The 115,044-nt window shown below is 41.4% G+C and overlaps 1 protein-coding gene across 1 annotated transcript; it reads right to left on the bottom strand.

Moving 5' to 3' along the window:
- Nucleotides 1–20,889: 20,889 nt before the first annotated feature.
- Nucleotides 20,890–99,939, bottom strand: ints7 (integrator complex subunit 7). Its single transcript, XM_072265174.1, has 20 exons — nucleotides 99,806–99,939; nucleotides 86,845–86,974; nucleotides 86,598–86,744; nucleotides 85,149–85,286; nucleotides 84,821–84,867; nucleotides 80,193–80,392; nucleotides 79,331–79,453; nucleotides 74,720–74,837; nucleotides 66,349–66,480; nucleotides 62,668–62,765; nucleotides 56,943–57,182; nucleotides 55,684–55,821; nucleotides 52,873–53,079; nucleotides 47,311–47,505; nucleotides 45,426–45,529; nucleotides 44,458–44,526; nucleotides 28,233–28,365; nucleotides 22,962–23,060; nucleotides 22,206–22,391; nucleotides 20,890–21,758 (listed from the first exon to the last, which is right to left on the bottom strand). The coding sequence occupies exons 1-20, from the start codon at nucleotides 99,897–99,899 to the stop codon at nucleotides 21,471–21,473; spliced, it is 2,886 nt and encodes a 961-aa protein (XP_072121275.1). The 5' UTR covers nucleotides 99,900–99,939; the 3' UTR covers nucleotides 20,890–21,470.
- Between the last annotated feature and the right edge of the window lie 15,105 nt (nucleotides 99,940–115,044).

The raw sequence follows: 115,044 nt of genomic DNA, 5'->3' as shown, positions 1-115,044 counted from the left end.
CCTTCAGGGATCTTTTGAACTTGTTTATCTTGCCATCCATGGTGTCTATCATACCCTTATTGAACTGCAGTTCATCTTCCACCTCTTTTGCCACACACTCCCGCCCCCCACCACCCCACCAACTTGCTACCCTCTGCCAAAATGCAACACCTTGCATTTGTTAGGATTAGTGAATATTTGTCAGGATTAGTGAATTCACCAGTGAGATAAGACCTTGATGTTTGTAAGAACAGTGTAAGAAACATATATGCTAGAATATGCCAATGTTACAACAGTGGATGTGCTGGAACTTTTGAAAAACAAAGATTGATAATCCCTGGGACTGGACAGGATATGCCCAAATTACCATGGGAAGAGATTACTGCACTTTTGGCCACAATCATTATGTCCTCTCTGGCAACAGAAGTTGTTCAGAGAGGTAAATGTTATTTCTTTGTTCAAGAAAGGGAGTAGTGATAATCTTGATAACTATAGACCAGTGACTCTTACATCAGTGGTGGGTAAATTATTGGAGAAGATTCTTTAGAGACAGGATTTACAAGCATTTGGAGAAACATAGTTTGTTTAGAGGTAGTCAGCATGGCTTTGTGAGGGGTAGTCATACCTCATGAGCCTGATTAAATACTTTGAGGATGTGACAAATCACAGTCATGAAGGTAGACCCATGAGGTGTGCTGTATATAGATTTTTTTGATTGGCATTTGATAAGGTTCTCCATGATGGGCTCATTCAGATAGTCAGGAGGCATAGGATCCAGGGAAACTCGGCTGTTTGTATTCAGAACTGGCTTGCCCATAGAAGGCAGATTGTAGATCAAAGGAAGGTTGTAGATGGAGCTTTTACTACCTGGAAATCAGTGGCTAGTGGTGTTCAGCAGGGATCTGTTCTGTGAACCCTGCTCTTTGTAATTTTTATAAAACACTTGGATGAGGAAGCATGGAATAGTAAGTTTGCAGATGACACAGAGGCTGATTGTAGTTCAACCCAGAAAAATGAGAAGTGATACAATTTAGAAGGTTGAATTTGAAGGCAGAATAATTAGCAGTGTGGAGGAATAAAGGGATATTGGGGTTTGTGTCCATAGATCCCTCAAAGTTGCAACACAAGTTGTTACAGTGGTTGAGAAGGTGTATAGTTTATTAGTCAGGGGACTGAGCTCAAGAGCTGTGAGATAACATCTCACCTGTAAAACTCAGGAAAACACTTGAAATATTGTGTTCACTTCTGGTTGCCTCCATCTATAGGAAGAATGTGGAAGATTTGGAGCGTGCAAAGATTTACTAAGGTGCTGCCTGGATTGGAGAGTATGTCTTATAAGAGAAGGTCGAGTGAGCTAGGGCTTTTCACTTTGGAGTGAAGGGGATAAGAGGTAGCTTCATAGAGGTGTACAAGAAGATAAGAAGCACAGAGCAGCTAGCCAGCACTCTTCTCTGCTCCCACCCCCCAGGGCACAAGAGGGCATGATTTTAAGATGACTGGAGGAAAGCATGGGGGGGGGGGGGGGCCGTTGCCAGAGGTAGGTTTATAGTGGTGGATTCATTTAAGACTCTTAAGATATTCAAATAGTTTAAAGGAAATTGGACAATGGATGCATTAGCTCTATCTTGGAGAAAGTTAAAAATCTCAGCTCAACAATGTGGACCAAAGGGCCTGTGCTGTACTCTTCTATGTTCTATGTACTAGGATGCTTCTGAACAAATTGTGGTGAATCTCTGTGAATAAACTTGTAAGAAAATGGTTCTTTTGATTTTCCTGGATGCTAATTCTCAAGTTTCTTTCTTCTTTGAAAAGCATTAGAAGAATAAATATTCAATTTGTGCAATTGTTTTGATTTGAGATTAAATGGCTGTTCAAGACTGTGCATTTATGCAACCTCCATTTCGTACATCCTTCAAGCAGTTCAGACAGCATGTAAAATGTGATGGTTCCAATTCAGGTCAGCAAGAAGACTGGAAAATATTAAATCAAATAAATATATAGAAGCTCTTCCAATTTGATAGCAAAAATACATTTGATTAAAGTATTATTAAATCTGGAAATGACTACCATTAGTGAGTTACTTTTATTTCAATTTAATCTAACCCTCATTCATTTTGATATTTCCAGAGCATCTGCTATAATAGATCATAACCCCCCAGGATACACACCCCACAATTTTGGCACTATCAACTTTCAGAAATTTCAGTACCTCAGCTTTTCCTGGTTTCATAAAAGTTGTTCTTAACAACCACCTATACAGAAGTAGTTTTTAATACTTCATAATTTAATAAAGAAATACAGTTGTGGTTTTTGAAATGCTGTGTTGGTTAAAAGCAGCCTGGTCTGCAAAATAGAAATGCAACTAAACCATTGTAGCAAGAAGAATATAATGAAGGAATTTGTAACATTTGGATTGTTTTTTTCATGGAACAGACTTTTGCTTGTATGTCACATTTAAATCAGGCAAAACCAATGATATGAAACGTACTCTTCATTAGATGTGTACACAAACACAAGGCAGCTTCCCTTTAGAAAATTATCCATATACTTTTGGGGTTTAATGTTGAAGCTCAATCGGATTTCAAAACACTATGGAATCCTCAATGCATATAAAACCATGAGACATTTTGTTGATAAAGAAAATCATCACCTTCAGATTTAATTATTCACTCATCCAGTTGAAAGGATGGTTATTTCAACATCAACTGAAATTATTGTTGCTGCTTAACAATTTGACTTTTTTCTTCTCTTTCTCCCCCTCCCCCACCCACACACAACTATTAACTTGGATCTCATGTTCTTTTATGGCTCTTTCAGTTGTTTCAGTATTTGATTTCTTAATCTGACTCAAATGCAATAATAATAAATGAATACCTGCTGTAGGCTTTCCTCCAATAATTTACCCAGTAAATTAATTCTGTAATAAGGGCCTACGCCTATTACATTAGGACAAGTATATTGCAATGACATTAAACTTTAATTTGGGCTCATATTGCCATACAGGTATTTCTAAACTTGTGTACAGATTAAACTAGTATTTCTGCCAGTTTTGAGATGACAAAGTGTAGCAAATTTTATGTAGGTTGTTTCCATTCAGTCTTTATAATTGAAAACATTTGTGGGAAATGCAGTACACGGAGGAAGCAGGAACTTGAAGGAGTATGGAAGCAGTTGGGTATGTAGTTTAGCCACTGAATAAAATCCTGTTATTCCTGAGCAATACAGGGAAGCTTAGGCTTAAAACTGAGAACTGGAGAACACTTTGCTAGTTTGTTTTTAATGATTCTTGGAAGCAGCAAATTTAATATTTCTGCTATTGTAGTACTTTAGTGTCTAAACTACTAGAAATGCCAACAAGGCATCTGTTGACAATATTTGTAGATCTGAAAATTCAGCTAACTTTTCTACTAAGATTCAGCAATTTAAAGCTATTGATGTACATCTGACTGATTTTTTTTCAATACAATAACTTCAGGCATGACTGCAGTTTTTTTTTTTTAGATTTTAAAAATGTTTGTCGGAGCAGTGCAGCCAGGATACTCAAGGACATGACCCACCCAGCTAACACATTTTCTGTCCCTCTTCCCTTCGAGAGAAGGCTCAGGAGCTTGAAGACTCGTACGGCCAGATTTAGGAACAGCTTCTTTCCAACTGTGATAAGACTGCTGAATGGATCCTGACCCGGATCTGGGCTGTACCCTCCAAATATACGGACCTGCCTCTCGGTTTTTTTTTTTGCATTACCTTACTTTCCATTTTCTATTTTCTAATTATGATTTATAATTTAAATTTTTAATATTTACAATCGATATTTACTCCAGGGAGCAGGAAGCGCAGAATCAAATATCGCTGTGATGATTGTACGTTCTAGTATCAATTGTTTGGCGACAAAGTATAAAGTATGTTTTGTTTAACTTTGTGTATTTTCTGAAGCAAATTGTGAAGAAGCAGTATTTAGCATGCCCACATTTGCTGTAGTGTGTTAGTAAGGAAACTGACTTAACAAGGTGATTCAGTGTCCCATTTTAAAGTGTAAACATTACATGTACCTAATTCTTTTCCCCTCAAGTATTCTCAAATAACACTTTAACAAAGTGACCAAATAACAAATATCCTTTTTAAGGATTGAGACAGACATGCCCTGTTAAGTATAACCACACTCATTCAAGGTTTGAACCTTGTGCTATAATTTAAGGTAGTGGCTAAGGCATTTAAGAGAAGCAGAAGTTGTTGAGGATGAAAATTTAATAAGCATTGGACAACTGCAGAAATTAATAAATCTATTTTGAGCAAGAGGAAAGTAATAAAACACTTTGAACCTATATGTCATGGAAGGAGCTTGCATATTTATTAATGTTAATGTATTACAGCACAGAACATTCTATCATGGAATCCACACTATTTCCCAGCAGATTAATTCCATTTCTTTTTATTATTGTAGTGTTACTACAACCTCTGTGTGCCCACTCCCCAACTTCCCCTTGTGTTTTTTTTTTGCCACTTCATTACTTTAGTGGATAATTTATACCAGCCATTTAATCCTGTGGCATGTGATTGGGATGTGGGAGAACTGACCAGAAGCAGCAGTGGTTACAGAGAACATGCAAACTTATCACCTGATGTTGGGATCACTGAAATGTAGAAACTTTTAAATGTGGCAGTACAGTGGTAGAGAAGCAATCTCACAGCTCAAGGAACTTGGACTCAATCCTGAACTTGAATGCTGTTTGTGTAGTTTGCACAGCATGGGTTTCTGTTGGCTTTCACATTTCCCATCTCATTCCAACTATTTGGTTGGTAGGCCCCGTGACATTGCCTTTGCAGATGATTGAGAGAACTTAGAGGGATGTTATTAACTGGCATATGGGGGTAGAATAGGTTACAGGAGTAATTGATGGGATCAATGGGAATATTCAGCTGGGAATGGCATAATGAATCATTGGGGGGGGGTAAATGAAGAGTTTGTGAACATGTTTGGTGTAGGGAGGGGAAGGGAACAATGCCAATTTCATTTCAGTAAAGTTCTATAGAGAAATGTAGATCAAGAAAATCATTTCATCAATTTCTGAAAGTTGTAAACAAACAGTGAATCTATTTAAGAGCTGATTTTATTTTTTTAAAAAACTGTCTACTGAGGTGAAGCATGCAAACATAACAGCAATCTTACTGCAGAGTGCAAGTTCCAAACTGCACTGGCAGCTGCAGAATTCAGCAACATTAAGCATTAAGTTAATCTGTAATTGATGTCTTGAGTACTTTAACAGCAGAAATAAAAAATGTCCTTAGCTAAAGTGTTCCATTATCTTTATAGCTTTGTCTAAACTACAAAAAGCTGAAGTAATTTTCCAGAATTGGCAATAAACTAAATGTTTTTAACTAGATGTCACAGGATAGTAAATATTTAAAAATTACTAGTCTGGCAGAAATTTGAAGGTAAAATTTTTCAAATTTGGCCTGAAACAATGATTAGATATTCTTTTCCCAAATCTGGTTTTTATGATAGCTTTCCACTCCAATGCAATTGAGTTAGGTCTGGCAGAGCACACTTGGATATCCATGAGACACTGCAGATCTTTAGTAGAAGCACATTCTGTGACATTGTTTTTCACTTTCAAGCCAGGGCGTCTACTCTGCTTCGCTGGAGTGAAGAAGGGCAAGCCAGGAGCAGCAGAAGGCATTACTTAAAGTTGAGGTGTCAGTCTAGTGAAACTGCACGATGGGACTATTTGTGTGCTGTTTTAGTTCTTCAGCAATACAACAGACAAAACTAACCAGTGGATAAAATCTACATTCTGTATTCCTAACATATTTAGTCCTAAATGTGGTGGCCAATTTACAAAAAATTTTTTTTAAAGTAAAGGAAGTGAGAGAAGGGGTTGGTGTTTTCACAAGTAACAGGGTGGGAAGAGGTATAGTCTTCTGCTGAGGAAACACTGCGTTGGGGGGGGGGGGGCAGCACAGGCTCCAACACCTCATTCCTGGGCAGCTGTAAACAGGCAACTCCGCAACTTGAGGCTGAGGCCGTCTCCTCACTACAACTAAAGCCACACAGTTCTCCCTCTGTCAGCCAGTGAATCAGACTTGCAGTATTACACATTAACAATGCCCACCAGGGTTTTGCAATCACAAAGGTGACTAAGATGATTGCTCGTTATTGAGATTGCTCATTATCTTTGTGCACTGCCTCTGCCACCTCTGACACAGGCAGTAGCATGAGTTGCACCAAGTCCAGTTCCTTGAGTTTCTGTCACTGAGCAACTCAAAATGGGGGTAGACATTGCAGTACTTTAAGTTCCTAATGTCCAACAGGGCCCTGAGATCATAAAAAAATGCATTTTAAAAAGACAAACAATTTTGATTGGTCCTGTAGAAGCCTCTGTGACTAGGCACAATGCCACCTTGCAAAACAATGACAAGGCCAGACGTGCCAGGGTTTTGTAGCTCCATACCATTCAGCACAGCTTCTACTGCCCTAAACTTTCATTCCCTTCACTAAAGTACAACAGCTGTAGTATATGCCATCTACACAATGCAATGCAATTGCTCCTCCAACACCAAACCAGTCACCTCTACCACAAAGGTAGCAAGTGCATGGAACACAATCATTTACAGATCCCCCTCCAAGTCACACAATTGCGTGACTTGGAAACACATTCTCAGTCTTTCATTGTAAGGTCAAAGACCTAGAACACTCTAACCACTGCAGCGGTGAATGTTCTCCCAATCTGATGTTGGGTAATGGAGGTGAATCACCATCTACTTGATAAAGGCAATAAACGCCTACCTTGATAGCAAAGCCCAGAATCTGAAAATGAATTAAGTTTGTTTTTAAAGGTTCATTGCCGATTTAGCTTGCTGCCAGATTGAAGAACCTGGCAAACTGGTTTGATAAACTTTGATTCTATTCCATTAAAATGTATATGGTAGAAGAATAAGGGATTTTTGACAAAAACAAACCTGCAAGAGGGTGGAGCACTGAGGTGGAGGAAGATGGCAAATGGGTGTGTAATAAAATTAGGAGTAATTTTTGGAGTGTTGGCACGTGGCCAAGTGGTTAAGGTGTTGGTCTAGTGATCTGAAGGTCGCTAGTTTGAGCCTCAGCTGAGGCAGCGTGTTGTGTCCTTGAGCAGGGCACTTAACCACACATTGCTCTGCGATGACACTGGTGCCAAGCTGTATGGGCCCTAGTGCCCTTCCCTTGGACAACATCGGTGTCGTGGAGAGGGGAGACTTGCAGCATAGGCAACTGCCGGTCTTCCAAACAACCTTGTCCAGGCCTGCGCCCTGGAAACCTTCCAAGCTGCAAATCCATGGTTGTATGAGACTAATGGATGCCTACACAATTTTTGGAGAAAATGAGCCCAGAGGAAATCTGGGAAAGTCTTCAAATGATTGTGAATAAAAGTTAATTGAAATTTAAGAAATATAGATACCTCTTTCATTATATATTTCAAGGGCTAAGGTGTATAAATGGGTGGAGGTACAGTTTACTTGCAATTTACAGCAGAGTGATAGGGCTTTGACTCAATGGGCTTAGGCAGTAATGGGATGAGGCAAGGTAGGTTTACTGGTGTTATTTGCGGAAAGGAGTAAGTATGTGTGTGAGGCCAGATTTCTGTGCTCGGTGTCAGATGTGGGAGGTCCTGGAGTCTCCCAGCCTCCTGGACGGCCATATCTGTACCAGGTGTGTCGACCTTCAGCTCCTAAGGGTCTGAGTTAGGGAACTGGAGATGCAGCTCGATGATCTTTGCCTGGTCAGGCAGAGCGAAGAGGTGATAGAAAGGAGTTATAGGCAGGTGGTCACACCGGGGCCATGGGAGACAAACAAGTGGATCACAGTCAGGAGGGGGGAAGGGGAAGAGTCTGGTACCAGAGAGTACCCCTGTGGCTGTACCCCTTAACAATAAGTACTCCTGTTTGAGTACTGTTGTGGGGGGGGAGACAGCCTACCTGGGGGAAGCAACAGTGGCCGTGCCTCTGGCACAGAGTCTGGCCCTATGGCTCTGAAGGGTAGGGAAAGGAAGAGGAAGACAGGAGTGATAGGGTACTCTATAGTTAGCGGTCAGACAGGCGATTCTGTGGACGCAGGAAGGAAACTCGGATGGTAGTTTGCCTCCCAGGTACCAGGGTCCAGGATGCTTCAGATCGCGTCCAAGGTATCCTGCAGTGGGAGGGAGAACAGCCAGAGGTCGTGGTACATATTGGAACCAATGACATAGGTAGGAAACGGGAAGAGTTATTTGAGGAGGAGTCGCTACAGGAGTTTCCAATAGGTAATAAGGAGACCCTGTTATGACTAGAACAATTAAGAATGGAGAGACTTAAGTTCAAGGCTGCAGAGGCAGAGAAACAGAGGGAGTTTGAGAGGGAGATGCGGCGTCAAGAGGGTCAAGTGTTAGGCCGTGGTGGCGAGAGGGATGTATCAATTAATGTCAGTCAGGAAATTAAGTTAGTACCTCCGTTTGCTGAAGAAGATATTGATAGGTACTTCCGACATTCTGAGAAAGTGGCTCAGAACAGGAATTGGCCGAGGGAGGACCGGGCAGTATTGCTGCAAAGTGTGTTAAAAGGGAAGGTGCAGCAAGCATATGCTGCCTTATCTGTGACTGAGTCGACTAAATATGATACTGTGAGGGAGGCTGTGCTTAAGGTCTATGAAATGGTGCCAGAAGCGTACCAACAGAAGTTTCAGGGTTTGAGGGAGTCTGGGAACCAGACATATATAGAGTTTGCCTGTGAAAAGGAGAGGTACTTTGGTGGTGTGCCTGGAAAGAGGTAGACAAGGACTACCACAAAGTGAGACAGCTGATGTTGATTGAGGAATTTAAAGAGTGTGTCCCTAGTGAGATACGGGCATACGTAGAAGAGAAAGAGGTTGAGACTCTTTCCGCAGCCGCTAGGTTAGCAGATAAGTTTGCCCTGACTCACAAGATTAAGTTTTTCCCGAGTAAGGGTTATCAGAAGAGTTACCGGGATAATCCTCTGAGTAAAACAGAAAACAAGGCAGGGGCTGGTGACAGAGGTAAAGAGGAGGGGAAACCGACCAAAAATAAGTTTCCCAGTTTTACCTGTTACTACTGCAGAAAGCCTGGCCATGTGGCATCTAACTGTCTTATTCGGAAGAAAGAAGGAGAAGGGGAAACCCCCGACGCGTGTGTGCCGGCGGCTGAGACCACACGAAGGAAGGTGGGGTCTGGCCAAGTTCAGGAAGGGATTGAGTGGTTTATTATCAAGGGTTTTGTGTCTGTGAAGGAGGGGTCACCCCTAGTTCCAGTGAGAATCTGGTGTGATACTGGAGCTTTTCAGTCACTGATATTAAGTGATGTCTTAGAATTTGGTGACGACACAAAAATGGAGCAAGTGAATATTCTGGAAGGTATTGGCAAGGGAACAGAGGTCGTGCCTTTGCACTAAATAATTTTGAAATGTGTCTTAGTGTCTGGACCAGCTGAGTTAAGGATATGACCTAAATTACCGATAGCTAACATGAACATCTTGTTGGGAAATGACCTGGCAGGAAAAGATGTATACCCAAGGTTACATCTAACGAGCCGGCCTGCTGTTGGTGAGACCAGCGCAGACAGTGAACTTTATCCCGCATGCGCGGTCACAAGAAGTATGACAAGGAAGGCTGCAGAAGTGAAGCGATCTGGACGGGAAGGGTCAGGTGCCCATGATAGCAAAGACAGGGGTTCGGATCCTACTGACTTATCTGAAACTTTTCTGCCGTCTGTGTTTGACCTGGACCCAGGTAGTGAGGCGGATAAGAGGGGTTTGTCATTGTCCAGGTGGAAGCTTGTGGAAGAGCAGAATAGGGATCCTGAGGTTGCAGTTTTAAAAGAGACAGCTCTTTCTGAGGATGAAATTCAGAGGGAGTCAATGGGTTACTATCTGAAGGACGGGGTATTAATGAGAAAGTGGAGGCCACCAACAGTACCTGCCAATGAGGATTGGGCCGTGGTGCACCAGGTGGTGGTTTTAAAGATGGCTCGTACAATGCCTTTAGGGGGACATCTTGGTGTTGGAAAGATAGGGCACAAGATTATGAAAGAATTTCATTGGCCAGGTATAAGAAAGGATGTGGCGGATTTTTGTAAAACTTGTCACACATGTCAAATGGTAGGGAAACTGAATCAGACTATCCCAAAAGCGCCACTTCACCCCATACCAGTTTTTTGTGAACCTTTCTCCAGGGTCATTGTGGATTGTGTTGGCCCACTGCCAAAGACTGCAGGTGGCCAACAATACTTGTTAACCCAAACAACAGGAATTCTGCAGATCCTGGAAATTCAAGCAACACACATCAAAGTTGCTGGTGAACACAGCAGGCCAGGCAGCATCTCTAGGAAGAGGTGCAGTCAACGTTTCAGGCCGAGACCCTTCGTCAGGACTAACTGAAGGAAGAGTGAGTAAGGGATTTGAAAGTTGGAGGGGGAGGGGGAGATCCAAAATGATAGGAGAAGACAGGAGGGGGAGGGATGGAGCCAAGAGCTGGACAGGTGATTGGCAAAAGGGGATACGAGAGGATCATGGGACAGGAGGTCTGGGAAGAAAGACAAGGGGGGGGGGGGGACCCAGAGGCTGGGCAAGAGGTATATTCAGAGGGACAGAGGGAGAAAAAGGAGAGTGAGAGAAAGAATGTGTGCATAAAAATAAGTAACAGATGGGGTACGAGGGGGAGGTGGGGCCTAGCGGAAGTTAGAGAAGTCGATGTTCATGCCATCAGGTTGGAGGCTACCCAGATGGAATATAAGGTGTTGTTCCTCCAACCTGAGTGTGGCTTCATCTTTACAGTAGAGGAGGCCGTGGATAGACATGTCAGAATGGGATGTGGAATTAAAATGTGTGGCCACTGGGAGATCCTGCTTTCTCTGGCGGACAGAGCGTAGATGTTTAGCAAAGCGGTCTCCCAGTCTGCGTCGGGTCTCGCCAATATATAATAGGCCACATCGGGAGCACCGGACGCAGTATATCACCCCCGTCGACTCACAGGTGAAGTGTTAACCATTATGTGCGCTGCCTCTAGGTTCCCAGAAGCAATACCCCTCAGGAACCTAAAGGCTAAAACAGTGGTGAAGGCACTTATCAAGTTCTTCATGTTAGTGGGTCTCCCCAAGGAGATACAATCGGATCAGGGCAGTAATTTTACATTGGGTGTATTCCAATAGGTAGTTATGGAACTGGGAGCGAAACACATTTTGTCCACGGCATACCATCCCCAATCCCAGGGCGCGATAGAGAGGTTTCACTCTACCCTCAAAACCATGATTAAAACGTTGTTTTGGTATGGAAAACAAAAAACATTGGGATGAGAATATACCTTTACTCCTATTTACAATAAGAGATTCGATCCAGGAATCGTTGGGGTTCAGTCTGTTTGAGCTCGTGTTCAGTCATAGGCCTCAAGGACCTTTGACCTTACTGAGAGAGCAATGGTCTGATAAGGAAGTGCGAATTGGTGTATTGGATTATGTTTTAGAATTTCGAGACCGGCTGAGCAGGGCTTGTGACCTTGTGAAACACAATCTCCAAGACTCCCAGGCTGATATGAAGCACTGGTATGACAGACAGGCGAGGGAGCAATGCTATGAGGTTGGAGATAAAGTCTTGGTTTTGTTTCCCTTGGAGACTAACCCTCTCCAGGCTCAATTTAGTGGACTTTACAAAATAATGAGGAAAATTGATGAGCTGAACTATGTTATCAGGACACCTGGTAGAAGGAAGACTACTCAATTAGTGCATGTGAACTTAATCAAACCTTATTTTGATTCTGAATCTGTATCAGTTGGGGTCACGACCAAACAAGACCCAGCTGCAAAGACTAGCCCAGAGATAACGGGGGAGTGTAATGAGCAGTGTCTGGTTTCAGCTCGACTCAAGAATGCTAGTGTTTTGGAGAACATAGACAGTAAAATTAACCACCTGGAACTGAAACAACAACAACAGATAAAGGAGCTAATTGGCAAACATTCCGATCTATTCCCAGATACACTGAGGCAGTGTAGTATAGCTACCCAAGATGTCATTGTGGGGCAGGCTGATCCAGTGAAACAGCACCCCTACAGAATGAAGTTAGAACATAGTAAAGTAGTAGAACAGGAAATCGAATATATGTTGGCCAGTGGTATTATCAGGCCATCCACCTCTGCGTGGGCTTTCCCGTGCGTGGTAGTTCCCAAGCCCGATGGTACAATGAGATTTTGCACAGATTATAGAAAGGTCAATGCAATAACTAAAACAGATGCTTACCCTATTCCCAGAATAGATGACTGCATCGATAGGGTGGGAAAGCCTAAGTGCCAAACAAAAATTGACCTGCTAAGAGGGTACTGGTGCGTTCCTTGAACCGATAGGACTCGAGAGATATCGGTATTCGTCACCCCCTCGGGGTTGTACGAGTATAATGTGATGCCTTTTGGGATGAAGAATGCCCCTGGGACATTCCAACGTATGATAAACTCTGCGATTCAAGGCTTGAAGAATACTGAGGCATACATTGACGGTTTAGTAGTATGGAATGACACGTGGACGGAACACATTGTAACAGTAGAGAAATTATTTGATCGGCTCTCTAAAGCTAATCTGACAGTGAACCTTGCCAAGAGTGAGTTTGGTCACGCCAGGGTCACATATCTTGGTTACGTAGTGGGCCAGGGTCAACTGGCTCCTGTGAAAGGGAAAGTTCAGGCTATCGCTGATGTCCCCATTCCAACAGGTAAGAGAGCATTGAGAAAGTTTTTAGGTATGGTGGGGTATTAACAAAAATTTTGCAAGAACTTTGCGGATATTGCCCTTCCACTGACAAGACTCTTGAGAAAGTGAACGATTTGTGTGGGATGAGCATTGCCAAGAGGCGTTCGAACAGTTAAAGGTGTTCTGTGTCACCATCCAGTACTAAAGGCACCGGACTTCACTAAGCCGTTCTCCCTAGCGACGGATGCTAGCGATGAAGCTGCAGGGGCAGTGCTATTGCAAAGAGGAGTTGATGGTATTGAACATCCGATGGCCTACTTTTCCAAAAAGTTTAATGTGCACCAGAAAAATTACTCGACAATAGAAAAGGAATTGCTATTCTTCATTTTTGCATTACAACATTTCGAGGTTTACGTTAGTCCCGCACAAAAGCCATTAGTGGTGTACACTGACCACAACCCTTTGGTGTTTTTAAATAAGATTAAAGATTGAAATCGGCGTTTATTAAACTGGAGCCTGTGTTTACAGCAGTTTGATATCGAGATAAGACACTTAAGAGGCACGGACAATGTCATTGTGGCTTGCCTATCCCACTGTAAAATGCTGACGAACTGTGTAAATGCTTAATGTACACTCTGTGAAGTAGAATGTAGCGCTTCTTGCATAGAAACTGTGTGAGAAAAATTTTGCTCAAAGATCAAAATTTTCCCCAAAGGGGGAAGGTGTCACGCAAGTGAGAAACTGCTAGAAAGTTCAGCAGTCTAATGAACTGAGACGGCGCGAGCTGACACATGAGCTGGGAAATCACCATGGTAACAGCTCAGAGCGGTTGAGCTAACGGACACTGGAATTTTGGAGGGATTATAAAAAGTTGAGCCTTCGGTCTGATGGCAGAGGAGACGCAACACGAGAGAACTGCGGAAGCTACCCTAGAAACCACTGGTGGAGTTTAGGACCACTGCGAGGGTGGAGGCGATGGACCAACTAATTTCAACCTGTGATTACCAGTGCGGGTAAGAGCTTGCCTGTGGGGGTCTGTTGTTGGTGAACTCGTGTCGTGGGTTAGTAGACCGTTCCCTACAAGGGGCTCTGTCCATCTGTGTCTGTGTGGGGGTCACACGAAGTGACTCTGAAGACTTCGGAAGCAAGAACAACTAAAGTTGCCAACATGAACATCAACTCAATTAACTCCCTCTCTCACCATCAATTCAACTTGATGCAACACAAAGTGAACTGAACTGCTTAAACTTACCTAACACTGTAAGACTGATATCTACCTCCTGGACTATTATTTTTTGTATCCACACACGCATTTACGTATATATATATATATATATAATAGTTTATAACCTGTATCGTACTATCCAGTTTAATGATATTAATTTGTAGTAGTAATAAATATAGTCTCAATTTTAGTAAACCAGACTCCAGGTGTGTTCCATTTCTGCTGGTCCTTTTCAACCCGTCACGGGGTTCGTGACAAATTTGCGAGAGGGTGGATAGGTAGGTGATAGAGAAGGGACACGCTCAGACTGAAGGTTTGAGATGCATCTATTTTAACGCAAGGAGTATTGTAAACAAAGCCGATGAGCTTAGAGCATGGATCAGTACTTGAAGATATGATGTAGTGGCCATTACAGAGACTTGGATGGCTCAGGGACAGGAATGGGTACTTCAAGTGCTGGGTTTTAGATCCTTCAGAAAGGACAGGGAGGGAGGCAAAAGAGGTTGGGGCGTGGCACTGTTGATCAGAGATAGTGTCATGGCTGCAGAGAAGGTGGATGTCATGGAGGAATTGTCTACGGAGTCTCTGTGGGTGGAGGTTAGGAACAGCAAGGGGTCAATAACTTTACTGGGTGTTTTTTATAGAACACCCAATAGTAACAAGGATATCGAGGAGCAGATAGGGAAACAGATCCTGGAAAGGTGTAATAATAACGGGGTCATCGAGGTGGGAGATTTTAATTTCCCAAATATTGATTGGCATCTCCCTAGAGCAAGGGGTTTAGATGGGGTGGAGTTTGTTAGGTGTGTTCAGGAAGGTTTCTTGACACAATATGTAGATAAGTCTACAAGAGGAGAGGCTGTACTTGATTTAGTACTGGGAAGTGAACCTGGTCAGGTGTCAGATCTCTCAGCAGGAGAGCATTTTGGAGATGGTGATCATAATTCTATCTCCTTTACAATACCATTGTAGAGAGAGAGAGAGGAACAGACAAGTTAGAAAAGCATTTAGTTGGAGTGAGGGAAATTGAGGCTATCAAGTAGGAAATTAGAAGCTTAAATTGTAAACAGATGTTCTCAGGATAAAGTACAGAAGAAATGTATTTTTGTGGGATATTTGTGTGGAGTTCTGCAAAAGGTACGTTCCAATGAGACAGGGAAGTTATGGTAGGGTACAAGAACCGTGGTGTACAAAGGCTGTGATAAATCTAGTCAAGAAGAAAAGAAAAGCTTACGAAAGGTTCAGAGAGCTAGGTAATGTTAGAGATCTAGAAGATTCTAAGCCTAACAGCAAGGAGCTTAAGAAGGAAATTAGAGCTAGAAGGGGCCATGAGAAGGCCTTGGCGGGCAGGATTAAGGAAAACCCCAAGGCATTCTAGAAGTATGTGAAGAGCAAGAGGATAAGATGTGAAAGAATAGGACCTATTGAGTGTGACAGTGGGAAAGTATGTACAGTGGTATGCAAAAGTTTAGGCACCCTTGGTCAAAATTTCTGTTACTCTGAATAGCTAAGCAAGTAAAAGATGAACTGATTTCCAAAAGGTATAAAGTTAAAGATGACACTTTTTTTATTTCCATCTTTTACGGTTTCAAAATAACAAAAAAAGGAAAAGGGCCTGAAGCAAAAGTTTGGGCACCCTGCATGGCAGTACTTAGTAACACCCCCTTTGGCAAGTATCACAGCTTGTAAATGCTTTTTGTAGCCAGCTAAGAGTCTTTCAATTCTTGTTTGGGGGTTTTCACCCATTCTTCCTTGCAAAAGGCTTCTAGTTCTGTGAGATTCTTGGGCTGTCTTGCATGCACCGCTCTTTTGAGGTCTATCCACAGATTCTCGGTGTTTAGGTCAGGGGACTGACGGCCATAGCAAAACCTTCAGCTTGTTCTTCTTGAGGTAGTCCATTGTGGATTTTGAGTTGTGTTTAAGTTCATTATCCTGTTGTAGAAGCCATCCTCTTTTCATCTTTGGCTTTTTTACAGATGGTGTGATGTTTGCTTCCAGAATTTGTTGGGATTTAATTGAATTCATTCTTCGCTCTATGAGTAAATGTTCCCTGTGCCACTGGCTGCAACACAAGCCCAAAGCATGATCGATCCACCCTCGTGCTTAACAGTTGGAGAGGGGTTCTTTCATGAAATTCTGCATCCTTTTTTCTCCAAACATACCTTTGCTCATTATGGCCGAAAAGTTCTATTCAAAAGGTTCAAAGGAACATCTAAACAAGCCTGATGCATTTTGGAAACAAGTCCTGTGGACTGATGAAGTTAAAGTAGAACTTTCTGGCCACAATGAGCAAAGGTATGTTTGGAGAAAAAAGGGTGCAGAATTTCATGGAAAGAACACCCCTCCATCTGTTAAGCACGGGGGTGGATCGATCATGCTTTGGGCTTGTGTTGCAGCCAGTGGCATGGGGAACATTTCCTGGTAGAGGGAAGAATGAATTCAATTAAATACCAGCAAATTCTGGAAGCAAACATCACACCATCTGTAAACAAGTCGAAGATGAAAAGAGGATGGCTTCTACAACAGGATAATAATCCTAAACACAACTCAAAATCCACCATGGACTACCTCAAGAGGCTCAAGCTGAAGGTTTTGCCATGGCCCTCAATCCCCTGACCGAAACATCAAGAATCTGTGGATAGACCTCAAAAGGGCAGTGCATGCAAGATGGCCCAAGAATCTCACAGAACTAGAAGCCTTTTGCAAGGAAGAATGGGCAAAAATCCCCCCCAAACAAGAATTGAAAGACTCTTAGCTGGCTACAGAAAGCGTTTACAAACTGTGATACTTGCCAAAGGCGGTGTTACTTAGTACAGTACTGCCATGCAGGGTGCCCAAACTTTTGTTTTGGGCCTTTTTCCTTTTTTGTTATTTTGAAACTGTAAAAGATGGAAATTAAAAAGTTTTCTTGCTTAAAATATTAACGAAATGTGTCATCTTTAACTTTATGCTTTTCAGAAATCAGTTCATCTTTTACTTGAGTATTCACAGTAACAGAAATTTTGACCGGGGTGCCCAAACTTTTGCATGCCATTGTATGGAACCAGAGGAAATAGTAGAGGTACTTAATGAATACTTTACTTCAGTATTCATATTGGAAAAGGATCTTGGTGATTGTAGTGATGACTTGCAGCAGACTGAAAAGCTTGAGCATGTAGATATTGAGAAAGAGGATATGCTGGAGCTTTTAGAAAACATCAAGTTGGATAAGTTGCCGAGACCAGATGAGATGTACCCCAGGCTACTGTGGGAGGAAAGGAAGGAGATTCTTGAGCCTCTGGCAATGATCTTTATCAATGGGGACAGGAGAGGTTCCAGAGGATTGGAGGGTTGCGGATGTTGTTCCTTTATTCAAGAAAAGGAGTAGATATAGCCCAGGAAATTATAGACCAGTGAGTCTTGTCTCAATGGTCGGTAAGTTGATGGAGAAAATCCTGAGGCAGGATTTATGAACATTTGGAGGTATAATGTGATTAGGAATAGTCAGCATAGCTTTGTCAAAGGCAGGTCATGCCTTATGAGCCTGATTGAATTTTTTGAGGATATGACTAAACACATTGAAGGAAGAGCAGTAGATGGAGTGTATATGGATTTCAGCAAAGCATTTGATAAGGTACCCCATGCAAGGCTTATCGAGAAAGTAAGGAGGCATGGGGTCCAAGAGGACATTGCTTTCTGGACCCAGAACTGCCTTGCCCACTGAAGGCAAAGAGTGGTTGTAGACAGGTCATATTCTGCATGGAGGTCGGTCACCAGTGGAGTGCCTCGGGGATCTGTTCTGGGACCCCTACTCTTTGTAATTTTTATAAATGTCCTGGATGAGAAAGTGGAGGGATGGGTTAGTAAGTTTGCTGATGACACAAAGGTTGGAGGTGATGTGGATAGTGTGGAGGGCTGTCAGAGGTTTCAGCAGGACTTTGATAGAATGCAAAAATGGGCTGAGAAGTGGCAGATGGAGTTCAACCCAGATAAGTGTGAGGTGGTTCATTTTGGTAGGTCAAATATAATGGCAGAATATAGTATTAATGGTAAGCCTCTTGGCAGTGTGGAGGATCAGAGGGATCTTGGGGTCCAAGTCCATAGGATGCTCAAAGCAGCTACACAGGTTGACTCTGTGGTTAAGAAGGTGTACGGTGTATTGGCCTTCATCAGTCGTGGAATTGAATTTAGGAGCCGAGTGGTAATGTTGCAGCTCTACAAGCCCCTAGTCAGACCCCACTTGGAGTACTGTGCTTGGTTCTGGTCACCTCACTACAGGAAAGATGTGGAAGCCATAGAAAGGGTGAAGAGATTTACAAGGATGTTGCCTGGATTGGGGAGAATGTTGACTGGAAAGAGACACTGGTGGGAAAGACGGCAGAGCAGCAGTGGCTGGAGTTTATGCGAGAAATGAGGAATGTGCAAGACAGGTATATTCCAAAAAAGAAGAAATTTTCGAGTGGAAAAAGGATGCAACCGTGGTTGACAAGAGAAGTCAAAGCCAAAGTTGAAGCTAAGGAGAGGGCATACAAGGAAGCAAAAATTAGTGAGAAGACAGAGGATTGGGAAGTCTTTAAAACCTTACAAAAGGAAACCAAGAAGGTCATTAAGAGAGAAAAGATTAACTATGAAAGGAAACTAGCAAATAATATCAGAGGATACGAAAAGCTTTTTCAAGTATATAAAGAGTAAAAGACAGGTGAGAGTAGATATAGGACCGATAGAAAATGATACTGGAGAAATTGTAATGGAAGATGAGGAGATGGCAGAGGAACTGAACAAGTATTTTGCATCAGTCTTCACTGAGGAAGACAGCAGGATACCGGACACTCAAGGGTGGCAGGGAAGAGAAGTGTGCACAGTCACAATTACGACAGAGGAAGTACTCAGGAAGCTGAATAGGCTAAAGGTCGATAAACCTCCTGGACTAGATGGAATGCACCCTCATGTTCTGAAGGAAGTAGCTGTGGAGGTTGCGGAGGCATTAGCTATGATCTTTCAAAAGTCGATAGATTCTGGCATGGTTCCGGAAGACTGCAAGATTGCAAATGTCACTCTGCTATTTAAGAAGGGGGCAAGGAAGCAAGAAGGAAATTATAGACCTGTTAGCTTGACGTTGGTGGTTGGGAAGTTGTTGGAGTCGATTGTCAAGAATGAGGTTACGGAGCACCTGGAGGCATATGACAAGATAGGCCGAACTCAGCATAGATTCCTTAAAGGAAAATCCTGCCTGACAAACCTATTACAATTTTTTGAGGAAATTACCAGTAGGCTAGACAAGGGAGATGCAGTGGATGTTGTGTATTTGGATTTTCAGAAGGCCTTTGACAAGGTGCCACACATGAGGCTGCTTAACAAGATAAGAGCCCATGGAATTACAGGAAAGTTACATATGTGGATAGAGTGTTGGCTGATTGGCAGGAAACAGAGAGTGGGAATAAAGGGATCCTATTCTGGTTGGCTGCCGGTTACCAGTGGTGTTCCACAGGGATCAGTGTTGGGGCCGCTTCTTTTTACATTGTACATCAACGATTTGGATTATGGAATAGATGGCTTTGTGGCTAAGTTTGCTGATGATACGAAGATAGGTGGAGGGGCTGGTAGTGCTGAGGAAACGGAGAGTCTGCAGAGAGACTTGGATAGATTGGAGAATGGGCAGAGAAGTGGCAAATGAAGTACACTGTTGTAAAGTGTATGGTTACGCACTTTGGCAGAAAAAATAAACTGGCAGACTATTATTTAAATGGGGAAAGAATTCAAAGTTCTGAGATGCAACGGGACTTGGGAGTCCTCGTACAGGATACCCTTAAGGTTAACCTCCAGGTTGAGTCGGTAGTGAAGAAGGCGAATGCAATGTTGGCATTCATTTCTAGAGGAATAGAGTATAGGAGCAGGGATGTGATGTTGAAGCTCTATAAGGCGCTGGTGAGACCTCACTTGGAGTACTGTGGGCAGTTTTGGTCTCCTTAATTAAGAAAGGATGTGCTGACGTTGGAGAGGGTACAGAGAAGATTCACTAGAATGATTTTGGGAATGAGAGGGTTAACATATGAGGAACGTTTGTCTGCTCTTGGACTGTATTCCTTGGAGTTTAGAAGAATGAGGGGAGACTTCATAGAAACATTTTGAATGTTAAAAGGCATGGACAGAGTGGATGTGGCAAAGTTGTTTCCCATGATGGGGGAGTCTAGTACGAGAGGGCATGACTTAAGGATTGAAGGGCACCCTTTCAGAACAGAAATGTGAAAAAATTTTTTAAGTCAGAGGGTGGTGAATCTATGGAATTGTTGCCACGGGCAGCAGTGGAGGCCAAGTCATTGGGTGTATTTAAGGCAGAGATTGATAGGTATCTGAGTAGCCAGGGCATCAAAGGTTATGGTGAGAAGGCAGGGCAGTGGGACTAAATAGGAGAAAATGGACCAGCTCATGATAAAATGGTGGAGCAGACTCGATGGACCGAATGGCCTACTTCTGCTCCTTTGTCTTATGGTCTAATGCCTTATGAGAATAGGTGGAGTGAACTCCACCTTTTCTCTTTGGAGTGACAGAGGATGCGAGGTGACTTGATAGAGGTGTATAAGATGATGAGAGGCATTGATCATGCGGATAGTCAGAGGCTTTTTCCCAGGGCTGAAATGGTTGCCACAAGAGGACACAGGTCTAAGGTGCTGGGGAGTAAGTACAGGGGAGATGTCAGGGGTAAGTTGTTTTTTTTTAAACTCGGAGGGTGGTGAGTGCACGGTATGGGCTGCCGGCAACGGTGGTGGAGGTGGATACGACAGGGTCTTTTAAGATCCTTTTGGATAGGTACATGGAGCTTAGAAAAATAGAGGGCTACAGGTAAGCCGAGAAATTTCTAAGGTAGGGACATGTTCGGCACAACTTTCTGGGCCGAAGGGCCTGTATTGTGCTGTTGGTTTTCTATGTTTTCCTGAACGGTGATGCAGGCTCAACAACAGAATTGCCTCATTCTGGCTGTACTTTATTCCCAGTCTTCAAAAACAATGGTAATGGAAATTTTCATTATCATTTTATTGCATTTAGATATTCTCCTGATAAATCTGAACTTCAGATTTTCTGCCTGTCAAATGTATATCAATCAACAATAGAAACTGATACTGGAACAGGTGTCATTTACTGCTTGTTCCAAGTTCTCCATTCAAAGTTGGAGAAAAGAGTTAACTTGTTAAACAGATTTTAAAAAATGAAATCAATACATGCTTACAAATGCAAGGTTTTAGGAGATTTCACTATCAAGCATACTTTCTAACAAATTTAACTTTAAGCACTTAAATTATCACCTTCATTCTGAGAGGCTGGAGAATGGAATGTACAAATGTTCATAGAATAGCAGTGGCAAGAAAAGTGGAGCAAAAGTTTCAATTTGTATTTGAGAGGATACAAGGTTGGTTTTCTATACACAATCCATCATTTGGGCTACACCAGGAGTTCCCAACCTTTTTTTTATGCCATGGACCCTTACTATTAACCAAAGGGTCCAGGGAGCTCAGGTTGGGGACCCCTGGGCTACAAGCTTCCTGATGAGGCAGCACAGCAGATAACTGCCAGTTCTTTGCTATATTAGGGCTTCATATTAGAACCGACAAAGTGCATTCCTCTGCAGCTGTGACTGCTGTTGTGACTGCTGTTGCTGCTGTTGTAGCCGTAATTGCTGGGAGAATGGATCTTCCATGGACTTGATAGCAATGGTAGTTTTTGGTCCTGTTTTCCAAATGATACCATTTGAGTCAACGACAGAAGCTTCAACAGTAACAATGTGATTCCCAAATGCACCAAAACATAGCAGGAATTGTGTGCTGAAGTAGTCATTATGGGGTTCCACTCGCTGCTCCATTTCATTGGTCGTGTTCTCCAGCAATACCTAGGAAATGGATTTGTGCATACATATTAAAGGCATACCATGGGCAAATATGGATCAATTTAGAATCTACTGCTGTTAAATAGTAGTATTATTCATTCAGTTTTCAGAAGACAATTATCAATTAATGTGAACAGTATATTTTGTAACAACTCTTATCTAAACATTAGGCTATGACCAATAATATGTCAAAGTAGGCTGGGGATCAAAGTATGACCCAACCTACTCATTAGATTAATTATTTAACATATGATGAAAACTGCACTGTTCTACTCTGCCATACAATCTACAAGCACAAATAGTCAGCAATAATCTCAATATCTTTTTAAACAAATAAAAACTTAGCTTAATGCTCTATCTGATTATGAATGAAGTGTAGTTATTTAACAATTGATATCACATTGGACTATTTAGAGTAAATGTACTTTTTGAACCCTATGCAGCAACTACCTTGTAATCTTGCACACTCTTGTTCTGCAGTGAGGAGGAAGCATTCAGACAGACTGCCTGAATCTTCCTGAAGAAGCCGGGTTTTGAGCCATGCTGGATAACACCTTCCACCTTAAGAGCCAGTTGCTGATTATTCTGCACAGTGATTGGTTCTGTTGGAGTGCGAGGTGAAGGTGACAGTGCCAACTGCAAGACAATAGAAAGATATTAATCCAACTGCAGCTATCACTTAGAAAGCCTGAACAAGTTGCTCTTGATGTGGGAAATGTGGCCAATATTACTTTAAGCCATTTGATAAGGTAACTGTTCTTATTTTAAAAAAATAAGTTGATAATGTAGGAAAAACCTGAAGTGGCAAGATTGAGTTAACAAATGATTCCTACAGTGATTATTCTAGCACTCCTTCACTTCATGTACAGCAATGACTTAATTGCAAAGCCAGAAGTAGTGGTGCCTACATTTTCAAAATTACTAAAATAGAAAATGGAGAATAGGTGAAGAAAACCTTTAGCAGTTTTTGTTATTCCAAGGCTGCAATGACAGTTTAGTATCAGCAACGTATGACATTTTGCTTAAAAAAAAAACATTTTCAATGTAGTAAGCTGGTAAATGTGGATAGAGAAAGCATAGATTGTAAATTGAGAAAATATGAGTTGCTTATAACATGAAAATGTTATTTAAATTAAAAAGGGTTTTAAGATCTTGCTGATGCACAAATCGAATTATTGGGGAAAGGGAGGGCAGAATTGGACATACCTTGATGCTAGTTGATTGAAGCTTTTGGAAGAAATATCTCTGAAATGATAAGGGGACCTTCAGCAAGGATATTACAGCCGCACAGAGGCACATGGTGTGCTGGAATAAAGTTACACAATGAAATCAGTTAGTATGACTTCTGAGATAATAATTCAGTACATTATAATTGAGAAACTTAATCTGTGCATTATTATTTTAAGTGGTAACATCAACACAAAGGCATTTGAACACAAAATTAACTTTCTCCACTAAATGTTTTGCTTCCCATTCTCTCCCACCGAGAATTCCTGTTTGTTATTTTTTGCCTGTTCCTTGTCTTAATCATTCAATTGCCCATAAAGTTGAAATTACTTTATCCAGCAAGGATTGGTGCAGGGTCTGTTGTTGCTTGTTATATATATCAACGATCTGGATAATAATATAGTAAACTGGATCAGTAAATTTGCAGATGTCACCAATATTGCAGATGTAGTGGACAGCAAGAAGACTATCAAAGCTTGCAATGGGATCTCAAGCAGCTGGAAAAATGAGCTTGAAAAAGTGGCAGATGGAATTTAATGCGGACAAGTGTGAGTGGGAGGACAAACTGGGGTAGGATTTACATGATAACTGATAGGGCACGGAGGAGTGCAGTGGAACAGGGGGATCTGGGAATACAGATCCATAATTACTTGAAAGTGGCATTGCAGGTAGATAGTCATAAAGAGCTTTTGGCACATTGGTCTTCAGTATTGAGTAGAGGAGTTGGGATGTTGTGTTGAAATTGTATAAAGACATTGGTGAGGCCCAATTTGGAGTATTGTAACCAAAACTGCACACCTACCTACAGGAAAGCTATCAATAAAACTGAAAAGTGCAAAGAAAATTTACAAGGATGTTGCCAGGACTTGGAGACCTGAGTTACAGGGAAAAGCCGAATAGATGAGGACTTTATTCCCTGGAGCGTAGGAAAATGAGGGGAGATTTGATAGCGGTATACAAAATTGAGGTAAATATAAGCAGGCCTTTTCCACCAAGGTTGGGTGAGACTAGAACAAGAGGTTGTGGGTTGAGGGTGAAAAGTGAAATGTTTCAGGGCAACATGAGGGGGAACTTCACTTAGAGCATGGTCAGAGTGTGGAATGAGCTGCCAGCAAAGTAGCGGCTGCAAGTTTGATAGAGAAATTTGAGTAAGTACATGGATGGGAGGGCTATGGTCCAGGTGCAGGTTAGTGGGACTTGGCAGATTACTGGTTCTGCATGGACTAGGTGAGCCAAACAGCCTGTTTCTGTGCTGTAGTGTTCTATGACTCAATATGATTTTACTTCATGGAATATAACTGGCATTGTATACACCTTGAAGCATATTATACAAGTTTTACTCAATAAAATTTAACCTGACTCATATCCACAAAAAATATACCCTGTAGAAATTTTTTTTAAAAAAAGATGTCTATTGGTACATCTTCTGATCAGCCTGCTGTTGTTCCAGCAAAGTGTGACATGCAGCTCTCCATCAGAGCTCAATGATGCAGTAGAATTTTCAGCATTTGCACCAGCAGAGCTTTTCTGCTACCAGGCATCCAGCCAGTATCATAAGCCGACATGTCTTCCGCTGGAATGCAAGAGGGGGAGGGGGCTGTCCCAACCATGCTTTCTGACCACCAGAATCAAACCATTTTAGTCCTGAGTACCTCATATTTAACTACATTACAGAACCATTTACACCCCTTAAGGCCCTCCGTTGTTCAGGGTCGACCATGGATGTCGTATCCCAGCTGTCGGTGATACGCAAGCCAGGGAGAGCAAGCTGTTCCCCAAGTAGCAGACTCCTTCTCGCCATGAGCTGATAAATCCAAAGGAACAGCAGAGACCAATACAATTTGGCACCAGCGACATTGCAGGAGTTGCCAATCAGTGTTGAACTCAATGTAGGACTGCGGCTCTGGATTTTTCATTTGGGTTTGCTTCTGAAGTCTTCCCCGTGAGTGGGAATTATCACAAGCAGTGGAGGTTTGAGATCAGTTTTCTTTCTCCTAGATGAGCTGCCAAGCTGCCAACAACAGCCCGAAGTGACTGGTTTTAAGGTGCCAGTGACCTGCCTTTGCCCCTTTTCATGTTAGTAGAAACAGCTCTGCTGGGCTTAGTAGCTAAGCCACACATGAAGGGCAGGAGCTGGACTTGGTTGTCATAGGTCACTTGAGATGCACACCATTGGGAGCATTTAATAGGTAGTGGACACTTATCTACACTACCACCCCCAGCTACAACAACCTTAAGGAACCTTCATATTAAGGAATATAAAAACAGACTAAAAGCTTTTATAGATATGTGAAAAGAAAAAGATTGGTTAAGACAAATATTGGTCCCTTACAGTCAGAAACAGGTGAATTGATTATGGGGAGCAAGGACATGGCAGACTAATTGAATAACTACTTTGGTTCTGTCTTCACTAAGGAGGACATAAATAATCTTCCAGAAATAGTAGGGGACCGAGGGTCTAGTGAGATGGAGGAACTGAGGGAAATACATGTTAGTAGGGAAGTGGTGTTAGGTAAATTGAAGGGATTAAAGGCAGATAAATCCCCAGAGCCAGATGGTCTGCATCCCAGAGTGCTTAAGGAAGTAGCCCAAGAAATAGTGGATGCATTAGTGATAATTTTTCAAAACTCTTTAGATTCTAGATTAGTTCCTGAGGATTGGAGGGTGGCTAATGTAACCCAGCTTTTTAAAAAAGGAGGGAGAGAGAATCCGGGGAATTATAGACTGGTTAGCTTGACATCAGTGGTGGGGAAAATGCTAGAGTCAGTTATCAAAGATGTGATAACAGCACATTTGGAAAGTGGTGAAATCATTGGACAAAGTCAGCATGGATTTGTGAAAGGAAAATCATGTCTGACGAATCTCATAGAATTTTTTGAGGATGTAACTAGTAGAGTGGATAGGGGAGAACGAGTGGATAAGGGAGAACCAGTGGATGTGGTATATTTGGATTTTCAAAAGGCCTTTGACAAGGTCCCACACAGGAGATTAGTGTGCAAACTTAAAGCACACGGTATTGGGGGCATGATATTGATGTGGATAGAGAATTGGTTGGCAGACAGGAGGCAAAGAGTGGGAATAAACGAGACCTTTTCAGAATAGCAGGCAGTGGCAAATTCATGGCAAATGCAATTTAATGTGGATAAATGTGAGGTTATCCACTTTGGTGGAAAGAACAGGAAAACAGATTATTATCTGAATGGTGGCCGATTAGGAAAAGGGGAGGTGCAACGAGACCTGGGCGTCATTGTACACCAGTCATTGAAAGTGGGCATGCAGGTATAGCAGGCGGTGAAAAAGGCGAATGGTATGCTGGCATTCATAGCAAGAGGATTCGAGTACAGGAGCAGGGAGGTACTACTGCAGTTGTACAAGGCCTTGGTGAGACCACACCTGGAGTATTGTGTGCAGTTTTGGTCCCCTAATCTGAGGAAAGACATTCTTGCCATAGAGAGAGTACAAAGAAGGTTCACCAGATTGATTCCTGGGTTGGCAGGGCTTTCATATGATGAAAGACTGGATCGACTAGACTAATACTGTCTGGAATTTAGAAGATTGAAGGGGCAGATCATATTGAAACGTATAAAATTCTAAAGGGATTGGACAGGCTAGATGCAGGAAGATTGTTCCCGATGTTGGGGAAGTCCAGAACAAGGGGTCACAGTTTCAGGATAAAGGGGAAGCCTTTTAGGACTGAGATGAGGAAAAACTTCACACAGAGAGTGGTGAATCTGTGGAATTCTCTGCCACAGGAAACAGTTGAGGCCAGTTCATTGGCTATATTTAAGAGGGAGTTAGATATGGCCCTTGTGGCTAAAGAGATCAGGGGGAATGGAGAGAAGGCAGGTACAGGGTTCCGAGTTGGATGATCACCCACGATCGTACTGAATGGCAGTGCAGGCTCGAAGGGCCGAATGGCCTACTCCCGCACCTATTTTCTATATTTCTATCCCACTGAGCACTGATACAGCATACTGGACATTATTAATCTCTAGCCTGTTATCAAGAGCAGTAGTTCCCCTCAGAACAGGAACAGGAGTGCACTACAAGCAGATGATATTAGCTACCCCTATTACAATTCTCTCAAACAGAGATTAATCTGTGCTAATAACCAAGTTGCAGGTTCAGGTGTCCTAATCTGCCCTAAACAAGTGGATTTTGACCTGGGCATCTCTTTGTTTATTATTGTCACATGTACCAAGATACAGTAAAAAGCTTATCTTGAGCACTGTTCACACAGATCAAATCATTACAGTGCCCTGATGTAGATCAGGATAAAGTAACAGCTACAGAAAGTACAGTGCTGGTAAACAATAAGGTGCAAGATCATAACTAGGTGTGTGAGGTCGAGTGTTCATCTTTGTACATGAGCTCCATTCAGCAGGATAGAAGCTATCCTAGATTCTGCTGGTACGTGCTTTTCGGCATTTGTATCTTCTGCTCAATTGGAGAGGGGAGTAGAGAGCATGGCTGAGGTGACTGGGCCCTTTGATTATGTTGGCTGCTTTACTGAAGTAGCAACATATAGGTACAGAGCCCATAAAGTGGAGGCTGATTTCAGTGACGTGGACACTACTCAGCACAACTCTCAGCAGTTTCTTGCAGTCACGAGCATGACAGCTTAGTGTGCATCCAGATATAATGTTCTCTGTTGACCCTTACCAATTTTTAAATGGATGCAATGTAGCTATGTCAAATTTCTTTAGCCTCTTGAAATACAGGTGTAATCAACTGCTTTGGTGGTCTGTGAGCTAATCTGTAACAATGTATTAAGTTAGTCCTAGCTTTCTCAACTCTGACTGGAGTTTAGTTGATGCCACACTGTCTTAGAACAGGAAGAAGCTAACATGAGGACACATACATCTCTATGTGCATGAGCAGAATCACTGGTGAGATGCCAGAGAACTGCTAGATAGTTAATGTTATCCTTACTGAACAAAGGGACAAGCTTGGAAACTGCAGGGTGGTGAGCCCTGCATGAACGCTAGGAAAACTGTTGAAAATTATTGACGAGACAGGGACAGATTAGGAAGAGTCAGCATTGTTTTATGTCAGGGAGAATCCTGGTTCAAATTTGAGGTAATAGGCAGATTTTGCAAATGGAAATCTTTGATAAGAGAAATAGCAGATGGAGTCAATTAGAGAAGTTGAAATTTCAATATACTGTCTTCATTTTGTGAAGAAACAATATTGTCACAATTGGGGAACAATTAACACTTGCTACATTTACCACCTCAATCTCCTACTTACCAGGTAGGAAACAGGAGGATACTTTCTGCTAAGAGACTCTACGTCCTCCAGCACCTGAGCAAATACAGACAGCATGCTTCTTTCATACTCGCTTTCAGCATGAACATTCCCATTGCATCCATACTCTTGGAAACTGCAGGAAATTCAATTAAAATTAAATCATTAAGGGGTAGTATTTTACATTTTATCCACATAGTTTATACATGCTATTACCCATTATATTTTTTATTTGCAATTGACATAATTGTTGGAATACTACCAAATAAATTTGTAAGCAGATCAGCCCTTCAAGTCTGCTTTACCATTGAAACACTATTATGACTGATAAGATTGTAGCCAATGCTACATGTCTGTTTGCCCACTGATGATTTTTCCACCCCGGCTTCAAGTATCTATCCAGCTTTGCTTTTACTGCCCGTTGAGGAGAATTATAAAGACTCATAACTGAAAGTAAAAATTATCTCTTCTGTCTTGTAGGAAATATCATTTTTGTAAACAGCAATCTCTAGTTACAGATTCTCCCACAAAATGAAGGATCCCCTCCATATCCACTTAATACCCCTTAATCTTGTACGTATCAACCAAATCTCCTCAGGCTTTTCTAAACTACAGCAAGCACAAAGCTAGCCTATCTAACCTTTAACTTTCTCTGAACTACCTGCAAATTAACATCTTCCTTTGAATCACCCTGAAGATCTCTACTCAGGAAATGGGGTTACATGGTTGTGATGGCCAAGGCAGGCTAAAAGAGCCAGTTTCTGATTCTACTCAATGTGATATCAACTCACTTTATTCAAATGAAACATAACCTCTCTATTTAAAAAAAAAAAAGTGGTTCACCTATTTATAAGCAATAACATTCTACTGGCTTTTTTAAATTGTTGCTTCCATGTACTACTCATGATCTGAATAGTGCTTTTTATTATTACTGCCAAAAAAGGCAAATGCACATTTTGTCCACGTTATACTGTTTCACAGATCTCTGCAAACTCACTTTACCTACATTCCTTTGTAGCCTCACATTCTTTGCAATTTTTTCCTTTCTAATTAAGCAACTACAGTGCCTTTAACAGTTATTTATATACACTGTAAACTAGAGGCTCAAAACTGATCCCTGTGACACACCAGTCATTACATTTTGCTAGCCAGAAAAGTATTTAGTTGGACCTGATTTCCTGTCACATTAGTGTTTATTGCCCACATGAGCTTTTATTTTCAGCAAGTGACACCTTATCAAATGCCTTTTGTAAATAAGCATAGTAACTCCAGCAGTTCCCAAACACACATTACTACTTTAAAGAACTCCAATAAATTTATAAAACTACATTGACTTTGCTTAACCATCTTGAACTTTCAGTTCCCTAAAGTAACACCTTTATTTTTAAAACTATCATTTTCTCTATGTAAGGTTTAAGCTAACTGGCTTGCAAGTTTCCTGCTTTTTCAATTCCTTTTTTGAATAAAGGAATTGTATTTGCTATTTTCCAATTATATGGTATCTTTCTTGTATCTTTAGAAACTTTAGGAAGACTGAAACCTTGGCATCAACCATCTTGCTAGCCATTTTTAAGCCACCAGGTTGGTCCATTAGGAACCAGACATATATCAACCCACTCCAATTATTTCCTCAGTTTTACTTCTACGGTGACAATATTCTTTCTGATCTTTCTCTTTTCCCATTCCCAATTTGCAACTATTTCTGAGATGTCCCTGATTCTTCATAGCACATACTTGAACAAAATAACTATAATTCAATCCCCCAATATTTATTCTCAACAACACACACCAAATTTGCTGGTGAACGCAGCAGGCCAGGCAGCATCTCTAGGAAGAGATGCAGTCGACGTTTCAGGCCGAGACCCTTCGTCAGGACTGACTGAAGGAAGAGTGAGTAAGGGATTTATTCTCAGTTCATTTTCTAAAAGATCAATGCTTACTTTATTAATATTTTAAAATATCTAAAGAAACTACTATAATCACTGTTTCCTGCTAGCTTTGTTCAATTTCTAAAGCAAAGGAGGATAATGTAATGGTAAGACTGCTTCATATCTGGAATCAACTCCATATTGCTTCAGAGTACTCCCTCCATACAGCTGGCTTTGTGAACAACATAATGATCTGTGCAATGTTTGGAATAGACGTATCCATCACATTGTCTGCCATTTGTATAAATATTCTGGATGAAAATGTACTAGGCATGATTAGTAAGCTTGGAGACAGCAATAAAATTAGGTGGTGTTATAGACAGTGAAGATGGTTATCAAAAATTACGAGGAATCTTAATTAACGAGGTAAGTGGCTGAGGAATGAGAAATGGCATTCAATCCAATTAAGTGCAATAGGTTGTATTTTGAGAAGTCAAAACAGAACAGGACTTCTACAGTGAATGGCAGGGTTCTGGGGAGCATTGTACTCCTGTGTCCCTCAGTTCAACAAGCACATTGTTCCCTGAAAGTGACATCACAGACGGATGAGGTAGGTGCTGAAGGTGGCATTATGGCAGCCTGGCCTTCATCAGTTAGGGTACCGAGTATAGGATTCTGGGATGTTGCGAAGCAGTTGTACAATATTGGCAAGGCTGTACCTGGAGCACTGCATGCACTATAACTTTGTTATAGAAAGGACATCAGTAAGCTGAAAATGTAAATAAAACTTATGAGAACGTTGCCAGGACTTGAGGGTCTGAGTTACAGGGAGGAGATGGGCAGGTTACAGGGAGGAGATGGGCAGGCTGGGTCTTTATTCATTGGAGCATAGGTGACTGAGGAGTGATCTTGCAGGTGTAAATTAAAAGAAAACCATGAACAGAATAGACAGGGTGAATGTATGGGCCCTTTTTATCAGGGAAAGGGAACTTAAAAACTAGCTGGCAAAAGTTTAAAGTGAGAGGGGAAGGATGTAAGAGAACATAATAGGAGTAGGAGTCGGCCATCTGCCCGTTTGAGCCTGCTCTGCCATTTAGTAAGATCATGGCTGATCTGACCATGGACTCATCTCCACCTACCTGCCTTTTCCCCATAACCCTCAATTCCCCTACTATGCAAACACCTATCCAACTTTGGCTTAAATATATGCACTGAGATAGCCTCCACTGAGCAGAGAATTCCACAGATTCACCAATCCCTGGGAAAAGCAGTTTCCCCTCATCTGTCCTAAATCTATTCTCGTGAATCCTGAGGCTATGTCCCCTAGTTCTCGTCTCACCCATCAGTGGAAACATCTTTCCTCCCTCTATTTTATCTGTCCGTTTCATCATTTTATGTTTCTATAAGATCTCCTTTCATTCTTCTGAATTCTAGTGAGTACAGTCCCCAGGCAGTTCAATCTCTCCTCATGGTCTAGCCTCCACATCTCTGGAATCAACCTGGTGAACCTCCTCTGCAGCATCTCCAAAGCCAGTGTATCCTTCCTCAAGTAAGGAGACCAGAACTGAACACAGTACTCCAGATGTGGCCTCACCAATACCCTGTACATTTGCAGCATAACCTCCCTGTTCTTAAATTTAATCCCTCTAGCAATGAAGGCCAACATTTAGTCTTCCATTTTTTCCTTCCAAAGTGGATGACCTCGCACTTACCATCTGCCAGACCCTTGCCCACTCACTCACTTATCCTATCTATATCTCTCTGTAGACTCTCTGTATCTTCTCCGCAATTTACTTTTCCACTCAATTTAGTATCATCAGCAAACTTGGAACTACACTTGGTCCCCTCAATGTACATCGTGAACAGTTGCGCACCCAGCACCAGCCCCCTGCGGCTCGCTGCTCACCACCGATTGCCAACCAGAGTTACACCCATGTATCCCAACTCTCTGCTTTCTGTTAGTTAACCAATCTCACAATTATCCATAAATTATTACTGGGATAATCCAAGTTAATCTGATACTCAAGACATCCTATCTTAATGTATAAAGATTAATTTTCTTCCTGTATGATAAAGTAAATTTAACTGAAATGGGGATTTTACTTCTGTACCCCAATAGTTCAAAGCATCAATAGTACAGTTTCCAAGTCACCCATGGCACACCAACTATACAAAAGTTCAAACAGTAACACACCAAAGATAATTTTGATTACAAATATAAGTTCAAATAGTCATACAGGGGGGAAAAAAAAAAGATACAGGACATTCATCGCAAATACTGCGCCCACTGAGCTAGTCCCAACCTCCTAGTTCAGCCCATATCCATCCATGTATCTATGTAAGTGCTTCTTAAGTAATAGTGTGCCTGCATCAATTTACTTCTGGCTGTTCATTCCATATGGTCACACCCTCTCAGTGGGAAAAGTTGCCCCTTGAGTCTCTTAAATGTTTCATCTCACACTCTAAACCTATGCCTCTTATTTTGGGCTTCCCAATGTTGCAAAAGATTTGCCATCCTGTGTCTCTCAAATTTAAATACTGATTGCCGATATGAATATTTATACTATGAATTGGGAAACTTTGAAATGTACTGATCCAAGGAAGACAGAATTTGTTATAAGTAAATGTGCAAGACAGAAACCTACTTGGCATAGGCTGTTCATTTCTTTCCTATAGAATGCTAATTAAGTTCTGGGACAACTCTATACTAAAGCATTGTTTGTAAAGAAAATTCACAGATTTATGTTGGAAGGGATGGTAATTGTGACCACAGAGAATTATAGAAACATAGAAACATAGAAAATAGGTGCAGGAGTAGGCCATTCGGCCCTTCGAGCCTGCACCGCCATTTATTATGATCATGGCTGATCATCCAACTCAGAACACCGCCCCAGCCTTCCCTCCATACCCCCTGACCCCCGTAGCTACAAGGGCCATATCTAACTCCCTCTTAAATATAGCCAATGAACTGGCCTCAACTGTTTCCTGTGGCAGAGAATTCCACAGATTCACCACTCTCTGTGTGAGGAAGTTTTTCCTAATCTCGGTCCTAAAAGGCTTCCCCTCTATCCTCAAACTGTGGCCCCTCGTTCTGGACTTCCCCAACATCAGGAACAATCTTCCTGCATCTAGCCTGTCCAATCCCTTTAGGATCTTATACGTTTCAATCAGATCCCCCCCTCAATCTTCTAAATTCCAACGAGTACAAGCCCAGTTCATCCAGTCTTTCTTCATATGAAAGTCCTGCCATCCCAGGAATCAATCTGGTGAACCTTCTCTGTACTCCCTCTATGGCAAGGATGTCTTTCCTCAGATTAGGGGACCAAAACTGCACACAATACTCCAGGTGTGGTCTCACCAAGGCCTTGTACAACTGCAGTAGTACCTCCCTGCTCCTGTACTCGAATCCTCTCGCTATAAATGCCAGAATACCATTCGCCTTTTTCACCGCCTGCTGTACCTGCATGCCCACTTTCAATGACTGGTGTATAATAACACCCAGGTCTCGTTGCACCTCCCCTTTTCCTAATCGGCCACCATTCGGATAATAATCTGTTTTCCTATTTTTGCCACCAAAGTGGATAACTTCACATTTATCCACATTAAATTGCATCTGCCATGAATTTGCCCACTCACCCAACCTATCCAAGTCACCCTGCATCCTCTTAGCATCCTCCTCACAGCTAACACTGCCACCCAGCTTCGTGTCATCCGCAAACTTGGAGATGCTGCATTTAATTCCCTCATTCAAGTCATTAATATATATTGTAAACAACTGGGGTCCCAGCACTGAGCCTTGCGGTACCCCACTAGTCACCGCCTGCCATTCTGAAAAGGTCCCGTTTATTCCCACTCTTTGCTTCCTGTCTGCTAACCAACTCTCCACCCACACCAATACCTTACCCCCAATACCGTGTGCTTTAAGTTTGCACACTAATCTCCTGTGTGGGACCTTGTCAAAAGCCTTCTGAAAATCCAAATATACCACATCCACTGGTTCTCCCCTATACTAGTTACATCCTCAAAAAATCCTATGAGATTCGTCAGACATGATTTTCCTTTCACAAATCCATGCTGACTTTGTCCGATCATTTCACCGCTTTCCAAATGTGCTGTTATCACATCCTTGATAACTGACTCCAGCAGTTTCCCCACCACCGACGTTAGGAGAACCGGTCTATAATTCCCCGGTTTCTCTCTCCCTCCTTTTTTAAAAAGTGGAGTTACATTAGCCACCGTCCAATCCTCAGGAACTAGTCCAGAATCTAATGAGTTTTGAAAAATTATCACTAATGCATCCACTATTTCTTGGGCTACTTCCTTAAGCACCCTGGGATGCAGACCATGTGGCCCTGGGGATTTATCTGCCTTCAATCCCTTCAATTTACCTAACACCACTTCCCTACTAGCATGTATTTCGCTCAGTTCCTCCATCTCACTGGACCCTCTGTCCCCTACTATTTCTGGAAGATTATTTATGTCCTCCTTAGTGAAGACAGAACCAAAGTAATTATTCAATTGGTCTGCCATGTCCTTGCTCCCCATAATCAATTCACCTGTTTCTGTCTGCAGGGGACCTACATTTGTTTTTACCAGTCTTTTCCTTTTTACATATCTATAAAAGCTTTTACAGTCCGTTTTTATGTTGCCTGCCAGTTTTCTCTCATAATCTTTTTTCCCCTTCCTAATTAAGCCCTTCGTCCTCCTCTGCTGAACTCTGAATTTCTCCCAGTCCTCAGGTGAGCCACTTTCTCTGGCTAATTTGTATGCTGCTTCTTTGGAATTGATACTATCCCTAATTTCTCTTGTCAGCCACGGGTGCACTACCTTCCTTGATTTATTCTTTTGCCAAACTGGGATGAACATTTGTTGCAGTTCATCCATGCAACCTTTAAATGCTTGCCATTGCATATCCACCGTCAATCCTTTAAGTGTCATCTGCCAGTCTATCTTAGCTAATTCACGTCTCATACCTTCAAAGTTACCCTTCTTTAAGTTCAGAACCTTTGTTTCTGAATTAACTATGTCACTCTCCATCTTAATGACAAATTCCACCATATTATGGTCACTCTTACCCAAGGGGCCTCTCACGACAAGATTGCTAATTAACCCTTCCTCATTGCTCAAAACCCAGTCTAGAATAGTCTGCTCTCTAGTTGGTTCCTCGACATGTTGGTTCAAAAAACCATCCCGCATACATTCCAAGAAATCCTCTTCCTCAGCACCTTTACCAATTTGGTTCACCCAATCTACATGTAGATTGAAGTCACCCATTATAACTGCTGTTCCTTTATTGCACACATTTCTAATTTCCTGTTTAATACCATCTCCGACCTCACTACTACTGTTAGGTGGCCTGTACACAATTCCCACCAGCGTCTTCTGCCCCTTAGTGTTACGCAGCTCTACCCATATCGATTCCACATCTTCCCGGCTTATGTCCTTCCTTTCTATTGTGTTAATCTCTTCTTTGACCAGCAACGCCACCCTACCTTCCCTTCCTTCATGTCTATCCCTCCTGAATATTGAATATCCCTGAACGTTGAGCTCCCATCCCTGGTCACCCTGGAGCCATGTCTCTGTGATCCCAACTATATCATAATCATTAATAACAATCTGCACTTTCAATTCATCCACCTTACTACGAATGCTCCTTGCATTGACACACAAAGCCTTCAGGCGCTCTTTTACAACTCTCTTAGCCCTTATACAATTATGCTGAAAAGTGGCCCTTTTTAATGCTTGCCCTGGATTTGTCGGCCTGCCACTTTTACTTTTCTCCATAGTACTTTTTGTTTCTACCCTCACTTTACACCCCTCTGCCTCTGCACTGGTTCCCATCCCCCTGTAGTGAACTAACCTCCTCACGCCTAGCCTCTTTAATTTGATTCCCACCCCCCAACCATTCTAGTTTAAAGTCACCTCAGTAGCCCCCGCTAATCTCCCTGCCAGGATATTGGTCCCCCTAGGATTCAAGTGCAACCCGTCCTTTTTGTACAGGTCACGCCTGCGCCAAAAGAGGTCCCAATGATCCAAAAACTTGGATCCCTGCCCCCTGCTCCAATCCCTCAGCCACGCATTTATCCTCCACCTCATCGCATTCCTACTCTCACTGTTGCGTGGCACAGGCAGTAATCCCGAGATTACTACCTTTGCGGTCCTTTTTCTCAACTCCCTTCCTAGCTCCCTATATTCTCCTTTCAGGACCTCATCCCTTTTCCTACCTACGTCATTGGTACCTATATGTACCACGACCTCTGGCTCCTCACCCTCCCACTTCAGGATATCTTGGACACGATCAGAAATATCCCGGACCCTGGCACCAGGGAGGCAAACTACCATAGTTCAATAACTCTTGTAATAACAGAAATAAATCTAAGATAGTGAGCAGTAAAGATGTCAGAAAGGACAGGCAGGTGATGGGGCAAATTTGTAGCCATTGGGATGAGTTGCAGTGCAATAAAGTTGCAGTGAAATCAAAGCAAAAAGTACCAAATACTGGTCTTAAGGTGTTAAACTTAAATGCATGAAGCATAAGGAATAAGGTGGATGATCTTGTCGTACAGCTACACATTGGCAGGTAAGATATTGTGGCCATCACTGAGACGTGGCTAAAGGATGCATGTCTCTGGGAGCTGAACGTCCAAGGATACACGGTGTATCGGAAGGATAGGCAGGTAGGCAGAGGGGGAGGCGTGGCTTTATTGGTAAGAAATGATATTAAATCATCAGAAAGAGGTGACATAGGATTGAAAGGTGCAGAATCTTTATGGGTTGAGTTAAGAAATCGCAGGGGTAAAAAGACCCTGATGGCAGTTATATACAGGCCTCCTAACAGCTGCAGTGATGTGGACTACAAATTACAACAGGAAATGGAAAAGGCTTGTCAGAAGGGCAGTGTTATGATAATTGTGGGGGATTTTAACATGTGGGTGGATTGGGAAAATCAGGTCGGCACTGGATCTCAAGAGAGATAATTTGTAGAATGTCTACGAGATGGCTTTTTAGAACAGGTTGTTGAGCCCACTAGGGGATCGGCTGTACTGGATTGGGTATTGTGTAATGAACCGGAGGTGATTAGAGAGATTGAGGTGACGGAACCCTTAGAAGACAGTGATCATAACATGATTGAGTTCACTGTGAAATTTGAGAAAGAAAAGCCGAAATCCGATGTGTCGGTATTTCAGTGAAGTAAAGGAAATTACAGTGGCATGAGAGAGGAACTGGCCAAAGTTGACGGGAAAGGGACACTAGCGGGAAGGACGGCAGAGCAGCAGTGGCTGGAGTTTATGCGAGAAGTGAAGAAGATGCAAGACAGATATATTCCAAGAAAGAAGAAATTTTCTAATGGATAAAGGATGCAACCGTGGCTGACAAGAGAAGTCAAAGCCAAAGTTAAAGCAAAGGAGAGGGCATACAAGGAAGCAAAAATTAGTGGGAAGACAGAGGATTGGGAAGTTTTTAAAACCTTACAAAAGGAAACTAAGAAGGTCATTAAGAGGGAAAAGATGAACCATGAAAGGAAGCTAGCAAATAATATCAAAGAGGATACTGAAAGCTTTTTCCAAGTATATAAAGAGTAAAAGACAGGTGAGAGTAGATATAGGACCGATAGAAAATGATGCTGGAGAAATTGTAATGGGAGATAAGGAGATGGCAGAGGAACTGAATGAGTATTTTGCATCAGTCTTCACTGAGGAAGACACCAGCAGTATACCGGACACTCAAGGGTGAAAGGGAAGAGAAGTGTGTGCAGTCACAATTACGACAGAGAAAGTACTCAGGAAGCTGAATAGTCTAAGGGTAGATAAATCTCCCGGGCCAGATGGAATCCTCGTGTTCTGAAGGAAGTAGCTGTGGAGATTGTGGAGGCATTAGCGATGATCTTTCAAAAGTCAATAGATTCTGGCATGGTTCTGGAGGACTGGAAGATTGCAAATGTCACTCCACTATTTAAGAAGGTAAGGAAGCAAGAAGGAAATTATAGACCTGTTAGTTTGACATCAGTGGTTGGGAAATTGTTGGAGTCGATTGTCAAGGATGAGGTTACAGAGTACCTGGAGGCATATGACAAGATAGGCCGAACTCAGCATAGTTTCCTTAAAGGAAAATCCTGCCTGACAAACCTATTGCAATTTCTTGAGGAAATTACAAGAAGTCTAGACAAGGGAGATGCAGTGGATGTTGTGTATTTGGATTTTCAGAAGGCCTTTGACAAGGTGCCACACATGAGGCTGCTTAACAAGATAAGAGCCCATGGAATTACGGGAAAGTTACATACATGGATAGAGCATTGGCTGATTGGCAGGAAACAGATTGGGAATAAAGGGATCCTATTCTGGTTGGCTGTCGGTTACCAGTGGGGTTCCACAGGGGTCCGTGTTGGGGCCGCTTCTTTTTACGTTGTACATCAACGATTTGGATTATGGAATAGTTGGCTTTGTGGCTAAGTTTGCTGATGATACAAAGATAGGTGGAGGGGCCGGTAGTGCTGAGGAAACAGAGTCTGCAGAGAGACTTGGATAGATTGGAAGAATGGGCAGAGAAGTGGGAAATGAAATACAATGTTGGAAAGTGTATGGTTATGCACTTCGGCAGAAGAAATAAACGGGCAGACTATTATTTAAATGAGGAGAGAATTTGAAGTTCTGAGGTGTAACGGGACTTGGGAGTCCTCGTGCAGGATACCCTTAAGGTTAACCTCCAGGTTGAGTCGGTAGTGAAGAAGGCGAATGCAATGTTGGCATTCCTTTCTAGAGGAATAGAGTATAGGAGCAGGGATGTGATGTTAAGGCTCTACAAGTTACTGGTAAGACCTCTCTTGGAGTACTGTGTGCAGTTTTGGGCTCCTTATTTAAGAAAGGATGTGCTGATGTGATGTTGGAGAGGGTTCAGAGAAGATTCACTAGAATGATTCCGGGAATGAGAGGGTTAACATATGCGGAACGTTTGTCCGCTCTTGGACTGTACTCCTTGGAGTTTAGAAGAATCAGGGGGGACCTCATAGAAACATTTCGAATGTTGAAAGACATGAACAGAGTGGATGTGGCAAAATTGTTTCCCATGGTGGGGGAGTCTAGTACGAGAGGGCATGACTTAAGGATTGAAGGGTGCCCATTCAGAACAGAGATGAGAGGAAATTTCTTTAGCCAGAGGGTGGTGAATCTATGGAATTTGTTGCCACGGGCGGCAGTGGAGGCCAAGTCATTGGGTGTATTGGGCAGAGATTGATAGGTATCTGAGTAGCCAGGGCACCAAAGGTTATTGTGAGAAGGTGGGGGAGTGGGATTAAATGGGAGAATGGATCAGCTCATGATAAAATGGCGGAGCAGACTCGATGGGCCAAATGGCCGACTTCTGCTCCTTTGTCTTATGGTAATTTTGTTTCCTTTCCCTCAGTATCTGGGCAGCAATGGCAAAACATTTTAGTTCCTGTTAGTCATTGCAGTAACAACTCTTCATAAGACTTTGAAATCCTTGTAACAAACAGCAGTTCCTATTCAAATTAGGGTCACATGCTCATGCAAAGAATTCCACAGATTCACCGCTCTCTTGCCTTTGGTGGAAGCGATAATCAAGCTAGGATGTGCTGATGAAGTAGGCTTGGCCACAAGGTTTGCTCCTGGCCAGAAATGGCTGTAGATAACTAGGACAAAGAGGACACCAGGGAGTTCCAGCAACAATATTTACCGATAATTATTTTTCTCTCTCTAATAATCACAAAGTGCCACAGGGATCAGTACAGGAACTGCAACAGATTGCAATCAAGGTTAATGATTTACAGAGTCACTGCTTTCACCTAAAATTGCTGATGATATAAAGATCAGTGTGAGGAGGATACAAACAATCTGCAAAGGAACAGATAACATAAGGAACACAGTCCAAAGATGTACCAGTTGGTATGTGAGTTTGTCATTGTAAATTGTTGTAGGATTGCTGTACAGCAGGGCTCGTCGGGCTGGAAAGGCCTACATCACACTGTCTCTCAAAAACTAAAATAAATGTGTGCAAGTGTGAGTGGGGGGAAAGTTAAGTTTATTTTAGGAAGAACTGGAAAAACAATATTGCTGCTGTACATTGATTTGGATACTCAGGATTGTCTGCATGCTTGTACAGCAGGTGATTGGGAAGGTAAATGAATATTGGCTTTTATTGTAAGAGACTGAGAAGTTTTGCTACAACTGTAGTGAGCATTGGTGAAGTCATAGCAAGAGTGCCAATTATAATTGTTCTCCATTCATGAACAGATATACATATACTGGAGTAGTTCATAGAATGTTCATTTGGCTAAATTATGGGACAAAGTGGTTGTCTTATGAAGAACATTGCAGAAGGCATGATCTACATATTTGAGTTTGAGAATGAATGGTGATCTTGTTGAAGTGCATGGAGTAATGGGGGAAATCTACGAGGTAGACATCAAGAGAATGGTTCCCCTATACAGAGTATCTATTTTAAGAATGTGTTCACAAACTGGGAAGGAACTACTTTGAATATTGTGAATCCTGGGAGTTCTCTACTCCAGAGGACTAACTTGTTGAATATTTAACATTGAGGAAAAACAGATTTTAGAGGCCAGCTTGAGTTAGGGTATCAGCAGGAAAATAAAGTTGAAGTAGCCATGAATTTTCTGTCAGACTAAGCTCGATTGTGCAGTTTATTCTACAAACCTCATTTCCAGAAAAGTTGGGATATTTTCCAAAATGCAATAAAAATAAAAATCTGTGATATGTTAATTCACGTGAACCTTTATTTAACTTAAAAAAGTACAACGAAAAGATTTTCAATAGTTTTACTGACCAACTTAATTGTATTTTGTAAATATACACAAAATTAGAATTTGATGGCTGCAACACACTCAACAAAAGTTGGGACAGAGTTAAAATAAGATTGAAAAGTGCATAGAAAAGTCATGCTACTGTGACAATTATAGCCACCTGGACTCGGGCGTACTTCGGAAAACCATTGTCACTCAACACAGTCCGTCGCTGCATCCAGAAATGCAACTTGAAACTCTATTACGCAAAGAGGAAGCCATACATCAACTCTATGCAGAAACACCGGCGAGTTCTCTGGGCCTGAGCTCATCTCAGATGGACCGAAAGACTGTGGAACTGTGTGCTGTGGTCAGATGAGTTCACATTTCAGCTAGTTTTCGGGAAAAAACTGGCGTCGAGTTCTCCGTGCCAAAGATGAAAACAACCACCCAGATAGTTATCAGCGAAAGGTGCAAAAGCCAGCATCTGTGATGGTATGGGGATGCATCAGTGCCCACAGCATGGGTGAGTTGCATGTATGTGAAGGTACCATTGACTCTGAGGCGTATATTAGGATTTTAGAGAGACATATGTTGCCATCAAGGCAACGTCTCTTCCCGGGACGTCCATGCTTATTTCAGCAGGACAATGCCAGACCACATTCTGCACGGGCTACAACAGCGTGGCTTTGTAGACACAGAGTGCATTGCTTGACTGGCCTGCTGCCAGTCCAGATCTATCTCTTATTGAAAATGTATGGCGCATCATGAAGAGAAGAATCAGACAACGGAGACCACGGACTGTTGAGCAGCTGAAGTCTTATATCAAGCAAGAATGGACAAAATTTCCAATTGCAAATCTACTACAATTAGTATCCTCAGTTCCAAAACGATTAAAAAGTGTTATTAAAAGGAAAGGTGATGTAACACAATGGTAAACATGCCTCTGTCCCAACTTTTGTTGAGTATGTTGCAGCCATCAAATTCTAAATTTGTGTATGTTTACAAAATACAATTGAATTAGTCAGTAAAACTATTGAAAATCTTTTCTTTGTACTTTTGTCAGTTAAATAAAGGTTCACGTGAATTAACATATCACAGATTTTTGTTTTTATTGCATTTTGGAAAATATCCCAACATTTCTGGAAATGGGGTTTGTATTTTTAAAAAAATAAAATCTGAGAACAGCCTTCAGCTCATTAAAACCAGTCATCTAACTGATCCTATTTTCTTTTCTCTACACATTTTGGACCACAAGACAGAAAAGGAAGGAAAATAATTATGTCATTCAGCCCATCAAGTCTGCTTCACCAATCTGTCTTAGTTGATTTATTATCCCTCTCAACCCCATTCTTCTGCCTTGTTCCTATAACCTTTGATACCCTGAGAAATCAAGAACCTATCAATCTCTGCTTTAAATATACCCAGTGACATGGGCTCCACAGCCATCTATGGCAAAGAATTCCACAGATTCACCACCTTCTGAAGAAATTTCTACTCCCCTCTCTTCTAAATGGATGTCCCTTCTATTCTGCAGTTGTGCTCACTGATCGTAGGCTCCCCACAACAGGAAACCTCCTATCCACATCCCTATCTAGGCCTGTCAATATTTGACAGGTTTTGAGAGATTTACTACCCCCACCCCCATTCCTCTAAGCCCCAAAGAGTACAGCCCTAGAGCCATCAAATGCTCCTCATATGTCAACTCTTTCATTCCTGGAATCATTCTCATAAACCTTCTCTGGACCCTCTCCAATACCAGCACATCGTTTCATGGATAAGGGGCTCAAAACTGCTCAGAATACTCCAAGTGCGGTCTGACCAATGCCTTATAAAATCTCAGCATTACATCCTTGCTTTTATTTTCTAGTACCCTCTAAATGAGTGTTGATATGGCCCTTGTGGCTACAGGGGTCAGGGGGTATGGAGGGAAGGCTGGGGCGGTGTTCTGAGTTGGATGATCAGCCATGATCATAATAAATGGCGGTGCAGGCTCGAAGGGCCGAATGGCCTACTCCTGCACCTATTTTCTATGTTTCTATGATATTGCAATTATCTTCCTTACCACCGACTCAACCTGCAAGTTAATCTTTAAGGAATCCTGCACGAGGACTCCCAAGTCCCTTTGCACCTCTGATTTTTGAATTTTCTCCCCATTTAGAAAATAGTCTACACCTTTACTCCTTCTACCAAAGTACACAACCCTACACTTCCTCATACTATATTTCATCTGCCACTTCTTTGCTCATTCTCCTAATCTAAATCCTTCTGCAAACTCCTTGCTTCCTCAAAATTATCTGCCCCTCCACCTATCTTGTTGTCTGCAAACTTGGCCACAAAGCCATCAATTTCGTTATTCAAATCATTGACATATAATGTGAAAAGAAGCATCCCAACACTGATCCCAACTGAACACCACGACTGGCAGCCAACCAGAAAAGGCCCCCTTTTATTGCCGCTCTTTGCCTCCTGTCAGTCAGCCAATCTTCTCTCCAAGCTAGTATTTTTTTTGTAATACCACAGGCTCTTATCTTGTTCAGCAGCCTTGTGTGCAGTTTCTTGTCAAAGGCCTTCTGCAAATCCAAGAAAACCCAGGTTTTCTTCAACCGTCTGAAGGTCTCCCTGTGTATAAAGGCAACTTGCAAGTGGTCAATTAAACTACTAATCCACACAGCTTTGGGATGCAGGAAGAAACCAGAGCACGCAAAGCAAATGTGTGCAATTGTAACAAGAATGTGTCAAGTTCTTGTTGACAGCACCCTAGATCAGGATTGATCCTAAATTACTGGCCATTTTCTCTAACCATTTTTCTGTGAAATCAGCATGATAGTAACCAGAGGCTTTTATTTTCTTTCACTTTGCGCTAAGCTCATTTTACAAAATCTCTGGTGTGGAAAGCTTGACAGCACCTTGATGTGTTCCTCCCTCTTCAGCACTAGCACTTATAATTCCTGTCTTGATAAACAGTCAATGAAACATTTATCAACTGAAGGAGAAAACACGTCTTGCTTAGATTACATCTTTAAATTGTGAAAGAAAGGAAGCTCAATTTCAAAATGTCTTAATTTATCTCAGTGCAACAGTTGTACAAGTCTTCCATAATCCCAGGGTAATCTATATCTTACACTGAAAGGACAAAATAATGAGTAGTCTTCACAGGTGTTGATATCCTTGCAATTTATACTATTCTAACAACAATTTATCCTAATCTGAGATTAAAATTTTGTTTGATCTCCCAGGATGGGTCTAAATGTGCATATTGTAGTTTTGTACAAATTAATGACATCAAGTCATATGAGTGTTACTTCACCTTGTATTGCTCTTCGCACAAGCAAGGAACCTTAAAATGGCAACTATATTCATAACAATATTCCATTTTATTAGTATTTTCCAAGAACATTGGTTGAATTACTTAATCGAGGTTTTTGCAAGTGAAAGATGAGAAAAATCTTAACTCTGTACTGGGGTTTTTGTTCCAAATGAGATCAGTATGTTAACCCGTTGCACCATCAGCTTTATTTCAGTTCAATATTTTCCTGATGATAAGGATACTTAATATCACATCATTAAATCATAGAAATTACAACGAAGTTTTTTGTTGTACCTGGCGGAATCTGGATCCAGGATTAATGCTTCAATCGAGTGAGAAATTAGTAAGCAACTTTGTTGCTGTCTGTGGAGTAAGTTAAAGGCCACATGGGTTAACAGACAATTTAAACTGCACCTTGTCCCTAAGTTCCTGTACTTTATTTTTAAAGTATTGATTAAAATTTCCTTGCACTTCCAAGGAACTGTTGCCATTTCCCTACATGACCATCAGGCCACAAACAAATCTTGAACCTGTGTTATTTTAACTGTGCTCCACATCTAGGGGTGGAATGTCAAACTCCAGTAGTTTTATAACAGTTACGCTGAAAAATGTGCTTAATTAACTTAATATGACAACTTCAATCATTTCTTTGAATGTCAAGAATTGCTGACAGAAAACCATGTGCTGCTTGGGGCTTCTAATCAAATATAAAATTGCTGTCCTAGGCAGCTGTAGACTGAGAAGTTCCAGGGATAACAAGTGTCCAAGTCACTGTAACCTGGAGACTCAGGGCAACCATGCTCATTATTTGTGAGCATAAATGGTCTTTTAGAAAAAAGAGTTGCTATGCCACTGAAATTTACTTTTCTGTACAACTTGTCCACATTTATACATGCCCCTTATTTGCAGGGTACTGCAGCTGGAGGATACCAGAAAGGAGGTGCAAAAGTTGTGGTCAAATTGGCCAACTTTTATAACCCTAATGCCGAAACTCCTCCTACCTCTATTTGCAATGCAAGTGCAGCAATTTAGTGTACCCACCCCAGGAGCAAGCAAGAACATTTGAATAAAAAAAAAAGACTAGGATAAACTGAAACTGCATCTTTTCGGCTAATAATTTACTATAGGCAAATCCTAAAGATACCTTGCAACAATACCACAGCAATGGTTCCTATTTTAACATTTGGTGACTTGAATCAAATCTGTAATTATTTTTTACCCCAGCTTATGCAAGCAAAATGCTGCTTGGCAGAAAAGGATACAGTTGAACATTTCTCAAGGTGGCAGAGTCGGCATCAAAGGAAGATTGATAAAGGTCATGATAACGAGTTGCTAGACGTCTGAATTCTTCCATTGATATCTTCATCTAAATAATAAAAATGTAATTTAGATTAGAATGGAACATAATTAACATTGAAAGTTAAAAGTAAGGCTGACAAAATATAATTTCTATTTCTAATTTTATAAAGGATCCAAGGGGACATTGCTTTGTTGATCCAGAACTGGCATGCCCAAAGAAGGCAAAGAGTGGTTGTAGATGGGTCATATTCTGCATGGATGCCGGTGACCAGTGGTGTGCCTCAGGGATCTGTTCTGGGACCCTTACTCTTTGTGATTTTTATAAATGACCTGGATGAGGAAGTGGAGGGTTGGGTTAGTAAATTTGCTGATGACATAAAGGTTTGAGGTGTTGGATAGGGTGGAGGACTGTCAGAGGTTACAACGGGGCATTGATAGGATGCAAAACTGGGCTGAGAAGTGGCAGATTAAGTTTAACCCAGATAAGTGTGAAGCAGGTCAAATATGATGGCAGAATATAGTATTAATGTTAAGACTCTTGGAAGTGTGGAGGATCAGAGGGATCTTGGAGTCTGAGTCCATAGGACACTCAAAGCTGCTACGCAGGTTGACTCTGTGGTTAAGAAGGCATATGGTGTATTGGTCTTCATCAAATGTGGGTTTGAGTTCAAGAGCCGAGAGGTAATGTTGCAGCTATATAGGAGTACTGTGCTCAATTCTGGTCGCCTCACTACAGCAAGGATGTGGAAACCATAGAAAGGGTGCAGAGGAGATATACAAGGATGTTGCCTGGATTGGGGAGCATGCCTTATGAGAATAGGTTGAGTGAACTCGACCTTTTCTCCTTGGAGCGACGGAGGATGAGAGGTGACTTGAATGAGGTGTATAAGATGATGATCGTGTGGATAGTCAGAGGTTTTTCCCCAGGGCTGAATTGGCTAGCACAAGAGGGCATATTTTTAAGGTGCTTGGAAGCAGGTACAGAGGAGATGTCAGGGGTAAGTTGTTTTTTTTTTCCCCTTTACACAGAGAGTGGTGAGTGCATGGATGGGCTGCCGGCGGCTGTGGAGGCAGAAATGATAGGGTCTTTTAAGAAACTCCTGAATGGGTACATGGAGCTTAGAAAAATAGAGGGCCATGGGTAAAGCCTAGGTAGTTCTAAGGTAAGGACATGTTCGGCACAGCTTTGTGGGCTGAAGGGACTGTACTGTGCTGTATGTTTTCTATGTTTCTAAAATTGGAACTGGCTGGTATTCTGGAAACCAGAAAATGAAAGAATTTGGAATGGTTCAGAAATGCAATACACATCTGAGATTGTTAGAAGGAGGTCTTTAAGACGTTAAAAGACACACAATGCTTTCTTGCACTGGAGTGTCAACTGTAATTTTAACTAGTTAAACATCTTATGATCAACTACCAAATCTTTATATTCATATCAAATTTGCCTTGGTCCTTAACATATTACACATTTCAGGTCAATTTTGATGAAGATTTTCCAAGTTGAAACACTAAATGCTTCTCTTTCCACAGATACAGCTTGATTACTGAATATTTATACCACCAATATTTTCAGACACCTCAGAGGATGTCGAAGTAACAACTATGTATTTTATTATCAAGCACAAAAACATGCTAAATCACATTGATAAGAAATGCATTAAAGAATGTTAGCAATACTAAAAAAAAAATCAAAATGTACACAGATACTACTGAGAATAAGCAAGCTAACTCTTTTGCAAGTTATTCAGAGCTATTTCCAACTACTGCATTGGATTTTGGATGCAACTTCAATCATATGACTATGCAAAAAAACCCAACACTCAGGATGGTCCCTGAATTTGCTTGTACCTGGTTGGTAATACGACCACATCTCTGCAAGTCATTTCCTGATGCCATAGCAATTGCTGTGGCAATTGCAGGCGGAGGGCTCGTCTTCAGGCTGTTACAGGTACAGATCAGCTGTGAGAATGCCTGGAGCATGTCAATCCGTAGCTTAACAAATTCACACTGGAAAGTCAACGGATTGGTGGGTGTGCTTGCAGCCTGAAAAACATTCAAGTTTACTTCCATGCTGTCAAATAATTTTAAAATTTGAAAATCTGCTTCACCTTTATTTTTGCACAACATAGGATGATTATCAAACACCAAGGGTTTTTGTGGAGTCTAAGGAAACTGATGTTTCTAAATGTGTAGTCTGCGCAAGGGAGGATACAGACATCTCACAAAACATGAATTCTGAGCAAGAGTAGGTTGACTGGCCTGAGCTTGCTCTTCCACTTAGATCATGGCTGACTGACTGCAACCACAACTGTGCATTCTGTTTCAGCCCCCTTAAGAAATAAACCACAATGCCCTAAACTTTTAGCACTAATGCTACCACCCTTTAAGGAAGAGTGCTAAAAAAAAAATGTATCCTCATTTTGTCTCAACGGTCATAAATGGGTAACCCCTTGTTTTAATCACCCACAACAGGATACATCTACTCCAAATTCAACCTGTCGCAACTCCTTAGGATCGAGTATGTGATATGTAGTTACTTCTTATCTAAACTCCAGTGGGTAGAAGTCAAGCCACTCAGTGTTCCCTCAAGCCAAACTGTTCATTTCAAGTACTATTCCAGTAAACTTCTCCCGAACAGCTGAACACATTTGTGTCCATCCTTAAATTAGAAGACCAATATTGTGCACAATATTCCTGATGTGATCTCAATGTGCTAAATAATTCCCTATTGTATTTGATACTTCAGCAATAAACAATGCTGTTAGCTTTTCTAATTACTTGACATATCTATATGCCAGCTTTTGGGAAATTATACATAACACCTTGTTTCCTCTCTGATTTACAGTCTCATCACATAGATGTCTATTTTAACAGGATAAGTATAAACATTAACATATTTCCTATGTTATAATGTTTGCTAGAGCTTTGTCCTCTCAGTTGGCTTATCTCCCTTGCCTCCTTGTAAGAACTTTGCACCTCCTTTTATTTGTATCACAAATTTCACAACTATACTTTAGTGTCTTCATCCAAGGCATTGTATAAATTGTAAAACTGACATTCCAGAACCAATTTCTGTGCTGCACCTGTCAACTACTAAAAGACTTTTTTTTTTTTGCCAACCACTTCATTGGCATGAACAAAAATGGCTGTGCCTCTGGACCAGGGACTTTTATTTTCTGCAGTAACACATTGATATGCAGAACTTTGCACTGACACGGCAAAACTACCTTGTACTGAATTTTTGCTTCCTAGTCTTTTTTAAACATACTGTTCAATCTTCTGAACTGCCACGTGCCTGGTATTATTCATGTTTCTTTACATGTTGTACCACCTTTAACATTTTGTTACCCATGCATAATGGGTCCACCCCATGGAATTTTTCTCTCGTTCGGAATGTCTTTGCTCTGAAAGATCACAAAAACTGTATGCTACCACATCTCAACCAATAGATCCCTTAACTTAGATAGATAGATATACTTTATTAATCCCGAGGGAAATTTGGTTTTGTTACAGCCACACCAACCAAGAATAGAGCGTAAATATAGCAATACTTAATCTGTTCGCTCACTTTACTTTGCTCTGCTTTCATGTTCGTAATTGTCCTTCAGTTTTAAGTTACCAGCCTTGGATCTATTTTTCTCAAGTGAATATAAAATTTAATCATTATCATTACTGCGAGCTCCAGTATGACACCTTCACTGAGGTCATTAATTTAATTCAATTTTGCAATACCAAATCTAAAATGGCATGGTCTCCTGTTGGCTCAGATTATGCTGTCTTAAAGTATCCAGAATGCAGAACTCCTCATCCAGGTTTGCTTGGATTGCGTATCCAGTCCACTTGTAGACTACATTAATGATTATTGTCATACCCGTCTGACAAACTCCAACTAACTTTCTTTTGCATTGTTACCACGTGATTACTACATTGAGAAACCTGTAGAGCATTCCCAGTTGTTCGACTTTTTAAAAAATTTTCCACAAATTATCTTGTAGTCCTACAAAATTATAAGCTCTAAAAAGACATTTTTGTATTGTTAAGTTGTACAAATTGAATATGGGTGAACACTTCATGCATTTGCCTGCCTTTTGCTGCCAAATATTTAATCCACCCAGGCACCAGCATTTGTATGAAAATATCGTGGAAAAATGACAATATGGGGAAGCTATTGTATCAGTAGAAATCAGGAAATTTAAGGGCACAAAAGATGATGTGCCTTACCTACAGGAGTGACCTGCACCATGAACTCAGAATGATACTGACAAAAAAACTTCCAAAACTGGCAAGCTTAGTCATAAGTTAGTTTGCCTGTAAGGAGTTTAAAAGATGGTTATTATCTACATTTCCCCAAAAGCCTTCCCAGTATTCTAGAACTTCACAAAGGTACTTTAACGATTACTGCCTTAATTGTCGTTATCATAGAAACATAGAAAATAGGTGCGGGAGTCGGCCATTCTGCCCTTCGAGCCTGCACCGCCATTCAGTATGATCATGGCTGATCATCCAACTCAGAACCCTGCACCAGCCTTCCCTCCATACTCCCTGATCCCCGTAGCCACAAGGGCCATATCTAACTCCCTCTTAAATATAGCCAATGAACTGGCCTCAACTGTTTCCTGTGGCAGAGAATTCCACAGATTCACCACTCTCTGTGTGAAGAAGTTTTTCCTAATCTCAGTCCTAAAAGGCTTCCCCCTTATCCTCAAACTGTGACCCCTTGTTCTGAACTTCCCCAACATCGGGAACAATCTTCCTGCAGCTAGCCTGTCCAATCCCTTTAGGATTTTATACGTTTCAATCAGATCCCCCCCTCAATCTTCTAAATTCCAACGAGTACAAGCCTAGTTCATCCAGTCTTTCTTCATATGAAAGTCCTGCCATCCCAGGAATCAATCTGGTGAACCTTCTTTGTATTCCCTCTATGGCAAGGATGTCTTTCCTCAGATTAGGGGACCAAAACTGCACACAATACTCCAGGTGTGGTCTCACCAAGGCCTTGTACAACTGCAGTAGTACCTCCCTGCTCCTGTACGCGAATCCTCTCGCTATAAATGCCAGCATACCATTCGCCTTTTTCATCGCCTGCTATACCTGCATGCCCACTTTCAATGACTGGTGTATAATGACACCCAGGTCTCATTGCACCTCCCCTTTTCCTAATCGGCCACCATTCAGATGATAATCTGTTTTCCTATTTTTGCCACCAAAGTGGATAACTTCACATTTATCCACATTAAATTGCATCTGCCATGAATTTGCCCACTCTCCCAACCTATCCAATTCACCCTGCATCCTCTTAGCATCCTCCTCGCAGCTAACACTGCCACCCAGCTTCGTGTCATCCGCAAACTTGGAGATGCTGCATTTAATTCCCTCATTCAAGTCATTAATATATATTGTAAACAACTGGGGTCCCAGCACTGAGCCTTGCGGTACCCCACTAGTCACCGCCTGCCATTCTGAAAAGGTCCTGTTTCTTCCTACTCTTTGCTTCCTGTCTGCTAACCAATTCTCTATCCACATCAATACCTTACCCCCAATACCGTGCGCTTTAAGTTTGCACACTAATCTCCTGTGTGGGACCTTGTCAAAAACCTTTTCAAAATCCAAATATACCACATCCACTGGTTCTCCCCTATCTACTCTACTAGTTACATCCTCAAAAAATTCTATGAGATTCGTCAGACATGATTTTCCTTTCACAAATCCATGCTGACTTTGTCCGATGATTTCACTGCTTTCCAAATGTGCTGTTATCACATCTTTGATAACTGACTCCAGCAGTTTCCTACCACCGACGTTAGGCTAATCAGTCTATAATTCCCCGGTTTCTCTCTCCCTCCTTTTTTAAAAAGTGGGGTTACATTAGCCACCCTCCAATCCTCAGGAACTAGTCCAGAATCTAACGAGTTTTGAAAAATTATCACTAATGCATCTACTATTTCTTGGGCTACTTCCTTAAGCACTCTGGGATGCAGACCATCTGGCCCTGGGGATTTATCTGCCTTTAATCCCTTCAATTTACCTAACACCACTTCCCTACTAACATGTATTTCGCTCAGTTCCTCCATCTCACTGGATCCTCTACCCCCTACTATTTCTGGAAGATTATTTATGTCCTCCTTAGTGAAGACAGAACCAAAGTAATTATTCAATTGGTCTGCCATGTCCTTGCTCCCCATAATCAATTCACCTGTTTCTGTCTGTAGGGGACCTACATTTGTCTTTACCAGTCTTTTCCTTTTTACATATCTATAAAAGCTTTTACAGTCAGTTTTTATGTTCCCTGCCAGTTTTCTCTCAATCTTTTTTCCTCTTCCTAATTAAGCCCTTTGTCCTCCTCTGAATTTCTCCCAGTCCTCAGGTGAGCCACTTTTTCTGGCTAATTTGTATGCTTTGGAATTGATACTATCCCTAATTTCTCTTGTCAGCCATGGGTGCACTACCTTCCTTGATTTATTCTTTTGCCAAACTGGGATGAACAATTGTTGTAGTTCATCCATGCAATCTTTAAATGCTTGCCGTTGCATATCCACCGTCAATCCTTTAAGTGTCATTTGCCAGTCTATCTTAGCTAATTCACGTCTCATACCTTCAAAGTTACCCCTCTTTAAGTTCAGAACTTTTGTTTCTGAATTAACTATGTCACTCTCCATCTTAATGAAGAATTCCACCATATTATGGTCACTCTTACCCAAGGGGCCTCTCACAACAAGATTGCTAATTAACCCTTCCTCATTGCTCAAAACCCAGTCTAGAATAGCCTGCTCTCTAGTTGGTTCCTCGACATGTTGGTTCAAAAAACCATCCCGCATACACTCCAAGAAATCTTCTTCCTCAGCACCTTTACCAATTTGGTTCACCCAATCTACATGTAGATTGAAGTCACCCATTATAACTGCTGTTCCTTTATTGCACACATTTCTAATTTCCTGTTTAATACCATCTCCGACCTCACTACTACTGTTAGGTGGCCTGTACACAACTCCCACCAGCGTCTTCTGCCCCTTGGTGTTACGCAGCTCTACCCATATCGATTCCACATCTTCCCGGCTTATGTCCTTCCTTTCTATTGCGTTAATCTCCTCTTTAACCAGCAACGCCACCCCACCTCCTAGCTAATACTCTAAAGTAACAACTCCAAACAGAAAAACAACCCTACTCAAACTGTTATTTAGATCAGTCAGGTTTAAATATTTTATGTAGATTTGTTTTCTGACATCAAAGGACTCCAGAAAGGGGTTTTGTCACTCTTTGGCTGTGAATTAGATTTCTGAAGTATTTTCAATATGGATAGACCAACAGATCAGACCATTCTGCGTAATTTACAAAAACTTGTGTGAACCATTAATTCTGCAACCACAAATCTCATGTATTCGAACTGAGAAAAATGTAAAGTTTTAAACTTACTGTCAAAGAAGCTATGCCCCTCTGGTAATGTTTCAAAGCCTCAGCAATACAAGCCAGTGCAACACTGGATTTGCTATCTTGCAGGCCTGCCAAACATTGCTCTGCTTTTGAGAATTCCTTCAAGCTGTTTAGCCAGAAGTAAAAATGTTCAGAGGCCACTTGAGTTAACAAGCCATGGTAGAGCTCTCCAGCCATATTGTGGTTTCCCTGTGAATAACAAAACAGTCAGTAAACAGGCATATCTCTAAGCTGCTGGAATGGATTCCTGTCCAAATTTTATTTGCTCCTTTAGTACAGTATTACCATTAACTTCAGAACTGAAATCTGTGGTAATTTAATTTTTTTCACAACATTTCCCCTCAATAATGGTAAGATTGGGAATCTTGGTATGTAGTGGACTTGAAGTTGAGATCTGTGACCTACTAATTTGAAAAGACTGTCGTTGTCAGCTGTAGTCAATTACAGGTAATTTTAGTGGTTTTGATCATTAGAATCTGAAACAGTGTTTGGATGAGCACTTGAATTACCATGACATTTGTCAAGTGCAGGAAAGTGGGATTAGATGGAACTTGATGGCCAGTAAGGATGTGATGGGTCAAAGAGTCTGTTTCTGTGTTGTGACTTTGACTAACAACAATTAACAAAATGCTCAGAACTGCACCAAAAATGAAATGAAACATTCAAGCAATAAAGAGAAAAAAAACTTATAGTTGAATTGCTGAGCACATTCTGCAACAATATTGCACTAGCTGGAATCTACCACTAGAGGGTGCCATACGCCTGCATAAACTTTACAGCCAACCATGAACATAGAAGATGGAGCAGAATAGAGTCTGCTTACACAGAAACTAATTGCAGTTTAATCTTTCAGGCTTCCAGCACTGAAACAGGGTTGCAACACATTGATTTCATACAATAACAAGTTATGAGCCACTGAGTTTCAATTCATAACCAAGATTTTTCATGGTCTACGTTAGTGATAGCATCAGTTTGCTTTCCTTGTCCAAGATCTGATCCATAACAAGAACCTGATAAATAACAAGAACAAAGCCAACATGGGATTAAGATTTAACTGGTGATGAACATTATCTCTATAAATATCTTTTTATGATGGCCAGTGATAAAATGCTGCACTTTACATTTCAAAGTATTTTTTGTAAGAGCTGTGCAGTCATAGTGCTCTGCAAAAATAAATGAGCAATTAGTTTGTTTTGTGGCTAAACTTAATACAAAAAGTTCCCCTATTCTTCCTGGATGAACCAATTATTTATAATATATCTAAAGAACACCACACCTACAGTGCAGCAGGCCTATTTTGCTGCAGCTGTGTCAGTAAAATCATGAACTGAAACACCAGCAACATGGGTGATGTGGATAACATTTATTTCTAATCTACATATTATGCTACTCAATTTTATAGAAATACAACAGATGGCTGGCTTATATTAATAAGGAAAAGTATAACCTGAGCAAATATAATGCCCACTATCAAATGTCATTAAAAAATTTCAACAGCTATTGTTACAAACCTGCATGAACTTACTAAAGAAGCTCTCAAGATTACGAATGACCTGACTTGCCATGTTTTTAAAGCATTTTATGGTGGTAATGATAATGTTTCTTGGTACTCATTAATAACTGGATACAGAATATATTCCAACAGTTTCATTAGTGTTAGCACAAAAATTTAATGAAGTGGAAGTATACCAAATATGTTAGAACAATACAACCTAAGTTACCATGGAGAATGGATATTTCTGACTTGAGGAAAGATCAGCCCATGGGGAGTTCTCAGGAACCGAACTTTTACATAACTCAGGGACTATTCAAGTTAAGAGTCAGAGGATAACCATAAGTGGCTTGTAACCTATTATTCAGTTGTAGTTTCAATGCTCTGCATGCCACATAGAACAATGGCAACATTGCAAACCAACAGAATCAGTTAACTTGTTTACACGATGGCTGCTTGGACACCAGAAACCTTTTGTTATGTTGTAATTGAAAAGCAATTCAAGACTAGAAACAGACAACATTAACCTTTGCAACAAACCAACACGTTTCAAAAAAGATTAGGGGGAAAAGGAGACTTGAACCATGATCACACAGATTAGCAGAAAACAAAATAGCTTGGCAAAGGCTTTTGGAAGTCAAAATCTGATGAGATGGCAGCGTTCCAGTGAACAGAAGTGAAGTAATTGATGCAGGTAAAAGGAGGAATGATACATAAATGTGCAGGAAGACAAACTGTGCAACAGACACTAAGCATAAAGAGTTTCCAGAGGCAAGATAGGAGTACTGTAGAGATGGGAATATTAGGATGAAATGAATGAAAGGGGACCTGGAAGATGATTGACATTAAGCCCATACCTTTGCAGTGTGAAAAAGTCAATTTTACAGAAATTAATCACCTTTACAATGAATTTTTAACTACACCATCTAACCTCCACAGACAGAAAATCAAACAAGTGCCTTTAGGTGTGAAATGAAAAGAGAATGGTGATGGAAATTGAGAAGTTAGGACAATGCACAAGATATAGTGTGCTAATTCCATCTGCACCAGTTTAAGAACAACTAAATCAGAATGAGACAGAGAAAAGATTCAATGGGCTAAACATTTCTCCTGTCCCTCTTGCAGAGGGGATCTTCTCCAATTTCTGAATTATTTTTGTGAGATTGAGAGGTGCTCTTTGAGTACTTCTGAAAGTTCAAACTTTGAAAATTTAAATATTGGTTACAACATTTACTCTTTGGGTATAATTAACTTCTTAAAATAAGTACAGGTATTGAAGATTATTCTTAAAAGATGCTCACCATCCGGGATGCTTGACGAGCAATCTTATAAACTGTCCAGCCATTGGCTCCATTTTCCAATTGCTGTTTTATCACATTTTTAACATCTGTAGACATAGTTTTCTGATTGGCTACAAAAATGACTGTAGCCAATGCTACCTGAAAGGCAGAGGAAAGAGTTTGTGGATTAAAACTGTAGATATAATATTTTTTTTAAGTGCAAGCCAATAGAAACAACTTTCACTTGTGTAATACCATTTAACGTTAAACCTCCTGGTGGTCTCCAGCAGCGCACATCAAGCATAAACTGGTACAAGCCATTAGGTATAAATTGTATGTATTCTGGAAACAGGTTAAATTAGTCTGGACTTTACTTTGCAGTGATAACTTTACAAAGCCGTTACAGGCCAAAAACACATTTCCACAATTTTTCAAGTGAAAATTCTTGGAAAGGAAAACGTGCATATTCTTTGATAATGATGAAATCAGATTTATCTAATCACATTATTCACTCTTAAAAAGGAACAAAGACCAGTTTTCTGTTAAAATCTTTTAAGTCACTGTGTTGAAATTTTTTGAAACAAATTTTTACACTATTTTATAAGAAATTTAAAAAATGGAATGATTCACCAAATAATAATCCAGTTGGTGAATAGATTTTTGCACCTCCAACACAGCAAAAAAAATGCTCACTTAGAGAGTCATTGATTAACATCAATCAGGATAGATTTTTTTTTACAAGAAATATATATTAAAAGCTCTGATTAAAATATTATAAATGGATACAAAGTAAATGTTCTCTGGATATTTTTGATATTTTTGAGTGAACTCGGCCTTTTCTCCTTGGAACGACAGAGGATGAGAGGTGACCTAATAGAGGTGTATAAGACGATGAGAGGCATTGATCGTGTGGATAGTCAGAGGCTTCTTCCCAGGGCTGAAATGGTTGCCACAAGAGGACACAGGTTTACGGTGCTGGGGAGCAGGTACAGAGATGTCGGGGGTAAGTTTTTTTTACTCGAGTGGTGAGTGCATGGAATGGGCTGCTGGCAACGGTGGTGGAGGCAGATACGATAGGGTCTTTTGGATAGGTACATGGAGCTTAGAAAAATAGAGGGCTACAGGTAAGCCTAGTAATTTCTAAGGTAGGCATATGTTCGGCACAACTTTGTGGGCCGAAGGGCCTGTATTGTGCTGTAGGTTTTCTATGTTTTTAAACCCTGTAGTACCTGTCCTTTACAAGTGAAGTGCCCCCAGTATACAAGTCTGAAGGTTTTTACCATAAGTTCTTGCTGTTTATCTGTAGATGACGATCCAATCATCTTGTACAATTCCAGGAGCTCTGCCAGCATTCCCTCTCCCAAGACGGGCAATTGCACTGCTATAGCTGCAAGGCAGTGGCACATTGGAATGCGAGCGACGTCCTGGGCAGTATGTAGTTGGGTCAGCAGAGATTCAACAACAGGCTGGCTCAGGTGAGGGCAACGACACATCAGCTTCACCATGCAGGTAAACGCAGTCTGCGCAACAGTGAAAAGACCAAGGCACTGAACAATTTCAAAGTTATAAGTACACTGACTTTTTTTAGAAAAACATATTAGTTCCCATTTGAGTGCCAACGAAACCATCAATAGCACAAATGTCTAGACTATTTACAAGATAAAATATTAAATGTTTTAAAATAAAAATCAGCATAAATTGGCTCTGTAAATCTTAGCACTGGAAAGGACCGGAGAGTAATGTCTTTTTTCCCCTCATAGCCACCTATGCAGTCAAGGACAGTATGGCTTCCAAAATTTCTAACACAGAACGGCAATTTTTTTCTATTATTCAGGAAGAAATGAAAATGAGAGGAACTATGTACTTTGCTGTTGACTCCCTGTCACTAATAACTCTTGTAGCCGCTGGTATCACTATTTGTCAGAGCAACTCCATTCCAGTCCTTCCACTCATGGAAGTCCCCCATTTCTTTGCTCCAACCTCCTGATCATAGTCAGCTTAAGGTGGAGTTGGGTTGATGAGGCACATGGGCCCAGCATATTTGCTCACATTGCAGTACTGAGCTCCCTATTCCGTTCTTCTCAGGCACTTGCCTTCCAACTACTTCCCTCATTTCCTGAGAATAAAGCATAGAAAGCTAGTTATAGCTGGAGACTAGCAAATCATTACAAGAGTGAGAATTGGAGATGATGAAAGGGGAAGGTGAAGCATGTAAAGAGAACCAATTGAAAGGAGCAAATAGAGAAAAGTAGTATCAAAAGGAATTGGAATGGAAAATAAATGGAGATGGTGTCAATTACATGGAAAGCTTTTGTTCTTTCTGTGCACTATATCATCCAAATGGTTACCTTGTGAAATTTTAACAAGTTTCTGCATTTGATTTTCTAAATGGGATTTGCACTAAAAAAGAACAAATTTACATAAATTCAGAGCAATTCAAATTTCTGTATGATGAAATCTGAGATGAGCCCTACTTGATCATACCACTGCAGTGACCTATTTTTCTTAACTGACGAGTAGAGGATATAGACTATGGTTTTCAATGATTCATTAAAACACCCCCTTCTCAATTTCAGGTGCTTTTATAAATGGCAAGCTCGGCCTGATGCAGAGAAACAGAACAGATGGAGCACCTTCCCAGGATTGTTTATGCCCTCTGGTGGCCAATTTACAGTAGAACGATTAATGCAGAAAATAAACTAGCACCTAATTCAGCTACAATTAGTGATGGCTGATAAACAGATTTACAAGAGATGTGTGTCTTCAACAACAGAGTAATGAGAGGTGATTCCAGGTTTGTATTTAAGGTTCAACAACATAGAAACCGCTTACTACCAGTTTGTTCATATACTGGATCTAAATTTATTACCCACAGAACATAATGGTACCGCACAGGAACGGACCCTTTGATACCAAATTTATCTGCCTGCACATGGCTAATATTCTTCTACCCCTTGCCTGTTCATGTTCTTGTCTTTTAAATGTTGCTTTCATATCTGTGCTACCACTTCTCTTAGCAGTGCACTACAAGCACCTACCATTTGGTACATAAATGAAATTTGGTATGTAATTTTCCTTTAAATGTTCCCCATCTCACCTTTAAGCTAAGCCCTCTAGTATTTGACATTTACATCCTGGGAGAAAAAGACTGAATATTTATCCTATCCAACCACTCATAATTTCATAAACATCAGATCACCCCTCTGTTTCCAACACTCCAGAGAAATCAATCAAGTGTGTCCAATTTCTTGTAGTGCATCCTCTCTAACCCAGGCAACATCCTGGTGAACCTCATCTGCATCCTCTCCAAAGTTTCGACATTTCTCCTTTAATGCCGCAACTAGAACTGCAACACTCTGAACGTGGCCAGAAAAACTCTAATTCAGCTGCAACATGACTTTCCTACTTTTATCATCAACACCCTGACTGACGAAGACAAGTATGACATTTATCTTTACCATCCCAGCTACTTGTATTGCAGCTTGCAAGGAGCTATGGACTTGCACTCAAGATTCATCAAACCTAAAGGTCCTGCCTTTTATTTCCCTTTACACTTTGCCTCCTAAAGTGCAACACCTCACATTGGTCTGGATTAAACCCTAACACTATTTCACTGCCCACATTTACAATTGGTCTATATCCTGCTGAATCCTTTGACAACCTTTCTCATACTTCACAGATCTGCTGCTGTTCACCTCATCTGGAAACATATTAATCAGTTCACATACATTTTTGTCCATGCCATCTATGAACATCACAAATAACAGAAATCCCATCATCAATCCTTGTAGAACACGTCTGGGCACAGACCTCCACCATTATCTTCCGTCCCCAATGGCCAAACAGGTCTACTAAATTCCATGGATCCCATGTGCTTTAATATTCTGGATTAGTATAACGTAAGAGCCCCTGTTGAATGCTTAACAAAAGTCCATGTTGACCCCATCCACTACCCTACCCTCATGAATAATCTTTGTCAACTCCTCAGGAAACTCCGTCAAGTTCGTAAGGCATGATCTCTTCTACTCAAAGTTATTCTGATTATCTTTAAGTCTGCTTTTCCAGATACAAGTAAATGCTATCCCAAAGAACCTTCTCCAATAATTTTTCTAACACTGATTTTACACTCAACAGCTTTATGCTCACCAGCTTAGAATTTCCTGGTTTATAACTAATGCAGAGAAACAATATTCTCAAGTCTTCTGCAACCTTACTTGTGGCTAAAGACGATGCAAAGACCTCTGTTAATGCCGCAGCAGTCTTCACCTCTCAATAACCAGGGAATGATCCCATCAGGTCCTGAGGATATCCATCTTGCTGTTCTGAAGAGTACAAACATCTCTCTTCTTGATAGCAACATACAGTTGTCCCCTGCTTTTTGAACGTTTGCTTTACGAAACCTCACTGTTACAAAAGACCTACATTAGTACCCTGTTTTCACTTTCAGAAGGTGTTTTCACTGTTACAAAAAAAAAGCAGTACGCAATAAAAAATCAGTGCTCGATAAAAGGCAGCGCGCGCCCCAAGCAGCCGCTCTCCCCGGATTCGGAACTGCATTCTCGCCGGCCTTACTTAAACACGTGCCTGTGAGCAGCCGTTTGCAAGATGAGTTCTAAGGTATTGGAAAAGCCTAAAAGAGCTCGTAAGGGTGTTACACTTAGCGTAAAACTAGACATAATTAAGTGTTTCGATCGTGGTGAACGAAGTAAGGACTAAGTGAGTTTGGCTTGTGGAAGCTGACGAACATGACGTTGAAGAGGTTTTGGCATCCCATGACCAAGAACTGATAGATGAAGAGCTGATGCAATTGGAAGAGGAAAGGCTAACAATTGAAACTGAATACAGTAGCGAACGGACCGAAAGTGAAGTCGTCCAGGAACTAAACGTGAAGCCACTGCATGAGATTTTTACTGCAATGATAAAGTACGACTTTAATTTTGAAAGGGTACGTTGGTTTAGGAGATATTTGTAGGATGGCTTGAGTCATTACAAAGAACTGTATGATAGAAAAATGCGCGAGGCTCAGCAGTCAAGCAAGCCTTCCGCATCAGCCACAGCAGACGACGACCTTCGACATCGAGGCAGGCAGTCATAGAAGATGAGCTGCCTGCTCTAATGGAAACAGACGACAAGATGACACCCCAGTGTCCCACCACCCCGCGATTCGCGGAGAATGCAGTGGTAGCCGAGAGGCACACAGCATATCTTTAAGAAAAAAGCTGAGATAAACATGCTAATTAATTAGGTGCTGCCCGACACGTAATTAATTAGCATATTTATTTCGCCTTTTTTCTTAAAGGTGTGCTGGATACCTCCCAGCTACCGCTGTACCCCTGCACGCTTTGCGGTTCAGTATCTGTCGGCGGCCTGGAGGGTGGGGCCACTGCACCACCCAACCTGCAACGACTCAGCCTAACACACCATCATCAGTGTGCTCGGCGCTGTCCCAATTCCGGTAAGTGATACTACACTGTACATACATTATTTCTAATTTATATAGGCCGTTGTTCTTTATGTGTTATTTGGTATGATTTGGCAGCTTCATAGTTTAAAGGTTACTGGAGAGCGCTTGTGCCGTGTTTCTGCCAACAGCACTTGCGTGAGATTTTCACTACGGAGAACAGTGCAGTAATGATTGTGGAAAAGTATTTCTACTTTATATGGGCTGTGTATTTATCATATCATTCCTGCTTTTACTATGTTACTGTTATTTTAGGTTTTATGTGTTATTTGGCATGATTTGGTAGGTTATTTTTGGGTCTGTGAACGCTCACAACCGTTTCATAGGAACGCTCTACCTTCGGATGGCGGGAGAAACCTGTACCCTAGAATATTAGCATAGCCCTCACTGATCTCACTAATATCTGACCTCCTTCTTGGAGAATACTGTTCCAAAACACCCAGCCCACTTTCTCTAGCTTTGGGCGTAAGTTTGTTAAAATAACATTTCTCCTTCCTTTGAACATCCTCAGCTTCCTTTTATTCATATTGCACATCTTCTCCTTCCTGTAGTTTTTCATGGAATCACCACACAGCAGGTTGCCTTATCTTGCAACTGAACCTCTTCTGTTCAGAACACCGTAAAAATTAGTCTAGCACCCCAGCAAATATTTAACATCTGTGACCTCTAAATCAATTCATGTGCCAGAGGAAACATTTTCAATCTTGAACATTCTTCTCATCTAGCCTCCAGATTGCTTTCCAGTCTATTAATATGCCATGATTCAGATGATTAAGGCAGATAATATTACTAAGCGTGAACGAGTGCTTGACAAGAATCAACTAACCTTAAAATTTGACAGTGTATTTATTTTTACTGAAATTTCAATTTAAATAATTTTGCTGAAGGCAAGTTGCCCTTTTGTAAGGTAGGGTAAGCAATATTAGTCATCCTTATTATCAGCAGTCAATCAGGCCAAGCAATGGGTCCTCTGCACAACGAAAAGTGCTGCTAAGGCAAAATAAAAGGAAATCCCTTTATACAATAAAATACACGAACTGGAAAAAGACGAGATTTAAGACTTTAAGTGGATAAATTGAACCTGTAGGTATTATCCTTGGAATGGATGACGCTGTGAGATTCTAGAGGAATTTAAAATTATGAAGGGATAAACAGTGTAGATTAGTCAGAAGAATAAGACCCACGGGACAGAGATTGATCATTGGCTAAAGAACTAGATGACATGAGAATGTTATTTTTAAACTGCCAGTAGCGCGAGTCTGAAATGTGCTAGCATTCAGGAAAGGCATCTGAATAAATATTCACAAGAAAGAATTTGCAAGGCAATGGGATGACAGTGGTAAGTGAGACTAGGTGGGTTGCTAATCTCAATAAGTAAAATAGCCTTCTGTACTATTACCACTGATTCTGCACAACACCTTGTATAACTGAAACAGATGTCATTGTCATTACAAACAGTACTGCCAGGCCAAAAATAACCCATCTACGATAAAACAATTCTCATAACGGCATCAATTCACCCATAAGCAGATCCTGTTCCTTACCTTTAAAGCATTCTGTGCTCCTATTTTACTTTCCTGGCTACAAAGAACAAGGAGGGATTCCAGAGCAAAGACTGCATCTTGTTCCAAACCCAAATAATCTACAAAGTGGAAAAAATTCCAAGCATAATTAAAAACTGTGGGTGTAAAAACATGATCTTGCTATTTTAATTTTGTTCAGCTGTCATGCACTTCATTCTCTTGCTACGTTCTAGGCTGAAATAAGGCCGCTGTTGCGAAGATCGAGGCAAAGCAGGTTGGGCTAATTCTGCTCATAAGATCTCTTCTTTCAAAATGGAGCCATTTAAATGAAATGGGGAGAAAAAAGCCTATTAAATATTCCTGTACAGGAATTTATTTGACTTTGAGGATACACGTTACAGGCAAAATGCCAAAGTTATCATATTTTATAGTATTTAATATGACCAGTGTATGATAATGCAACACACACAAAATGCTGGAGGAACTCAGCTGGCCAGGCAGCATCTATGAAAATGAGTACAGTCAATGTTTCGGGCTGAGACCCTTCAGCAGGACTGGAGGAAAAAAAAAGAAGAGTCAGTGTTAGAAGGTGGGGGGAAGAAGAAATACAAGGAGATAGGTGAAACTGGGAGGGGGAAGGGGTGAAGTAAAGAGCTGGGAAGTTGATTGATGAAAGAGATACAGGGCTGGAGAAGGGAGAACTTAATAGGAGAGGACAGATAGCCATGGGAGAAAGACAAGGGGGAGGAGCACCAGAGTGCAGGCAAGGAGATAAGATGAGAATAAGGTGAGAGAGGGAAAAGGGGAAAGGGGATGGGGAATGGTGAAGTGGGTGGGCGGCCATTACCGGAAGTTTGAGAAACCAAAGTTCATGCCATTATGTTGAAGGCTACCCAGACGGATTACAAGGTGTTGCTCCTCCAACCTAAATGTGGCCTCATCATGACAGTACAGCAGGCCATGGATTGACATGTCAGAATGAGAATAGGAAGAGGAATTAAAATGGGTGGCCACTGGGAGATCCCACTTTTTCTAGCAGTCAGAACATAGGTGCTCAGCGCAGCAGTCTCACTGATATAGAGCCCCAGGAGCACCGGACACAGTGTATGACCCCAACAGACTCACAGGTGTGAAGTATCGCCTCACCTGAAAGGAATGCTTGGGGCCCTGAATGGTGGTAGGGGAGGTGGTGTAGGGGCAGGTGTAGTACTTGTTCCACTTGCAAGGATAACTGCCAAGAGGGAGATCAGTGGGGAGGAGGCTAGGGAGTCGCACAGGGAGCGATCTCTGCAGAAAGTGGGGGGGGGTGAGGGAGGGAGGGAGGGAGGGAGGGAAACATGCGCTTGGTGGTGGGATCCTGTTGGAAATGGCAGACGTTATGGGAAAAGTTATGGATATTTGAAGAAATGATTACTTTAAATATCAATAAAAATATTAAGCAATACAGTGAAGTAATGGTTAATTTACATATTTGGGAATAGTGCCTCAAACAGACACAATTCAGTTATTCAGATGTAATTTTACTTAAACTTAAACCTGTGTGAACCCTGTTCAATTTTCTACTATGCAGTCTCTAAAATACTACACAGCACATCTCTATAACAATAATGCAGTAACATTCAAGGTGAGCTTCCACCTTGTTGGTTAGAATTCCAGTCTTTTAATTACCTATCTCAATATTTATTAAATTCTGGACAAAACCTAGCCAACTTGAATTTCAGCACCCTATCTTACAATCACATTCTGCCAAATCAATGTCTTATAAACAGATTAAAAAGGAGTTGCGAAAACAAAAGTCTACCAAATAATCAACTGATTGTTCGAGGCATTCTCCATTTAACCCTCACCCCACAGCACAGAAATTCCAAACCCCGCTTTGAAAATTTAAGATCATTGACATGAGAATAGTTCATGGATCATAAGTTATAGCTTTTATGACCATTCCCAGAGCCTGCATACTATCTTGCACAGAAAGGGCCACAAAAATATTAGGAAGCTACCAATGTTACAAACAAACCAGATTTCGGGCTTTGTAAAAACGACAACAGAGTGAAGATCCATCATCAATCACAGATCTGGTAAAAGATCAAGCTTGAATCACCAGCATTTTGTTTTTATTTCAGATTTCCAGCATGTCACCTTTTTTTATTTTGATTTTTAAACTCAGATCAAACCTGATTTGATTGTACTCTTCCTATGGTTAATGTTGGCGTTTCCACTTTGTTTGTTCGTGACTCCTTCATGTCTAGATTTATTCAACTATATCCATACCCAGTCACTTTAGTTTTCTTAAAGATGAGGTTACAATTCCTTTAATTAAAAAATGCAATTTCTGAATCAAAATCAAAGCTTTTATGAGTAAATGTGAAATTTACAAACTTGGGCACGAGTTGAAGACTTGGAAGCAAAAGCACATGGTGAGTTGTAAACCAAATATAGAAAATGTTTTAAATGGAATATAAAGGGAGGATATGGGATTTTTAAAAATTATTCTGTTTAATATTTTAAAGTTAAAATGAAATATTTTTATATAAAAAGCCAGAGGAAATCAATTTTCCCTTTCCGCCATAACAAATGCTGTATTTTAAAGTAAGGATAGAGTGGGCAATTAAGCACATTCCTATTATTGGCACTATGCTAGTCCAGGTTTATTTATAGTGTCTTGAGTGCCAGTGACTCACTGAGCTAGAAACTTAAACATTCTCTGTGATAGGATATTTAAATATATGGTTGTTAGGGATACATCTGCCCATAGTTTCCTTTTATCAATTTCTCAAAAAAAAAATTGGAGGAGATTCAGCAGGATGTTGCCTGAAGTTAGATTTTTTGCCATGAGAGGTGAAGTATAGCCCGGATTTGTTTTCCAAGAGGCAACACTGGGGGGGCTAGGCTAACTGGGCTATATCAGAGGGCATAAATTAAAGTAATGAGAAAGAAGACTTAGAAACAATCTGATGCAAGTACTTTTTTCTTCCCCACCAGAGGGTACTAAAATCTACAACACTCTGGCCAAGATAATAGAGGGAGAAACAGACAGTGCCTAGCACACATTTCATCTGGTAAGGCGCAGAAGGGATTAGGGCAGGCGCTGTAAAATGGAATTACAATAGATGGGTACTGATGGTCAATACAGACATGGCTGGTTGAAGAGTCGATTTCTGTGCAATATGACTCTATGACTAATGAAATAATGCTAAAACCATGACCACCATTAAAGCCCTTTTATTCTGTTTGGAAGAGTGATATTTCAGCTGATGGTAAATTTATATTACTTTTGCAGTAGAAACAGAATATTCATTATATCATATTCCACAACATTGCATATAATAGCCTTCAGAATTCAACTTGGCTGCCAGTACACATGAATTATTTCCTTCCTTCCTTCCCAATCATTACACAAAATTTGCATTATGATGTAGTCAACTTCCAACGATGAAAATATTTTTATATATGGCACATTAATAATAGGATCTTTCCATTATAAACCACTGTTATTTAGATTCCTTTATTTATTAAAAGATTTTTAGTGGCTTTAAAATGAATTCCAGCACCTACTCAGGAGTTAATTCCATGAAGGAAGAGGAGGTATAATGTTCTCATTGTTTCACAGATGCAAAAGAAATGTAGATTTATTATAAAGAACTCAAAATCATTGCAATCAAAAATAAATATAAAGGATAGTATTGATCTTTTCTAGGTTACCTTTTTCTAAGCAGGATGCAATGTTTGTTAGAACAGTAACACCATGAGCTGCAATAGCACAGTTGCTATGGTAGCTACACTCTTGCGCAAGTTTTATCAGGTCGTCAGAATGTGCTGGAGTCGTCGTACTTCCTTTTAAATAAGGAGAAATACAAACAGCATTACCGACATACATATTTCCATCAACAATGTACAAACCAGGCAGTCAAATAATGTATTTACATCAAAGAATATAAATTCATTAAAATGAGTGATTTAGGTCACCTGAATCCCAAAAACAAATATTTGATTAAACCCAAACTAAATTACCAGTTTCAATATTTTATCAACATACAGCTGGACAGAATTCTTGATAAAAATATTTTGAAAGAAATGTGGTAAATATCTGTAATTATCCACAAGACAATGAAGAATCTCCAGGACTTTGTGGAAATCATAAAAAAACAAGCATTATGCAGCAGCAGTTCAAGTTCAAGTTTATTGCCATTCAACCATATACAGCACGTGTATACCGCCAAACGAGATAACCTTCCTCTGGAACAAGGTGCACAACACAGCACCTACAAATCACACACATAACACAAAGTAGTATTACCACAAATAACTTTAAGTATGCTGGTGGATGTAAAGGGGTTTTCAGGGCTTATGGAACAGATATGAACATTAACAGATGGAACATAAAGAGATTATCCATCTTGGAGTGCATAATGTGTTTATGCTCAAAGAGATTTGGATGCCCTTATATACAAATCACCGAGGGCCACCGTGCATATGCAGCTGCAAATTAGGAAGGTAAGTGGTACACTCGTCTTTATTACAAGGGGATCTATGTACAGGAGTCAGAGTAATATGGAAACAGGCCCGTCAGCCCAGATGGTCCACACTCACCACAGCATCCACCATATTAGTTTCAACTGCCTGAACTTGGCCCACAACTTTCCACGCCAGCCCACCTCCATGTAACTATCCAAATACCTCTCTCAAATGTTGCAAATGTACCCACCTCTAATTTCCTCTAGCAGCTCATGAAAGGTGTTCATTATCCTCTGTATAAAGAGGTTGTCTCTTAGGTCTCTTTTAAATCTCTCGCCTCTTATCTTGTATCTGAGCCCTCTAGTTCCAGACTCCACAAAACTGGAAAAGACGATAACGATCCACCTTATCTACACTCAAGTTTTAATAATCTTCCATAAGGTTCCGAGGTGCAGCTGGTCAGGCTCTGGGGATTTACCCATCTTAATGTGCTTCAAGGCTGCAAGTACCTCCTTCCTCATAATATGCATACTTTATTTTATTTAGAGATACAGCACAGTATCATGCTCTTCTGGCCCGATGAGCCTGAACTGCCCAATTGCACCCATGTGACCAGTTAACCAATGAGCCTGTACATCTTTGGAATGTGGGAGGAAACTGGAGTGCCTGGAGGAAGCCCACACAGTGACCGGCAGAATTGACGCTGTAATAGGCATTCTTAATAGTCTTCGGGAGGACCTAATCTTTCTCTAGTCATCCTTATACTGTTAATATAACTAAAGAACCTCTTTAACCCAGCCTGCCAAATCCACTTCATACCCTCTTTCTGCCCTCATAATTTGTCTTATGCTTCCTCTTAAAGCATTTTATTTGTCAGGGGATCCATCCGTCTAAAAGTGATGTACGTTTCCTTCGTTTTCCTGACCAAAACCTTGATATCTTTCATCAATCGGAGGTCACTGAACTTGGTACGTTTACTCTTTACCCTTAACAGGAACGTGCTCCCTTGGACTCTTGATATGACTTCTGAAAGCCTCCCACTTGCCCATTGGTAGCTTGCCTTCAAATCACAAACTCTTTCTGGGCTTCTAGCTGGCTACAAGTATCAAAAAGGTGGTTAGAATCGATACCTGTACCCAGCTGGAAGCCCGAGAATAGTTTATTGGTCACATAGGTCAGGAAAGCACTAGATTCTTTTTTCTGCCTTTAAATAGATTCGACCAGTTGACCCCAGCTAGATCCTGCCTAATACCCTCAAAACTGGCCCTGCTCCAGTTGTACTTTAACTTGTAGACCTGTTGCATCTTCTTCCATAACTATTTTAATAATAATAGAACTCTGGTCACTGGACTCAAAGTGCTCTGGACACCAGCTATTTGACCCTCTTCATTCCCTCGGAGGAGGCCCAGTATTATTCTTTCCTAATTGGGTTTCCCCATATATTACACAAAGAAACTCACGTATGCATCCATAAATTCTGCCCTATCCAAACTCTTTACACTCTTATTACAGAAGAAATTCTTTAGATGCTGCAAATCCAAAGCAACACACACAAAGTACTGGAGGAACTCAGCAGGTCAGGTAGCTTCTATGGAAATGAATAAACAGCTGATGTTTTGGGCTGAGACTCTTTTCCAGGACTAGTACATAGCCCAATCAAGGTAACCACCCACTTCTTATTTCTAAGTTCTCCACAAACCACTTAAATGGCCTAAACCCATCAACCAGTATCAGGACCATAGCCTTTCATACCAATGCCATCCATGTACCTACCAAAACTTCTTTTAAATGTTGAAATTGAACTCACAAACACCACGTGCACTGGTAGATTGTTCCATACGCTCAAGACCCTCTGAGTGAAGAAGACTCTCATGTTCACCTTTCACTCTTAACCTTTGACACCCCCCCACCCCAGTTGTAGTTCCACCAAACCTTGGTGGGAAAATCCTGCTTGAATTTACCCTATCTATGTCCCTCATAATTTTGTATACTTCTATCCAATCTCTTCTCAATCTTCTACATTCCAAGGAATACAGTCCTAAGCTATTCAATCTTACCTTATAACTCAGGTCCTCCAGTCCCAGCAACATCCTTGTAAATTTTCTCTGTACTCTTTCAACATTATTTACATCTTTCCTGCAGGTAGATGACCAAAACTACACACAATACTCTAAACTAGGTCTCGCCAGCGTCTTACACAACTTCAATATAACATCCAATCTCTTGTAATCAATACTTTGAGCTATGAAGGCCAATGTGCCAAAAGCTTTCTTTACATCACTTTCAATGACCCGTATTCCCAGATTCCTTTGTTCTATTGCATTTCTCAGTGCCCTATCATTCACCATGTAAGACCTACCCTGGTTGGTCCTACCGAAGTGCAAGACCTCATACTTGTCTGCATTAAATTCCATCTGCTATTTTCAGCCCACTTTTCCAGCTGGTCCAGATCCCACTGGAAGCTCTAATAGTCTTCCTCCCTGTCAAATACACACCCAATCTTGGTGTCACCCACAAATATGCTGATCCAGTTAACCACATTATCAGCCAGATTATTGATATAGATGACAAATAAGGATGGACCCAGCATCAATCCCTGAAGCACTACATTAGTCACAAGCCTCCAGACAGGCAGGTAACCATCTACTACCACTCTCTGACTTCTCCCACAATGCCAATATCTAATCCAATTTACTACCACATCTTGAATGCCAAGCAACTGAACCTTCATGACCAATTTCCCACGTGGGACCTTGTCAAATGCTTTACTAAAGTCCATGTAGACAACATTCACTGCCTTGCCTTCAACTTTCCTCATAACTTTTTTGAAAAACTCTATACGATTAGTTAAACATGACCTATCATGCACAAACCCATGCTGGCTATCCCTAATCATAAGATTATAAGATGTGGGAGCAGAATTAGGCCATTTGGCCTATCGTGTCTGCTCCATCACTTCATCATGGCTGATCCAATTTTCCTCTTAGCCCCAATCTCCTGTTTTCTCCACGTATCCCTTCACGTCCTGACCAGTCAAGAATACCCAAATACTCATATAACCAGTACCTGAAAATACTTTCCAATAACTTTCCCACTACTGATGTCAGGCTCCATGACCTATAATTTCCTGGTTTACTTTTACAGCTTTTCTTGAACAGTGGACAACATTAGGGATCTTCCAATCCTGCAGTACCGCAACCTGTTGCTAAGGATGATTTAAATATCTCTGCTAGGGTCGCGGCAATTTCTGTACATGCCTTCCACAGGGTCCAACAGAACACATTGTCAGACCCTGGGGATTTATCCACCCAAATTTGCCTCAAGACAGCAAACACCTCCTCCTCTGTAATCTGTATCAGGTCCATGATCTCACTGTTGCTTTGCCTCACTTCTATAGATTCTGTGTCCATCTCCTGAGTAAATACAGATGCAAAAAAATCAATTTCGGATCTCCGTCATCTCTTTTGGCTCCATGTATTTATTACAGTTCTGATCTTCCAGAGGACCAATTTGGTCCCTTGCAATCCTTTTGCTCTTAACATATCTGTAGAATCCCTTAGGATTCTCTTTCGCCTTGTCTACTAGGGCAAATTCATGCCTTCTTTTAGCAGTCTCCTTTCGTGTTCTCTTGCATCTCTTACACTCCTTAAGTACCTCATTTGTTCCTAACTGTCTATACCTGCTATATACCTCCCTTTGTTTCTTAACCAGGGCCACAATATCTCTTGAAAACCAAGGTTCCCTAAACCTGTCATCTTTACCCCTTTTTTTCCTGACAGGGGCATAAAAGCTTTGTACTCTCAAAATTTCACTTTTGTAGGCTTCCCTCTTACCAAGTATACCTTTGCCTGAAAAAAGCCCGTCCCCGTCCACACTCGCCAGATCTTTTCTGATACCATCAATGGCCCTTCTACAATTTAGAATCCCAATCGACAGACCAGACCTATCCTTTTCCATATTTACTTTGAAACTAATGGCATTATGATCATGGCAAAGTGTTCCCCTACACAACTTCTGTCACCTGCCCTGTCTCTTTCTGTAGCAGGAGATCAAGTATTGCACACTCTTTGCTGGGACTCCTGTGCACTGATTAAGAAAACTTTCCAGAACAATTTGACAAACCCTATGCTATCTAGTCCAGGGTTCCCCAATTAGTTTCCCACAAGGGCCAAATTATGTCAAGCATGCCAAGCCAAGGGCCAAAACATCCAGGGTTTTCTTTCATTGCGCCAGTAAGTTGTTTTATGGGCAGATGTTGTTGTTATTACCATTATTATTATTATTAGTAGTAGTAGTCGTAGTAGTAGTAGAAGTAGTAGTAATAATTTAGGCCTGGGATTCTCAAAGCCTGTGTTGTGGGTCACACAAGAAAAAAAAACGCACTCTTGAAACAAAATAAGTCCAAAACCAACTATTTAATTATGACTCTAGCTATCACAACTGTCAGCTGTCTCACTGAGAACCCATCTGGGACTTAAAATACACACACACACACACACACACACACACACACACACACACACACACACACACACACACACACACACACACACACAGTAAACATGGCAGTCTTCACCACTTCTCTTCCACACAAAGAGTTTTAGCAGTCCTGCCTTTTCTTCTGATCTCTCATTTAATCTATTTGTTCTTTTTAATTAAGCTATGTAGCATTTGAAGTATGAAGTGTAGCTATAAATAAAATTATCAGTATTATTGTTGTTGTAATATTATTATACCACAATAAGATTGACGAATGGACAAAAATAAATTGATTCACTCACCATTATCACCGACAATGGCGCCGTCTTTAATAGCTCCACAACCATTTTCTTGGTTTTCTCAACATGACTTAAAACTTCACCAACCATATCAATTGCACACGTTTTAATCAACTCGAAATCAGTGAATGGCTTCTTAGCTTTGACAAGATTCCATGACACATGCAATGATGCAGCTGTTGAGCTCTCCTGTGCAGATGTTGACTTACAGATAGTAGAAATGGAATGCTTGTATGATGTTATCATATTTGCAATTTTTTTGTTTGCATTGATCTGATTTTGCAGGGTAGTTGGCATTAAAACTGGCAGCATGCATAGTGTTGAAGTGCCGCTTTAGATTTTCTGATTTGCAGACAGCTACGGACTGCATGCATATTAAGCATGTCGGTTTAACATTGGCATGGTCCGGTAAAATAAAACTGATCAGTCCAGTCAGATTTGAACTGAATGTTTTCCTGGTCGACTTTGCGCTTTTTCGCGCAGGCTATGTTGTTCTTGGTTTAGGGTCCGTGACTTACTGCTGGTAACAATTCGCTTAGATGACAGATTCGCTTCTTAGATGACAGGCGGGTAGCTGGTGCATGCCACTGTCTAGTCGAGGACCGTAGAGAGCGCGCAGTAGGTCGCGTGCTCTACGGGGGCATAGGTCAAGTGTACGGTGTGGGATGAGGTTAAAATAAATTAGAGCTTCATTTACAGGTACGTTTAAGTAAGTGCCAATGGGTCGACGCGGTCCAGACATTTGGTTCTTGCGGTCCGGACCTGGCCCGCGGTCCGCCTATTGGGGTTGTCTGACCTAGTCCTTTTAGAGTATGAGAATCCCAGTCAGTACGTGGAAAGTTAAAATCACCTACTATAACAACCTTATGTTTTCTGCAACAGTCTGTGATCTCCCTACAAATTTGTTGCGCTAAATCCTGTGGACTGTTGGGTGGTCTATAATATAGGCCCATTAACGTGGTCACACCTTCCTTATTTCTCAGTTCCACCCATCAAACCTCACAAGGCGAGCTCTCCAATCTGTCCTGACTGAGCACTGCCCTGACACTTTCCCTGACTTGTAACGCCACCCCTCCCCATTTAATTCTTCCCACTCTGTCCCGGAACATTGAGCTGCCAGTCCTGCCCCTCCTGCAACAAAGCCTCACTAATGACTGCAATATCATAATTCCATGTACTGATCCATGGCCTGAGCTCATCTGCTTTCCTACAATACTTCTTGGATGGAAATACACACAGCTCAGAACATTAGTCCCACCATGATTAACCTTTTGATTCCTGACTCTTTCTGAGGTTTTTAACAATATCTGCCTCCACAACCTCTCCACTATCTGTTTTGGCACTCTGGTTCCCATCCCCCTGCAACTGTAGTTTAAACTTAGCCTCATTAAGTGATCCCTCAAGAATATATTCTGTTTATTGCTGTTATGCTTCCCCCCCCCCCCCCCATTAAACAGGCAATAGCTCCTCCACTCCTACCCGTTACTCTGACATGCCTAAAGCATCAGTATCCTGGAACAATGAGCTGCCAGTGCTGCCCTTCTCACATCCACATTTCTGTTATGGCCACAATATGCCAGTCTCTATAGGGAATCCATGTCCTTACTTCATCTGTCTAGCCTGTGAAGCCACATGTGTTGAAATAGGTGTAATTTAAAGCAGTGATTCTATCTGCCCTTTTACTGTAAGCACAGCTATCCTGATTAATAGGCTTACACATTTCAGTTGGTGCACATATTTCCCAACAAAGATATCGGTCCCTTTCAGGTTCAAGTGTACCTATCCTTCATGCACAGACTGCCTCTACCCAGAAGAAATCCCAATGATCCAAGAACCTGAATCCCTGCTTCCCTGCACCAGCTCTCAGCCACATATTCACCTGACCTATCTTTCTATTCCTGGGCTCACCAGCAGAAACAAAGATATATTACTGCAATTAGATACAGCTGGAGTTTTGTGTACAGTTTTTGGTTTCTTGACCTAATGGAGGATGTATATGCTATAGCAGTCGTGCACCAGACTCCTTCCAGGGATGGCAGGATAGCTATACAAGTGATGTATCTGGCTGATATTGTATCCTTTAGAACTGAGTAAAATGAGAAGAGATCTCATTGAAACATATAGGGCTTGACAGGCTAGGAGGATGCTTCCTCTGACTTATGAATCTGGAATCAAGGAGCACAGTTTAAGAACAAGGGCATGGATATATTGGACTGAGAAAAGGAGCAATTTCACTAGTCTGATGAAAGCGAACTTTAGAATTCTCTACCATAGACAGAAACCAATCAATTTTGCAGTTTTAAAGGAATGAAGAAAAATAGCAGAGGTAGAAGATCCGCCATGATCTTGATGAATGGCAGAGCAGTTTAAAGGTTTTTATAGCCTATAGCTACGCATCCAGTAATATGTTCAACAATCAAACAAGCTGAGGACCAAAGCATATTTTCAATGATACTCATAGTATACTGTGCCACAATCAAATATTACCATGGATATACTGGGCTTCATCCTAGACTACTGTTTAAGGGCTTCGTCAGAACACAGGAGTATAAAAGAGCACTGAAAAATCGTATACATAAAAATATTGGTCCTGTTTTTAACAGTATCACCTCCATCAGCTATATATTGTGCTCCAGTAAACGTGTTTCGTGTGAAGAAAATATTGGCCGTTTTAATGTGGTATGACTTATTGGCTGATGATTTCTAAGAAATAGATCCACAATGACACGTGGACTCCTTTCTTTGTTTCAGGCTTTACTGCTCTTCGATCTGTAAGAATGCAATTTCACACAGATGATTACATTAATGAAAAGTTAAATAAAATTGGACAGTGGCCTTACCTTGTGAATTATAGTAGTACTGTTTCATCGCGATTGTTCCTGATAACGTGGACAAAACTGAAAGTATGCCCAATTTCAAACTGTCATAAGGGCTCTGAAGGGCACATTCACACAGAGACTTAACAAGAAAAAAAAGCATGTTATAATTATGTTTTTTGGAAGATACGCTTTTAAACAGTTAAATGTTGTAATGAGAATCATGGTGTATTTATGAGGCCAGATGTAGTATCAGCTCATCAAAACTGCAGTTGACTTTGAGCAGTCAGATTAGTAGAGAATCATAAGGAACAGTAAGAGGTCACTCATACTCTTGTCAGCTCCTAGAAAGAGTTACATTATTAATGCACAGGCAGCCTTAAATCCCTTAAGCCATTAAGCATTGAACAGCTTTTCCGTATAAACATAGAAAATCTACAGCACAATACAGGCCCTTCAGCCCACAAAGTTATGCCAAACATGTCCCTACCTTAGAAATTACCAGGCTTACCAATAGCCCTTTATTTTTCTAGGCTCCATGTACCTATCCAAAAGTCTCTTAAAAGACCCCATCATATCCACCTCCACCACCGTTGCTGGCAGCCCATTCCACGCACTCACAACTCTCTGTGTAAAAAACTTACCCCTGACATCTCCTTTGTACCTACTCCCCAGCACCTTAAACCTGTGTCCTCTTGTGCCAACCATTTCAGCCCTGGGAAAAAGCCTGACTATCCACACGATCAATGCCTCTCATCATCTTATACGCCTCTATCAGCTTACCTCTCATCCTCCATCACTCCAAGGAGAAGAGGCCGAGTTCACTCAACCTGTTTTCATAAGGGCTTGCTCCCCAATCCAGGCAACATCCTTGTAAATTTCCTCTGCATCCTTTCTATGGCTTCCACATCCTTCCTGTAGTGAGGCGACCAGAACTGAGCACAGAACTCTAAGTGGGGTCTGACCAGGGTCCTATATAGCTGCAACATTATCTCTCAGCTTCTAAATTCAATTCCACGATTGATGAAGGCCAATACACCGTATGCCTTCTCAACCACAGAGTCAACCTACACAGCTGCTTTAAGAGTCCTATAGACTCGGACCCCAAGATCCCTCTGATCCTCCACACTGCCAAGAGGCTTCCCATTAATACTATATTCTACCATCATATTTGACCTACCAAAATGAACCACTTCACACTTACCTGGGTTGAATTCCATCTGCCACTTCTCAGCCCAGTTTTGTATCCTATCAATGTCCCGCTGTGACCTCTGACAGCCCTCCACACTATCCACAACACCTCCAACCTTTGTGTCATCAGCAAACTTACTAACCCATCCCTCCACTTCCTTTTCCAGGTCATTTATAAAAATCACGAAGAATAAGGGTCCCAGAACAGATCCCTAAGGCACACCACTGGTCACTGACCTCCATGCAGAATATGACCTGTCTACAACCACTCTTTGCCTTCTGTGGGCAAGCCAGTTCTGGATCCAGAAAGCAACGTCCCCCTTGGATCCCGTGCCTCCTTACTTTCTCAATAAGCCTTGCATGGGGTAACTTACCAAATGGCTTGCTGAAATCCATATACACTACATCTACTGCTCTTTCTTCATCAATGTGTTTAGTCACATCCTCAAAAAATTCAATCAGGCTTGTAAGGCACGACCTGCCCTTGACAAAGCAATGCTGACTATTCCTAATCATATTATACCTCTACAAATGTTCATAAATCCTGCCTCTCAGGATCTTCTCCATCAACTTACCAACCACTGAAGTAAGACTCACTGGTCTATAATTTCCTGGGTTAGCTCTACTCCCTTTCTTGAATAAAGGAACAACATTCGCCAACCTCCAAACCTCCGGAACCTCTCCCGTCCCCACTGATGATTCAAAGATCATCGCCAGAGGCTCAGCAATCTCCTCCCTCGCCTCCCACAGTAGTCTGGGGTACATCTCATCCGGTCCCGGTGACTTATCCAACTTGATGCCTTCCAAAAGCTCCAGCACATCCTCTTTCTTAATATCTACATGCTCAAGCTTTTCAATCTGCTGCAAGTTAGCACCTCAATTACCAAGATCCTTTTCCATAGTGAATACTGAAGTATTCATTAAGTACCTCTGCTATTTCCTCCGGTTCCATACACACTTTCCCACTGTCAAACTTGATAGGTCCTATTCTTTCACACCTTATCCTCTTGCTCTTCACATACTTGTAGAATACCTTGGGGTTTTCCTTAATCTTGCCCACCAAAGCCTTCTCATGGCCCCTTCTGGCTCTCCTAATTTCCTTTTTAAGCTCCTTCCTGTTAGCCTTAGAATCTTCTAGATCTCTAACATTACCTAGCTCTCTGAATCTTTTGTAAGCTTTTCTTTTCTTCTTGACTAGATTTATTACAGCCTTTGTACACCAAGGTTCCTGTACCCGACCATAACTTCCCTGTCTCATTAGAACGTACCTATGCAGAACTCCATACAAATATCCCCTGAACATTTGCCAAATTTCTTCTGTACTTTTCCTTTTCTGTTTCTGTTTCTTTTTCTGTTTCCAATTTAAGATTCCAATTTCCTGCCTGAGAGCCTCATAATTCCCCTTACTCCAATTAAATGCTTTTCCAACTTGTCTGTTCCTATCTCTCTCCAATGCTATTGTAAAGGAGATAGAATTATGATCACTATCTCCAAAATGCTCTCCCACTGAGAGATCTGACACCTGACCAGGTTCATTTCCCAATACCAAATCAAGTACAGCCTCTCATATTGTGTCAAGAAACCTTCTTGAACACACCTAACAAACTCCACCCCATCTAAACCCCTTGCTCTAGGGAGGTGCCAATCAATATTTGGGAAATTAAAATCTCCCAACATGACAACTCTGTTATTGTTACACCTTTCCAGGATCGTTTCCCTATCTGCTCCTCGATATCCCTGTTACTATTGGGTGTTCTATAAAAAACACCCAGTAAAGTTATTGACCCCTTTCTATTCCTAACCTCCACCCACAGAGACTCCGTAGACAATCCCTCCATGACATCCACCTTCTCTGCAGCCATGACACTATCTCTGATCAACAGTGCCATGCCCCCACCTCTTTTGCCTCCCTCCCTGTCCCTTCTGAAGGATCTAAAACCCGACACTTGAAGTAACCATTCCTGTCCCTGAGCCATCCAAGTCTCTGTAATGGCCACTACATCATATCTTCAAGTACTGATCCACGCTCTAAGCTCATCCGCTTTATTCACAATACTCCTTGCGTTAAAATAGACACATCTCAAACCGTCTGTCTGAGTGCATCCCTTCTCTATCACCTGCCTATCCTCCCTCTCGCATTGTCTACAAGCTTTCTCTATTTGTCAGCCAACCGCCTCCTCCCCAGTCTCTTCAGTTCGGTTCCCACCCCGCAATTATTCTTGTTTAAACTCTCCCCAGTAGCCTTAGCAAACCTTCCTGCCAGGATATTGGTCCACCTGGGATTCAAGTGCAAAGGAAAAGTTTTCAAAACACCTGGTTTATTACAATTTACACTTACTGAGATATCACTAATTCTGCTCCTACTGTATGTCTACTGTATAGAGTGTCCAGTTTTTGGCACCTCATTCAGTCTTTGGGAATGATAGAAGAGAGAGCTATTAAACTGGTATTAGAGTAACGAGGTTTAAGTCACATTGAGAGTTAATGAGCAGAAAAATCCTCCAATACAGCAGACAACAGTACTAAGGATTTAATTATTTTGATCAAAAGCACTATTTCTTTTGAAAAAGTAGTGAGAAATAATCAGTATTCACTCGTAAAAATGCAAGGTAGCCAGAAGACTCAGTTCCAATTGAAAACAGCAAAAGAACCTGAAAGAAAGCAATTTTACAGCCAGTGGTAATGATCAAGTCCACAATTTGAAAGGATGGTGGCAGCAAACTCTCTGGTTATTTCTGAAAGTGAATTTATTATGGGAAGTTAAAGGAGGAAGGACATAAATGACCCTTCTACTGTTCATCAGCAGTCCTGAAGGATCAAGGATGAATGTGTTTCCATTCTATTTTGTTGTTTCTGATAGATGAAGTCAGTATAGGAACCACAGTGCCTCACAAACTGTAGAGGAGGTGCCTGGTGAAGTAGGTGAGTGGATTATTTGTGAAGTAGTGAACATCGTTTTTGTACTTGGTACTACGGCCAGTCTGACTACATGAAAGCAAAAGAAAGTCAAATTTTTGCAATAAAATACAGTTATTAATTTTCAATTAATAAGTACAGATTTTTAGAGTTAAATGTAGGAGGGAAAGAGAAAACCATAATGTATTATTTGCGTACCAGACTGATATGTCTCTCTCTGAACTGGTACACGTTAACATTTACTTTCCTGTCACTCCTTGATACAAAACATATACACGTTCAATATGGGAACACAGGCAGCCAAATAAAAGTTTGCTACAAACCATAAAGAATTTGCACCAAAAGTATCTTTCTAAACCATGCTAAAAATAAATTGTGTGAATAACTGTAAACAAAGACTATCTAGCTAGGAGGTTGGATTAGGCACACTTAGGACAATTAACAAATTGCAAGTGTACTCATGGAAGTATCATGCCAAATTAATTCAATCCATCATTTCTCTGGTTTTAAATATGAATATAAAGTTACCTGAATGTTATCTCTGCTCCACATATGTGGTGTTTTATTGGCTAACAGCTTTAGGTCCTGAATAGAAAGCCTCTTTACAGCTTTTCTAGGGTCTTCTTTCAAATACTGCAGCAAAAGCTGAATCTTTTCCAACAATGGTGATTAGAAAAAATACAAATTAGTTACAGCTTGACAAATTTGCGATGCTAAACCACAATAAAAGAGTTCATTAAAATAAATTCCAAGAAAAGTTTTCATAAAACTCTTTCACCAATGCTTTCCATTGCCAACAACAAAATTTGCAAAATATTTTAAAACAAAAAATACTGGAAATGTGGATAACATCTGAGATGCAAAAATAACCAAAAGTTAACATTTCAGGTTGATGATCTTCCATAATACCTTTAAATTTTACATTTACTTTTATTCACATTTTTGGAACAAAATAGGCTTCTCAATTTCCTGCTGTGCTCTGCAGACTTTTATATTTGAACTCCATGCTTTTCTTTTTGATCAGTCTTTTCCACTAATTGCTTCAAATGTAGTAGGCTGTGGTACCACAGGTAGAATGGCCCAACCACCTTTTTCAATATAGTTATTATAAACATCTTTTAAGCCAAATCTCATGCATATTACAGGGTGAGAAATACCCTATCATATTCAATACCATAAACATGAATAATTCATGTTCCATTTACACAGGATTCATTTTCCTTTGTAGATGGACAGAAATACCAGTATATCTCTTGTGATTATCCACCATTAACTTCACAGAGAATTAGGCAGATTACATACAGTATATATTGAACTTAAATAGCAAAGTGAATTGCACTGGTGTTTTTTTTCTCTAGTAAATAATGAAATCTTAAAGGACAACACATACCTGCTTTGGGATATCAACCAGTGACGAAGCAGCTAGTTGTGTAAAAGTATGCAGGGTAACTATTACCATCTTGGTGGAAGGGTACAATGCCACTAGCTGCTGAAGGAGCACACGGGTGCTGGATGCAAGAGTGGCATCATGATGCATATGCTGTAGAATTGGAATTAGCTTTAACTTCAGATCCACAGGTGTGGCCAAACCTGGAAAACAAGGTTTAAAATAAGTTTAAATTATTCACTCCTCCTCAAATGCAGCAAATGCAGAATATTTCTGATTAAACAGCAACTAGAGGATCCCAGAACCTGAAAACCAAATTTTAAAGTACATCTATTATGAAATGTCACCACACACTACACTGAGGTTCATTTTCTTGGGGTCATTCACAGTTAATACAAAGAAACACAATAGAATCAATGAAAAAACACACACAAGACAAACAAACAGCCGATGTACAAAATACAACTGTGCAAATACAAAAAGAAAATAAACACAAAATAATAATAACTAAGCAATAAATATCAAGAACACGAGATGAAGAGTTCTTGAAAGTGAGGCCATAAGTTGTGGGAATAGTACAGTGATGGGGTGATTGAAGTTGAATAAAGTTATGCCCTCTGGTTCAAAAGCCTGATGGTGGACGGGTAATAACTGTTCCTAAATCTGGTGGTGTGGGTTGTGAGGCTCCTGTACCTCACTCCTGATGGCAGCAGGAAGAAGAGAGCATAGCTTGGATGGTGGGGGTCCTTGATGGATTTTGCTTTCCTGCGACAGCATCGTAAATCTGCTGAATGGTGGGGAGGGCATTACCACTGATTGACTGTGCGGTATCCACTACTTTTTGTAGGCTTTTCTGTTCAAGGGTATTGGTGTTTCCACACCAGATTGTGATGCAACCAGTCAGTAAACTCTCCACCGCACAGCTAAATAAATTTGTCAAAGCTTTAGATGACAGGCTGAAGCTTCCTAGACTTCTAAGAAAGTAATGGCACATACATGCTGGTCCCAGGACAAATCCTCGGAAATAATAAAGCTGAGGAAATTAAAGTTGCTGACCCTCTCCGCCTCGGATTCCCTGATGACAACTGCCTCCCAAAGTCAGCTCCTTTGTCTTGCGGACGTTGAGTGAGAGGTTGCTGTTTTGACACGCTCAGCCAGATTTTCAATAGCCCTCCTATATGCTAATTCATCACCACCTTTGATACCACCAACAACAGTGGTGTTTTCAGCAAACTTAAATATGGCATTGGAACTGTGCTTAGCCTCACAGTCATAATTATAAAGTGAGTAGAGCAGGGGGCTTGGCTGGTACAATATCACACTTTGGATGCAAGTAATATAGAGGTTCACTAGAGCAAAATTCTGGATCAGAAAGGAATCGCCCCATAGCGACTACATTGCCACATAGATCAATGCACACCCGTTCATTTTCAAACTGTAGAGGCGGAATCTGAGAACGTCAAAATGTCTTCTTCATTCACATTCACTACAGAAATACAGACTAGCCTGACAGTTTGCTTCCCCCAAAACACAAATGTACATGAAAATATGCTAATGTTAATCCAAAAAACTGGATTCCCAGTTTACTTCCATAATGAATAAACTTTCATGGGCACTGCCAATACTCAGGCAACATTAGGCACTCTTCCACCCCACGCGATTCACCAAACTCCAAGTGAAGAAATTTCTCCCTAACCCAGACCTAAATGGCCTGAGCCCTATTCTGAGATTGTCCCCTTGTTCTGAATTCTTCACCCATTGAAACATCCTGCATCCAGCCTGTCGAGCACCATTATAATTTTGTAAGTTTCAATGAGACTGCCTCTCATTCTTTTAATGAGAATACAGGCTTGGTTTAATCAGTCACCCTTCATTATAGCCAATATCCTCAAACCACTTCTTCCCCTTTGCCAATACTTCAGTGCCATACAGGGATAAATGATCTTAAAGACTATTTAATAAAACAACTGTTTTGTACAAAATAATATCACAAACAGCAATCAGAAAACTAATTAATCTATTTTTGGTGCTATTCAGTTTACTTTTCCCTCTCCTATTTATACACAACTGACCAAACATAAGGTAATTCATCCTTCACTTTAAGAGATTCAAAGGTCATGGATGAGCTTGGAATAAATCGAACTTAACAATGCCATTGCAGGTTTATTTTTCCACTCTGAATACATTAATATCAGACTACTTCATGCGTGCGTCACCCTTAAACTAGCAAGGAGTATTTTTTAGATAGAAGTCCTTTGAATCAGAAAAAATAATTACGAACATTTGATCAAGTACCAAGATAGGTAACAAGTGAGGTACAGGTATACAATCAAATAACAGCTCATCTCTTTGCAGTTACCTACATGATCAGTTAGAATGCTGCCAACTGATCCTGCTCATCTTTATGAGGTGGAATGAGTCTAAAAGATCTGCACGCGTCATAAACCAATAATATTCTCTAACTGTAATATAAAGCATAGAAATGAAACAATGTACTTGAAGGAATTAAATTTTGTTCTTTATGTATGTGAAATAAAAAATCATCCTTAAAACAGTTTTTCCAACATAAGGACATCTCTGAAGTGAATGCTTATTTCTTTAAAACTGTCAATGAATCAAACACTCCCAGACCCTCCACTGGATGCTGACTAACCAAAACCCAGCAATTCCAGTCACATGCAAAACCACAATTATAGAAACTTCTGGCCACAGTGCTGTCTCAGAGACCACAAGTATCAAATTGATCCCAAACTTGCTCATAAATCTCAAGAGTTCAGCCAGAGAAAAAAAATCTAAAAACATGCCTGAACAGCATGAGCTGTAGAAGAAAAGCTGAAGTATCACCATTTATCACCAGCATTTGCACCATTTTGTTTTCAAATGATAATCAGGGAAGACATTCTGCAGTATTCTAACACTGACAATGCGTACAGAACTCTGCAACTTGAAGCTTTAGAACAAGACTCTGGATGATTCAAACCTTTGTCACCCTGCAGAAACTATCTATTTGAATTGTTAATCACATATACACAAATCACCAATTCCACATGAAGCTTTAAGGCAGTGTTCAAAATTACCTGACGTTTTCTTGATGAACCTACGTCTTATTGGTGTGCAGTTAATAGACAAGAAGCATTAAAATGAATAGCACTGCACTGAAAATGTTTCATTAAAACATAGAACAGCAGTTGCCCTTCAGCCTATAATGCTGTGCCAACTTTTGAATCTTCTGAGATCAATCTAAGCCTTCCCTCACCCATAGCCCTCAATTTTTCTATCATCTATGTGCCTATATAGGAGTTCCTTCAACATCCCTAATGTATCTGTCTCTACCACCTCCCCTGATAGCATGTTCCATGCGCCAAACACTCTCTGTGTAAAACACCTATCTCTGATTTCTCTGCTACGCACTCCTCTAATCACCTTAAAATTAAGCCCTCTCGTATTAGTCATTTCTGTCCTTGGAAAAATTCACTAGCTGACTATACCTCTAATCTTATATACCTCAAATAAGTCACTCACCGTCTTCCTTTGCTCCAAAGGGAAAAGCCCTAGCTTGCTCAACCTATCCACATAAGACATACTCTCTAATACAGGCAGCATTTAGAACTGTACATAATATTACAAGTTATCATTATCCTGATACTGCCTCAATTCCTGAAGATGTAGGAAGCTTTTTTTTTCCTAATTAACTTATAATTAAGGAGGGCAAAAGAGCAAATTCAAGATGCTTCAATACCAAAAGGTCACATTAGCAGGAATATTCATAATTAAAATTTTATCTTTTTCAAATATCTTCTGCAATAATATTTTGCCAGCAAAGTTATGCAAGCCAAGGATCAACCTTAAGGCATATCTATTTACAATCATGGTTACCTAGATGAGCCTGTACCACATGGTTTCAATTGTCCTTTCCTCAGGTGGAACCAGCAAGCTAATGAAGTGTGCATTGCTTACTCAATGGCAAATTATTACTATTAACATTGTTCAGCGCAACTTTTCAAAAAAATTAAAGCATTTTCAAGAAAATACTTCGCTAAATGAAACCAACATTAAAATGTTTTCCTAATAATGTTTGTTCCCAAACAATGTCAAGTACATAAAACTTGCTTTAAAGTATTGTACCAGCTGGAGGGACATCAATGAGAAGGCCGCAGGATCGTAAGACCATAAGACATATGGCGAGTCTGCGCTGCCATTACAGCACTGCTGATTTATTACCCCTCTCAAGCCCATTCTCCTGCCTTTTCTCCATAGTTTTTGACACCCTGACTAATCAAAAACCTATCAACCTCTACTTTAAATATACTCAGTGACTTGGCCTCCACAGCCGTCTGTGGAAAGGATTCCACAGTTCCCCACCCTGTAGCTAAAGAAATTCCTCTTCTATCACTTTTCTAAATAGATGTCCTTCTATTCTAAGCCTGTGCCCTCTGGTCCTAGACTCACCCACTATAGGAAACATCTTTTCCATATTCACTCTGTCTAGGCCTTTCAATATTCAATAGGTTTCAATGGAATCCCCCCCCCCCCATCATTCTTTTGAACTCTAGCAAATAAGGCCTAGAGCACTTAAAAGCTCAATTAAAGATGATAAATACTCAAAAAAAATTATTTTTGTAAAATCTTACCTTCAATCATCTCACCAATTTTATTACAAATTCCAGTAGCAAAATCCCTAATGCAGAAAAGCAAACAAATCAAAAGTTACAAGTACAAAAGATTTATAAATCAAATTTAAATTCATATTACAAAATTTTGTAAAAAGTGAAATTAATTTAAGTCCTTCAGAATTTTAACCAAATGTTACTTTTTAAAATAAGTTTTTCATATGCCTGCAAGAACAATTTGTTGTTATTTTCAACAAAATCGACAATTACCACACATCTCCTTCTAAAAGAGAGAGGCAATTGTTCTGCTTTATAGCAACTATAAATGCCATACTCAAGATGCACTCACTTGGATTGAGCAGAAAAATGAGCAGCAGCAAATATGGCAGCCTCTACTTCAATATTATCATGCGAATCTAAACTTTGCCGAATACTGTGATGTGCATTTTTTCTGTCAGGTATAATAGAAGCCATACTTCCCAGCATTCTGCAAAAAGAAACAATCCCGTAAATTGTACCTTCACTGACTAAATAATAATGATTGACAAAAATACGTGTTCATACGTAAAAGGAAATAGCAGCCACTGTGTATGTTAATAAACTAGGAATTTATAATAAAAGCTGAATTAAATTAAATTCAAATCAGATTGAACATGAAAATAAAAGCTCCATTAAAACTTCATGCCAGGGATGACTTAACTAGCAAATATCAAATGGTGCAGATGACATTTACTGTCATTAGACTTGCTGGGCACACACTGAAAAAAATTAAATCTTTAAAAATCCATTTTATTCTGTTTGATGCCAATATTTTCATTACATTAGTTTCTGTTGCTAGAAGTTTACTTAGAATTAATTTACAGTTATTACTTGGAAATCTAATGATCTAAGGAAAGTTATGATATTCCTGCTTAGTGCATATCAAAATAAAATGGAAGTTCAAAGACAAAATGTTGCCCACTTAGAATGTGGTGATAGTCTGGAGATGTGCATAATAATGAAGAATGTTTTCCTTCTTACAGACCTATTGTCTCTGTTTTCCTAAATTACACATCTGGGTCAAAGGTCATAATGGATAAGGGGGTGCAGCTGGTACCACTAAGGTAGGGGGTTCCCAACCTTTTTTATGCCAGGGACCCCTATCATTAACTGAGGGGTCTGTAGACCCCTGATTGGGAAACCCAGCACCAAGGGATGGAAAAGTACTGGGTGATAATTAGGTTATAGTTTTGAAGGAATTGTAAAGGGTATTAAAAAGGGGCACTTTCTTTGTGCAAGGAGGTATCGTCCCTTAGGCTCGGTGTGATCAGTGTGAGTGCTAAGAGTTGGAGAAATTGGGCGGGTTTTGTCTTAGGTGAAGTCACAATGAATGTTGAAAACATTTTTGTCACAAATGACCAGTGTTTCATATCTCACTTCAAGTATTAACATACTCACCATTAAGATAAATTATACAGAGGTCTGTGTGACTATAATGTGTTTACTTAACGTCTTATGCAACACACACAAAGTGCTGGAGGAACTCAGCAGGCCAGGCAGCATCTAGGAAAAGAGTACAGTCAATGTTTGCTCTTTTCTGAGATGCTGCCTGGCCTGCTGAGTTCCTCCAGCATTTTGTGTGTGTTGCTTGGATTTCCACCACCTGCAGATTTTCCCTTGTTTGTGACTTACTGTCTCATGTTAGTTTCACAGGCTTTTTATGTGCCACAAAGGCTCAACTTGCCGCCCTAAACACCAGCGGCAAAACCAGCAGTTACTACCACTAATAAAGGCTCAGCTTCACTGAAATTCTGCTTACCTTAGGGTGATGGCTCTGGCCACTGGATCATTGCTATGAATAACTGAGAAGACCCTTTTCACAAACTCATCAACATTCAAGATCTTCTCTAAATGCTTTTCACTCTGCTGAGTCACCTTCAGTACACACAATCTCAGAAAGTTGTTTCTAAGGATAGAAAGTGGCTAAGTTAATTAATTTTTTCTCCTAACTTAAAACATTAAAGAGAGTGCGAAGCATTAACCTTTCAGGCGATTATAATACTTGCCCAACTCTGAAGATGTCCGCAAGTTTTAAAAAAGCAGAATTGATAAGAATTGGAAATGGGTACTTCTGGAACAGCCGAGGGAAGCGAACAACAGCCTCACACTGCTCACCAAGTTTTCCTGACCTCAGCCCTTAAGAGAAAGGATACAAAACATTACACTGCGACATTACTTTTCTGCTTCACATTTTAACCTTAATGTAAGGTTGGAATCTAATCTTCTTTGTATTGTGTTGCTGATCCACACACTTCAGGATCATTCTTAACAATCCTAATAGACAGCACTGTGGTGCTGCGGACAGTGCAGTTGTTTCACGGCTCCAGTGAGCGAGCTGGGCTTGATTCTGACCCCTGGATTGTCAGTGTGGTGCTTGCTCATTTGTCCTGTTTCTTCCACATAACAAAGACATGTTGGTTGCTAGGTTAATCTGCCAAAGGACATTGCCCTAGCCCCCCCCAATATTGATGAGTGCTAGAGAAATCACAAGGGCACTACTGAGTACATGATAGGGTATGGTTACAAGGAAATATGCAAGGGAAACGAGATTAATGTGATTGCTCTAGAGTCAATGGGCTCCTACTAAATATGAGATCTATATGTCACATTGATCATGACTAAGATAAAACACAGGAGCAGAGTAAGGCCATTTGGCCCATCAACTCTGTTCTGCCATTCCGTCATGGCTGATTTATTATCCCTTTCAACCCTATTCACCTGCCTTCTCCCTGTAACATTTGACTAATGTTGATTAATCGAGAACCTATCAATCTTTGCCTTAAATATAGAAACATAGAAAATAGGTGCAGGAGTAGGCCATTCGGCCCTTCGAGCCTGCACCGCCATTTATTATGATCATGGCTGATCATCCAACTCAGAACACCGCCCCAGTCTTCCCTCCATACCCCCTGACCCCCGTAGCCACAAGGGCCATACCTAACTCCCTCTTAAATATAGCCAATGAACTGGCCTCAACTGTTTCCTGTGGCAGAGAATTCCACAGATTCACCACTCTCTGTGTGAAGAAGTTTTTCCTAATCTCGGTCCTAAAAGGCTTCCCCTCTATCCTCAAACTGTGACCCCTCGTTCTGGACTTCCCCAACATCGGGAACAATCTTCCTGCATCTAGCTTGTCCAATCCCTTTAGGATCTTATACGTTTCAATCAGATCCCCCCTCAATCTTCTAAATTCCAACAAGTACAAGCCCAGTTCACCCAGTCTTTCTTCATATGAAAGTCCTGCCATCCCAGGAATCAATCTGGTGAACCTTCTCTGTACTCCCTCTATGGAAAGGATGTCTTTCCTCAGATTAGGGGACCAAAACTGCACACAATACTCCAGGTGTGGCCTCACCAAGGCCTTGTACAACTGCAGTAGTACCTCCCTGCTCCTGTACTCAAATGCTCTCGCTATAAATGCCAGCATACCATTCGCCTTTTTCACCTCCTGCTGTACCTGCATGCCCACTTTCAATGACTGGTGTATAATGACACCCAGGTCTCGTTGCACCTCCCCTTTTCCTAATCGGCCACCATTCAGATAATAATCTGTTTTCCTATTTTTGCCACCAAAGTGGATAACTTCACATTTATCCACATTAAATTGCATCTGCCATGAATTTGCCCACTCACCCAACCTATCCAAGTCACCCTGCATCCTCTTAGCATCCTCCTCACAGCTAACACTGCCACCCAGCTTCGTGTCATCCGCAAACTTGGAGATGCTGCATTTAATTCCCTCATCCAAGTCATTAATATATATTGTAAACAACTGGGGTTCCAGCACTGAGCCTTGCGGTACCCCACTAGTCACCGCCTGCCATTCTGAAAAGGTCTCGTTTATTCCCACTCTTTGCTTCCTGTCTGCTAACCAACTCTCCACCCACACCAATACCTTATCCCCAATACTGTGTGCTTTAAGTTTGCACACTAATCTCCTGTGTGGGACCTTGTCAAAAGCCTTCTGAAAATCCAAATATACCACATCCACTGGTTCTCCTCTATCCATTCTACTAGTTACATCCTCAAAAAATTCTATGAGATTCGTCAGACATGATTTTCCTTTCACAAATCCATGCTGACTTTGTCCAATCATTTCACCGCTTTCCCAATGTGCTGTTATTACATCCTTGATAACTGACTCCAGCAGTTTCCCCACCACCGACGTTAGGCTAACCGGTCTATAATTCCTTGGTTTCTCTCTCCCTCCTTTTTTAAAAAGTGGAATTACATTAGCCACCCTCCAATCCTCAGGAACTAGTCCAGAATCTAACGAGTTTTGAAAAATTATCACTAATGCATCCACTATTTCTTGGGCTACTTCCTTAAGCACCCTGGGATGCAGACCATCTGGCCCTGATGACTTGGCCTGCACAGCCATCTGTGTCAATGAATTCCACAGATTCACCACACTCTGGTTCAATACTTCTTTCCTCAAATCTGTTCTAAATGGATATCCCTCTAATCTGAGGCCATGTCCTCTGGTCCTAGACTCCTAACTCCAGGAAACATCCCTTCCACATCCACTCGATCTATGCCTTTCAACATTCGATAGGTTTCAATGAGATTACCCCCCTTCCCAAATTCTTCTAAACTCCAAAGAGTACAGGCCCAGAGCCATCAAACACTCATCATACATCAACCCTTTCATTCGTAGGATAATTCTTGTGAACACCCTCAAGACACTCTCCAATGCCAACACATATTTTCTGAGATAAAGGGCCCAAAACTGCTCATAAGTACACCAAGTGCCGTCTGGCCAATAGCTTATAAAGCCTCTACATTACAGCCTAGCTTTTGTGAATCCTGCACGAGGACTCCAGAAGTCCCTTTGCACCTCTCATTTTTCAATGTTCTTCCCATTTAAGAAATAGTTCATGCCTTTATTCCTTCTACTATAATGCATGAACATGCACTTCCCTACACCATATTCCATCTGCAACTTCTTTACATATTGTCCCAACCTAAGTCCTTCTGGAGACACACTGCTTCCTCAACATGACATGCCCCTCCACCTATCTTCGTATCATCTGCAAACTCGGCCACAAAGCCATCAATTCCTTTATTCAAATCATTGACATATAATGTGATGAGACGTGGTCCCAACACTGACCCCTGTGGAACACCATTAGTCACTGGCATGGCATCATGGCTTCTATTTCAAAACATTATTAACCCATGCTCCTGGTTGCTAATTCTGGGCATTATTCTTCAAAACAAAAAGTCAAAGTCTAATGTTTCAATCTAACTTGTTCAATATATTTGATTACATTACAATGTACATTTCGTATACAATTTCAACAATAAATCTCCACTGCTTTATAATAATGTAGCATGTATTAAACTAATTTTAATATGCAAGTTACTCAGATGGCAAATGCTGCAAAAAAGACAAATAATCTGCATGGAGGTCTGTCACCAGTGGACTGCCTCAGGGATCTGTTCTGGGACTCCTACACTTCCTGATTTTATAAATGACCCAGATGAAGAAGTGGAGGGATGGGTTAGTAAGTTTGCTGATGACACAAAGGTTGGGGGTGTTGTAGATAGTGTGGAGGGCTATCAGAGGTTACAGCGGGACATTGATAGGATACAAAACTGGGTTGAGAAGTGGCAGATGGAGCTCAACCCAGATAAATGTGAAGTGGTTCACTTTGGTAGGTCAAATATGACAGAATATAGTATTAATGGTAAGACTCTTGGCAGTGTGGAGGATCAGAGGGATCTTGGGGTCCGAGTCCATAGGATGCTCAAAGCTGCTGCGCAGATTGACTCTGTGGTTAAAAAAGCATGCAGTGCACTGGCCTTCATCAATCGTGGGATTGAGTTTAGGAGCTGAGAGGTAATATTGCAGCTATATAGGACCCTGGCCAGACCCCACTCGGGAGTACTGTGCTCAGTTCTGGTCACCTCACTACAGGAAGGCTGTGGAAACTATAGAAAGGGTGCAGAGGAGATTTACAAGGATGTTGCCTGGATTGGGGAGCATGCCTTATGAGAATAGCTTGAGTGAACTCGGCCTTTTTTCCTTGGAGCGACAGAGGATGAGAGGTGACCTGATAGAGGTATATAACATGATGAGAGGCATTGATCATGTGGATAATCAGAGGCTTTTTCCGAGGACTGAAATGGCTAGCACGAGAGGGCACAGTTTTAAGGTGCTTGGAAGTAGGAACAGAGGAGATATCAGGGGTAAGTTTTTTTTTACGCAGAGAGTGGTGAGTGTGTGGAATGGGCTGCCGGTGACAGTGGTGGAAGCGGATACGATAGGGTCCTTTAAGAGACTACTGGATAGGGATGTGGAGCTTAGAAAAATAGAGGGTTATAGGTAACCCTAGTACTTTCTCAGGCAAGGACATGTTAGGCACAGCTTTGTGGGCTGAAGGGCCTGTATTATGCTATAGCTTTTCTATGTATGCTGCAAAACCTCATCCCTATACAATGGCTGAGGGATAACAATTTGTCAATCATTCTCTAGCTCCTTCTTATCAGTTTTTGAGAACACCGATTCCCAAATCTCATCGTTGATGCAAATTCTCATTCACAGGGAGATGGAAACCCTAAATAAGGAGGCAATTTAAGCAAAAAATTAATACTTACAGAATAACAATCAATAATGAAATTGTTCAAGGGAAGAAATTCTGTAAATCAAATGATAATTCAGAAGAAAGTGAAAGTAGATTTAAAAAAAAAGAACACTTTCTTGATCTGTGCAGCACATTTAAAATAAGTGGTGACAAAGAAAGAAGAATGGCTCTGTGACTTGGAGAGGGAACAACAGCAAAGGAATGAGGCAGAAAACTCCACTGGTTGAACTTGTACCTTACACAAAGAAGACAGATGTGGTTGTTGGAGGAAACCATCTCAGCACAAGCACACTATATATTTTATGAGCTCTTTAGGACACTTTTCACCCAAACACTTCGACTATTTTATCAATGATCTTCCATCCATAGGATGGACATCAGCGCTTGATTCCTAAATGTTCAATTTCTTAGAAGAAATTAAAGCAATCAACACATGCATGCAGCAAGACTTACAAGACATTCAGGCTTGGATTTATGGTATCAAACAACATTAATGCCCAATAACCCCAGGTGTAATCATCTCCAGCAATAAAAAAATCTAACCACCTACCTTTTCCATTCAATGATCTTTGTTGAACATCTAATTCAGCACTTCTAGCTGAATACAATGACAAATACTTCAGGCTTATCTTTTGCACTCATATTCTGGCCTTTGTCATCTCTGAAGACTAGGATGTGCTTAGGTTTGACACCAGTTATTGGTTTTCCAATTATCATTCATGTCTTGATGGTTACTATGGACTTGAAACAACTGGACTAACCACAAAGCTGAAAAAAATCCAATATCCTGCTGTGATTTCCTTTTCTTCTAACTTACCAGACTTTTCTGGAAAGTTAGAAGATAAGGAAAGATACAAGGTACAAAGTAATGTGCTTGAATAAAAGCAAAGTTCAAAGTGCATTTATTATCAAAGAATGTATACATTATACAACCTTGAGATTCGTCTCCTAACAGGCAGCCACAAAACAAAGAAACCCAAAAGAACTCAAGGAAAAAAAAGACCTGTAAACACACCAATGTGCAGAGAAGAGAGAAAAAAAATCATGCAAACAATAACCACAAGCAAATAGCATTCTGAACTGAAGCCCACAGAGTCCAATGCAGAGCCGAGTAAACATCGTGGAGCAGCGAGCTGAACTGACCCGTCCCTCGCCTCAGGCCCCAACACCTTGGACCTTTACAATCTCGCCCAGCGCCTAATTCGTCATCCAAACATCGAGTTCAGTTGTCTCAATGCACCCTGCTGCCTGGCCCCTACCACCCCGACTCGACTTGTACCCAACCTTTCCGATTCAGCAAGGTGCTTAAATCGATCGAACCTCAGGTCTTCCTCACTCCACAGCAGTTTGCCTCCAAGACCAAAGGGAATTTACAGACTACTGCTTGCGATGATCATTTGCCAGAGAAAGTGTGAATAAAAAGTATTTAGTTTTCCTTGTTTCATTAGCTACCTGCCAGAAGTCACAGATTCACCAGAGCCATCTTAAACCAGCAGCACATTACCATTCAAGACAAAGCAGCTCACCAGACTGGCACACCATAGCTGTGTAATGTAACATCTACAAAATACATTAGGACGGACAAGTCCCCGGGGCCTGACGGAATATTGCCCAGGCTGCTCCACGAGGCGAGGGAAGAGATTGCTGAGCCTCTGGCTAGGATCTTTATGTCCTCATTGTCCACTGGAATGGGACCGGAGGATTGGAGGGAGGCGAATGTTGTCCCCTTGTTCAAAAAAGGTAGTAGGGATAGTCCGGGTAATTATAGACCAGTGAGCCTTACGTCTGTGGTGGGAAAGCTGTTGGAAAAGATTCTTAGAGATAGGATCTATAGGCATTTAGAGAATCATGGTCTGATCAGGGACAGTCAGCATGGCTTTGTGAAGGGCAGATCGTGTCTAACAAGCCTGATAGAATTCTTTCAGGAGGTGACCAGGCATATAGATGAGGGTAGTGCAGTGGATGTGATCTACATGGATTTTAGTAAGGTATTTGACCAGGTTCCACACGGTAGGCTTATTCAGAAAGTCAGAAGGCATGGGATCCAGGGAAGTTTGGCCAGGTGGATTCAGAATTGGCTTGCCTGCAGAAGGCAGAGGGTGGTGGTGGAGGGAGTACATTCAGATTGGAGGATTGTGACTAGTAGTGTCCCACAAGGATCTGTTCTGGGACCTCTACTTTTCGTGATTTTTATTAACGACCTAGATGTGGGGGTAGAAGGGTGGGTTGGCAAGTTTGCAGATGACACAAAGGTTGGTGGTGTTGTGGATAGTGTAGAGGATTGTCAAAGATTGCAGAGAGACATTGATAGGATGCAGAAGTGGGCTGAGAAGTGGCAGATGGAGTTCAACCTGGAGAAGTGTGAGATGGTACACTTTGGAAGGACAAACTCCAAGGCAGAGTACAAAGTAAATGGCAGGATATTTGGTAGTGTGGAGGAGCAGAGAGATCTGGGGGTACATGTCAACAGATCCCTGAAAGTTGCCTCACAGGTAGATAGGGTAGTTAAGAAAGCTTTTGGAGTGCTAGCCTTCATAAGTGGAGGGACAGAGTTTAAGAGTCGCGATGTAATGATGCAGCTCTATAAAACTCTGGTTAGGCCACACTTGGAGTACTGTGTCCAGTTCTGGTCGCCTCGCTACAGGAAGGATGGGGAAGCATTGGAAAGGGTACAGAGGAGATTTACCAGGATGCTGCCTGGTTTAGAGAGTATGCATTATGATCAGAGATTAAGGGAGCTAGGGCTTTACTCTTTGGAGAGGAGGACGAGAGGAGACATGATAGAGGTTTCCAAAATATTATGAGGAATAGATGGAGTGGACAGCCAGCGCTTCTTCCCCAGGGCACCACTGCTCAATACAAGAAGACATGGCTTTAAGGTAAGGGGTGGGAAGTTCAAGGGGGATATTAGAAGAAGGTTTTTTTACTCAGAGAGTGGTTGGTGCATGGAATGCACTGCCTGAGTCAGTGGTGGAGGCAGATACACTAGTGAAATTTAAGAGACTACTAGACCGGTATATGGAGGAATTTAAGGTTAGATTAGATTATGAGGACACGCAGTCCTCTTTTATTGTCATTTAGTAATGCATGCATTAAGAAATGATACAGTTTGTTCCTCCAGAATAACATCACAGAAACACAAGACAAACCAAGACTAAAAAAAACTGACAAAAACCACATAATTATAACATATAGTCAGAACAGTGCAAAGCAATATCGTAATTTGATGAAGGTGGGCCAAAGGGCCTGTGCTGTACTATTCTATGTTCTATAAGTACACTACAGTCATTCCAAAATGTTTCTTTGGCAGTACGCCCAAACTTGCAATCTCTGCCTTTAGGCATTAAGGCAGTGAGCACATGCAAACAGCACCAGTGACAGATTTTCTTCCAAGTCATACACAATGAATATATTTTGCTTTTCCTTCCTCACTAAATTCATATCCTGAATCTCCCTAATAAACAGAATTGAGGGAGCATCTTCAGGTTCTGCTGATGGAACCTGAGCAGCTAGGGACTCAATTAAAATGCAGAACCAGAATAATAACTGGATTGTTGCCCGAGCTACGTGCAAATTGGCACAGGGTTAATAAGGCCACAGAACTCAACGTGTGGCTCAGAGACTGGTGTGGGAGAAGAAGGCTTGAATTTGTGGGATATTGGCACAAGTATTAGGGAAGGAGGGAGGTGTTTCAATGAGAAAATCAAGTTGGCTTTGGATCCCAAAGAATTTGCAGAATATTCAACAGATGGATTTTTAGGAGCAGCTATTGGTCAATCCTACTAGGGAAAAGACAATCCTGGATTCAGTGTTTGGTAATAAACCAGATTTAATTGGGGAGATTAAGGTAAAGGGACCATTAGGAGACAGTGATCATATACGAAAAATTCACACTGCAATCTGAGGAAAGCTAAAGTCGGATATATCAATATTATTAAAGATAACTACAGTGGTATGAGAGGGGAGCTGGCCAAAGCTGATTGTAAGGGGACATCATGACTGGAAGGGGAAGATAGTGCTGGTGATGCACAGTGACGATTTTCAGGTAGCAAACAAAACAAAAAATTACTGTATTAATCACACTTTTTCTTGGAACAATCACCGCAATCAATAGCTTGCAACTTCCCTTTTGGAGCTAGGCTGTTCAATCACCTGTGCAACCTGGCAGTCTGTGGTATGAACTGAAGTCTCGAAGGTGCAGGATGATTGCAGAGTGGAGTGTACAGGCTGAATCAAAGTGTCAAGTCCTGGGCCCGAGAGTGTTTCAAAGTGGTAGGACATGGATCTGAAAATGAGGAACGACCCAAGATTTGGATGATTTAAGAGCAGGCCAGATTGAAAAGATCAGGGTGTCGAGGCCAGAGGCCAATTCAGCTCACTGCTCGAGTGTTTACTTGTCCCTGCGCTGAAACTGAGGCTACGGCCTGCCACTAATGGGCTCCTAAATCGGTTGCACTGATAACTGGCTTTGTGGCTATGGGCGCGCTTCTGTCAACTTCAATTTTGTATGCTATTTGCTTATTTTATTGTTTGCATGATTTGTGTTTTTTCCGCACATTGGGTATTTGATGATCTTTTATTTAAAATGGGTTCTATTGGGTTTCTTTGTTTTTTGGCTGCCTGCAAGGAGACAAGTCTCAAGACTGTAACAGCATACATACTTCAATAATAAATGTACTCTCAACATTAGTAGGGATGACAGTAGAGCTGCAATGGCTGGAGATCCAAGGAGTAATTCAGGATATGCAGGATCAATTCATTCCAAAGAAGCAGCAGCAGCATTCTAAAGCAAAGGTAAGGCAGCCGTAACTGAAATGGGAAGTCAAAGACAGCATAAGAACAAATGAAACGTATACAATTTAGGGGGGAAAAAAGTGGGAAGCTAGATGATTGGGAAACTTTTAAAAACCAACAGACAGCAACTCAAAATGCCATAATGAGAGAAAAGGTTAAATATGAAGGTAAGATAGCCAATAACGTAAAAGAGGATACCAAAGGCTTTTTCAGAAATATAAAGAGTAAAAGAGAGAAGAGTGGGCATTGGGGAATGATGTAGGGGAGGTAGTAATGGGGAACAAAGAAATAGTAGATGAACTGAATGAGCATGTTATACCATTCGGTGGCAATATGCCAGAAATTCAAGAGTATCAAGGAGAAGAAGTGAGTGTAGTTACTATTAATAATGAGTAGGTGTTTGTAATGCTGAAAGATCTGAAGGTAAGTTCATCATCTGTACCAGATAGACTACACCCCAGAATTCTGACAGAGGTAGCTAATGAGATTCTGGAGGCATTAGGAATGATCTTTCAAGAATCAGTCGATTCTGGAATGGTACTGGCAGACTGGAAAATTATAAAAGTTAACTGACTCTTTAAGAGAAGGTGGCAAAAGACAGGACACTGGAGGCCAATTAGCCTGACTTCATTGGTTGGCAAGATTTGACAGTCCATTATTATGGATGAGGTTTCAGGGTACTTGAAGGTACACAATAAAATTACAAAAGTCAGCATAGTTTCCTTAAAGCTTGACAGATCTGTTGGAATACTTTGAGGAAATAACAGGCAGGATAGTCAGTCAATGTTGTTTACTTGGATTTTTAGAAGGGTTATGACAAGATGCCGCACATGAGGCTGCTAAACAAGATAATGCCTCACACATAAAAGTTGCCGGTGAACGCAGCAGGCCAGGCAGCATCTATAGGAAGAGGTACAGTTGACGTCTCGGGCCGAGACCCTTCGTCAGGACTAACTGAAGGAAGAGTTAGTAAGAGATTTGAAAGTGGGGGGGGAGGGGGAGATCCAAAATGATAGGAGAAGGCAAGAGGGGGAGGGATGGAGCCAAGAGCTGGACAGATGATTGGCGAAAGGGGATATGAGAGGATCATGGGACAGGAGGCCCAGGGAGAAAGAAAGGGGAAGGGGTGAAGCCCAGGGGATGGGCAAGGAGTATAGAGAAAGGGAGGGGGAGGGGGAGGGGGAGAGGGAGAATATAAATAAGTAGAACAAACGAACAAACAAACAGCTGGGGTACAAGGGGCATTAACCAAAGTTAGAGAAGTCAATGTTCATGCCATCAGGTTGGAGGCTACCCAGATGGAATATAAGGTGTTGTTCCTCCAACCTGAGTGTGGCTTCATCTTGACAGTAGAGGAGGCTGTGGATAGACATATCAGAATGGGAATGGGACGTGGAATTAAAATGTGTGGCCACTGGGAGATCCTGCTTTCTCTGGCGGACAGAGCGTAGGTGTTCAGCGAAACGGTTTCCCAATCTGCGTTGGGTCTCGCCAATATATAGAAGGCCGCATCAGGAGCACTGGACGCAATATATCACCCCAGCCAACTCACAGGTGAAGTGTCGCCTCACCTGGAAGGACTGTCTGGGGCCCTGAATGGTAGTGAGGGAGGAAGTGTAAGGACATGTATAGCACTTGTTCCACTTACAAGGATGTGCCGGGAGGGAGATTGATGGGGAGGGATGGGATGGGGGACAAATGGACAAGGGAGTCACCTAGGGGGTGATCCCTGCGGAAAGCAGGAGGGAAAGATGTGTTTAGTGGTGGGATCCCGTTGGAGGTGGCAGAAGTTACAGAGAATTATATGTTGGACCCAGAAGCTGGTGGAGTGGTAGGTGAGGACAAGGGGAACCCTATTCCTAGTGGGGTGGCGGAAGGATGGAGTGAGAGCAGATGTGCGTGAAATGGGAGAGATGTGTTTGAGAGCAGAGTTGATGGTGGAGGAAGGGAAGTACTACAGCAAAGATACTAGCATGGATAGAAGATAAGCTAGCTGACAGGGTGCAAGGAGTGTGAAGAAATGGGGCCTATTCTGGCTAGCTGCCAGTGATTAGTGGTGTTCAGCAGGAATCATCACTGGCAGAATACTTCCAGCCTGTCTTCCCATCACACGTCATCCTGTCACGATATTCAGTCCACAGTAGAAATGCGATTACAAAATAAATAAATTAACCCTGGCAGATGTGACGATCAGAAACTTTGAAGAACTTGGATTGTAAAATCTGATTTATTTCTATTTATCACGAAAAAACAGATTGTGGCTAATGACTTGTTTTAGTGGTGAGATGCTATTGTCGCACAGTGAACGAAGTCCTACTCCTTGATCTAAATACACCACTGTGCAACTTCCTAACCAAGAGACCTCTGTCAAGATACACAACCGCTCCTCCCTCCCTATCATCCTCAACATGGCCAACCACCCAAGTATCCCACATTGTCAAGTTTGCCAATGACACAACAGTGGTGGGGCTCATCACCAACAATAATGTAGCAGCCTACAGAGAGGAAGTGGAAGAGCTCAAAGCCTCAGACAATTTCAAAAGACAAAGGAGATGGTTATTGGCTTCAGGAGAACTTGCATTGCTCACATCCCTCTTTATATCGGCACACAGCCATGTAAGCAGTTTCAAGCTCCTGAAAGTGTATATCTTGCACAACCTCTCATGGTCCCAGAACACATCCTACACAATCAATAAAGCTCACCAACTCCTCTCCAATCTGAGAAGGCTGAAGAGAGCTAGACTGTGCACATCTATACTCAAATCATTCTACAGATGCACAGTAGGGAGCATCCTAACAAGTTGCATCACTGCATGGTATGGAAACTGCACTACGGCTGACAGGAATGCTCTACAACGGGTAGTCAAAACTGCTCAAAGCACCACCAGCACCTGCTTACCTAAGAACATATCTACACAAAGGTGCTGGAAAAAGGCCAGCAGTATCATGAAGAATCACACTCACCCTGCTCATGGCTGTTTGTCCCACTTCCAAGAGAGGAGACTAAGTAGCATCCACAACAGGACCATGAGACTCAAAAAATTATTTTCTCCGAGCAGTAAGATTGATCTCCACCACTACTTAATTATTCCCGTCAGTCACCTAATGTACAGCTAAGAGTCACTTTATGGACGTACACTCAGTCTATGTACATAAGTTATTTTATGTATTTATATTTATTGTGTTTTTAAATAATTATTGTGTTCTTTATCTTATTGTGTTTTTGTGATGCATTGGTTCCGGAGTAACAATTATTTCGTTCTCCTTTACACTTGTGTATTGGAAATGACATTAAACAATCCTGAAACACACAGTGACAGGTCATATTTATCCTGGAATAACGCTAGTTTAGGGGGAAAGGGTTATCGCCAATGACAAGAAACTCTCCCAAAGAAATGGACAGGGCGAAAATAAGATTTTTTAAAAGCGTTGTTTTTATCAAATTAAAAGGTAGACTTTCAAAATGCAACAGCCCGCCGCTCGACAGTCTATCTCCCTGTGTCGACCTTAGAAGTGAGCTGCCTTGCTCTGCAGAGACCGCACATCGGGGGCCCGGACTAGGCAGACACCCCCCAGGACCCCATACCTTTATCCAGCTCCATCAGCGCAGAGTTGGCGTCCATTTCCTGCTCGCCGTAACCTCCTTCAGACAGAAACGGCCTGGCTATAGTCAACGCCATGGCTGGACCAGTCTCTCTCACCCAGTCAGCCCTCTCAAACGGGAAGTGACGCTGTGGCCGCAGTCAGCGGAAACACCCGGGGGAAATTCCGCCCACTGGTCTGCACCACCAATCACGGTACGTGATGTCAATTTGGCGGGAGGTTGACTGTGGAGTAAAGCGCGCGGGAGTCTATAATTTGTAGGATTCCTGCAGTTCTGTGATTAAGGATGCTGTTCCGTACCGTGCTGAGTAACCGAGTTTGCAGCAAAAAGAGGGGTGAGAGAATGCTATTAAATTGTGTTTTTTTCCCAAGATGTATCTTAACATGTAAAGATTTAGACCCGTGGTCATAACTTTTTGTGGATTTCTGCATGTTTGTCTAACTTTCCAGTGTTGCTGCAAGTCAATTGGCTTCATTGAATGTATAAGAATGTTTTCATGCAACAGCCCGCCAAATGTTGATTGCATTTATAGGTGCAATATTAATAATTTGAAATGTGCCTTTTTACAGTTCTGATTGCATAGTGAATTTTAAGTAATTCCATGTTATTCTATTAAAGATATTGTTCTCGGCGATTAGTGACTGTAAAATAGGCCATTTTCTCTTCATTGTTGTAGGTCAGCCGCAAACGAGTTAATGAGGCTATGGAGTTTAGTGAACTGGATTATTTTCAGTGGGGGAAGGGATGGTTGAACAAGTGTTCACTATGATACCTGTTTGCAAACAAAAAGGATATTTAAAAAGTAACTAATAGGGGGATGTGTTTGAGGAGGCTAAAGAAATTTTGACTGTGTACAAGATCAGAATTTTAGTTGATTTCAATGTCGGTCTTTGTGCATGATGAAGATTGTAAAAAGAGAATATCAAATTAAGATGCCATATGATCCAGTATAGCCAACGGGTAGATTTTTTAAATTTGAGATGTACTTAAAATCATTACCATGTGGATAGTTTTCTCACCATCTTGTGTGCAATAATTCTCAAGGTCCGCCTCATCGATGATTAGCAGAGGGACGAGAAGCACGCTAAACGCGGTTCAAATCTGAGAAGAAAAATGTGCTGTCTTTAATGATTTTAAAGTAGTAACTGATTAAATGCATTTGACGTCGCAGTTGTTAGATTATGAGTGTATTCCGAGAAGGCACCTTTTACAACTATTTCTTGTGGACTCTGGGCAGCTTGTATTTTTAAGGTAGTAAGGTAAGTTGCTAAGGTAGCGTACACTGACTAACAAAACCTGCGACGCCGCTAGTGCAAACTGTGTCTGTCTCTACCCTTCCATCGACTGGGGGAGCCTGCTGCACGGGCAAGAACTTTTTCTCTCCATGTTCTTCTGCCCTGGTTTGAGTACTTAGCTGAGAGGCAACTCGACCAACAGAGGGCCACGAACGAGAGTAACACCACTGTGTGGCCCTTGAACACAAGAGAAATAAAGAATAGTGCAAGTGGTTTGTTAAAGTGAGGACCATGCTAGTTGGCAGCTCAGACATATTCGTGTTATGTCGAGAAACAGCGATTAAAGACCAGAGCGATCAATCGGTCCTCCTTTGATAAGTCTTTCATTCTCGGAATCATTTTCATGACCCCCCTCCACTGCCAGCACATTTTTTCCTAGACAAGGGGCCCAAACCTGCTCACAATACTCCGTGAGGCCTCATCACTGCCGAATAATGCCTCAGCATTACATCCTTGCTTTTATATTCTAGTCTTCTCGAAGTGAATGCTAACATTGCATTTGTCTTCCTTACCACCGACTCAACCAGCAAATGAGCCTTTAGGCAATCCGCACGAGGGATCTCTCTCAAGTCCTTTTTGCACCTTGGATTTTTGAATTTTCCCCAAGTTTAGAAAATGGCCTATGCGTTATTCCATCTGCCACTTCTTTTGCCCATTGCCCTAATCTGCCCAGGACCTTCTGCAGCCTCTCTGATTCCTCAAAACTACCTGTGCCTCCAGCTTTCTCCGTATCATCCGCAACTTGGCCATAACGCCTTCAATTTTGTCATTCAAGTTATTGACATATAAAGTAAAAAGAAGCTGCCCCAACACTGACCACTGTGGAGCACCACCCGTCACTGGCAGCTAACAAGTAAAGGCCACCGTGGAACACCACTAGTCACAGTCGGCAACGGGATTTTCAAAATTTATTATTTTATATTTTTGAGATACAGTGTGGAATATGCTCTTTTGGCCTTAGCGCTATGCTGCCCAGTGTCCCTCAGATTAAGCCCAACCTTATCATGGGATAATTTACAATGACCAATTAACCTACCAAGCAGTACGTCTTTGGTCTGGGGGAGGAAACCGGGGCACCGGGAGAAACCCCCATAGGCATGGGGAGAATGTACAAACTCCTTACAGGCAGCAGCGGGAATTGAACCTGGGTCGCTGGCATTGTAAGGTAACTGCGGTACTGTATCGCCCTAATTTAGCAAGGTTCATGCGAACATTTTTTTTAATCCTCCCCTTTCCCTGCATTCCCCCCGCAAAAAAAACTGCCATCAATGCAATGAAGATCATCCACCACAGATAAACTTATTTAGAGTAGAGAAATGGTTCAACTGCAACAAGGCACACAGCCTCAATTGGAAGCCAAACCAGAATCAGATAGGAAAATTATGTTGCTAGCATAAAGCCAGAAAAGAGGGTTGTGTACAATACAGAAGTTGATGAGAACCAGCATGAAGAGTGAGGCACAACCAACCTGTGGAAAATGTAGCTGTTTTATTTTTAAATTAATACCAAAGTCTATTATTACCTGCTATGATCAAAGCCTTGCAATAATGTCATCTTAAGATGTGAGCAATGAGGTGCAATTAAATGCCGAACAGGAGGAAGGGGCACAAAGAACATCAAATAAGGCATTCTTTAGCAAACTCAGGTCGCTCTGATATACTTTATACTTTATTGTCACCATGTGGCGACCCCACTTTCTAGCACACACGAACCGGCTCAGAACAGCGCACGCAGGCAGAGGGCCGGCCCCAAAAAGGGCGCTAGGCCATCTTCACCAGCAGGGGGAAAATCCCGTGTGCGGGAAGGGTCTGGGAATATGCATTCCCCACAGTAGTCCCGCCCAGGGAGGGCGGGAATGGGAAGGCTTTAAAGCAGGCCGCGGTTTGAATAAATCTCTTTCATCGCAACTCCAACTCACCGACTCCGTGTGGTTATTCTAGCGCTGTGTGTAGCACACAGCTACAACCAAACAATTGATACTAGAACGTACAATCATCACAGCGATATTTGATTCTGCACTTCCTGCTCCCTGGGTTACAAATCGATAGTAAATATTAAAAATTTAAATTAGAAATCATAAATAGAAAATAGAAAAATGGAAGTAAGGTAGTGCAAAAAGACCGAGAGGCAGGTCTGGCTATTTGGAGGGTACGGCCCAGATCTGGGTCAGGATCCGTTCAGCAGTCTTATCACAGTTGGAAAGAAGCTGTTCCCAGATCTGGCCATACGAGTCTTCAAGCTCCTGAGCCTTCTCCCGGAGGGAAGAGGGACGAAAAGTGTGTTGGCTGGGTGGGTTGTGACCTTGAGTATCCTGGCAGCGCTGCTCCGACAGCGTGCGGTGTAAAGTGAGTCCACAGACGGAAGATTGGTTTGTGTATGTGCTGCGCCATGTTCACTATCTTCTGCTGCTTCTTCCGGTCTTGGACAGGACAACTTCCATACCAGGTTGTGATGCACCCTAGAAGAATGCTTTCTACGGTGCATCTATAAAAATTAGTGAGGGTTTTAGGGGACAAGTCAAATTTCTTTAGTTTTCTCAGGAAGTAAAGGTGCTGGTGGGCTGCCTTGGCAGTGGACTCTGCTTGGTTGGACCAAGTCAGGTCATTTGTGATATTGACCCCGAGGAACTTAAAGCTTTTGACCTGTTCCACTTGCGCACCACCAATGTAAATTGGGCCGTGCGGTCCGCTACTCCTTCTGAAGTCAAAAAGCAATTCCTTCGTCTTGCTGACGTTGAGGGATAGGTTATTGTCTTCACATCATGCCACCAGGTTCTTAATTTCCTCTCTGTACTCAAACTCATCATTACCCGAGATACGGCCTACAATTGTTGTGTCATCAGTTTGATGGAAACTTGGCTACACAATCATGAGTGTACAGCGAGTACAGCAGGGGGCTGAGTACACAGCCTTATGGCTGTGATATTGAAATGACCATAAGACGGGAGCAGAATTAGGCCATCTGGCCCATCGAGTCTGCTCCGCCATTCACTCATGGCCAATACTTTTTTTTTTCTACCTCCTCAACCCCAGTTTCCGGCCTTCTCCCCGTAACCTTTGATGCCATGTCCAATCAAGAACATATCAATCTCTGCCTTAAATACACCCAACAACCTGGCCTCCACAGCTGCATGTGGCAACAAATTCCACAAATTCACCACCCTTTGGCTAAAGAAATTTCTCCACATCTCTGTTTTGAAAGGGTTCCCCTCCATCCTGAGGCTGCGCACTCTGGTCCTAGACTCTCCCACCAGGGGAAACATCCTTTCCACACCTACTCTGTCTAGGCCTTTCAACATTCAAAAGGTTTCAATGAGATCCCATCTCATCCTTCTAAATTCCAGCGAGTACAGATCCTGAGCCATCAAACGTTCTTTGTATGATAACCTTTTCATTCCTGGAATCATCCTTGTGAGCCTCCTGAGGACCCTCTCCAATGCCAGCACGTCTTTTCTAAGATGAGGGGCTCATAAGCTGTTTACAGTACTCGAGGTGAGGCCTCACCTGTGCCATGTAAAGTCTCAGAATCACATCCCTGCTCTTATATTCTAGATCTCTTGAAATAAATGCCAACATGGCATTTGCCTTCCTCACCACGAACTCAACCTGCAAGTTAACCTTCAGGGTGTTCTGCACAAGCGCTCCCGAATTCCTCTGTATCTCAGATTCCTGGATTTTCTCTCAGTTTAGAAAATAGTCCACACATTTATTTCTACTACCAAAGTGCATGACCATGCGTTTTCCAATATTCTATTTCATTTGCCACTTTCTTGCCCATTCTTCTAATCTGTCTAAATCCTTCTGCATCCTACCTGTTTCCTCAACACTATCTGCCCCCCCCACCAATCTTCGTATCATCTGCAAACTTGGCAACAAAGCCATCTACTCCATCATCTAAATCAGTGGTCCCCAACCTTCAGGCCGCAGACCAATACCGGGCTGTGAAGCATGCAGGGGTGCAGTGGTAGCCCGAGCGCACCCAGCCGAAATAAACAAGCTAATTAATTAGGTGCCACCCGGCACGTAAATGTCGGCCCAGATCACAGGCGATTGCCGATTTCACATGCTCTACGCGATGTTCACTCCTCCTCCCAGGGCACTGGAGCCTTTAGCTGTTCCATTGTTTGGTCAATTTAAACACCAGCCCAGACAGACTGAAAAGACAGGGCTGTCAGGATCGAGGTGACATGTTGAATCTACGCAAACTTCTAATAAATTATAGGCGCTGCCGTGCTTTTTTTGTAATGACAGTTAACGTGCTGGTCCCAGGACAGATCCTCTGACACTTTTCAGAGAGAGAAACGTCGATCCTTAATGCCGAAGAATTTATAGTTATTGTCCCTCTCCACCTCAGTTCCTCTAATGAAGACTGGATTCTGGGCAGCACCTAATTAATTAGCTTGTTTATTTCGGCTTTTTTCTTAAAGATGTGCTGGGTGCGCTCCGGCTACCGCTGCACCCTTGCATGCTTCGCGGCCTGGAGGTTGGGGACCACTGATCTAAATCATTGATATACAGCATATAAAGGAGTGGTCCCAACACCGACCCCTGCCGAACACCACCAGTCACTGGCACCCAACCAGAAAAGGATCCTTTTATTCCCACTTGCTGCCTCCTACCAATCAGACAATGCTCTAACCATGTTAGTAACTTTCCTGTAATACCATAGGCTCTTAACTTGGTAAGCAGCCTCATGTGTGGCACCTTCTCAAAGGCCTTCTGAAAGTCCAAATACACAACATCTACTGCATGCCCTTTATCTATACTACTTGTAATCTCTTCAAAGAATTCCAACAGGTTCGTCAGGCAGGATTTTCCCTGAAGGAAACCATGCTGACTTTGTACTATCTTGTCCTGTGTCACCAAGTACTCCGTCACGTCATCCTTAACAATTGACTCTAACATCTTCCCAAACACCGAGGTCAGGCTAACTGGTCTATAATTTCCTTTCTACTGCCTTTCTCCTTTCTCAAATAGTGGAGTGACGTTTGCAATTTTCCAGTCCTCTGGCACCATGCTAGACTCCAATGATTTTTGTAAGATCATTTCTAATGCCACTGCAATCTTTAACACTACCTCTTTCAGAACCCTAGGGTGCAGTTCTTCTGGTCCGGGTGACTTGTGTACCCACAGATTTTTCAGCTTTTTGAGCACCTTCTCCCTTGTAATAGTAACTGCGCCCACTTCTCTTCCTTCACACATTACAACATCAGGCATACTGCTAGTGTCTTCCACAGTGAAGACTGACGCAAAATACTCATTTAGTCATAGTCATACTTTATTGATCCCGAGGGAAATTGGTTTTTGTTACAGTTGCACCATAAATAATAAATAGTAATAAAACCATAAATAATTAAATAGTAATATGTAAATTATGCCAGGAAATAAGTCCAGGACCAGCCTACCGGCTCAGGGTGTCTGACCCTCCAAGGGAGGAGTTGTAAAATTTGATGGCCACAGGCAGGAATGACTTCCTACGATGCTCAGTGTTGCATCTGGGTGGAATGAGTCTCTGGCTGAATGTACTCCTGTGCCCAACCAGTCCATTATGTAGTGGATGGGAGACATTGTCCAAGATGGCATGCAACTTGGACAGCATCCTCTTTTCAGACACCACCGTGAGAGAGTCCAGTTCCATCGCCACAACATCACTGGCCTTACGGATGAGCTTGTTGATTCTGTTGGTGTCTGCTACCCTCAGCTCGTTGCCCCAGCACACAACAGCAAACATGATCGTGCTGGCCACCACAGACTTGTAGAACATCCTCAGCATCGTCCGGCAGATGTTAAAGGACCTCAGTCTCCTCAGGAAATAGAGACGGCTCTGACCCTTCTTGTAGACAGCCTCAGTGTTATATGACATTCCAGTTTATTGTCAATTCGTATCCCCAGGTATTTGTAATCCTCTACCATGTCCACACTGACCCCCTTGGATGGAAACAGGGGTCACCAGTGCCTTAGCCCTCCTCAGGTCTACCACCAGCTCTTTAGTCTTTTTCACATTAAGCTGCAGATAATTCTGCTCACACCATGTGACAAAGTTTCCTACCGTAGCCCTGTACTTAGCCTCATCTCCCCTGGTGATGCATCCAACTATGGCAGAGTCATCACAAAACTTCTGAAGATGACAAGACTCTGTTGAAGTCTGAGCTGTAAATGGTGAAGAGAAATGGAGACAAGACAGTCCCCTGTGGAGCCCCACTGCTGCTGATCACTCTGTCGGACTCACAGTGTTCATCAGTTCATCATTTAGTTCATCAGTCATCTCCTTGTCCCCATTATTATTTCTCCTGCCTCATTTTCTTGTGGTCCTATATCTATTCTCATTTCTCTTTTATTTTTAACATACTTGAAAAAACTTTTACTATCCACTTTGATATTATTTGCTAGCTTGCTTTCATATTTCATCTTTTCCCTTCTGATGATTTTTTTAGTTGCTCTCTGTAGGTTTTTAAAAACTTCCCAATCCTCTATCTTCCCACTAGTTTTTGCTTTGTTGTATGCCCTTTCTTTTAAATTAACTTTGACTTCCCTTGTCCGCCACAGTTGTACTATTTTACCACCTGAGTATTTCTTCATGTTTGGAAGACACATGTTCTGCACCTTCCTCATTTTTACCAGAAGCGCCAGCCATTGCTGCTCTGCTGACATCCCTGCCAGCAGCTCCTTCCAATTTACTTTGGCTAACTCCTCTCTCATACCACTGTAATTCCCCTCACTCCACTGAAATACTGCTACTTTACTTTCTCCTTATCAAATTTAAAGATGGGAACTGAGATCAATGCATTGAGCAAAAACCGTAGGACAAAGGAGCAGAATTACGCCGTTCAGCCTATCCCACAAGTTTGCAGGATCTGACATCGCGTCACCTGTAGCACCATACAACTTTAATCCAGATATAGCGGAGGCGCCTCCCTGCCTGCATTGAACAAATACCCACTTGTGTTGTGTCCATAAATAGCAGCACAAATACAATTCTGCTAATTACTATACAAACAATCTACTCCCAGTCATGAGCAAAATATTGGAAGGTGTCATTGGCAATATTGTAAAGCAACACTTTTCACTGATCCCCAGTTTGAGTTTAACAATGATCACTCATCATTGCCTTTGTCCAGACTTGGACCGTAGAGTGCCTGCTCTTCCTGCCAGGAAAATATTTATTTAATGTGTAATTGCATCGATGAGTCCTGAATGTAATTACAAAGCAGAATAATGGAGGAACATTTAAACATTAAATGTTGTTAAACATTAACAGTGTTTAATGTGAAAGCAATAGTTTGTAGCTTTGTTAGGCTAGTGTAGACCAGGATCTAAGAGAACAGGAAATGTTGTTTTGTGACATGATTTTACGGAGGAGATTGTTATTTAATACAATCTACAATTTCTGTCATTTCAATTTTGAGCCGTTTCTGATCAGATCTAAAATGGAGAAGCTGAGTGGGTGAACGTATAGTTAAGAATGCACCAAAGAAACTAAGTTGTTCAGGGTGATGTAATGACTTTCAGATATTTTTGAGTTGAGCATTCATGCGCACCATGTAGCAGAAAATATTTCTGTGGAGTTGTTGATTCACGAAAGACCTGGGGACATATCGGATTCAGCTGAATCTGTGGGAAGATTGGAAGAAAGGCGGTTGAAGTGACAAGTGCAGTAAATGGAACATTCAAATTACGTGATGATTCTGTGCTGGGACTACCCAAGATGAACACAAATTGTTTTTTTTTACATGGTACAAGTCATTCAAAAAGGTTCACAAATATTACTTGACCTCATAACCCTAGAACTGAATGGAAGATTCTAAATTTGACTCAGTGCCGTTGTTGACAACATGTGGTAGTGGCACGGTGGTTGAATTACTGGAGGAATAATCCAGTCAGCCAGCTTAATCACTGAGGGCATAAGTTTAAATGTCAGAATAGCAAGTTGAAAATTTGAATTTAAGGTATGTTATAGAGACTCAGCAGCTCCCTATTTCTGTGGTTCCAGCGCTGATCCCTTGTGGCACCCCACTAGTTAGTTTGCCAATCTAAAATGGTGCCCTTGTTCGCATCTCTCTTCCTGCTGGTAAATCAGTACTCCAGCCATATTAACGTGTTCAAAACGATGAACTCCAATCTTGCACGGTAACGTTTTCCAAAATGGAATATTCTGGAATGCCTTTTGAAAATTAGAATTTATTCCATGTAGAAATTTTCTTTCAAGCACTCTGGCAGGCATTTCCTTTAAAAGAACTCAATGCGTCAGACATCATTTCCCCTTCATTAAGCCATACTGACTGTTTAATCAGATTATAACTTTCCAGATGTTGTGCTCCTTAATTGAATTTAATTTCCCTTCCCCCGCCATTAGTAGATGCTTTGCTAGAATCTAGGCATTTCAGAAGAATGATAATCAATGTTTTCTGTTAAATCTTTAGCAATGTATTTTAAAATCCCAGAAGGTCATCAATTCAAGTGACTTAGTCACCTTTAGTCCCATGTGTACTAATACTAATTCTCTAATGAAGTGATGCTATTTAATTCTTGCAGTTATTTTTGTTGTATCTTTCATCTTAAAATGATATTTTGCATAATTCTTTATCTCCTGCCATTTTCCTGTTCTTCAAAACTATTTCCCTAACTTGCTTTTAAGGAAGCCTGTGTTCACGTGTGCTTCTCTCTTCAAGAAACTTTTATTGTCACTTTTTATTAGCTCTCTAAATTTATTTTCTCCTTTTTTAAGTGTTCCTATGCTGAATCCCAAATTCATCCCAATCTTTGGGCCTACCACTACCATTTACCACCTTGTGTGTTTCCTCTTTGACTTTTTAATTTTAATATTAAAATTCTACCCTTTTTTTGCAGTGTGATTAATGTGAATTGTGTATTCCGAAGTGATTTGAGATTTGATGAGGTATTGGCAATTAGAGTAGTGGAGGTTATCTACAAGGAAAGCATTCAACAAATTCCCATTACGGTATGGTGATCCAGAAGATTAAAGGGCAAAGGGATAACAGAGACTTGATACATTGGATAGAGTTTGTGATAGAGGGGTGTTATTCTAACTGGAGATTTGTGACTGATGGTTCTGTAGAATACACTTGGTGTGTTCACCGTATAAGTTCCAGCTAAATATTACTCTAATTAGGCCAACACTTGGAGTATTGTGTGCAGCTTTTGTTGCTGCATTACAGGAAAGGATGTGGAGGCCTTGGACAAGCTATCAAGTAGGTTCACCAGAATGTTGCTTAGAGTGGAGAGCAATAGTTATAAAGGGAGGTTAGATGACCTTGGATAGTTTTCTCTGGAGTGCTGGAGACTGGGAATGACCTAATTGAAGTTTAGACAAATATGAGAAGTTTAGATGGGGTAGTTACCCCTTTTCTAAGGGTGGAAACATCAGATATTAGAGAGTATAGATTTGCATTGAGAGGAGGAAAGTTTAAAGGAGATTTGATGCAAGTTGTTTATTTACAGAGTGGAAGGTGCCTGGGGAGATGCAGGTAGCAGATACAACAGTAACATTTAAGAGGCATTTGGACAAGCACATGGCAGGCATGAGATGGGGGAATATGAACCGTATGAAATTAATTTAAATTGGCATGTTTGGCACAGACATCATGGGATGAGGAGTCTGTTTCTGTGTGTGTCAGAGTATCTATCTTTCACACTATTTATTTCATTCCCCCTGTGTACACGCACAGGTGCTGGAGTATCTGTCAGTATTTCCCAAGTTTTTATTTCATTCTGTTAGTAGAGGCACTCCACCAGCTCTTCTTTCCTATGTCTTTCCCAAAAGTCAAATACCCTCGAATATTGAAGTCCCAGCTCAGACTACCATGTAACGATCTGCTCTAATGGCAATCAGATCACAACTTGCGTCTGTTTGTCCTGTTAGTTCATTGATTTTGATGTTTCAAATTGAGATGTACAAGTCTCGATTTGGTCTCTAACATCCTTGCACTAACCCTATCTGTGGGGTTTATAGTGATGTACCTGAGCTCTTGTATGAATAATAACTATGTTTCACTGCCACTTTGAGTGTGGTCAAACAAAACTAATACTCAACAACTTGGGGAAATGTTCCCACTGTTGCTTGTATTATACTTTATTGGTGCTTAATTTCTGCTGTAAACTTTGTAAAATGACAGATTAGTTAAACATTTACTTCTTGATGCTTTCCATCAATTTCAATGTTACTTTTGTTTTCCCCATTAGAACCCCACAGCTACCCCTTAGACACCTTGCTGCAATATTACCAGTGCAACAGACAGGATGAACACACTTCAACCAGTAACTTTGGAGTACCAGTTCCTCCTTTTGGCTGCTCGTGGTCTACAGGTAAATTGGACGACCCCAGGCTTGCATTGAATACTGACCATGTACATTCTTATAGCATGTCGATAAATTTACTTCTGTCAAATACATCTCACTCAGATGTTGTAAAGCATTAGTTAAAGATCTCAATGCAATTTACAATGTTCGAAGTGAGAAGCCGTAAATTTGATCACCATACATGGTTTTCCAAAACAAATAACCTGTGCATCGATTGAGGAAATAATGAAGCAAAATTTGAATAACTTGTGTAATTGACTTCATAACATAACTTCCATCATTATAGTGAGGCATGTAATATGTGAACCAGTTGGAGATTCATTGAGTAATGAGTAATTGTGGCATTAATTGTACTTTAATTTTTCACTTGTAATGATCAGGCATGAACTGATGGTCCACATTTTTGAGAAGTTACTTGGTGGATGTTGGATTGGATATCAGTAATTTAGCTAGAAGAACTTTGTTAACATTATGCAAAGGCAATTCCACTGAGAAGGAAGCAAAATTAAACCCTAATTTCTATTGAAACAAAATTGGAAAATATCTCCCTGTTTTAAATTGCTTAGGTTTGCTTTCAATGTAAAACAAAAATTCATATTGTTAATATCTTGACCACTTTATCCTAAAGCCTTTATTTCTTTACAGCAAAGCAGTTACATTGGGTCCTCGCAGTTGTAAATGAAGAAGGTATCGTCAGGTTGTACAATACTGAATGTCAAAACAAGAAGGATTCAATTTTTCGAGGTGGGTCAAGATTTTATTTGCTTGATTGCTTCACATTTTTGAAAAGGATGTATCTAAATATTGGTTGTGTTAAACTAAACCTTCTCCCCCTTTTTAAAATAATTTAAATGCAATGTAATTCTACCCATCACGGATGTTGCCCAGGCTCCCATTCTATCTTTTACCATTGTCTTGTTTGTGAAGAGGACCAATTTTTCTCAGATATTCCATAAGCGCACTCCTCCCTAGTTCACAGTTAAATCGTTGTCTGATTTTCAGTTTAACTCGCTGTTTTTGTTGTGTATGCAGGTAGGAATAATGTCGGCCCTTAAAGGACATAAAGTTCAAGAATAGGGGTAGAAAAAGGTCTTAAAGGGCCAGTGTCTTGCATAATTCTTGTGTGACCACAGCATTATCGATAAATTCAAATTATACCTCTTCTAGAATACCCTAATTGTGTGTTAAATTGAAAAACTGATCTAACTCAAAGGAAAGTTCAAAGTAAATTAATTATTAAAGTACATATGTCACCATATACTCCCTGAGGTTCATTTTCTTGCGGGCATTCACATAAATACAAAGGCATAAAAATAAATAGCAAGCACATGAGATGAAGAGTCCTTGAAAGTGAGAACACAGGTTGTGGAACAGTTCATTGATGGGGTGAGTGAAGCTATCACCTCTAGTTCCAATGGTTGAGGGGTAATAACTTCCTGAACCTGGTGGTGTGAAGGCTCCTGTACCACCACCTTGATGGCAGCATCGAGAAGAGAGCATTGCCTGGGTGGTGGTGATCTCTGATGATGGATGCTGCTTTCCTGCAACAACACTCCATGTAGATGTGCTCAATGGTGGGAAGGGCTTTACTCAAGATGGACCTTTTTGGATTGGAGTCAACACCTCCCCACAATCTCCATCAGCGCAGATGCACCACAAGGCTTTTGTAGGATTACAACACTACCTTTTGTAAGATTTTCTGTTCAAAGGCATTGGTGTTTCCATACCAGGCCATGATGCAATACTGTCCTCCACACAACTAGAGAAGTTTGTCAAAGTTTTAGATGACATGCCTAATCTTTGAGGACTTCTAAGAAAGTAGAGGACTCTGAAATAACAGAGTTGCTGACCCTCCCCTGCTCTGATTCCCCAGATGAGGACCAGCTCATGGACCTCTGGTTTCCTCCTTGTGTCGCTCCTTGGCCTTGCTGAAATTGAGTGAGAAGTTGTGGCACCACTACCAGACTTTCTATCTCCTTCTTATTCATCACCACCTTTGATTTGGCCACTGACAGCAGCATCATCAGCAAACTTAAATATGGCATTGGAGCTGTGCTTAGCCCCTCAGTCATAAGTATAAAGTGAGTAGAGCAGGGGGCTAAGCACACAGCCTGGTGGTGCATCTGTGCTGATGGAGATTGTGGGGGAGATGTTATCCCCAATCCAAACTGTCTGGGGTCTACAATTGGGGAAATAGAGGAACCAATTGCATAAGGAGGCATTGAGGCCCAGGTCTTGGAGCTTGCTGATTAGTTTTGATGGATGGTGGTAATAAGTGCTGAGCTGTAGTCAATAAAGTGCACCAGGGTTGATGTTCCAGGGTTCATTGAAGAGCCAATGAAATGGTATCTGCGGTTGACCTGTTATGATGGTAAACAAATTGGAGTGGACAAAGTCGCTTCTCAGGCAGGAGTTTCATCACCAGCCTCCCAAATCACTCGTTCACAGTTAATGTAAGTGCGACTGGATGATGGTCGCACAGGCAGGTTACCATGTACTTCATGGGCACTGGTATAATTAAAGCCTGCTTGAAGACCACAAGACATAGGAGCAGAATTAGGCTATTCAGCCCATCGAGTCTGCTCTGCCGTTCCATACTGGCTGATCCCGGATCCCACTGAACCTCATACACCTGTCTTCTTGCCATATCCTTTGATGCCCTGACCGATCAGGAACGATCAACTTCCGCCTTAAATATATGAATGGACACAGCCTCCACCGCAGTCTGTGACAGAGCATTCCACAGATTCACTACTCTCTGGCTAAAAAAAATTACCCCTTGTCTCTGTTCTAAGAGGTCGCCCCACAATTTTGATGCTGTGCCGTCTAGTTCTTGATACCCCCACCAAAGGAAACATCCTCTCCACACCCACCCTGTCTAGTCCTTTCAACCTGCATTCTTCTAAGTTCCAGAGAGTACAGGCCCAAAGCTGCCAGACACTCTTCATACGTTAACCCCTTCATTCCCAGAATCATCCTCGTGAACCTCCTGGAACACATCCTTTTTGAGATCAGGGGCCCAAAACTTGACAATACTCCCAAGTACGGTCTGACTAGTGTCTTATAAAGTCTCAGCAAATTCTCCTTGCTTTTATATTCTATTTCCCTTGAAATGAATGGCAACATTGGATTTTCCGCCTTTACCACAGATTCAACTTGTAAATTAACCGTCTGGGCATCTTGCATGAGGACTCCCAAGTTCCTCTGCACCTCTGATGTTTGAGCTTTCTCCCCATTTAGGTAATAGTCCACACTATCGTTCCTTTTACTAAAATGCATTATCATACATTTCCCAGCACTGTATTCCATCTGCCACGCTTTTGACCATTCTTCCAATTTGTCTAAATCCTGCTGCAATTGCATTGCTTCCTCAGCACTATCTACCCCTCTACCTATCTTTGTATCATCCACAAACTTTGCCGCAAATCATCAATTCCATTATCCAAATCATTGACAAAGAATGTGAAAAGTAGTGGTTCCAATACTGACCTGTGAGGAACACATCTAGATACTGGCAGCCACCCAGAAAAGGCTCCTTTTATTCCCACAAACTGCTGGTGGAATGCAGCAGCATTTTGTGTGTGTTGCTTGAATTTCCAGCATCTGCAGA

Source organism: Mobula birostris, chromosome 8, assembly GCF_030028105.1.
Source record: "Mobula birostris isolate sMobBir1 chromosome 8, sMobBir1.hap1, whole genome shotgun sequence".
Taxonomy (NCBI): Eukaryota; Metazoa; Chordata; class Chondrichthyes; order Myliobatiformes; family Myliobatidae; genus Mobula; species Mobula birostris.
The sequence above is the reverse complement of the archived record's forward strand: the minus strand, read 5'-3'. Positions and strand labels throughout refer to the sequence as shown.

Coding starts and splice junctions, on each gene's coding strand:
- ints7 (XM_072265174.1), bottom strand. CDS start 99,899: ATGGCGTTGACTATAGCCAGGCCGTTTCTGTCTGAAGGAGGTTACGGC. Junction 62,766..66,348: donor TGCATCCTGCTTAGAAAAAG/GTAACCTAGAAA, acceptor TCCACTTTGTAG/ATTATTTGGGTTTGGAACAA. Junction 28,366..44,457: donor CTGGATCCAGATTCCGCCAG/GTACAACAAAAA, acceptor AATTTCCTGCAG/TTTCCAAGAGTATGGATGCA.